General features: G+C 33.3%; 10 protein-coding genes, 1 long non-coding RNA gene and 1 other non-coding gene across 22 annotated transcripts; 6 read left to right on the forward strand and 6 right to left on the reverse strand.

The window, feature by feature from the left end:
- Nucleotides 1–24,837: 24,837 nt before the first annotated feature.
- Nucleotides 24,838–28,253, forward strand: LOC112792710 (protein LIGHT-DEPENDENT SHORT HYPOCOTYLS 10). The gene is made up of 2 exons (XM_025836049.3): nucleotides 24,838–25,524; nucleotides 27,978–28,253. The coding sequence occupies exon 1, from the start codon at nucleotides 24,874–24,876 to the stop codon at nucleotides 25,498–25,500; it is 627 nt and encodes a 208-aa protein (XP_025691834.1). The 5' UTR covers nucleotides 24,838–24,873; the 3' UTR covers nucleotides 25,501–25,524; nucleotides 27,978–28,253.
- Nucleotides 28,254–37,716: 9,463 nt separating this feature from the next.
- LOC112792711 (uncharacterized) lies at nucleotides 37,717–40,380 on the forward strand. Of its 2 annotated transcripts, none has more exons than XR_003197528.3 (6): nucleotides 37,717–38,096; nucleotides 38,277–38,459; nucleotides 38,562–38,621; nucleotides 38,938–39,182; nucleotides 39,763–39,865; nucleotides 40,097–40,380. It is a non-coding gene; the product is annotated as an uncharacterized lncRNA (long non-coding RNA). The 2 variants fall into 2 exon arrangements; XR_003197531.3 differs by having other exon boundaries at nucleotides 39,096–39,182.
- A 948-nt stretch (nucleotides 40,381–41,328) lies between these two features.
- Nucleotides 41,329–43,540, reverse strand: LOC112792712 (uncharacterized). Of its 2 annotated transcripts, XM_025836050.3 has the most exons (6): nucleotides 43,035–43,540; nucleotides 42,672–42,854; nucleotides 42,468–42,526; nucleotides 42,296–42,373; nucleotides 42,040–42,147; nucleotides 41,329–41,808 (listed from the first exon to the last, which is right to left on the reverse strand). In XM_025836050.3, the coding sequence occupies exons 3-6, from the start codon at nucleotides 42,522–42,524 to the stop codon at nucleotides 41,665–41,667; spliced, it is 387 nt and encodes a 128-aa protein (XP_025691835.1). In that variant the 5' UTR covers nucleotides 42,525–42,526; nucleotides 42,672–42,854; nucleotides 43,035–43,540; the 3' UTR covers nucleotides 41,329–41,664. The 2 variants fall into 2 exon arrangements, with proteins under 2 accessions (XP_025691835.1, XP_025691836.1); XM_025836051.3 differs by lacking the exon at nucleotides 42,672–42,854 and having other exon boundaries at nucleotides 43,035–43,375.
- Nucleotides 43,541–52,069: 8,529 nt separating this feature from the next.
- LOC112792714 (uncharacterized) lies at nucleotides 52,070–55,251 on the forward strand. The gene is made up of 4 exons (XM_025836052.3): nucleotides 52,070–52,711; nucleotides 53,255–54,153; nucleotides 54,235–54,876; nucleotides 54,963–55,251. The coding sequence occupies exons 2-4, from the start codon at nucleotides 53,320–53,322 to the stop codon at nucleotides 54,999–55,001; spliced, it is 1,515 nt and encodes a 504-aa protein (XP_025691837.1). The 5' UTR covers nucleotides 52,070–52,711; nucleotides 53,255–53,319; the 3' UTR covers nucleotides 55,002–55,251.
- A 538-nt stretch (nucleotides 55,252–55,789) lies between these two features.
- LOC112792715 (uncharacterized) lies at nucleotides 55,790–60,084 on the reverse strand. Its single transcript, XM_025836053.3, has 6 exons — nucleotides 59,605–60,084; nucleotides 58,307–58,693; nucleotides 58,140–58,216; nucleotides 58,016–58,052; nucleotides 56,737–57,215; nucleotides 55,790–56,509 (listed from the first exon to the last, which is right to left on the reverse strand). Exons 2-6 carry the CDS (start codon nucleotides 58,632–58,634, stop codon nucleotides 56,366–56,368), a joined length of 1,065 nt encoding a protein of 354 aa, XP_025691838.1. The 5' UTR covers nucleotides 58,635–58,693; nucleotides 59,605–60,084; the 3' UTR covers nucleotides 55,790–56,365.
- A 9,885-nt stretch (nucleotides 60,085–69,969) lies between these two features.
- Nucleotides 69,970–75,175, forward strand: LOC112792716 (protein MALE DISCOVERER 2). Of its 8 annotated transcripts, none has more exons than XM_072213330.1 (12): nucleotides 69,970–70,289; nucleotides 70,526–70,974; nucleotides 71,099–71,222; nucleotides 71,933–72,022; nucleotides 72,146–72,207; nucleotides 72,297–72,713; nucleotides 72,872–73,062; nucleotides 73,173–73,305; nucleotides 73,379–73,536; nucleotides 73,618–73,812; nucleotides 74,022–74,301; nucleotides 74,951–75,175. In XM_072213330.1, exons 2-11 carry the CDS (start codon nucleotides 70,875–70,877, stop codon nucleotides 74,280–74,282), a joined length of 1,731 nt encoding a protein of 576 aa, XP_072069431.1. In that variant the 5' UTR covers nucleotides 69,970–70,289; nucleotides 70,526–70,874; the 3' UTR covers nucleotides 74,283–74,301; nucleotides 74,951–75,175. The 8 variants fall into 8 exon arrangements, with proteins under 8 accessions (XP_072069431.1, XP_025691839.1, XP_072069429.1 ...); XM_072213327.1 differs by having other exon boundaries at nucleotides 69,978–70,316; nucleotides 71,093–71,222; XM_025836054.3 differs by lacking the exon at nucleotides 74,951–75,175 and having other exon boundaries at nucleotides 71,093–71,222; nucleotides 74,022–74,589.
- A 5,292-nt stretch (nucleotides 75,176–80,467) lies between these two features.
- On the reverse strand, nucleotides 80,468–81,646 carry LOC112792717 (protein DOG1-like 4). Its single transcript, XM_025836058.3, has one exon. It carries the CDS (start codon nucleotides 81,581–81,583, stop codon nucleotides 80,732–80,734), a length of 852 nt encoding a protein of 283 aa, XP_025691843.2. The 5' UTR covers nucleotides 81,584–81,646; the 3' UTR covers nucleotides 80,468–80,731.
- A 1,970-nt stretch (nucleotides 81,647–83,616) lies between these two features.
- On the reverse strand, nucleotides 83,617–87,859 carry LOC112792719 (cinnamyl alcohol dehydrogenase 1). Of its 2 annotated transcripts, none has more exons than XM_072213331.1 (4): nucleotides 87,588–87,859; nucleotides 85,850–85,921; nucleotides 85,308–85,470; nucleotides 83,617–84,046 (listed from the first exon to the last, which is right to left on the reverse strand). In XM_072213331.1, the coding sequence occupies exons 1-4, from the start codon at nucleotides 87,758–87,760 to the stop codon at nucleotides 84,020–84,022; spliced, it is 435 nt and encodes a 144-aa protein (XP_072069432.1). In that variant the 5' UTR covers nucleotides 87,761–87,859; the 3' UTR covers nucleotides 83,617–84,019. The 2 variants fall into 2 exon arrangements, with proteins under 2 accessions (XP_072069432.1, XP_025691844.2); XM_025836059.2 differs by lacking the exon at nucleotides 87,588–87,859 and adding an exon at nucleotides 86,305–86,469.
- A 3,173-nt stretch (nucleotides 87,860–91,032) lies between these two features.
- Nucleotides 91,033–93,460, reverse strand: LOC112792720 (CBL-interacting serine/threonine-protein kinase 12). Its single transcript, XM_025836060.3, has one exon. It carries the CDS (start codon nucleotides 92,811–92,813, stop codon nucleotides 91,299–91,301), a length of 1,515 nt encoding a protein of 504 aa, XP_025691845.1. The 5' UTR covers nucleotides 92,814–93,460; the 3' UTR covers nucleotides 91,033–91,298.
- Nucleotides 93,461–108,206: 14,746 nt separating this feature from the next.
- Nucleotides 108,207–111,041, forward strand: LOC112792721 (calmodulin-binding receptor kinase CaMRLK). Its single transcript, XM_025836061.3, has 2 exons — nucleotides 108,207–109,916; nucleotides 110,293–111,041. Exons 1-2 carry the CDS (start codon nucleotides 108,497–108,499, stop codon nucleotides 110,919–110,921), a joined length of 2,049 nt encoding a protein of 682 aa, XP_025691846.1. The 5' UTR covers nucleotides 108,207–108,496; the 3' UTR covers nucleotides 110,922–111,041.
- A 5,505-nt stretch (nucleotides 111,042–116,546) lies between these two features.
- On the forward strand, nucleotides 116,547–119,986 carry LOC112792722 (nucleobase-ascorbate transporter 2). The gene is made up of 13 exons (XM_025836062.3): nucleotides 116,547–116,923; nucleotides 117,018–117,115; nucleotides 117,327–117,503; nucleotides 117,663–117,763; nucleotides 117,878–117,953; nucleotides 118,067–118,126; nucleotides 118,256–118,440; nucleotides 118,544–118,640; nucleotides 118,758–118,903; nucleotides 118,982–119,073; nucleotides 119,165–119,242; nucleotides 119,325–119,485; nucleotides 119,570–119,986. The coding sequence occupies exons 1-13, from the start codon at nucleotides 116,833–116,835 to the stop codon at nucleotides 119,780–119,782; spliced, it is 1,575 nt and encodes a 524-aa protein (XP_025691847.1). The 5' UTR covers nucleotides 116,547–116,832; the 3' UTR covers nucleotides 119,783–119,986.
- A 403-nt stretch (nucleotides 119,987–120,389) lies between these two features.
- Nucleotides 120,390–120,462, reverse strand: TRNAK-CUU (transfer RNA lysine (anticodon CUU)). Its single transcript has one exon. It is a non-coding gene; the product is annotated as a tRNA-Lys (tRNA).
- Between the last annotated feature and the right edge of the window lie 14,253 nt (nucleotides 120,463–134,715).

Raw genomic sequence — 134,715 nt, forward strand, 5'->3', positions numbered from 1 at the left:
TTTTTCCAGGGGTCTCCGACCTTTATCAAGGCTAAACTATGTAGCTTTTGTTTGTTTTATCATATTTTCTGACTTGATGCTTGCACGACTTGTTTCCCCGGACTTGTTTTGCTGACTTTAGCTTCCTAATTGCTTTTACAGAAATGGCGAAGAAGAATTTCAGGGAGTCTTACCAAAGGGTTCAGGAGGCCAAAGCGAGATCCCGCGCCCGAGTCGGCGGTGCCAGGGCAGCTGGTCCCTCTCTTCCTTCCCATCCCCCTTCTTCTCACAACTTGGGGACCCCCACTCGTCCTATTGTCATTTCTTTCTCAGCCTCTTCTCTGTCGTCCCCTCCTTCCCGATCTTCTCCTGAGCCAGAAAAAAAGAAGCGCAAGACTTTAGAGTCCGGCTCTTCCTTTGAAGGTGAGTCCAAGGTGGATGCGCCTCAGTTTATTCGGAAGCATATCTATCCTTATACTCGTATAAGTATGGATGATGCTTCTATTCGAAGCCACCTTACTATTCTGGCTCAGGAGAGTATCAGGGCGGTGGGAGTGTGTACCAAGTTTCTTGATATTTTTGGGAAGACTCCCCTCAGCTCTTTGGGTTCATCCCTAGGGTTGAAGAGCTAGAGGGGAGGATTCTTTTATATCAGGAGGCTGAGAATAGTTTGAAGGAGGAGGTCGCCAAGTTGAAGGAAGAGAGGGATGATCTTCGGAAGGAGGAGAAAAAGTTGATGGGCCGGTGCACCATAGCAGAGGATCTGAGGGAGAAGGCGGAGCAGAGCTATTCGAGCTTGTTCCAGCACCTTGTGGAGGTTAAAAAGGATATGGTAAGAGCTCGGGATGCATATGTGGATCTGGAGGACTCCATTGCTGAGGGAACCGAGGAAGCGTGGAGGGTCTATAAGGAGCAGGTCGGTATTATTGCTTCCGACCTGGATCTCTCCCCTTTGAATCTTGACAAGGTCGTAATTTACGGGGCCATTGTATCCCCTCCCCGACCAGAAGATGTCCCGAGTTCTTCGAAGGCTCCTGAAACTTTCCCACCATCTCCTATGGATGTTTCTCTCCTTGACTCTGGTGGTGCTCCGACTACTCTCCCTGGTTCTGGCGGTGACGTCCTTCCAAAGTGAAAAAATTATCTTTGGCTATATGGGGGCACGGCCTGTGGGTCCCTCTTTTTTTTAAAACTATTTATTTTTATGTTGTGGTGGTATTCTGCTGATATTTTCTTGGCCTTTTATGGCCGTAAACAAAATATTTAAAAATACAATTTTTTGGACAAGGGTTTAAGTTTATTTTTATTGGTTGTGTGCATGCTTTTTCTGTTTAGGTTTTAAAAAAATCCTTTTTGTTCTTTGTTTTGAAAACTCTTTTTTCTTGGCTGGCTGTCCATTCTTCTAAGTTTTTCTCAAATTTCTCTTGAAGGCTTGGGACAGTCTTTACCTTAGTGCCTTCTATAGATTTTGTGATCTCTTTTTGGCATTCCTTGTACTCAATTTTTTTATTTATTGAGTTCTTGTAACTTAGATTATTTTTGCGATGCATTTCTTTATTTCTCGGTTTTTTCTGACTTGTTAGTCACATAATTTCTGAGTTTATTCACGATCGACTTTTATAACATCTTTACACCGACTTGTACCTCGTCGTTTTATCCTGACGACCACCTAGGTCGGTTCATGGGATTTTCACGTTTTGTCGAGCTTAAGTCGGCGCGTTTCGTAGAAAGAAAGAAAGCGAGAAGGAATTTATAAGAGATATTTGTAAAAGATTTTTATTTATTTGCGAAAGTACTTTATTGCTACTAAGGGTTTTGGTTTATCTATGACCCCTTAGTCTCTACTGTGATGCTTCGTTAAAAGCCCTCCCTTTCAGAAAAAATCCTTTTCTTTTGGGAAAAAATCATGGAGTTGTGGAAAAGAGTACATCAAGGAGTAGAGTTCGCTTTTAACCGTAGTACCTTTTCATATTATAAGCATGCCACGACCTAGGTAGCTCGGTGCTGTTTAAGTCGGTTACTTTGTAATAACTTTTTCCTAAGACCTCACTAATCTTGTATAGTCCCTTCCAATTAGCAGCTAGCTTTTCCTCTCCAGATTTATTGACTCCAATGTCGTTTCTGATTAAGATCAAGTCATCTGGGGCGAAGCTCCTTCGAATGACTTTTTTGTTATATCTGTTCGTCATCCTTTGTTTCAATGCTGCTTCTCTAATGTGGGCTCGTTCTCGGACTTCGAGAAGTACCTCTAGCTCTTCTTTGTGTCCCTGTATGTTTCCAACCTCGTCGTAGACGCTCACCCTTGGGCTTTGCTAGTTGATTTCGACCGGTATCAAGGCTTCTATGCCATAAGCAAGTCGGAAAGGCGTTTCTCCTGTGGCAGACTGAGGTGTGGTCCGATAAGCCCAAAGTACTTGTGGGAGTTCCTCGGCCCAGGCTTCCTTTGTGTCCTGCAACCTTTTCTTCAACCCTGCCAGTATGACCTTGTTTGCTGCCTCGGCTTGTCCATTTGCTTGTGGACGTTCCACCGATGTAAACTGATGTTTGATTTTTATGCTGGCTACCAGGTTTTTGAAGGTTGAGTTGGTGAACTGAGTGCCACTATCGGTAGTGATGGAGTGAGGTACCCCAATGTTCTTGTAGAAAAACGTCCGACGTCTCTGAGCGGTGATGGTGGCCAATGATTCTACCTCTATCCACTTTGTGAAATAATCCACTCCCACTATTAATACTTTACTCGCCCCGGCGCTTGGGGGAATGGTCCTAGCAAGTCCAATCCCCATTTTGCGAAAGGCCATGGAAAAGTTATACTAATGAGTTCCTCGGGAGGGGCTACATGGAAGTTTGCATGCATTTGGCATGGTTGGCATTTTTTCACAAATTCTGTGGAATCTTTTTGTAAGGTCAGCCAGTAGAACCCAGCTCGGATTACCTTTCTAGCTAACGACCTTGCTCCAAGATGATTTCCGCAGATTCCATTGTGTACCTCCTCTGATACCTCGGTTGGCTTTGAGGTCGGGAGGCACTTTAGTAGTGGTGTTGATATCCCCATTTTATAGAGGATATTTTTCACCAGCGTGTAGTTTTGTGCTTCCCTCCGGATCCTTTTGGCCTCTTTTTTCTCTTTGGGGAGGATGTCGAATTTTAGGTATTCGACTAACGGCTTCATCCACCCGAGATCTAATCCGGCGACCTCAAGAACATCTTGAACAGCCTCTATTTTGGCCACAGAGGGTTCAGGGAGGGTTTCTTGGATCATGCTTCTGTTGTTCTCTCCTAGTTTAGTACTTGCGAGCTTGGAGAGGGCGTCTGCCGTGCTGTTAAGGTCCCGAGTTATATGCTTTACCTCGGTCTCCTCAAAGCGCCAAAGGTGCTCCAAGATTTTGTCCAAGTACCTTTTCATGTTAGGATCATTGGCCTGATATTCTCCGTTTATTTGGGAGGTCACCACCTAAAAGTCGCTAAATATCCTTACTTTGGTTGCACCAATTTCTTCTGTCAGCTTTAGCCCTGCAATCAAGGCTTCATATTCTGCCTGATTGTTGGAAGCTGGAAACTCGAATTTGAGGGAGACTTCTATTTGCGTTCCCTTTTCGCTGACCAGTATTATGCCTGCACCGCTTCCAACCTTGTTGGAGGACCCATCTATATATAACTCCCATGCAGTGGATTTTTCCTCTTGATTTACGGCGTATTCTGCTAGGAAGTCAGTGAGGCATTGAGCTTTTATTTCCGTCCGGGCTTCGTATTTCAGGTTGAATTCAGATAGCTCTATTGCCCACTGAACTATTCTGCCCGCAATGTACGTCTTCTGGAGGATATGCTTCATGGGCTGGTTCGATCGGACTTTTATCGTGTGCGCTTTGAAATACGGCCATAATCGGCGCGAAGCTACTACCAAGGAGTATGCAAACTTTTTAAGTTTTTGATACTTTAGTTCTGGGCCTTGTAAAACTTTGCTGGTGAAGTACACAGGATGCTGCCCGATCTCATCTTCCCGTATGAGAGCTGATACTACAGCTCTGTCTGCTACTGACAGATACAGGAAGAGTTCTTCTCCGACTATGGGTCGGGTCAGAATCGGAGGCTGGCTCAAGAACCTTTTGAACTCTTGAAATGCTTCTTCGCATTCTAAAGTCCATTCGAACTGACATCCTTTTCTTAGTAGAGAGAATAGCGGAAGGGATCTTAGTGCCGACCCCGCCAAGAATCTGGAAAGGGCGGCGAGCCGACCGTTCAATTGTTGGACCTTCCTTAGACAAGTCGGGCTTTTCATTTCTAGAATAGCTTTGCACTTATCGGGGTTTGCTTCTATCCCTCTTTGTGTTAGCATGAACCCTAGAAACTTTTTCGCCTCCACCGCGAAGGTAAATTTTGTGGTATTTAGTCTCATCCCATGTAACCTTACGGTGTTAAAAACTTGCGAGAGATCCGTCAAGAGATCGGTTTCCTCCTTGATTTTTACTAGCATGTCGTCTACGTAGACCTCCATTAAGTTCCTGAGGTGGGGAGCGAACACTTTATTCATCAACCTTTGATATGTAGCCCCAGCATTTTTCAATCCAAAAGTTATTACCACATAGCAATAGTTTGCTCTAAGTGTGATGAATGAAGTTTTTTCCTCATCCGGCTTATACGTCAAAATTTGGTTGTATCCCGAGTAGGCATCCATGAACGACAAGTATTGATACCTTGAGCTTGCATCTACTAGGGTGTCAATACTGGGAAGTAGATATGGGTCTTTGGGGCATGTCTTGTTCAAGTCGGTGTAGTCAACACACATCCTTCACTTGCCGTTTTGCTTTTTGACTAACACTATATTTGCTAGCCATACCGGATACTTGACCTCTCGGATGAATTCGGCCTCCAGAAGAGCTTGTACTTGCTCCTCCACCACCTGAGCTCGTTTTGTCCCGAGTTTGCGCATGCGCTGCTGTACAGGTCGTGATCCGGGGTGTACTGAAAGATTGTTGGACATGAGCTGAGGGTCTATCCCTGGCATGTCAGAAGCTTTCCAAGCAAAGAGGTCGGAATTATCTCGCAGGAGCTTTATCAGCCTTTGTTTCAGATCTCCGTCTAGACTGTCTCCTATGTTGGTAATTTTTTCTTCCTCTTTTTTGATTTGAACCTCTCCGATTCTTTCCCCCGGCTGTGGTTGCAGCTCTTCTTTAGTGTTTATTCTCCTGAGCTCTATGGTGTGAACTTCCTTGCTCTTTCCTTGGAGGTTCAAACTTTCTTTGTAGCATTTTCTCGCCAACTTCTGGTCTCTCCGTATCATTGCAATTCTCTTAGGTGTTGGGAATTTCATGCAAAGGTGAGGGGTTGACACCACCACTCCGAGCCGATTTAGCGTAGTCCTACCGATCAAGGCGATGTGCGCCGATTCGACATCGATGACGATAAAGTCGATGCTCAGAGTTTTAGAATTTTTCCCCTTTTCGAAGGTCGTATGGAGGGGGATGTATCCCAGTGGCCAAATTGGCATATCTCCTAGCCCATACAGGGTGTCTAGGTAAGCTTTTAGCTTCCTTTCTTCCAACCCTAACTTGTCGAATGCGGGCTTAAAGAGTATATCAGCCGAACTCCCTTGGTCCACCAAGGTCCTGTGGAGGTTGGCATTTGCCAAGATCATGGTTATCACCACCGGGTCGTCATGCCCGGGCATGATCCCTTGTCCATCCTCTTTGGTGAATGAGATGGTTGGGAGATCGTGGGATTCGTTCCCGACTTAGTATACTCGCTTTAGGTGTCGTTTGCGAGATGATTTAGTGAGTCCTCCTCCCGCGAATCCTCCAGAGATCATATGTATATGTCTCTCGGGGGTTTGTGGTGGTGGATCTCTTCTGACCTCATCATCTCGCTTTCTTTTTCAATGATTGTCCGACCTTTTCACGAGATATCTATCAAGTCGGCCTTCCCTGGCCAATCTTTCTATCACGTTTTTAAGGTCGTAGCAATCATTTGTTGAGTGGCCATACATCTTATGGTACTCGTAGTAGTCGCCGCGACTTCCTCCCTTTTTGTTTTTGATGGGTGTAGGGGGCGGCAATCTTTCAGTATTACAGATTTCTCTGTATACGTCTACTATGGAAACTTTTAGAGGAGTATAGATGTGATATCTCCTCGGCCTATCGGGATCGACCTCCTCTTTTTTCTTGGGCTCCCTCTCTTTCTCTTTCACTGAGTGAGGGGGCCCCTGTAGCCAGCTTGGCTCCCGTAATCTGGCATTTTTCTCCATGTTGATGTACTTTTCTGCTCTCTATTGTACATCGCTCAAAGAAGTGGGGTGCTTTTTCGATATGGACTGCGAGAAAGGGCCTTCTCTGAGTCCATTGACCAGCCCCATAATAACTGCCTCTGTGGGCAGGTCTTGAATTTCCAAGCACACTTTGTTGAACCTTTCCATGTTGTCCTGTAGAGGTTCTCCGACCTCCTGTTTAACTCCCAGAAGATTCGGTGCGTGCTTTACCTTATCCTTCTGGATGGAGAATCTCATTAAGAACTTTCTCGAGAGGTCCTCAAAGCTGGTAACCGACCTTGGGGGGAGGCTGTCGAACCACTTCATCGCTGCTTTCGATAGGGTGGTCGGGAAAGCTTTGCAGCGAGTCGCATCAGAATCATCAGCCAGATACATCCGGCTTTTTAAATTACTTAAATGATGCTTCGGATCTGTGGTTCCGTCATAGAGGTTCATATAAGGGCTTTTGAAGTTTCTTGGAACTTTTGCCCTCATTATGTCCTCACTGAACGGGTCCTCTCCTTCCAGGGGTGACTCTTCTCGGTTGCCACGGGAGTTCCGACTTCTGAGGGAAGATTCGAGCTTCAAGAGTTTTTCTGCCAACTCTTTCCGTCGCTCTATCTCTTTCCTGAGATTTTGCTCTGCCTCTCGTTGTCGTTCTAATTCCTGTTCCAGTTGTTCCAAACGACCTTGGTGATCGTGGACCAACCCCATTAGCTCGGTTGCATGTGGTGGCCCCTCCTTTCCAGATTCTCGCCCTTCCGAGGAGTTTACCTTTGGGTTCTTAAGCCCAGAGGTGCCTTCCCTATGCTGGTCGTTGGTTTCTTGGTGAAAGGTCAGGTCCGCGTCGTTGTTTTCGGTATCTGGATTTTTTTGTTTGAAATCAGACGCTGTATGACCATCATCTGGTGAGATTGTCCGTCATTACTGGTTGATCTCTCGGTTCCACGGCAACGACGTCAATGTTACGATGGGTAACCGGAGATTAATGGGCTGAATTTGTTAGGTTGGCCCAATCGTATGAGGAAAGAAGCCTCTGAATGGGTTCGCACCTTCGGGGCCTTCGTCCGACTTGTGAGCGTAAGTGGACGGGGGGTGGTACCTGCAAAAATACTCCGATGCCTAAGTCAGCAAGGGTGTAAGCAGGTCTAAAGAGTATTGGGACTTAGAGATACCTGATGGGTGTTAGTGTATTTATAGTGGTGAACCAGTAACCACCGTTAGAGTAGTTCCACCTTTTACACTTTGTTTGGATGTAAAATGGAAAATGAGTGGAAAGAAAATGGGTGGAAAGAAAATGAGAGGAAAGAAAGTAAAAAGAAAAGTTAATTTTTTTTGTGTTGTTTGAATGAAGAGAAAATGAAAGGAAAAATAAGAAGAGAGAAAATCATACCTAAATGAAATTTCATTAATACCCTTTATAAATTATAATATACTAATGTTATAAGGATAAAATTGTAATTTTATCCATTTTTTCACTCTAATCTAAGTTTTCTTCTCAACTTTGGAGAGAAACTTTCATATGAGTCCCACATATACTTTTATATTTTCCATTCATTTTCCTTCTTGATCCAAACAATGGAAAACTAATTTTTCCATCCATTTTCTTCTCTTTCATTTTCTTTCCTTCTAAATTCTTGCAAACCAAACAAAGTGTTAAGGTGGATAACCGTCCCTTTATTTTAGGGAGGTTGCGATATGGCTCCTGGAAGTGGGTTGAGAGATTTTAGGGGCAGTTATTATCTGTAAGCTAATCTTTGCTTCCGACTTCCTTAGAGCAAGTCGTGGGGAGTACCGACTTCTTAGGAGAAAGGTCGGTGTACTGTGAGGCTCAACCCTATGAGTTGGGCCTGTCGTTTGGACCTGGACATTAGCGTTGGATCAAGGTATGAACAGATACTATGCATACAATTTATATTAAAAGTGAGAAGATAAAATTATAATATTTTACTTTTAAGATAATATGATTATTTTGATTCATATGATTTAAATAACTTAATAATCCTTCAATTTGATACTAAAATCATATATATATATATATATATATATATATATATATATATATATATATATATATATATCAAACCAACTTTATTAATTAGAGGTGAGAAAATTAGATGACTTTTAATTTGTTGACTCTATAGGTGTAGTGTAAGTAAGGTTATAATAAATATGCAATAATCAATCGCATACATGAAGCATATATAAGCTAACAAATTAACAGAATTAATTCAAATTTATTTATATAATAAAACTATTGATTTCAAAATTTTATAAGTTAATATCAGGAGTCTTCTCAAATTTATTTATATAATAAAGCTATTCATTTCAAAAATTTATAAGTTAATATGAGGAGTCTCTTGGAAGGAAAGACATAAAGTTGTAATTTTATATAAATCTTTCAATTATTAAAATTTTAATATTACATCATAAAATTATTTATTTAAAAATTAAAACTAGTAAAAAAAATTTTAAATGGTTCTTGACAATTATTTTAAAAGACAACGAGATCATTGAAAAAAAATACCCAATTTTATTCTTGAGCTTTATTTTTATGGGACTGATTAGCCCTGTCCCACAAAAAAAGTTAATGTTATTTTTTTTGGCACAAAAACTAATCAGTCTAAAAAAAAATCAAGAACGGATGGGATATTTTCTTTTATCAAGAACCTCGTAGTCCTTTCGAAAAAATTTTTAGAGGTTGAATTAGATATCCACTCATAAAAAAATATACGAATAATTATATTTATAATAATTGTTAAACCAACTAACTTTAAAATCAACTCTAACATCCATTGAATTTTCTGTTAAGCATATATTGGTTTAGAAAAAAATATAAGCTTTTTTGTTCGGTTAATAATTAATTAATTTTTACTTTTTTGTATATTTCTTTTTTTTTCTTTTTCTTATGACTAATAAAACTTCATTGTTGGTTTCAAAAAGATTAATTCTCAAATAAAACAGAAAAAATTAAATTATTTGCTATCACAATAATTTTGGTAATTCAAACATATAATTAGTACTTTTATATCACTAATTAACACAAGAGTACCACTTCGATTCAAACTAAAACTGAACAAGGAATTAAGGATACATAAATGTTGTAATTTCTTAGTGGCTAGTAATAAATATTCTAATCAATTATAGGCATGAATTAAATATTTATGAGTTGTCATGATTGACTTGCACCTTTCTCTTAGTTTTTCTTTTATCTAATAAAAAATGAAACTTAACTCATTATATACTCAATATTATATACTCGTTGGAATTCTTTGATTTGATTCCTTAAATCCAATATAATTTATGTTAAATAATTAAAAAAATGATATGAAAACGAAAACGTACTTGAATTTTTTATTATAATTTTTTTAACCAAAATATATCAAATTTTTTATTTTAGATTAAATGATAACTCTCTAATAAAATAAAAATTGTAAGATAATTTTAATATATTAGAGACTAAAATAGTAGAGCTATATTTATATTTGATTATTGATTCTTATTTAAATTTAAATAAAAAATAATAAATATTTATTTTATATTAACATTTATAACAATAAATAAGATTATCTATATAAGTTATATCATATAAAATAATTAATGTAATTATAATCAATTATATGTCATAAATAAATTAAGAAATTATAATTTCTTAATAATCTCCTATTTGAGCTATACGTATATATTTTTCATATAATTACATCTTATAAATTTTATGTGTTTGTTTTGGTGACTGAAAAATAACAACAAAACAAATAAGAAAGAGAAAATAAAGAACAAAGAACTGCTTAAGAAATAAGGCAGTCCCACTGAATGTTACTCTCAAATTCCTTCTAAGACAATGAGAGCTCCACTTGGTGAGTGTGAGTACTCATTGCCGTCTTTGCCATGACGCCTGCCACTTTATTTGCATTTCTCAAGATCAACTCGAGGTCAACACGCCATTTTTAAGACATGATGTCTTGGATTTTCAGCACCAAAGGATCAACGAAACCAGAGTTATCCTAAAAATTTTTGACAAGAGTAAAGACATTCACACAAGCTGTTTCACAAATTACATCTCTTTGTCCCAAATCCCAGACTAGAAAATATCCTCTTCAAATAGCAAGCAACTCTCCTTACAGAATATTACGACTCTCAATCGTTCTCAAACAGTCTCGTTGCCAACTTCCATTCCAATCTCTGTTAATACAGGCAAAACCAACACGGTCACTAGTACCAGAATAACTCATCACAAAAAGTATCCACCGAGGGAAAAATTCATGAGCTACTAATGGTAGAGGGGATAAAAACTCGTTGCAACTCAAAAATATTCCGAAACTCCTTTTTCAAAGACAAAGCCATACTAGTCACCTTATTCAGGGGCCAAGACTCGTGGGATGAAAGATCTCATTATTCCTGGAATGTCAAATCCACCATAGACCAGAAAAGAATCTAAAAGGGTGTTCTTGCTATGAAGCAAGAACCAGTTCATCAAATCCAGAGGTTGATCAGAAATCTCCAAAGCTTGCCAAACTAGTTGAGCTTTTAGACAATCCTGAATACAATGAACAACTTATTCCTGACCAAAAAAATATTGTGGACAGTTGTTCGTTGGTATGAAGCGAAAAGCAGTCATGGGTAAAGCCTCCCTAAGATAAAGTTACGCCAAGAATTTATGTTTTTTCAAAACAAGTTGACGCCAAAGCCAAAGCCAATTTCTCTAGTCCTCCCAACCAAACTTTTTCTTACTGAGCCATAAGTAACCACTACGAGAGTCATAAGCCTTTGACATCGCACTAGACCAAAACCATCCTACCATTGAACCTCCTTGCACAATCGAATTATAGGAAAGAATGTTGCCCTTGCAAAAACTGGTTTAGAGAATAATAGATATTCTGAAGGTGTCGCTTCCCGGATGACCAAAGATCCAAGATCCGAATATCCGAATAAGAAATATGAACATAATTCATCTCATGATAAAGCTGCCCCACTTTTCTCCAATTAGAAAACCGAAAGTTCTTGTTCAAATTCCCAATGCACCAAACAAAATCATTTTTCAAGAGATCCCAAGTTTTACATATACTCTTCTAAATATAAGAGCCCGTGTTTTGAGACCAACTAAAATAATCTCCGGGAGAGGAACGGTATTTTTTTTTCAATAATTGAATCTATAACTTGTTTGGATGATAAAAAAATTTTCAAACTAGCTTCGCAAGAAGAGCAACATTAGCACAAAATGGATCTCGAATCCCAAAACTACCAAACGTCTTAGAGGTAACCAACATCTTCCAAGTAACCAAATTCATGCCTCTACCATCAGCTTGACCTTTCCAGAGAAAGATCCGCATCATAGATTCTATCTTATTGGATATCCCTTTAGGAAAGAAAGATACTTGCATGCGATAAGAAGGAATCGTAGCCACTACTGAATTGATCAAAAATATTCTTCCCGCCTTGTTAAGCAATCTTCCTTTTCAACTGGCCAGTCTCCTCCAAATCTTGTCCAGAACATCATTGAACGCTACTTGCGTCACCCAAGAGTGACTAAGGGTAACACCTAGGTACTTGTCCAAGTTTTGGACGAATCTGATGAATGACACCCTAGTAAAAATCTATTTCCTTGTCGATGAGACATTCTTGGAGCATCGTAAACTAGATTTTTCCGCATTTACGTTCATCCCAGAGGCTCTGCAGAAGTTATCCAAAGCAACCATTACATTTTGAACTCGCTGTTTTTCAACTTTACAGTAAAGAAGCAAATCATCGACGAACATCAAATGAGAAATTTTTGGACACCTCTAGAAATAGCAACCAACTTTCACAAGTCCCTATCAACTTGATGATTTATAAAGCAGGACAATCTCTCCATACACAATACAAACAGATATGGTGACATCGGGTCTCCTTGGCTGAGTCTCCGGCTAGGAGTGAAGCTATTTAATCTCTCTCCATTCCATAGGATAGACAACGAAGAGGCAGTGACACAATACATAATCAGATTGATTGTAGGGGGTAGAAAAGCCAAAACTCACAAGGGTATGTTTTAGAAATCTCTAATCAACTCTGTCATAGCTTTCTCCATTTCAATCTTAAAGGCCAAGTGCCTTTCTTGTACTTTGTTTTCTTCATGAAATGGAGAACCTTTTGCGCAATAATGATGTTGTTAGGAGTTTCTCTTTCTGAAATAAAACATCCTTAAAGGGGCCCAACAATGTATGTGAGATAAGGACGAAGTCTATTAACTAGGATCAGGAGAGTTTTCATCATTCTCGAAATAATATCCATACCAGAGAACGCTTGACTAACCATAGTCCAAACATCAAAACCAATAATCTCCCAATATTTTTTGAAGAAGAAAGCCTGAAACCCATAAGGACTCGACGCCTTAAAAAAATGCATACTAAAAAAACCGACTTAACTTCCTCCAATGTAACTGGCGCTGTAAGATTACAGCAAGCATCCTCATTCAGGGAAGGAAGCGGCACTTCACCAAGATATCCCGAATCTACATCCTCCGATTGGCGGGATAAGCTTTTAAAAAAGAACTCAGCTTTTCTGCAAAGGACATCTAGATCTGTTTCCTACACCCCATGCTAGAGAAAGAGACTATGAATTTTGTTATACTTCTTCTGCACCAGAGTCTGAACATGAAAGAAATTGGTCTTTTTTTCCCCAAATTTTTCTCACTACTCTCTAAATTTCTAAATCCACAGAAGATCCTTTTGTACAAGAGTGTTATTATAATCCTCAATCAACTGTCACTCTTTTTGCTGCATAGAAGAATCTTTCATCACTTCCAGCCACTTTAGAATTAAGTTTTAGATAGTTCTTTTGTACTTCCGAAAACTTGCCATGCACCTATCTATAGTCAGACCACCATGATTAGGGTTACAATATCTCTATACCCCAGATAGGTAGCTCAAGCCATAATAAATTGAAAAGGTCTATTCCTTTTCAGCTGGGGCCGCCCTTTACAATGAACTAGGATGAAACAATGATCAGACTGAAGTCTATTTAGTATTTTCGCACAAGCCTCAGGAAATAGAGATAACCATCCACTATTGATACAAACCCGGTCAAGCTTTTTTTTTCACCTCAACATAATTTTTCATCCTTCTGTACCAAGAAAATCATTTTTGATAGTCTTTAAGTCAAATAGATCGCTATCCCCTAATGTGACAACAAACTTATCTGCGTGTTGACTCGAAAAAAGACAAGTCTTAGATTCATGAGTGAAGATGACTTCATTAAAATTATCAAGAATGATCCATTGCCCACGAAAAGACGAGGACTAAGTCACAAGATAATCCCACAGAGAAATTTTGGTATTAAAATGAGGACTACTATAAATACTACTACACCTTCAAATCACATTATCTAACTGAACCTCTACCATAACACAACGATCAAAAGCATCTACCCACTTGCAACAAGCATTCGGCATTGTAGAAAGAAACAAAATACCCCCTTATGTCCTGTTATCTCCACTATACCAATAGGATGATAACCAAGTCTTTTCTAGAACAGTTTCAAGTGTTGAAAATGTCCATGAGTTTCAACCACAATAAAAAAGACAGGTTTAAATTTTCTAACAAGCTCTTTGTAATTCACCCGGACTAACTTATTAGATGCATCCCTAATGTTCCAAACTGTTATATTTAAACTACCCATAATATAAAGATAGAATAATAGAACAACAATGAATATAAAATTAGTTCATCAACCTTAAGATGAGGCATGAATAACGAGACAGACTCCCTCATTCATGCCTTCTCTCATTGCATCATTCGATGGTGAGACTTCCATCATCGGTGGTACTGCCGCTACAGCAACCTTCACGGAAGTGCCCACCACCATGCTTCCATTATTTTCTGTCATTGAGCTCTGCAAGGACGGCGGTCTTAGCCATTTTCGGAGGGAGGAGCCCCGGGACGCTGGGGTCTGGTGAGAAGACAGCATCGCAAACGCATCTCCATTCCTCACACGCAACCCACGCTGCTAGAGCATGGTTCGAGATCCAATCCTGCTTGTGAGGAAGCGGACCTGTCAGCAAGAGGAGCATGCAACGTGGATCTTCCTTTTCTATCCGAACCTTTGCTTGAGTATTTCCTTCCTTGGACCTTAAAAATTTGCTTTTGGCCTAACTTATATTTTTCCTTCCTTAATACTCGCTCCCAATCCACTTCTTCATTCTTGCACGCCTCTTCAATGTGAACCTCATGTAACTTATTAGCCAATAAATCATCATTCATATTAGGTCTGTGATTCTCGTCAACAACCATGCCTATCACAACATGATCCACTGCATTTAATTTTGAATTTTTTTATTATTAATTGGCGTTCCACTTTTTCACCAACCTGGGTCTTAGCGGCACCAAGATCAACACCCTTTTCTTCCGTGGTGATTCTACCCAAGCATTGTGCCTTATCATGACCATGACGTGCACAAGAACCACATCAGATTTTGACTTTTATACTCCATTGCATGAGTTATCCCTTCCATAATAATATTCTTGATTACCGGCAATCCCAAATTTATTTGAACACATACACGGGCATATCTCCCTCTTTTTGCCAATTTAATGGCCTGGTCCACTATGATCAGGATATCTATTGCAGAAGTAATACACATCATAGCCTGCTCTTGGTAGCACCAGATTAGAAGTCCCAAAATTCGAATCCATATAAGCGTCGATCCGAAGCACTCTTCACATGGTCGAAAATCTACATTTCATGATTTTACAGCATCACAATAATATCCCTTTATTAACCACAGGTCACCAAGCATGAATTTATTCTGATCTTCAACAGCATCGAATTTTATCAAAAAATATCCAAATTTCACGTCTAGAAGATCGAAGCCACGTTTAATGCGCTATACCATCCGAAACTTATGTGAAAGGGCTGTGTAACTGTAGTTATTGTCCAAGACCTTAATCACTAAGGCATTTTTATAAGGTTTTGCTAAGCAGAAATTTATCTTTTTTGTGAAGTAATAATGAGTTATTTTATTTAGTATTTATAACAATAAATGTGACCTATATAAATCATATAAGAGTAAATTACCAATTTCCGTTCTCAAATTATCAAAACGCTGACAAAAATAATCTCCACTTTTGTTAACGACAAAAATACACCTAAAATATTGAAAAATGCTACAAAAATACTCGACTGTAAATAAAAATCTATTCCGTTAATAGAGTTAGCTGAGCTGTCAAACGGATTCCGTTACACCCCTTCTTCTGCTTCTCCTTTATTCTCCCTCACTCCCTCCCTCCCCAAACCTCCCAGAAAGACCTTACACCTCACACTCTTCACTCTGAATATATGGTTGCTGCTTTCCGATCTTCTCTGCCTCACGCTCTCACACCCCCACTCCCCGCTCGTTTTTTTCTTCTCCCTTTTTCTCACTTTCATTTTTCCAACACACAGAACAATTGCTCATCAACTCACGCTGTTGTCTCTTTGTCTTCAATGGCAGAACCTCATTGTTGCCACTGTTGCTTACTCGCTGCCCCTCCGTTGTCGTCAGAAGAAGATCTCACAGTTCTTTGCCCTCTTCACTCTCTCAGCAGATCTCTCGATCTTTCTTCTCATATTTGCCATCGCCGTCACTGCTTGCTCGCCGCCCCTCCATTGTTGTCAGAAACCTATCTTGCAGCGCCTTACTCTCCTCTCTCGCAGTAAGCCAGCAGTGGATAGTCCCTCTCTCTCTCTAGGGCAGTGAGGAGCTCTCTCTTCAGCTTCTCTCTTTGTCATTCTTTCTCTTTAGATTCTATTTTTATTAGATTATTAAAAAAATATAATGAAAAATTATAGAATTACTGATTATGGATGATTATTATTAATTATGGTTGATTATTCTGGGAGGTTTGGAAGAGGGAGGGAGTCACTGAGATGTCGCTTATTATTGTTGTAATTGCTTTAGGGAGTGAGGGAGGACGGGAGGAAAGAACAGTATCACCGCAGGTGCCGTCGTTGAGGAGAGAGAGAAGCAGAACAACAAGGAGAGAGAAAGAGAGAGGCGGTGAGATAGAAGAATCAAAGAAGGAGAAGTGGATGAGCAAAATGACAGAGCAAGACTATTGTCGTACTTGAGGGAGAGAAACCGTGGAAGAAGAGGCGACATCGTATTTCAGGAGAGAAATAATGAGGAAGATGTTGTTGTTGCATGAGCTTCAGCTAGGAAGATGATGTTGTTGTCGTTGTTGCAATTTCGGAGTGATTGAGATATGTTGTTGTTGTTGTTGCAGCTTGCAGCAGCAGCATCTGGGAGGTTTGAGGGAGGAAAAGAGTGACAACAGATGATGTTTATTTTTGTTGTAGTTGCATTGGGGAGGGAGGGAGTGAGGGAAAATGAAGAAAAAGTAGAAAGAGAGGTGTAACGGAATCTATTTGACAGTTCGGCCAATTCTGCGAACGAATATATTTTTATTTACGGTCAGGTATTTTTGTAGCGTTTTTTGATATTTTAAGTGTATTTTTATTGTTAATAAAAGTAGAAGTTATTTTTATCAGTGTTCTGGTAATTCGAGGACGGAATTAGAAATTTACTCATCATATAATATAAAATAGCTAATGAAATTATAAGTATTTATATGTATTATTCATAAATAGATTAAAAAATTATAATAATATTCGGACGATGGATACCTTTTAAATAAGAATATAATAAGGAAATTTATTTGGTAAAAATGAGAATTTGGTGAAATATAAAAATTTATTAAATTTATAAAAAATATATATTACACATGATATTCTTTCTTTTTTTTTTTAACTTTTACTTTTATAAAATCAATCATTTTTATTATTTTTAACCTTCATTTAAAAATACTTTTCACCATGTATTATTCATATAATAATGCTTTAGCAACTTTAATAAATATTGGTTGCCATGGCACGTCTTAATGTCAATCTCAATCTCATCGACAAGCTCTATCATTCAACCTAAAAATATTTATAATATCCATATAATTTAACTGTTGCTGATCTATCTGAATATGCTGAAAGTGTCAAAACACAAGGCATAGCTGAGACAAACGCAGCTTACATAGAAACAGAATAAAAATGGTCCACATAAATTCAAAGGGCGCACTCATGCATCATAAATCCCAGAGACCCAGACTTCACGCTTTCCACTCCAAAACAACAACGTAACGTCAAAACACATACATTTGCATCACTAAGGGTGTGTTTGGCAATTACGTTCAAAGAGAAAAAGTACGTTTAGATATCTTGAAAGCTGTAATTTTTTGTTTGGCAAATTTTTGGATCATAAACGCAGAAGTGATTTTGCATTCAAAACCACGTTTTCAAGAAGCAACAATTTTAAGCTTCTGCGTTTCACGAACGGGCTTTTAGCCATCAATACTCAATCTTTATTTATCTTTTACCAATTTTATCCTTTATGCATACTATTGTATTATTTATATTATTTTTGTTTATATGAACTATCTTTTTCTATTATTTACTATTTTTTTATTAATTATTTATTTGATATTATACACTTTTATAATTATAATTTTTTTGTATTATTTTTATTTTTATAATTATAATTTTTTTGTATTATTTTTATTTTTTTAATATAATATATTGATCCTATTAAGAAAATAAATTAAACAAAAAATGAATTCTAAATAATAATAATAAAAAATTATAACATACTAAAAAAGAGTACTAAGAGTACTATAAATATACTATATAAAAAATATCATAAAATTTTTTTTGATTTATTTTAATTACTACCAAAATAAATATTTAATTTTTTATTATTTTTAGTACTCTCTAAAATTTATATTTTGTTAGTTTTAATTAAAAGTATATTTTGCCAATTTTTATATATTATTTTTATTTTAGTATATAAATATTAATTTTATTATAGAATTAATTAATAAGATCTATTTAAATATCTAAATTAAAATAATATACAAAAATTATTTAAGTTGATGTCTATTTTAGTAATTTTGTATCTAAAAGTGATTTTGAATAGTGTAATCCAAACAACATTTATTTTACTATAATCCATTTTGATATAAATATTGCCAAACATAAATCACTTAACACAAACTTACTTTTCATCAAAATCAAATTTGTAAAATCAATTTTATTCAAACTCCCGTTTACAAACTGTAATCCAAACACACACTAATTCATAACTAACTATACTTTGGATTGTTACATCAACAACACAGTCTCAACATTTATTTAAGCGGATCGACTAGCCAAATTAATTTGTATAAACATAAATATAAAAAACACCAATACTATCCGAATCAAACTAACTGACTCATAATAAACACTCTCATGGGTTAATGCTTCATTAGCATTAATTAATTTGGTTTCTTTTGCAGAGAATATTGGAGATGCATGTATGAGATCAAATTTTTTATATGGCGGACCCGCCATAACTCTCATGTACGTAATTGATGAAAGCCAGTATTCATGTCGATTATTATTCGGATGCTATTGTTTGTTTTGGAGCATCAATGTGGTTGCATATTTAGAGATGACAACACCACCCGAATTCGCGGGTATCCACTCTACTTCTACCAACCGGGACGGGTTTTGAGCGGGCGAGTTTTTAGGAGGGGCGAGACGGGATTGAGTTTAGGTAATACCCATCCCTATCCGCTCCAGCATATATATAATTTTAATATATAATATATATAATATATATAAAATAATTAGTAAATGATTAATAATATTGTATCATATTTAAATTTTTATTTTAATTTATGTTATGTATGTGATGATGATTATATAAATTTTGAAATTTAATTTTATTTATTGGATTTTAATAATTATAGGGGCCGGTAGGAGCGGGACGAATACCCACAGAAACAGGTTAGGGTTCAACATTTTACTATTCGCAGGTAGAAGTGAGGCGAGTACTATACAAGTTGTTGTACGACAGGACAGAGTCGGGTAGAGCAAAGACCTGCTCCTATGCGTATTACAGGGCCTAATCGCACTTAATAGTATTTTTTTTGTTTATTTAGATTAAAGGAAGATTAATGTTATGTGTTCAGATAGAAGCGTTCGTTAAAGCCACAGAAGATAAATTTTAGAAATATTAATTAAAAAAATTAAATTTTACCAAACTTTAAGCGAGGTAAATGCAATTTTACCCATACTTAAATCTACGTACGAATTCTTAGATAGATATATACTTGAAGTGATTAATGATAACTGAAAAGTTTTACAGTTTGGTTCCTTTATTTCTTCATTGGAAAGTACAATTATTCGAGAGGGAGGATGGGAATAAGATAATGGAGATTGGAGAGAGCAATATAAATGATTTGAGCTAGCAATAAAACTTAGATTCAAGTTTCAACTAACAAGCACTGTAATGTATGTGTGTTAAAGGCATCTCTACGGAGTCATGGACCATGTCCATCACACAATTTAGTAATTTGTGCCAATCTTTCTTTCAAAATAACGTCTTGTTTCCTATTTGTTTTCGGTAACAATGTGTCACGTTTCCTTTTATTCTTTGATTTGGTGATAAGCATAAAGAAGGAATTACTTTTATTCTATTCTTTTGTTGCAACATGAAATTATTGTCCAATCAATCAAGACTTTTATATTAGAAGAAAATTTAAAAGTTAATTGTTTTTACTACTACAATTTTTTTCTTTTTGATCCTTATTATTAATAGAGAAAAATTCAAGGATTTGTAGAATTTATTGTTTTTGACAAATACTAGTTATTAATTTAATTATTTTAGTTTGATAAATATTTTTAAAGTTGGACGAGATATCAAATAAAAAGAAGAATTGCGTATTGTGCGATTATTTAAAATATCTGGTTAAAAAGACACAGAAAGATTTTTTAGAATAAAAAAAAAGAAATTAAAGAGATTATAAACATGTCTTCTAAGAATTACAAAAAATAATTAAGTGTAAATTTCTTTTGTTATTAATGGTAATACCAAGAATAACAAAGAAATATCTATTATTGTTCGTTTGTTTTGTCTTTTTTTTTTATTTATTTTTATTATTGTCCTCTTTGTTCCACCTTATGTGTTGAATTTTTTTTCAAAAGAAAATAATCTAACATAATATTTTTAATTTATATTTTAAATATTATTAATCAAAAAATAAATTCTACTGATCCTATAAGATCTCTCTTGTTAATTACCATGGAGTTAGGCACGTGATATAATAATTAAGGGTGCATTTGTCAAATCATGCTAGGACCTGTACTCTCAAATCTGACACGTTAGAGCTGAAAATTGGTTAACATTGGATCAGAGGTGTCTGGGAGGCATCCTAAGTTTTTTTACCTATTTAAGCTAACTTTGGAAAGAAAGGCATACATCGTACAAAAAGAGATATTGCCATCTGAGAAACCACCAATTATAGCTGAAGCTGACCCTGACCATCATTTTTTTTTTCATTATTTCGCAGTTTCCCAAGCAGTAAGTTTTTCAAGTTTAGGCTGAGAAATTAGTTTTGTTATTACATGACTTAACCACGATTTCGCATTCTGCGGACAAAATAAAAAAAAAAAAACTCTTTTCTCTAATTTCTCTTGCACTCCAGTGAAATTGAAAGGGAAATTAGTATATCACATATTCATGTGCAATTTTACCGTCGATAAATACATAATTATGCTATAGAAGAGTGTTAAAAACTAACAAATTTTATGAGTTGTAGTAATTAATTAGTCATTATTAACATTTTTAATGGTATAAAATTTCATCTCATAGTAAAAAATTACTCTTTTTTTTTTGTTGGCTAAGTACTAATCAAATTTTAATAAATCTGCTGACTCCTATATTTTCTTTTTTATTATATATTACGTGTCTGTAAAAGCAATTTTAATAAAATATTTTTAGTTATTAATTTTAAATTTTATAGAATTGATTTAAAATTAAAACTTGCATTAAATATAATTTTTGAAATGATAATGGTACTAGTAAGGAGATATTGTATTATTTTTAAAAAAATCTAATAAAATACTGTCATTTGTATATATTCATTAAACTCATTAAATAAATATTGTAACCTTGTTATGTAACGTTAAATTAAAATGAAATCAAGTAGTAGAGCGACAAATTTTACATTAAATTCCAAATAAATTTTTATAATATATTATCTTACAAATACTTATGTGGTACCCAAAATAAAATAAAATTAAAATCAACCATTAAAAATGCTCTAAGTATTTTAGTTTCTCAATCTGAGCTGCGAAATTAGGAGATAATACACAATAATATAATCCTTCTTCTTCTTTTTTCTTTTTTAGCTAAACCAGAAAATAATGGTTGGATTTAAATAAAAAACCCTGTCCATAAATTCTAAATTTCAAAATAATTTACGAGTTATTAGGTGAGCTAATTCTTTTGCGTTTAAGATAACGAAGTGTAACTATAGTGAATTATTGGGAGCGAGTTGGCATAACCTTTATTTTAAGGATACATCATAATTCACCCTAATAAAAAAGTTAATTAGTTAATTAAAATCTATATATTTTTTTCTTCCATTTGTTAAATCATATTGTTACTCGACTGATGTAATTTTGGTGATCAATGAGGCAAAGTGGATTATGATCTGGAAAAAGTCGAGAAAGGCTATCGAAAAAGAATTCAAAGACAAAGTTTGATTTATAGAATTGGGCGCGAACAGTTATTTGACAAACTATTGAACGAATAATGTGTCGCTAAATGATTGGATCTATTTGGTCTATAAATTGATGGAATATAAATGAGTAAAAGGTTGGAAATTCTCTTCAAAAACACACTTTATATTCGAGTGACTTTTTTAGATTTTATTTTGAGTGAGTTTTTTTTTTTTTACTTTATCAAAATTTTCATTTTATTTGAAACTTCGAAATTTTATAAAAAATATTTTCATTTGATGTTCATGACACTTTGAAATTCTGAAAAGTATTTTTTATGTTAAATTTATTTAAGTAAAGTCAGTTTATTTAATTTGTTTATCTTTGCAGAGTTTTTTTTTTCTTTATCATTGACAAAATAAAGATTTTGATACACATAAAACTAATATCTGTAAAAATAAAAAAAATAAAAAATCTTGCTCTTAAATATTAAATTTCAAACCACTTGAATTATTTGCCATTGTTAAAGTCATCACTATTTTTTATTACTTAAAATTTGCATAACACATACATGCAGAGCATAAAAAGACCAATATTGTTTTATTAATCTGTTAAACATATTATTAGACACATTTATTTGGAGAATATATGCCTAACACACATACCTTTGCTCCCCAGAAATCATTCTCAGTAGTGTGTAACCAACTTGATCAGTAGTGGACTATATTATTATACTTATTAATGCTACATTAAAAGAATTCCTACATCAATCAAGACTTGAATATGAGCACCAAGTTGCAGAATAATGAGTAATTAAGCTAATTAATTCTATTGGTTCCCAGTAAACTATACAAAATTATGAAAAAGAAGGTTCCTATGCAAACCATTACAAAGTTCATAATGTCTATTGCGAAAAGTAACGGCCCTTTAATTGTTATGATAAAGACTCACATATAATTATTTTAATATGAAATTGATAATTAATAGTTATTAGATAATAATTTAATTAAACATATTAAATTATCTTATCATTTTTAACTATTAATATTACATAAAAATAATTGTATGTAAATTTTTATCTTATTTTATTGATTATTCCTAATATCTCAATCCATATAACAGAGCATATATATGTCATTTCGAATCTCAAACATAAAAAGGTAAATAAATAAAGGCAAAACTATAAAATCAAAGCATATATTTGTCTTCAAAATTTCAGTATTTTAGTACTTTTAAAAAGTGAGAATACAGAAGACTAAAATTTTTATAGATAGAAACTGAAACTTTAATAATATTTTATACTTAAAATACTCTTATTTTCATTAATTAATTTCAATTTTATTTTTTGTGCAAATTAAATTAGAGTTTCATTCTTATTTTAATTTCTGTCTCTCACTTTGCACAAAAAATACTAAAATTTATTTCAATCTTTATCTCTTCGTCACTGTCTCTCAATTTCAATTTTTCTGTCTCTATCTCTCCACAAAACACTACCTTATAGTATACGCTAATGCATATGTATATTATAAGTGTCGTGATCGAACGGTATTTTTTCAATTCAAATAATTGTTCATTTATTTAAAATTATTATCATATTAAATGATTGTTTATATATAAGCAAATAAGTTAATTTTTTCCCTCTAAATTTACCTCAATTCAATAGTATATATATATATATATATATATATATATATATATATATATATATATATATATATATATATATACTCAATACTTTATGAATATTTTCACTTTTTTGGTAACGATATACAGTTGTGTGAATAAAGAATTAATGTTAGGGTTCAATACTTTTAATAAAAAAGAAAAATTAATTAGTGTTGACTCAAATATAAAATAATTACATGAAAGAATATCAATAACCTAACATTTCTTATATTGAATGTGAATAAAGATTATTATTATTATTATTCTCATATGATCTTAATACTATGTATTTAATCTTTGCATCTCAATGAATATATCTAGCAGTGATGACATGAATTTTTTTTGCAGACAAACTAAGCTACCATTTTAGATGGCATATATATAATAGAAGGAAAAATGCTAGATCATCATAATTTATTTTTTTTGTTATTATTTAATTATTAATTTAATTTTTTAATTTAATTTCTTTAGTTAAGAAATTTAACAGCATACTAATAATAAAAAAATAATAAATTTTGATAAAAAAATATTAATAACATTCATCTAACAGAAGATAATATAGCACGTATAACATGTATGTGTAATGTGAATATAATAAAAGGTGAGAAAATTTAGGAAATCGACATTTTTATTAGGATCTCGTTAGGAGACAATGGACTATTTGTACAATGTGTATAATAGGCTATTGAGTTACAAAATGAACATTTTTCATACTATTTAGAATAATTATCCGAGTATTAAGAATAATAAACATCTTTTCGAAAAATTAAACTAATTTTGGGGTTCACCAAGGATTGAATCTTAACCTTTTGGATTTAGCGCTCTAATACCATGTCATGATACCACTCATCCCAAAAGCTTCAGCTGATGGAAAAAGGTAACACTAATGATTATATCTCTAATATCACATAAACTTCCATTGGACACATTATATAAATATTCCATTGGCTCTTCATACTTTCCCTTTTTATTAAAGAAAAGTATGAGGAGCTAATGAAATATTTGTATAATGTGTATAATAGAGATTCATGAAGTATTAGAGATATAATCATTAGTGTTATTTTTTCATGATATGGTATTAGAGCTCTAAATTCGAGAGATTCAATAACCCATTATACACATAATCATTAGAGATATCATGATATGGTATTAGAGCTCTAAATTCGAGAGATTCAATAACCCATTATACACATTGTACAAATAGTCCATTATTTCACTAACGGGATCCATTAATTAATAAAAAAAATAATTTTACATAATTTTATACTACTAAAAATATTAATAATAACTAATTAATAGTTACAAATCACAAAATTTACTAATCTCTACCATTCTTCGTAAAAGATAATGGCATAAACATATGTGTTTAAATGGATGAAAATGTAATTAAGAGCCTTATAGAGTGATGATAATTAGTAATTAGAATTTAGAAGAGAAGAAAGGGAGCAATGAAAGAAGGGACCCATGCGATGTGTTGTCAGAAGAGAGGGGAAGTTATATCCATGATGTGTTCTACGAAACACTGCACATTTGTAATTTCTAATAACCACTACATACATACAGTAGCCATGTCCTCCACTGAACAGCCCCAGCCGCAGCCGCTGAGCCGCTACGAGTCTCAGAAGCGGCGAGACTGGAACACGTTCGGCCAATACCTGAAGAACCAGTCACCTCCTGTCTCACTCTCCCACTGCAACTACAACCACGTTCTCGACTTCCTCCGCTACCTCGACCAGTTCGGCAAAACCAAAGTTCACCTACACGCTTGCATCTTCTTCGGCCACCCCTCTCCTCCCGCTCCTTGCGCCTGCCCCCTCCGCCAGGCTTGGGGCAGCCTCGACGCCCTCATCGGACGCCTCCGCGCTGCCTACGAGGAGCACGGCGGATCCCCTGACACTAACCCCTTCGGAGGCGGAGCCATCCGCCTCTACCTGCGTGAGGTCAAGGACTGCCAATCCAAGGCCAGAGGGATCCCTTACAACAAGAAGAAGAAGAAAAAGCAGCACCACCAACTTCGCCTTAAGGCCACCGCTCCTACTATTGCAAAACTACCTTTCAAGGATTTCACTTCTTGAATCTTCTCAATACCATCTTCCATGGTAAATTACTCTTTTATCTTTTATCAATGCCTCTTCTTAATTGCTGCCTTATCATAAGTCCAAACAAAAAAAAAAGTTATTAAATCAGTTATTTTTAATATATATTTTTGAATTTTGTTGCCATTATATTGTTGGATGCTAAAAATTGTGTCTTTTTTTTCTTTTTTCTTTTTTTTGAGACAAATGGTCTTTGGCATGCCCTTTTAATTTGTCTTGTGACCTTTTCAATCATAGTGTTTTTATACTGAGGTAGCCTAATAGAGAAGATGATGAGGGCCACTTCTTCAATTTATCTAACTTATGGACATGTATGAATTTTGGTTTGTTAAGATGACTATTACATACTAAGAAAATTTTTTGAACTTTTAAAATAATAATTCCGTTGGTATCATAATTTTTTGTGCTTTGTATAAAAAATTACTTTTTTGTTTAACAATTTTAATCTTTTTTTTAAATTAACACATTTAATAATGTTCAATGAAAAATGTACTTATTTTAATTAAAATGTTCATTGTTTTCTGATCTTTTAAAATTGAAGTATTGAAATGCACATGATGTCAAAGACAAAGAATTATAGTGTAATAAACTCATTATTATATACCTTTATCCACATTTTCTTGTATCACATAATGTTTAGAAAGATAAAATAAAATCACATTTTAATTAATATAAAATTTTAAGAACTATATATGATATCATGATTAATGAACTCTGATCTAAATGATTTATTTTAGTATTGAAAGTTTTCTCTTCTTAAATCGATTTAACATTCTGTTTTTCAGAAAAACAAAATATATATTTACACTTAAACTTGATATCATACATGAGCTTTTTAAATACTAAATCTACCTAGCTAATTAATATAGTAGGTTAAAGCTTTTGAGAAAGTGAGACCTTCACTTCTTCAAGTCTCTATATCTACTCCTCTCCCAACTTCTATTCTATATATCTCAAAATTTTTTTTTTATTATATTGAGTTAATAATGTGTAAGAAAGTATTTCCTTCTATCATAACAATACAAGTTTTTAAAAATGAAAGAAACCTGTGTACTTATTTGGATGCGATTAAGTTCGTAGAAAAATATTTTTTCAATAATTTTTTTTTATTTTTTAATATATTTGATAAATTTTTAGTAGTAAAAATAAAAATATTTAAAAAATAAAAAATTGAGAAGTTACTATTTATATTTTTTAAAATTTAAAAAAAAAATATTTTTTACATAATAAATAAATAAAAAATATTTTTATATTATTGCATCCAAATATAGTTGATAGATAAAAAGATCTTTTTACATAAAATTATTTTTATTTTTTTAAAAGATCTTTTAGAAAAAAGTTTAATTACTCTATTAATCCTTATAATTTTACCAAATTTTTAATTAAGTTTCTATACGTTTTTTTTAATGGATTCTTATTGTAATTAGATTATTTTTATGTCAGAAATATTAAAATTCATAAAATATTTTTCTCAAAATATATGTAATTAAACATTTAGTTAGGTTCTTAATGGTACCTTTAATTTGTAGATAAATATTCAATTAATTTTAACACTTTTTACACTAAGAAAGAGTTATAATTACAAATTAAAAATAGTGTATGGACTTGATTAAAAAAAAAAATAAATATTTAATTAAAAATTTAATAAAATTAAATAATTAAACCAACAAAATAACTCAAAAAAATATTTTTTTTAGAATCCCACCAAACAAGCCCTATCACATGTTATTATGAATTTTAGGTATAGTGAATTGAGACGAGCAAACTTCATCTATAATGCTAAAGAAATAAAATCTTAGGATTTTCATATCATGAAGTTACTTAATAAAAAATATTTTAAGTTAATAAGATAAAGCACGTGAATGATTGTCTTTAACAATAGTTTAATTCCAATATAATCATAAAATCTAACTCACCTCAAATATTCAAATACACAAATACTTTTGGCCCAAGTTTTTCTTGGTCACCTAAATCTGTCTATTGAATTACAATCTATTCTTGCTGATATATATCAGATTTTTATGCATTAATAGCTCTTTCTTTAAGTGTTTTGTGTTGTTTAATTTAAAGGCGTGTATATATTAATCCTTTAGAATTATACTGTTGTGAACAAGTTATGGATCTCAGGTTATTTATGCAAAAATAGTAAATAAAGGCCAATGTCATATTAGGATGACTTTGAATATTAGCTAGACCAACCAGAACCAAGATGATTGTTTTGAAGGATAATTTTTCGAGGAGAAATTAATTATTTCAGTTTTTAGCATAGAAAAGTTGTCATTTTCTCTAAATATGAAAAGATTGAGTTTAAGTGTACATGATGCAGCCAATATTTTTACAGTCATTTTCAATTACTTTAATTTGTGTTAAATCTTTTAGAAAGAGTATTGCACCAAATTATCTTAGTTGGAAGGGTTATTGCAAGTAAGCAGTTACTTGAATATTTTTGCATACAGGGCTACAAGGACAAATTGTTGGATAGGACCTGACAATTTGATAAGAGCATCATCACCATATATGCCACTTTGTAGTTTGGAATATAAGAGTAATAATCTTGTTTTACCAGTTTAATCCCAGTAAATTAATTAAAACTTGCATGCATGTTGGCTAGATCATATATATGATGTACAATCTTGCATTGCAAATTTGCAATGCAATTTATTATGTATAATTCTCCCAAAAAAACATAAATAATGGTTGCCTAGCTATATACCTAGTGGGCTTTACTGTTCTATGTATATTTTAGTGATAGTTCCTAGTTTAATTTCCTGCTATCTGTTTTATTAAAACATCAGCGTTCAGCTTTCTTTACTTTCGTACCATCTTAATTCATGATACCTTTTTCTTAACGTTTTATATTAAGCTTCCAATTTTTTACAAGTCAGTGCCTGCTATAATAATAAGGGATTGTATAAAGGCCAAAGCTATGATACAATATATTGAGAAGTATTAAGGTTTAGTTTGATAAAATTTTTATTTTCTAAAAGTAGTTTATAAAAATAAATTTTTAAAAGTTAATTTTTAAAAAATGGTAGTATCTGTATTTGATAAATTAAATTAAAAATGATTTTTTATTATAAAAAAGTCGTTTGATACCATCAGATTTATCAACGAATTTACTAAAAAATTTTACTGAAAATCTGTTTATCGTCGAATTTAGTGGTAAAATAAATCCGACAGTATAAATTTTGTCGATAATTATTTATCAATGAATTTTTTATTATGTCGCTAATTACCGACAGATTTAGTGGTAAATATAAACTTTTAATGTATTATATTACATAAAAAATTAATCATACCAAACTATTTATGATATTAAAACTAAACAACTTCTAATACTAATTTATAACACAGTTTATTACTGCTATATTTGTAAATTGTATACACTTTATAAGCTTAAGACAAAAACATGGAATCCATATGAGATTGAAACTACAGCACGATGTCTCCCAATCTTAAATTCATTGTACATAGACTATATGGAGACGATGATGGGTCACAGATTTAAAATATTTTTTAGAGACAATATCAAAACGAGAATGATAAAATTATGAGCAACATACACTTTTAGACATGTTATCATATTGCTTCTCTTCAATATTAGGATGTCCAACATTCAAATAATCAATTATATAAATATAAAGACATAAGATGAAGACTGAAATTGAAATTAAAATTTTTAAATTCATAATCAGACATAAAACTACGATGGATTAGAGATTTGAAGAAATAATAAAAGCGGATATTTATATAACATACATGCTTGTTACATAAATCTAGAAAAGCTTACAGTATATCTAATGGAATCGATAACAAAGAAGAGGCTTTAACAAGAATAATTACAGCAATAACATGTATGTATGAAAATTTGAACCGTATTAAACAATCAAAAAGATATTTGAACTCGATCAATCATGCTAAAAAAACAAGGAAAGATCTAAAGCGCTAAAAAGTCTCGATCACCCAACAAACAATAACAAATGTATCATCATCCTATTAAATACTCTAAGAATACTCAAATAATAAGAGATTTAAACACGACATAAAATAGATCAATCAGAACAAAAAAAAAATAACAAATGTATCCTCATCCAATTCAATTCATTAAGTAAAGGAGGCAAGTAGCAATAGTATATATATGTATATGTATATCTAACAATTAAACAAAAAATAAACAAACCCTAAATCTCAAACAAAAAATTCAGCATAATTGCACAAACAATTGAACAAATAGACATACAAACTCGAAAGATTAACAATTTTAAAAAAATTTCAAATAATGGAACAAATCCTAAACCCCCAAATGTTAAAGGAAATTCAAAACAAAATAAAAAGAAGGAAGAAATGACGAGGTGGTGATGATGAAGCTGTGGACGGAGGCCGCGACGATGATGAACAAGTGTGGAGCAAGAGGTGGAGGTGCTAACGCTATTGCGGGGACAACGACCAACTATGAGAGTGAGTGGGGTGGCGGTGACCGACGAAACGGTAGCGAATGGTGATGATTGGGGGGCTGACAGTGAGAGAGAAAGAGAAAGGTGAGAGAAGTGAGGTTGATGATGTTGGAAAAATGAAAGGAAAAGGTACCCAAATTTGAATTTATGGTCAATTTTATCGGCGGATTTACCGTGGAAAAAATTTGCCAGTAACGCACAGTCTGCGACCAAAATGACGCGTTTTGTTTAATTATGTTACTGTCGGATTTTTTTGCCCTTAAATCCGATGGTAATGATCGCAGTAGTTTTTCTTTTTTTTTTTACTTCTAATTATTACTAGCGAATTTATCGTCAAAAAATTGAATCCGACGGTAATTTGTATATCCAACGAATTTATTGCCAAATCTGCTGGTAAATTCACCAGTAAATTCGCTGATAAGCCCGCCGCTAACATCCGACGCAAAATCCATTTTCTTGTAGTGTTTAATAAAGACAAATAACAACAAATGCGTTTGGCAAAATAATTTTTAAAATTTAATAATACTATAATAGATATTAATGTATGAGGTTGTATTAGACATTTTAATTTTGATAAGCACAAGCCAATAACTTTAAAAAGCTTTCCTTAGGTATTTTCAAAAGTACCACTAACATTTAAAAGATGCAAGTATAATAAGCACATGAATTTTTTTATCAACAATGCTAGGGAACCAAAAGGGTATTAGCCAAAAACCAGCCAAATACCTCTGGGTGAATCCAAAATCTCTACGAGTTAATATATATGAATGTTTCTTCTGCTAAGTATCAGAATGTTTCTTTTTCATACTAAATGGATGTTCTTTTATATATTTTTCAATTTTTTTTTGTATTACAAATGTGAATGTCTCTATTTCTTTAAGAATTTCATATTTTTTAAAATTTTATAGATATTTAATTATTTTTACTAAAATATAACTGGATATTTCTTTTGTTAAGTATTAGGATATTTTTTTCATATTAAATAAATATTTTTTTATATTTCTGTAATTGTTTAGTTTGCAGTCTCTTTAATCATCAAAACGACACCTAATATTCCAAAATGCAAAGAGCAACATCGTGATGATTTCATATGAAATTGGAATGATTAGCTTAGCGTATCCAATTTTTAACCAAAAAAATTTAAAAAATAAAAAAGATATAGGCATAGGGAGTTTAGTGGAACATAGAGCCGCCTAGAGTACCCCCAACGCATTCTGCTCCCACAGGCCACAGCTTGACCTCACCGACCTCGAACCCGAACCCTCTCTTCGTCTCACCGCCCCAAACAAGACCCAACCCATTCGATTCATTCTTGCCTATCGCACCCTTCTTTATTCTCTTCTTATTCTGTTATTCATCAAAGTAACACCAACACCACACAAATCTCTCACATTTCTCAGCTACTATTTTTTACTGTGCAGTCACCACAACAACATCAATACGGCTCTGATAACACATCTGGTTCATGAAGAGGAAGCGGTTCTTATTGACGGTGGTGAATTCGACGAGCCAGATGTCGGTGATAGAAGAGGAGTGGATCGCGGTGGGGAGGCAGAGAGGGCCTGACAGTGAGAGAAAGAGGTTTGTGTGTGTGATTGTTGGAGGTGGATAGGTTAATATGAGAGAGAAGAGGAAGGTTTTTATAGGTTTCAATTAGGTTTACTTAATCAATTTTAAATTTTTTCATTTTGAATTTAAAAAATTTAAAATTAATTATTAATATAAATTAATAAGGTTTTGTTTAGTTTTTGACTGGTAACCTCTTGGTTCCATATACTTTTCCACTTTTTATTTACCAAACGTAAAACGATGTGCTTGTGCTTTTGAAAAGCACAACCACCTTTTCGAAAAGTTTTATCTAACAAAGTCTAATTATACTTTCAATTTCTCTATACATCCAAGTTTTTTTTGACAATAATGTCCAACTAAATTGACCCAAAACCAACAAAAATCAATTTTATTAGTGAGAGTGTATTAGACATGCTCCAACTCTCCACTAACGCATATCCCACATTCTTTAATATGAATGCCTCATTTTCTTCTTTGCGTGTTTTCTGCACGTTTTTTTGTTGCTGCTGCTATTGCTGAATTTTTTTTCTTTTCCTCCTCATCTTTTTAGTGGTTTTGTAGCATTATGTATTTTTTTCTTTTTTTTATTCTTATTAAGAGGGTAAAACAATAAAATTTATGAGAAGATAAAACAAGAAGGAAAAGATGAAGAAGAAGAAGAAGAAGAAGAAGAAGAAGAAGAAGATGATGATGAATTTTGAGTTATGCAGAACTTATCAGAAAATAACACCGAAAATTTTTAATGGTGACATAGAAGTTTCTCAATTTTGACACCAAAATTTCTTAACCATGACATGAATTCTTGTTAAGAGGATGAGAGGATGAAATAATAATTATGAGAATGTAAAACCAAAAAAGGAAAAAGAAGAAAAAAAGAAGACAATGATGATGAAAGAGAGTTTTGAATTGTGCATAATTTATTAGAAAAATAGCATTAAAATTTTTTAACCGTGACATAGAAATAAATTTCTTAATTTTGACACTGAAATTTTTTAATCGTAATATAGAAATTTATTAACTGTGTCATTTTTAACTAAATGATGTACTTTTCTGATCACCAAACTAATTGGATGGTATTGAATTCATATATAAGAGCGAGGTTTAGCCATTTCTGTGTCATTTCCAACAAATTAACGTATTTTTTTTATTCTAAAATATATTTAAATGTATTTTATTGGTAGAGTAAATTAAGGTTTTGGACTTTTGATTCTTTAACATTTTTTTATATCATTTATAAAAAATTTATGTGTTATTTATCACTAAATTGATTGTGTGGTATTAAAAGTATTAAAATGAAGAAGAATAGGAGGATAAGAAGTTTTGAATTATGTAGAATTCAACATAAATAGCATCGACATGTTTTAACTGTGATACAAAAAGTTTTTTAATTTTGACACAGAAATTTTTTTAACCCTGAATTCGTGATACAAGTTCTTATTAAGAGGGTGAAATAAGAATTGTGAGAATGTGAAATAAGATGATGATGATAAAGGAGGAACGAGAGTTTTGAATTGTGTAAAATTTATCAGAAAAATAACTCTGTAATTTTTTAACTGTGACATAAAATTTTTTAATTTTGACATTAAAAATTTTAACTGTGTCATTTACAACTAAGTAAATTGTTAAATTAATTGTGTAATATTTAACTAAAAAGAAAAAGAAGAAGATGATGATGATAATGATAATAATTAAGGAGATAAAAAAAATAAAAATAAAAAAAGAGGAAAAATAGTAAAAAGAGAAGGAGAAGGAGAAGGTAATAATAATAGTAATAATAACAACCACAATAAAAAAATGAAAAAAATATGTGTACAATAACTTAATTGGACTTAATTTGCTTGGTCGTTGTAGAGCTTTTTTTTTTCTTTTCTCCGTACAATGTTTTCTTCGTCTTAAATATACAGCATTATGAACATGAAATTTGCACCTTTTAGAAATGGTGGATGTTTACGAGTTTTAATTTGCAAATGATTGTGTTCGAGGTGAATATGGAAGAATGATATAATTTTATCATTTTTTTAGATGAGAAAGTATAGAGGAATAATGCCTATTTTTTAATAACTTATAAGTTAATTGTAATTTTAAAAATCAAATGTTGAATTAATTAGATTTAACCATAATTTTAATTTTTTATTTTGAGTAAAGTATTGTTTTTATCTCTAACGTTTGGGGTAAGTTTTAAAGTTGTCCCTAACGTTTCAGTCATCCTATTTAAATTCCTAACGTTTCAAAATTGACTCAATGTTGTCCTGCTATTAGGGATCCGTTAACAGAATTGACGGCGAGACAAAATTGAGACGATTTTGAAACGTTAGGGATTTAAATAGAACGAAAATGTTAGGGACAAAAACAATACATAAAAATAAATTTTAATTTAATTTTATCCTTCAATAATATTAATTTTTTACTGTACATAGTATTTAATTATTTTTTAATTTCATCTAAAAAAATTACACTTAATCACATTACTTTTATTTTAAATAAATTTATTTTTTTTATAATTTTAAAAAATTTTGATATATTAGAGACAAAAGGTATAATTTATATTTTATTGGATATATATTATTTTTTTCTTTTCTGCAAATTTATATACTAGTCATTCTACAAACATTTCATGATAACTAAAAATCTTTAAGAATAAAATTATAAAAAAATAATTTATTTAAAATGAAAGTAATATGATTAAGTATAATTTACTTAGATGTGATTAAAAAATAGATGAATACTATGTATAGTAAAAAAATGATATTATTGAAGGATAAAATTAAAATTTATTTCTATGTATCATTTTTGTCCCCAACGTTTTCGTCCTATTTAAGTCCTTAATGTTTTAAAATCGTCTCAATTTTGTCCCACTGTCAATTCTGTTAATGGATCCCTAACGGCAGGACAATATTGAGCTAGTTTTGAAATGTTAGGGACTTAAATAGGACGATTGAAACGTTAGGGAGGACTTTGGGACTTACCCCAAACGTTGGGAACAAAAACGATACTTTACTCTTTTATTTTTGAATCATTTTTTCAAACGACGTCACTTTCCGTCTCTTTGCACCGTCCTCCCATTTCTTCTAACCGCCTGCCGTTCAGACTTCCGCCGCTATGTATCCACAGTGTGTCGCTGATCCGCCTACACAAATCTCTGCCACCATTGGAAGGAGAGCCTTCGCGAGGTGCCCTTCTGTCCACGAGGTGCATGCCCGGCCGCGAGTACCGTTGTATCGCGTTAAACATGCAGCCACTGCAATCACTCTCTTGCAAACCTGCGTCACCGCCGTCAGTACTGTATCGCAACCCCGATGCCCTCGCAACTGCTGTCTCATTATTTATTTCTTATCAACTAAGTCGGATGTTCATTTTACTGTGTATGTGGATGGTTTTTTTCATTCTAAAGTGGATGTTTATTTGGGTATACCATTAGTCTTTTACTTGATTTGCTTGATTCTGCATGCACATGCTCTGCAAGTTTCTTTTGTTATGTGGTTTGGATTAGATCTAGTTAAATTTTGCTTGAATTTAAGTTGGGTTTGAGTTACGCCATTTAAACATAGTGCATGGTGGTATTTTGGTCAACTTGTTAGTTGTTTCTTATCAACTAAGGCAAATGTTCATTTTATTATATATGCAAATGGTTTCACTAAGATATGTATGTTTATTTGGGTCATACTATTTGGGTGAACGAAGTAAAACGGCACGCGATGAAAGTGACAGAGACATGACACAACGACGTGGAAGCAAGGGTACAGCTGCAGTGTTAGAGCAGAGGCGGAACAAGGCCTCTAACTTGGCGATGGTGCGACGTCATTTCGTTGGTTTCGAAATAGATAGAACAACGATGCGCAAAAGATGGGAAGAAGACGCAACTGTGCTGGCGATGACACAACAGTAGTGGTGCAGCGTCCAAGCAATGGAAGAGTTGCGATTCTCTTAGGCGGGTTAGCAACGGCGGACGAGAGCGGAGCTAAGAAGATTCGTTTTCAACAATAAAAAAGACGGCAATGAGGTGATGCAGTGAAAAAACAGGGTTGAGGTTAGGAGCAGGTGAAAATAGAGTTTAAATTAGTAAAAAAGATAAAATAAGAAAGTGAAATAAAAAATACAGTAAAATAATGTTCAAAATTTCAATTGTTTAACTAGCGAAATTGTTCTTAGATGTAGTATTATGGTGCACGAGTATTTGTCGGCGACGCATCTCTCATTCACGTTTATTGATTTTAATTTTTTATAATATTTACTAAATATTTAAAAATAAAAATATAAAAAAATTGTACAAAAAGAATGGATTAATAGAATAAATTACACAACTCTAAAATATGTAAGCCGTGAATGAAATTTTATATTTTATTTGGAATTATACTATATATATAAATAACGGCCGTGGATTTCTTACTCCTACATTTTTGTAGGTTTATCATTAACCATCATAAAAATAAGGGATAAGTACTTTTTTCGTCCCCAAGGTCTGGGGTCGAAATCAAAATCGTCCCCGATCTTTTTTTTTTATTAAAATCATCCTCAACGTTTAAAAACGCTTTAAAATCATCCTTTCCCGAATTTTTGGACTAAAATACCCTTATCATCATCATTCTCCTACCACCACCACCACCACCCTCCCTTCCCTAACCCCCTCCCACCACCCCCACCGCCGGTCTCCCCTCCCCTCCTCCTCCCCCTCCCCCTCCCTTCCCGCCTCCCCCACCCCTGCCCCCACCCCATCCCACACCCGGTTTCCCCTTTCCCTCCTCCTCCCCCTCCCCCCTCCCTTCCCTCCTCCCCTGCCCCCACCCCCACCCCCACCCCACCCCCGGTTTCCCCTTCCCCTCCTCCTCCTCCTCCCCCCTCCCTTCCCGCCATCCCCACCCCTGCCCCCACCCCTCATCATCATCATTCTCCTCTTCACCTTCACCACCACCACCACCACAGACACCACCACCACCTTCACCACCACCACCTTCACCACCACCCCCACCCCCACCCCCTCACCTCACCCCCACCCCTCAACCCTCACCCCCACCCTCACCTCACCCGCCACCCCTCACTGCCTCCCCTCCCACCCTTCAACACCTCACCCCCCACCCCTCACTGCCTCCTCCCCCACCCCTCAACACCTCACCCCCACCCTCACCTCACCCACTCCTTCACCCCCCACCCCTCACCCACTCTTCACGGTCATCATCATCATCAACAGAAAATTCACAGATTTCAACAAAAATTTCACAGATTTCACAGAAAATTCACAGATTTCACATAACAAGAAGAAGAAAAAGAAGAAGAAGAAGTGGTGGTGGGTTGATGCGGTGCGGTGCGGCGGCGAAGCAGCGGTGACCGGCGCAGCTCGTGGCTCCATGGGTGACGGCGTGAGGCGCGGATCTGGCGGCGAGGCGCGGTGGGGCGCGGCGGGATGAGCACGGCGCGACGGCGGTGCGACCGGACGGCGTGGAGCGCGGCCCCCCTTCCCCTCCGATTTTCTTTTCCCCCTCCTCCCCCTCCCCTTTTCTCGCGGACTCCCCCCCACCCCCTTTTCTTCTTTTTATTTATTTATTTTATAATTATTTTATTTTATAAATTTTTAATAATAAAGGGTAATTTGGTAAAAACAAAAAAATAAAAGTAGAAAAGGACGATTTTATAACATTTTGTAACGTTGAGGATGATTTTAATAACAAAAAAGTTCACGGACGATTTTGATTTTAACCCCAGACCTTGGAGACGAAAAAGTACTTATCCCTAAAAATAATTATAAAATGTACCTCTTTTTTTTTTGAAAAATTTATTAAATAGATTTTGATCCCTTTAACTGTTGTTATTTACACTTTTCTTCTATATCTTTTAGTTTCAGATTTAGGCTATGTTTGGTTGAAAGGAAAGAAATAGAGAGGAAAGAAATATAAAGGAAAGAAAAGAAAGGAAAGAAATTGAGTGGATTTTTATTTTCTTTAGATGTGTTTGGTTGGAAGGAAAATAAGAAAGAAAGAAATGTTATAAAAAGACAATCTTATCCCTATATTATAATATATATTAAAAAAAGTGAATGGGTAGTATTGGAAGTAGAGAGAGAAACATTAGTTTTTTCTCCATTTTCTTTCCAATGTTGGAGAGAAAAGAAATTGATGGGCCCCACCACTTTTTTTTCCATCCATTTTCTTTTCCCTCAATTTTCTTCTCCAACCAAACAATGAAAAATAATCATTTTCCTTCCTATTTTCTTTCCTCACTTTTCTTTCCTTCCATTTTCCACTCAAACAAACATAGTGTTAAAGAAGAAGAGAGGTCTGCTAGGGTTTATAGATTCAATTTCAATCAACACCATTTTCTCATCTTCTTCTTCTGCTGTATCTCTGGTTCGCCTATTCTCGCCGCTACAACACGCATCAGACGCCGCCGCTCCCTGCGTCCGCCGCCGCTCCTCACAGACTCAGAGGAACGAACTATCAGTATCACCACCCTGTTAAATTTCGCAGAGAAAGAACGAGAACCAGAGCGACCCTTAATGACACTGAAATAGGACAACTTTCCTCAACCCCACTTCTTGTTGAGGACGACAAACCCAGCAAGGTATACTTTTTCCTCTGCCTTCTTTTCAGTTCGGTTTGATTCTTTTAGAATAGTCAAGATGATGAATTTTGAATCCTTAGGGTAGCTTTTCAGACAATGATTTTTGCCCTGCATCGAGTTTCCTTGGTGTTTTGATTTGAATTTGATATGCTTTATTTATTTATTTTCATGTCTGCTTAGGAAGTAGAGGAAAGTGTAAAAGTGCTAAAAGATGCAGCTAAGACGAGAAACGTAACAGCAGAGAAGGTTCTGTCTGCACTTTCTGTCATTGAGAAAGCGAAAATTGATCCTTCTGGCTTTCTTGAAACCCTGGGTGGCAATGAATCCCCTGGGAGGACATGAATGCTAATTTTCACCGCTGAGGTGAACATATTTGTATTACTTTTTTGTTTGCTCGTTCTTTGGCTATAATCTGTTTCTCCCTTTGCATGCTTATACTTACCATACTTTTGTGCCGCGTTTTAGAAACAATTGAAGGGGGGTCGATATTTTCCTCTCACAGCTGTTTAGAGGTTTGAAGCTGCTGTAAGTCTCACTTTGTATTATCTATCTATTTTTCACCTGATGCTAGCACCACATTTTTGTCTATGAGAAGCTTTCAATGTTCTTTGTTATTTTGTGCTACTTACTGATAAAGCAAGAAACATCATAAGAATGTTATTGATAACTGATAAGTGCATCGTTGGGCATGAGGGATAAGCTGTTTCTCTGTACATTGATTGTCAGTTCATATTGCAGTTAGTTTTTCATTGCCTTTGATAATACTGGTTTGTATCCAATATCAAACACAATGTATTTTCTGTATAAGCTTTTAGAAGAATAATTGAGTCAAGCATTGCAGTATTGCACCATCTGGAGAGGAAGGGATATATGGTCCACTTCGGGTGAAGACGATCTTTAAAGATTTGTTTTCAATTCATCATTTCGTATGTTTTCAATTCACAGTTGTCCATTCTCTCATTTCTGGATTCTTTTTCTTCTAATGTTTCATGTATTCAGTCTTCATTGGAGCTTGATCATTATTTGTATCCCGAATAAAGGTGATGAATCAGGGCCAATCATACTTCATCTGAATTTTTACATACGGTAAGTTTATTTGTACTTTCCCTCCATTTTTCCAAATAGGTTATTAGTGTTAATTTTTTTTCTTTGTTATTTTGAAGTGAAATATGTAGTTTGTGTTTTCTTTCTCTTGTTAACCTATATTCATAGGATGTGATTTGGTGGGGATGTATATGGATAGAGCAAAATCGTTGCATATTTGATAGGATAAATTATAATTCTTTTTACTACTGAAACTATTTAGTCTTTAAGTTCAGTTGTCTATCTGTGTGTGTAGCCAAATATAATACCCAGAAATTTGATATTGCTCCACTAGTTTTTCTTACCAGAGTTGTCTGCCTGTCATTACTATTGCTTTGATTCCTAAACCAATGTGCTGTTTTTTGCCCTTTTGTGTGCTTAGCCAAATATAACACCAAGAAATTTGATATTGCTCCACTAGTTTTTCCTACTGGAGTTTTCTACCTGTCATTACTATTGCTTTGATTCGTAAACCAATGTGCTGTTTTTGACCTTTTGGATGACTCTAGCTGAAAACTTGAACCATACTGCAGTATGATGTTAGCTTTTAATATCTCTACTTATGACATTTTCACTTTGCTAGATATTTGAAGCAGCAAGCATCTTTGGCAAATAGATCGTTATCCAAGTATAATTTTTTTAATATATATTTCTACAAGAAGCTTCAGGAGGCTGTTTCGGTTAAGGTAATATATTATCTTTATGCACATGCATAGCTGTATTTATGTCATTATGTGCATGTATGGCAATAATTTTCTAATTATTTGCAAGTAGAGTTTAGATGTTTAAGATCATCACATTCTTAATTGTTCTATTCTAAAAATAATATGCCCTTTACTGGCTGCTGGTTTGACTGATAGCTGATAACGTATTAATGATGTTTAACTTCTATTATTAAATGTGTTTTTGCTTGATAGTTTTGAAGGAAACATTCAATTGATCACCGTACAAGTGCAAATGACTGATCAAAGAACTATTGCTCGGGCAGCATAAACTATTAGTTTATCACTTGTATCATGACCCTTTTGCAATGTATTTTTTTTTTTTTTTTTTTTGCACTAGTTCTTTCTAGATGACATGTGAAGTTACTATGGAGAATTATCTTTTTAGATATTTTTAATATTTTCTTTGAAAGACAAAGTACTAAGCTATGTTTCATTTGTTTTTACACTAATTTATCCTTCTATGTTTTATAATTCTATATTACTAGTTCCCTTTACGTTATCGGTTGATATAAATTATTCATAACCTATATATTCCCGTAACTAATTATTGCTGAGTATGATAAATACAATATAACTTATTCCAAAAAATGAACAAAAATAAAGTTCAAACATATCCTGAATTTATAAGATATAATTGATCTATGTTAATCCAAAAAATGAACAATGGCAATATAATCCAAAGCATATATATACAGTTAATTCTTTCTCAAGGGATATATAAATTTACATGCTGGGAATATATAAATATAGAAACAGTTCGCTGGCATCTATTTTAGCATTTCATAAATATATAACCCCCAAAAGAACCCACGCCATTCATTATAAAGAAATCAAGGTAATCATGGATTTTTTTTAACAGTTTTAACTCTCTAATCTTTCAAAATGTTGCTGATGATAAGCTGTTTACTCATATTGTAGATGTATGAATGTGAAGAATCTAACCAGCATTCAAGTGCACTAGTATTTTTACTTGGACAATTCTTGTCCAGCATGCCATTCCTTTTCCTCATCTCCATTTCATCAAGTCTAGTTTTCTTCTTCCTAGTAGGGCTGAGAGATGAATTCAACTTCTTAATGTACTTTGTGCTCAACATTTTCATGTCTCTTTTAGCAAGTGAAGCACTTATGCTACTTGTTGCTACTTTATGGCAACATATCTCATTACTTAAATGTATCTCATTCTCAATCCACAATTGCACCAGATCTTAAGATTCTTGTGGTTTTCTCTCATGAATTACATTGACCTACCTTGAACTTAGGTAATGCTATGCATGATAAAGTATACACTAACCTCCCCTGAAATTCAATGCTTTTTATTTAATGCTTCATCCTTTCAAGGATCATTTAGTAAGCATTAGCTTGTTTTCTTCAAGTCGAAGATGACTAACAACATCAAATACCAAATAGCAGATGACCTTTGATTCTTGTTCTCAGAAATTTCTCTCATACTCAAAGAATCCAACATCAGCAAAATTAGTTTGGCAAAAAATGGCATGTACGTGCTTTTAATAAGATAAAGCCGAAATACATATACCATTATTTCACGGTTCAAAACATAATCGTTTGATTATTTAAGCTCACAAAATTATTATCAAAGTAACCACCATTATGAATTTAAAAATGCCCTCAAACAAAAATTAAAATTGGCTATAAAGAATGGGAAGCTAAGAGTAGGGGTATGGTGTAATTGAAAAGCTAAGCATGGTTCTTTGGCTGAACAAAAAATTAAATAACATTAGTAAATGTATACGTCATCATATTCACGCTTTCCTTCCTCGAAACTGTTTCCCTGCACGCTGATTGTTTTTCTTCTTCTCTAGGTGAGATTTTGTAATCTTTTCTCTCTTTGCAACCACTGGCATTTTCTTCTTGCGTTCCTTCTGACAGTTGCTTAGTCCACCCGTCTGTTTGAAATGAACAATACAAACAAAACTTAGTTGAATGCAATCAAAATCATTTAACATCAATTTTTTCCTTTTAAACTTTCCAAATTCACACATAACCTGGATAGTTTAGTCTTTCTTTAAAAAAAGTTATGGAATCAACTACCAAGTTTAAGATATGCATATTTGGTTAAAATTCATTGCATTTCCAAAGTCCAAAAAAAAATTTACAAGAATGAACTGCTAACATACCTTTTTCTGATTTGCGGCTTTTTTAGGAATGTATTTTCCTCTATCCTCCCTTCCTGCTTTAGCCAATGCAGACCTTTCTTCCTTGCTCCGCCTTTGCTTTACATGAACCTAGAAGGTGCATGAATATTTTCAATCAGAGGGTAGTATGAAATTTAAAAAACTACCACATAAACACCATCTCATTTAGTTATAGTTGTGTTTTTCTCTTTTTGCATAGATTGCAGATAGATATCATCCAGATACCAATTGTACTTACTTCAAACGTTGCACTGTCTATTCGCTTCAAACTTAGTTTATCAGAATTTGGAACCTTATTTCTTGCTTCATGTTCTTCCTACAAATCACCATAAAAAAAAAATTGAAACTGACTTCTGACTAAAAGCTATTATGGTTAGAAATAGATATTACCAAACAAGAAATGGGCAAACCTTTTGGAAATCAGCAAACTTTCTTTTCTTTGCTGAGTCTTTCTTTCTTCTATTCATACCTACACTTTCATCATCACCAGAATTGTTTATAAAATGCGGCACAAAAGTATGGTAAGTATAAATTGCCAAGTATAAGCATGCAAATGGAGAAACAGATTATAGCCAAAGATCGAGCAAACAAAAAAGTAATACAAATATGTTCACCTCAGCGGTGAAAATTAGCATTCATGTCCTCCCAGGGGATTCATTGCCACCCAGGGTTTCAAGAAAGCCAGAAGGATCAATTTTCGCTTTCTCAATGACAGAAAGTGCAGACAGAACCTTCTCTGCTGCTACGTTTCTCGTCTTGGCTGCATCTTTTAGCACTTTTACACTTTCCTCTACTTCCTAAGCAGACATGAAAATAAATAAATAAAGCATATCAAATTCAAATCAAAACACCAAGGAAACTCGATGCAGGGCAAAAATCATTGCCTGAAAAGCTACCCTAAGGATTCAAAATTCATCATCTTGACTATTCTAAAAGAATCAAACCGAACTGAACAGAAGACAGAGGAAAAAGTATACCTTGCTGGGTTTGTCGTCCTCAACAAGAAGTGGGGTTGAGGAAAGTTGTCCTATTTCAGTGTCATCAAGGGTCGCTCTGGTTCTCGTTCTTTCTCTGCGAAATTTAACAGGGTGGTAATACTGATAGTTCGTTCCTCCGAGTCTGTGAGGAGCGGCGGGGGACGCAGGGAGCGGCGGCGTCTGATGCATATTGTAACGGCGAGAATTGGCGAACCAGAGATACAGCAGAAAAAGAAGATGAGAAAATGGCGTTGATTGAAATTGAATCTATGAACCCTAGCAGACCTCTCTTCTTCTTTGAATCTGAAACTAAAAGATATAGGAAAAAAGTGTAAATAACAACAGTTAAAGGGATCAAAATCTATTTAATAAATTTTTCAAAAAAAAGGGGTACATTTTATAATTATTTTTATGATGATTAATAATAAACCTACAAAAATGTAGGAGGAAGGAATCCATGACCATAAATAACAGTCTTTTTATACTCTAATTAAAAGTTGTAGTTCGAATTTTTTATTTTCTAAAAAAAATATTATATATACAGAAATTAATTATTTATATAAAATATATATTAAAATATATAATATTTTTATATAATTTATTTGTTGGTACCATACAATTTTCCAATCAATCCGTCTCGGCCACATAATAAGAAGTAGTGAGGAAATATTATTTATTATATTAAAAATATAATAGAAATATAAAAATTAAAAATATTGAGTGAATATTTTTATTTTTAAAGTTTAAATTTAAAATATTTTAATTAAATTATAAATAAATTGTTATCTTAATTAATTTATTTTTATACATATTTAATAATAAAAAATCGAATCATCAATTGGTAGGTTAATTAGCATTTAATAATACATTAGTATTTATGATTTGAAACTAGAATTATATATAAATATAAAAAAAATAAATCCATATATAAAAAAGTATATTTATATATAAAATAATGGAAATTTAATTTACATTTTCTAAAAAATAATTAAATTTTTATATATTTTTTAATTTAATTTTGATATAATTTTATATTAAAAATTTTATGGATTTGTTTAATTATGTATTGTAATTAAAATATTTATTATTATTATTTTTAAAAATAAAAAATATATTTTAAATTAGTAAAATGATCAATTCATTTTAAAAATTTATATGCAACATAATTACATATAATAGAATAAAATATAAAAAAATAAATAATATAAAAATCGATAAATTAAGAATAAAATAAAATATATAAAATCATGAAGAGAATAAAAAAATTAGATTAATATTTAAACTATAATTGATTGAATTAAAATTTGAAACTGAAAATATCAAAAAAGAAATAATGAAATTGGAAGATACATAGAGTCATGAAGAATTATATAAAAAAACATAGAAAAATTATAATTTATTTTTTGATAAAGAGAAGATGACCACTAGACAAAAAATAAAAATATAAAATATAAAATATAAAACTAATAAATAATGAAAAATTTGGTATCATATTATTTTATTTTCTCTTTACTTCAATATTGATAATAATTAAAAAAAATAAAAAAAGAGTTTAAAGAAATAAAGGAGTGATAGCTGAAATTTGAAAATGAAAAAAGATTAAATTTAAATAAATTAACCCATAATCAAAATATCGAAGAGATAAAAAAATGAATTTAAAATTTTTAATAATTGAACTTAGTTTATTTGTAATAAAATTATTTAAAATTTGAAGTGAAAACATATTATATATAGGTATAACTAAAAAAAAATTAAAATTTCGGTGAGACAAGTGCCTCCCATTTCCTATGTCTGTTCGTGCCTGGCAGTGATGATGTTTTATATATTATTTTTCTTTTACTAGCAGATCTATTATTATTATTATTATTATTATTATTATTATTATATTGTTAAACCTTAGCTATTCTAATTTTTTTTTTGTAGTGAAATGGGGCTAAAACGTTAAAGCAAAAAAAAAAAAAGAAAGAAAAAACCTAATTACGAATTAAATAGGATAAAGAAGCTTTTTGTTTATCATTAATTAGAATATTACTAATCCCTCTAAGAGAAATATCCCAAAAATAAAATTCTGAATCAAGATTTAATTTTTTTTCGAATTAGGCAATCTGCATATAACGTGTTATACTGGACTAATGGTATAGATCTTGGGTTTGATTAAGAAATTAAAGCCAAATTAGTTCTTTTATTTTTTCGGTCATACATACTCACGTTAACTCACTCACTCACACACACTAAAGATTCTATTACTACCCAACTACAGCTAGAATTCGAACTTGGAATGTGGCTATTATAAGGCCAATATATTGGCCATTGGTACAATGCGTCTGCCCCAGCGAAGTTATTTCAATTAACTGATAAAGTGGTCATAAATGGACCATTGGTGCACTTCTCCATACAATTAAAACCAAGCCCACTACTGATGCTGAAGTAAATAACAATGGTACTTGAAATGCTGGTTTCATTTTTTTCTCCCTCCAGGCCTAGGTCCAAATTATAATTTGGATTTTATTTAACAATCTATGTTAACTAATGACACTATACTAACCAGTCAATAAACCTGTATAATGTTTGACAAAAAAAAAACCCTTTATAATAAAAACACATTTTAAAATTGAATTTAGATCTTTTAAATTTTAAATTTTTATTTTAAAGAATAAAATAAAATTTTTTATTATTAAATATTTGATCTCTCATATTTTTTCTTGGTTTTACTTATAAAATAAATTATAATATATTATATTTTACTGTCTAAAGTAAAATTTAAAATTTAGAAGATCCAAATTCTTTAACATTAGTTAAAATGATGAATACTTGTATACCAAAAAAATGATGAATACCTTATTTTTTTAACTAATGATTTTGAATTTAAGCTAAGTCTTAAAAATGAGAAAAATATCCCATCCCCCTCCCCCCCGGGGGGCAAATAAAGAGGGACACCAGAAAATACGCGTAGATTAACTTGTTATAAGTTATAACTGATGTAGTGCCTTTTTGAAGTTAAAGTCTAATTAAGAGAGGTGTTAATACTTAATAACTTTAAAAGTGGCTAACAGAGGAAGCAAGCGTAGCTAAATTAATCTCAAGTGAAGAATACATATACAAGTTAAGTACAATCAGGTAACATATATAATACCTGATTAAATTGTATTATATATAATCAGGTAACATGGTTTGATGCTATATATAATAATAATTAATAACCCTATAGATAAATCTCTCTATGAATTGGGCTATAGTCTATAAATCACACTGCAATAATTTTGTTGAGACAAAGTGGTGGGACATTCAAAATGAGAAGCCCCATGCATATATATGTGATCTTGGATCAGAAATGAGAATCAGAAAGCAGAAGAAGGAGAACAAGAGAATTTTGGTCCCAAGCACTAAAAAACTGAGTGATTTTGGCATCAAGCCAATGAGAGAGGTCAAAGTATACTGTTCACATATCAGCTTTACAGGATGCCAATGGCACTACTAGCCATTTATCCCAGCCACACTGATTGACATATAAAATCAATCATATTCATTAATCATTACCCAGAAAAGAACAAAATAAATGCTTAAAGCATAATATCCCACTCAATTTTGGTGCAATTCGTGCAATGCATTATTACATTGTGGTGTGGGGACTTTCAGTTCCTTTTACCTCAAAGTTATCACTTTAGTCTTTTCTTAATCCAACTTCAACTTTCCTTTTATAGGAAAAGTATAGGTAAACAATAAAAATATTAAAAAATATAAACAATAGATATATCGGATGTTCATTTTACTAGTGTACGAATGGTTATTTTAATATTAAAATTTAGAGGGTTAATTTAAAGGTGTGGTATGTTTTAATTTGATTGGTGGTTATTCATATTGTTCAACAAAATCATTATTCCCGTAGTATTCCCCTACTTTATATTATTTTGCTTTCATTTGTGGGGGTTCAAGTACAACTCTGCATGCAAACTCGTCATAGCTGAATCAATCTATCCTCCTCATTTGGCGCCCCTGTATCGATCCAAAAGTTCATTTGAAGTAAAAATCATACGAATTTTTGGACATTGTCACATTAATAGCAAATTTTCAGGTGTGATTATCCCAAGATCTTACAGTAACTACAAACGTTACTCTCATGCATTGGAACTTTGTAAATCAGAGGACTACTTGTGGGTGGAGAGTTAACCATGAATAATGAATGAATAAAAGTGTCCCTAAAGAAAAGAAATGATAGGTATCAAATTAATGATAAGTTGATAACTGATAATATAAGAAGTGAGTTAATGCGTGGAAGGCGATAGGAGGATGATTATGCACGTCATTATCCAGAGTTACAGAATGATTGACACCGACGAACTACTCTGTCTCTATCATATTTTGGGAATATGGGCAACTAAATTCATCCACTGCTACCAAAAGCTATAGCGTAAAATGATTCTATATTCCAATATCAGTCATGCATGTCCAAATAATTTTTGTCCAGAACATAAATTTTGATTAGTCTATATAATAAGAAAAGGGATTGAGATGAAGAAAGAAAGAAAGGAAGAGCGGTTACAGATGGTGAGAGGATAGCGGCGGGGACTCAGAGATGGTGTCGAGGTGAGGCCTCCAGAGAGTAAGACCGCGGAATCTGCTAGAGCTTGTGTGAGTGGGGGTGGAGAGTTTTTGATCTGCTGGTGCAGCGTGTTGGTTGGGAGGGAGGGGAACGAGGAAGTAGATGTTGCCGCGACGGAGGTCAGCGTAGGGAGGAACGACGAGGAGGTCGGGGGAAGAAGGATTCTTGAGGACGTGCTTAGGATGAGCTCTCATGACGTCAGCAGCCTTGATGGTGCGAGCGGTGATTTCTTCAACTCTGCCAACAGAGTGAACTATTCGTATCACGTCCAGTGCTCCGCATGGCAGGATACATGATATGCATCCCCTTATACTCTTCTTCATTCTCCACATTCTTCCTTTTCCTACCCACAATACACCCGCTTTCTTCTTTTCTCCTTATGTATATTTTTTCTCTCCCTAAATTTTTTATTCTAAAGTCACTTGCATTTATCTTCCATATTCAAGAAGTTGACAAATTTAACTAAATCATGTTTTTAACTATCAGTTCCACATAAAGAATGGTATATGTTTATTATAAAATAACTATGTTAGATATATACTAAAATTAGTTATTAGTATAAAATATAAAATATACATAAAAAAATAAATTAAATAATATATATATTATGATAGTTAAATTTGATGTATAAATAATATTTTTTATTATAAAAAATATAGACGTAACGAAAAGATTATTTTTTAATGACTATTCACGTAATCAAATATAAAAAATAATTTTTATTGACATGATATTATATAATTAAATACATATATAAAATTATTTTACATAATAAGTGTATTAAAATTAAATTTCATATATATATACTAATTATTTGTTGGTTAATAATGTTTTTTTTAATTACTTTACCATATACTAGTGTGCATCAAAATAAAAAATTTATAATAAATTTATTTTTGTATAAGTTTGTTATATTTTGTTCTCAAGAATATATTTCTCTGAAACTTTTATTACATTTAATATATAATTTAATCTTATACACGGTCATTGTAAAAAAATTTAGCAAATGTATTGCGAGTTTGCCACATAAACAAAATAATTGACTCTTGCAATGGCTTAAGCGTACAATGTGTATAATGGAGATTTAGAAAGTATTAGAGATATGACTATTAGTGTTATATTGTGTCCTGTCAAGTTACGTTTTTGGGATGAGTAGGTTCATGATATGGTATTAAAATTTTAGATCTGAAAGGTCAAGAGTTTGATATTTGTTGAACTCCAAAATCAGAGAAAAATAAAAAAGTGAAAAAGTTTTTATCAATGTATTGCCACAAGAATAAGCTCAAATATTGAATCGAATTCAGAGACGACACCTGAGCAAGATCAGAGAAAAATAAATGAATGAACTAATCAATAAATACAGATTAAAAAATATAATCACCCGAAGTTCATATATGTAGGATATAATTTTCATAGAATGAAGTATTAAGATATCACTATTTTTTTGACATGAATCTCCTATAATTGATTAAAGATTAACAGTTAATACCCATGAAAATGATGCGCAAATATATCGAGACTTATTATATAATAGAAGGGGCGTGAGCGTGATTGAGAATTTGAGGCCAGAAAAAGGCAGTAACATTATTATTAGTACGGAACAGACTCGCTTTATTAGGGGTAATGACTAATGAGGTAATGATTATTGTAGGGTACTGTGACTACTACATAGACATTATATATTGTTATTGTAGTGACTCATACTATATATATGCATGCGGAATTTAATAATACAGCTCAATAATAATGCATATATATATATATATATATATATATATATATATATATATATATATAGGCCACGACTATATATATATACAAGAGTAAACGAATGCAAACTAGATTGCCATTGAAACGAAGCATCTAGCATGGTTCTTTTTACTCGCACCTAATGTAGAGTGGTATCTAGCTAGTTAAAAGAGGCTTTTAAGTGAAAATTGAATTCAAATACAAGATAACGACAGCAAAGGAAGTGCTTTAATTTTTTGTTTTGGTCAATTCTAAGTACAACACACATCCATATAAATTTTTCATATACTTATCAATTTTTTCTCTTCAATTACAGTAGTTGGTAGGAATTGAGTTTGAGATCTTTGAGATGAAAAGGGGATAAAATGTCGTATGAACTAAGATGCTTTAGTTTGAGATAATTTCTGGGAAGAAGGAGGATTCGAGTGATTGATTTGATAAGGATACGATATAATAATATTATCATGAGATCGATTTTCATAGAAGCCGGGTAGTTGAAAGTGTTAATATTTAGTTAATAAATTTCGCTAGGGATAATGTGTATAATGGGCTATTTATTTGGCTTAATATGAGTTAAAAAATAAACATTCATGATAAAATACTACTAATTCTTCAAACACAATACACCCATCTTATCCAGAATAATCATTCGAGTATCAGGGATAATAAACATCTGATATCCTACTGAATCGAAGATCCCTAAACCCCCATTATACACATTGTACAAATATTCTATTGGCTCTCTATATTTCCTCTTAGTTTATATGTCTCATTCATATCATTAAATAATGTTTGCTATAGTGTTTAAAAATTATTGTCTAATTACTAAAAAAATTAAATAATTAATTTTATATTTAAAAATATAAAAATTAAAAAAGTTTAAATATTTAAAAATTATTATAAAAAATAAGTTAAACAAAAATCAAATACTAAATAAAAGTGACCACAGAATTGGCCTCATTGAATAAGTGCAGATGTAGATGTTAATGGGCATCACGTGAGGTATAAAAGGGAGGGACCATGGGCTAGGTTTTCATATTCTATTTGCTCTCTATTTAATGCAATGTAATGTTAAGGACATTGACACTTGTTTATTCAATTTTGTGTTCCTTTTGTTACACGTACATCATCACGGTGAAAAACAAATAGTTCCACTACGATGATATTTGTCTTAGCTTGCTCCAATCAAATCATCATGTGGAGTTATTGTGGACTTCTACTGGAGATGCGTGTGGTGTCTGGTATGAATACGAGTGACCCAATCCAAATCTAAGAGTGGCCGGTTAAGCAAAGTCATGTCCATGATGTACCATTTACTTTGTTGTTTTTGTGAAAGTGGTGCTATGATTACTCTTGAGAATCTAGACATGTTTCAGTTTTACCCATTTTGGACTTTGGTGCAATATATGTATATTTGCAAGAAATTGTCAAGCCCTACCCAATCGATGATATCCATCCCTTTAACTTGAAAATAGAAAATGCAGTTTGGAGAATCCAATGTAAGGATTTCTTAAAGCATCATAACATAAAAGGGTAAGTATGGTTTTAGTCCGTAAAGTTGAGGCTGAAAAATCAAAACCATTCTTCATTTAATTTTCGATTTAGAATCGTCCTTAACATTTTTTTTCGTATTAAAATCGTCATTTTAATTTTTTTTGAACAAAAATATCCTCTTCCTTTCCCCTTTCCCCCACCCCCTTCTGTCACCCTGTCTCCCCACCCCCTTCCGCCACTCCCACCCCGTCTCCCCCTTCCGCCAGCCCCACCCCCACCCCCACCCCGCTTCCCCTCCTCCCCCCTCCCCAACACATAGCTTTATTTTTTATTTTTTTAAAGTAGGGATAGTTTAGGAATAAAATTAAAAATTTAAATAAAAAAGACGATTTTAATACAAAAAAATGTTAAGGACGATTCTAAATCGAAAATTAGATGATGGACGATTTCGATTTTCAACCTCAACTTTACGGATCAAAACCATACTTTGACGCCTAACATAAAACTATAGTAGTACTTAGTACTTACAATTACATAGATACATGCGTAACGTATTATTTGGATTATCTTTTTTTTGTGGCGTGGATAAATGGACCAAGATGATCAAGTAGGCCGTGGTCCTAACCCACTAGTAGCAGTTAAATGGGCCAAGATGATCAAGTATCCATAGGAATAATTGATGATTTCATGTGTTGTATGTATTTCGTGTGAGATGTAAATAGCAAGTATTTGACTTACCTACTTACTTCAAAATTTTGCAAACGTGAAGATCTCATCGAATGATAGTACAACAACATCATATATAACGATTAAACTCTTATTATTGACATTTACTAATCACATAGAACTGACATATTTATAATTTTATTCGCACGAGTTTCATACCAACTTGGCATGAAATTAACATACCATACCACTACCATATTGTTGTCCATCTGCTGCTTTTGCAAAATGCAGTTCATTTTTCTTATTTTTGGCATACATAATGCACTGTAAGAAAGGAACGTCTTTTGTTTTTATCTTCACCACTTTGGAAGTATAAGTATCTTTGTTCTATTAGACCTCTTAAAGCATTACAAGACATGTCATTTTCTGGGCTCCAATTGTTTTTGTACTTAGAAGTTAGAATAAGCATAATTTAAATATTTTATCATCATATTATTTAACCTTGTTTGTCCCAAACCCATATAATAAATTTGTGCATATTCTAGTCTGTGTCAAAGTTCATAATAATAGTAATTTTAGATATCACTTATAATTCTTGTGAAAAGAAAATTAAACTTTCATTTATAATTCTCATTTACTTCATATGAATTATGAGTAATTGACCTGCTAATCACCAATATATATTAATAAATATAGATTTAATGCCAAAAAGAAAAGTAGGTTGGAATCATCTTTTCCTTCCTTTCAGAAAGTTCAAAATGAGAGTCCATTATACTGTTTTTTGTGTATCTACCGGTCACAGACACATTGTAAATATGAAAAACACAGAAAGCAAAAGAAGAAGAAACACTAACATCCCTTTGCTTTTTCTTTCTCTATCTAACTCTGCTTTTCTTTGCTCTCACTCATTCCGTTACACAAATTCTGCTGCATCATATATATATACACGTCTCATGGGACTGAAATCTCTCACCTTGTGATGTTCACTTCCCACTGATTTACATTGACTTTTAATCTTTTATACACTTCTTCCCTTGCTGAAGCTTCCTGTGCTGTTTCACATGACACAGATACTAGAACCTTCTTTCTTTCATTTGCCCTGAGCTACACATGAATTTTTTCCCTGTTTCTTTGCCAATGTCCCATGTTTCATCCTGTTATTAAATAGGTTGGTCCTTCCTTCATTACCATCACGTGTTTAACCGATTCATTTATATAGATTTTTGACATTTTTCTGTTTCTTTGGTTTTGTTACTCTGTATATATATGATGAATATGATGATGATTGATGAGAGTGCTCCTGCTGTATCAATTAAATTCAGTATTTATAGTCTATGGCTCTATGCAAATGTTAAATATTTGTATATTTGGTTTATTCAGAAAAGAGTAATGATATTCTAGGCTTATTCCATAATCAGAGGCTTAAATTTCTTAGTTATCATATCCATAGAGATATTGAATATAATTGGTAACGTGAATGTCAACTTTCCCTTTCCATTCTTTCTGTAAAGCATTATGAAATTTCTAACTTTTTTTCTCTGCTTAAGCTTAATGGCAGCGAAAATGAAAGTTCATATCAATTATCAGTAATTGAATACCCTGTTATCAAGGTTCAATTCATGTTTAATTGAAACAAAAAAATCTAGCCTTTTTGCAATGCAAGCTGAAGAGTCAATGATCAGAAACCTCACATCATTCTTATTTTCTCCAGAATTTGTTGCTTGAATAGAAAGATTTTGAGTCTTAGCCACAGAAAAACTTGAGTTGAAGAACAAGATGAATGAAAGGAAATTGGATATTAATGCTCCTCTTATGTCTGTGAGACGCTCTTCTGCCGCATCACCATCACCGTCCTTAACTGAGGCAAAGAGAAAGGTACTAGAGAAAAGGTGCACTCTTGCATACTATTTGGATCAGGTAACAGAACCTGTTGCAGTGCCTTTCGATTGGGAGCATATCCCTGGAAGACCAAAGGGTAATCATGGATCTCAACCTCAAACTTCTAAGGAGTCTCCAAGTCTTGCCCCTGGAAAATCAACAAATGTTGCAGAAAGAAAAGAAGAAGAAGATGATGATGATGATGATGTTTATTCTGATGCAGTTGAGACACTGTCATGTACAGAATCAGCCTCTATGAAGTGTAGTGCAAGTGGTGTTAGTGGAGTGGATAACTTTGATGCAGACAAGCACAGAAGCAATGCTGCTGATGATAAACAAGCACAGGATTTCATGATGAACCGGTTTTTACCCGCGGCGAAGGCCATGACTGTCCAGCCTTCTCAATATGCTTCATCAAGAAAGCAACAATCTGTAGTGGCAGAGCAACCCAGAGATGTTCTCAGATTGGTTCGCGAGGAAAGAAAGTCCATTGTTAACAAACACATCACTGATTTTGTACCATATACTGGCCAATGTCAAGATGAAGATGATGATGATGATTATGGTTATGATGACTCTACAAGTGTTTCTGCTAAAGGCTGTGGATTGTTTCCCAGATTATGTGTGACAAGTTCCTTTTGCTTGTTAAATACAGTGCCTGGGATGAAAATGAGGGATGAGTTTAACATGTCTTGTGCATATGAGTATGGAAAAGGAAAACCAATCAAGAAGGTGAGAACCATGTCCATAACCATAACATGAATGTTTGTGAATTAGCACTTTTCGCAATTCATGAATGTTTTGTCCCTGCAGGCTTGGGATGCTATTCACAAGAGCAAATCAAGGTGTGCAGCTTCATCACCACACAAGCATGAGTTAAGCAGAAAATGGAGAAGTCAATCAGAGAGGTTTACTTACACACCTGAAATGAAGCAACTAGGTGGTAGTGGTAGGCTCTTTCACCGTTCCACAACTAGTTTCCAAAGCAAACCTCAACCTCTCTTTCCCAGACATGCAACTGCTACAACATTATCAACATCAGTTTCATCTTCTGTAGATACAACGCAGAGAAAAGAAGACACTATCACTATGTTTGATACACAAACTATTTTACTTCCTTCAAAGGAGAATCAAGAACAAGACTCCATGTCCTTGCAACTTGTGCAAACTTCATTTGACAAAGAAACAAAGATCAATAACAACAACAGCAACAACCAAATTGTAGCAGTTGATCATCCTCATCAATTTGTTCCGGCACCATTATTGCCAAAATCACCTTCTGACTCTTGGCTTAGCCGTGCCCTGCCATTAGTTTATATGAAGAATTCAGGATTCCCACATTCAAATCGTGAGAATACGTTCCTTGCTAAAAGAGAAAGTTTGAATGCATCATCAAGGTGGGAAACAATGGTGAAAACTTGGAATTTGCATGATGGTCATGCATACTGTTCTCGGGTAACAATTAATTAATAAAGCTTTCCTTAATTAGATCCCTTAAGAACTTTACTTTAGTCTTAACTATATTTTGGTTTTGTTTGCAGGAGTTAACTCTATACAAATCTCAGCAATCAAAATCTTAATCATAATCATATCATGTTATGTTATGACACCGTTTAATTATTTGACATTGATGTTCAGTCAGTGTTTGTATAAATAGGAATCATATGTATCCCTTTCGGACATTTGCTTCTTTGCAGTGGATTCAACATATCATAAGCTGAAGTTCCTGCACTTCTGTAATGTGCTTCTTTTAATTTCTGGGTGTATTTAAATTGACATTGTTGATTGCTCTTCCTTGTACTTATAATAATTGGCTGTTAAACTGTCTCATATACTAATATACACAATATAATTACATGTAAAATTACTTTTCACCATTTAATTAAGCTTAATTCATGTGACCCCTTGATTAAATTATTATTCTTTATTAATTTTCTCACTTTATTCTTATTATAATTTCCTCTTAGTCTCTTCCTTAATTTTGTACAATTATACATGAAATTTCTCTACTAATATAACAATGTGAAAAAATAAAAAATAAAATTCACACTTCAGTAGTTCAGTTGTCTATGAGGAAGTTAAATAATAAAATTTAGTTAGAGTAAAAATAAAGACACTGATTACCTGTTTCATCAACATTTACTATGACTAATAGTCATTATTATATATATAAAAAAGTATTTGTCCATTTTAAATATTTCAATATTGTAATGAATTTTTATAATAATTATTAAGGTTTTTTTATTAAAATTTATTTCTTATTTACGACATATATTTTGCTTAGAATATAATTTATATACAATTCCGATTTGTCTTTTTTTTTTTTTAAGAGACTTGTATGTGGAATTGATATATCATAGACATGTGGTGGGAACAATCTGCTCACATTCAGGCACACTATATTCAAGAAACCAATGAAGAGTGAAGACACAATAATACATACACAAGTAATAATTGAAAAGTAATTCATATCCCTATTACAAAACCGGGCCTTAATTAATTTCTAATTTATTGCTACGTACTAATTAAGCCCGTACAATTTTGACTTACACACAGCAAAGAAATGATAGATATACCGGCATATCTAGCTTATTGCTATATATTCTAGGCTTCGAGTTACTTTCCTTCTCTATTAATTATATTTTGTGTTTGATCAAACCAAATACTTGCACCACAAAAATAATCTCTCACACGGAACTCATACGTCATCATGACACGTTTCAGTCAAATCCTATTTAAGGGGAGAAAAAATAATGTTCCTATAATAATGTAAGCTCACTACTGTAGCGACGGCCTGCATTTGTGTTTTTTTTTTTTTTTTTGGTGGGAAAAGGTTTTAATATATGTTTAATTATTAGTTAGTTATATCATCTGAGAGTGTATGATATTGAGTAGGTTAATTATATGGTATTTCCGTTATTGACAGAGCTAAGTTAATTAAAGTCTATGAAAGTGAAAGTTTAGTGCTAATTTCTGGGGTTCCTGTGCCATCATTGTTGTCTCCATCTTTGTGATGACTCAAACCCAGTTGCAAATCTGGAACCCATTGCTTCTCTTTGTGCTGCAACTGCTTGTCTTGATTATTCAACTGCACGTACGTTTTTGCATAAATTAAATTAAATAAACCACGAAGAAAAAACATAGGTAAAAACTCAAGTGAAGTCAGACTTCAAGTAAAGTTGATATCTGAGAGTCGTTAGATAAAAATTTAGTCAAATTATCTAACGGCTCTCAAATATCAATTTCACATGAAGTGACTACACCTGAGTTTCCACAAAAAACATATTGATAGAAATCAGGAAATAATAACGGTACCTTGAAAGTATTGGAGTTTGATAGATAGTCTCTGATTGTTGTGGTGGTGTTTTCTCCAAAGGTGATGAAGTCAGAGGTGGTGGGAAATGGAGAGGAATGTGATGAGGGTAGTGTAATGTTGTTGGTATTAGAAAGCCTTTTGAATTTCCAGTGATGAAAAGGAGGCCACTTTTTCTCTTCAAGAAATCGGCTTGGTCTCATGGGAGTAATTCTGCTGGCTAGTTGAGTTTGCAAGGGTGGTGTTATTGGTCTTCTAATAGAAGGTATTTGATGATTCAAGTGCCATAGGAGGTGGTTTGTGGGCTTTGAAGAATGTGGGAGGGAGGAGAATGGAGTAGTGGTGGTGGTGTAGTTAGTAGTAAGAAAAATTCCACCGTTTCCCATCTTGAAATGTTGATGAGGACTACTCCTCTTCATCATCGTCTCATACGCCACACCACCTACTTCATGCTTGCTTCTCTGTCTTTCACTTCTTACTACTGCAACATTTTCCATTCGCTTAAGCAACTCAGTAACCCTAACCCTAGCAACCCTTTACTATTATATTCATATATTTTTCTACTAATTTTTCATTAGAAGGAAAAATATTTACAAGCATTTATTAAAATGGTATATGAATCACTTCCTTAAATATGCTCGTATATTTCTAATATATAACACGTTAAATTATTGGTAACCTCTCTACTACCTACTCTAATCTAACTCTTGAAAAATGTGGACTTTATGCATAGAATGAATGCATCTTACATGCAGGAGCTTTATTCAGCTTAGACTATTATTAATTATTTTGTTGTATTGATCAGCTTCGTCTGAAACCAAATTATTATTATTATTATTATTATTATTATTATTATTATTATTATATACCCAGAAAAAAAATTAAAATGTTTATTAACTATACCAATATAATTACCTTCTCAAGAAAACGTATATAAACAAAATAATTAATTTGATTGAATAAAGAAAATTGAAAGAGGCATTGTTTCTATTTGAAGTACACAGCATTGACCGAAGTCAGTATATACCAATATTTATATGAATATCATATATACAAGCTAAGGCTCTCAAAATATAAAATAAAAGATAAATTTTATTATAATTATATTAGGGTGGTTATGATGATTATATAAATGTTATTAAAATTAAAATTATATATATTTTAAAAAAAATATTATTTAATAATAAAAAAATATTACTTTAATTTTAATAATATTTTTTAAAACACTATAATCGTAGTCATATGAGAAGATCGAAAATAGAATAGTCCTGAGTTCCTCACCTTGGCCAGAGTCATCAAGTTTCTTGCTTCGATACATCTGAAATGAAAATTGCAAAGTAACCATGAAATTATTATTTAATTACATACATATATACGTAGTAGTATAAATACATCGAATAGGTACCTGCAAGTGACTCTTGACATGAGCAATGCTTAGGCCTCTGACATTCATTAGCTGAAGCACCAATTTAGGTGTTGCTCCTGCAGCAATTCAATATAGCTAGCAATTATAACATACATTTATATTATATGTTAATTAATAATTAATTAGGGCAAAACTTGACTTATTACTTTCTTGACCTCCAAGCCTCTGAACAGCATGGACAAAGGAGAGATGAAGATCAGGAGTCCAACGAAGCCTTGGCATCTTTGATCTCACATATTGTCTCACACCACTCCCTCTCTTCCCTTCTCTTGATGCTGTGCTGCTGCTACTTGGATTTGTTGAATTCCCTTCTTCTTCATTATTATTCTCTTCTTCCAATTCCTCATCACTACTCATCATAGCCGCTCCTTCATTCAAGTCAAATGAATTTTCCTCACCCTCATTATCATTACTACTCTTGCCGCCACCACTTCCTTCATTATTCTCTTGATGAATCTCAAATCCCTCTGACATATTTATTTATTTTATGCCGCTCAATATAAATGCTACAATTCCCCCTTTACAAATTACCTCTGAAAACCAAACAAGGATGCAAACATTTAAATATACACACAACTAATAACAAATAATTGAACAAGAACATACAGGCTGTAGTAGTGACCACTCTCTATCTATATATACAGTAGTAATTAATTACTAGCTAGCCTTTAAAACCTATATTCACTGAAGCAATTAGCCGAGGCCATGGTAAACTAATTTATATAGTGGAAAACATTGATTTTAATTTAATATCCTTGTATGTATGTTACGGTAGTAGTAGGTCAAAAGTAGTTTAATTTAGAGTAATAATATTGATGAATAAAGAAATTAAGCTGCCTACTTCTCTATCTGATCTTTAATATACCTTAGCTTGAAGAGCGCTGTCAAAAAAATTGAGGAATTTCGGCGTTAAAGTAAAAAATTAATGAGCTATATCTACCTAGCAATCAAAATATGAGCATAAAGGGAAAGGTAAGGAATTATTGACTGAGTACTTATGGAGTTATCAAAGTAAGAGTAGGAATATAATAGTAATAATAATAAAAAAAAACATGTGTTTGAACACAGTATAATCTTGTTGGTTTAGGTCATTCTTCCGATCCCTCTCTGGAAATATCAGCAAAAAGATGCATCATATCATGAAGAAAAGATTAGCATATGCATCATGCTCTAATCTAATAGGGCACTTGTGAGGGGGAAATCCAGTGGTGGCTAAAATTTTTCTCAGGAACAAGTATATTTACGAATTGATGATGATTAGAGAAATACACAAACAATCAAGTTGAAGAGAAATCTCGGAATAATATTATCAACTCATGATTAGTACTTCACAAAAAAGGAAGGTGGGTGGGAACAAGAAAACCATGAAAACAAATTAAAAGAATAATTATGTATATGAACTTATGACTGTTGATCTTGTACAAGTTAAGAAAAATATACTAACCATTTATTATAATGGATGTTGTGCCTCTATTTTTTCTCTTCCAACACTTGGGATCATATGTGCAACTTCACCGATCAAACATATATCACATATTCTCTGATCTCTCTTGGGAAATTAAAGATCCATGTTGTGTTTCTTTGATATGGATGGAGAGAGAGAGAGAAAGAGAAAGAGAGGATATATGACTTGATACCTCCTGGTTGTTTTTTATGCCTTTTTGGTGTATCATTCAGCAGCAGAATTGGCGTCATAAGTTTAAGATAATATACAACTTTATATATATAAAAAAAATTCAAATTTAAATTTAAATGAACAATAATATTCTGACAGACTACTTGTTATTATCCTTAAATTGTAATAAACATGCATAATGGATACAGATGTTGCTGGTCCCTCTTTTTGTACTATATTGCAAATCATGTGACAATTCCTACCACTTTTCTGACAGTTGTAAAAAAAATCTATACACTCTTTCTTTCTAATTATCCCTGTCCCTCTTTAGCTATATATCTACCTAGCTTTGCTAGATTGCTCGTGATTATCTTAAATATCTTAATTATTTGACCTGTGTGCTAGGTACACACTTCATCTCCCTTTAATTTAATTTAATTTAATTTGTTATTGTCATACATTCATATATGTATTTAGTCAAATTAATTCACCTAGCTCTATATGCTATAATAATAATCTTAATATATGAGAGCCTCTGTAGTATTATGTGGACCCGTTCCTTCATCGACCTTTTAATTTCATCTCACCTAAAACCAAGACTTTCTTTGTTCCTTCTCATTCAAACACTACGTTTTTCTTCTGTCTTTGTGATGATATCAATTTCTTAATCGTCATCACCACTATTATATATAATAATAAGTTATTATTCATTCTTAAATGGTTTTATTTCTTAATTTTAATACCATAGGTTTCCACTTTCCACAGCCTTCTTTCCTATTTACGGCGTGTGTATGTGTAACTGCTGTGATGACGTCTGATTCTTAGCATTGTTTGTAGAATATTGCACCATATATATTATTGGACAATATGGTGTTAATAATTGTTGCCGTGAATATGAAAATAGTCCATTTTGGTAGGAAACATACGTGCATAAATGAAGATAAGTACATTTTAGGATCCTATAGAATGGAGTCAATGGTGGAAATAAAATAAATAACTCAGTTTACACGGACATTTGTCAATTCATTATAAAATTTACTGATTAATCCAAGTGCATGCATGATGATTGTTAATTATATATATGATTTGAATATCGATCTTGGTTGTACTTATATCACTGCTCACATAATTTTACAGCTAAGTGAGAAAGTCTTTAAGCAAAACAATAAGAATAATCTAAAATAAACAAAGTATATTATTACGAAAAATGTTATTTCTCCTTTAAAATTTAATTTTTGGTAAATCTTTAAATTTAATAATGTATTATTTTAAATCTTTAATTAATTATATCTCTTAATTTTTAGGATTCGTTATTATTTAATTAATTTAAATATTCACTTTTATGATGTCAATGGTTAAAAAATAAAAAAAATTACTTATTTTTTATTTTTTCTCTCTCCTAATGCACCAGCATCACACCACATGTAGGGGTCTCTCTTGAACTCTTTCTCTTTCAACACATCTAAAATGATAATAATGTCCATAGATTATTTCATCAACACATCTAAAATTCATATTTATGTGATTTGTTTACAATTCTAAATTTATAAGATTACACATTTAAAATTATAAGATTAGATAACCAAAATCACAAGATTATTGTACACCAAATAATTGATAGACAACAAAAATCACCAATAAAAACAAACAAATCCTTAACACTTACAAGAACAATAATACTCTCATCTAATTTCTGAAAAATTAGAAATGGTATGGTAGAAACAGAGACACGTCTAATATTAACATAAATAACATAGACACATCCATAATTAGATCATTACACATCCAAACTACACTAATATTTCAAATCCGAAATCAATAGAATAGTAAAAATTAAGGTTTAGCACATTCAAATTACATTCATATTACAACCCCCTCCCAATCATACATAGTTGTGCAAGCAGAATTACTTTAGATGGAAAAGGATCGCGACGGTGGAAGAGACCCAGGACGGAGGAGGCACGCATGGACGGAGGAGGTGCGTCGGGGAGCTGCAAGTCGCCAATGGAGCTGCGTGTGCATCGCAGATGGAGAAGTTCTTCGCGGGGGGAGGTGGAGCTCGTTGCGGGGGGAGGTGCACGGTGCAGGAGAAGACGAACGACGCAAGGAAGAGAGACACTACAGCTCTGAATTTTTAGTTTTTATGGAGGAGAGATTTTCTTTGGTTACTGTAGAGGATCGGAGAGATAACTAGTTAAGATCTGTGTTTAAAAGAATATTTAGATTTTTATTTAGGATTTATTAGTGTTAAGAAGATTTAAATTTTAAATTTTAATTTGGTTATTCTGTTTTTTTAGATTTGTTTCTTAAACTAATATTAAAAAAGAATAAATCTATACATACAAGCAAAATACTTAACTAAATCTTACCAAGTTGTTATAACCACTTTTCAAATCACCGCCTTTTCCTTCTTCATTTCCTTCTTCTCCTCCTCAAATCACGCACCTTTTCCTTCTCCTTTTTCCCCTCCTCCTTCTCTTTTTCCTCCTTCTCCATTTCCTTCTCCTTCTCCTTCTTCTTCTTAATTACTACTCAGTTGCTGCTTTTTCTTCTCACCACCACCATCACTACGTTCTCCTCTTCTTCTTTTCTATTTTCATTTTATTTCTTTTTTTCATTAGTTTTTCTCCTCCTCCTTCTCCACCACCATCATCATCATTATCCTTATATCGTCATCATTGTTATCGTCATCGTCATATTCTTTATCATTATCGTCGTTATTATTATTGTTATCATTAAAATTTTGTCATATTAATGACGTTGTCTGATTCAAAATTATTTTGGATATGTTTTTGTACTTAATTCAGTCTTGTTTGTGTGCTTATTTTTTAACTGAGTTTGCGTGTCACAATCACTAAGTAATTTCAGTGTAAAAGCTAAGAAATTTATGTGTATTTGTTAAGAAATTTTGGTGTATTTTTATTTTGACAAGTTTTACATAATTCAAAACTTAGCACAACGATAAAGGGTCCAACCCTTCCTTCTTCAAGGTGAGAGAATATTATATACAACCCGACAAAAAAGCACACAATTTATCCGATTATTTCTACACATTAACTTGCTAATGAGATATCGCTAGTACTAAAGTGTTAATCATTCCATAACTACTTGCATTAGGCCATGATAAATTACTCTTGGTCTTGCAACTACTTCTTCTTCTTCTTTTCATCATCATCATCTTTTTTTTCTTATTCATCTTTTCCTTCTTGTTTTACCTTCTCAAGTTTCTTCTTGTTTTATTCTCTTAACAAGAATAAAAATAATGAACCTATATTCATTCAACTAAAAGAAAAAAATAAATAAAAAATAGAAGAAAAAAATACAACATTAAAGAAGACATTTTTGTGCTTTTGTAGCAAAGTTTCGGTGTAAAAAACTAAAAAATTTATGTGTATTTGTTAAAAATTTTTTTGTATATTTTTATTCTGATAAGTTCTGCATAATTCAAAACTCTTCTTCTTCTTCATCTTTTCCTTCAATCCTTCTTGTTTTACCTTTTCAAGTTTCTTTTCGTTTTACTCTCTTAACAAGAATAAAAACAAAAAAAATCAAATAAAGAAGAAGAAAAAATACATAATAATGCTGCAAAATTACTAGGAAGAGGATAAACTTACATTCATTTAACTAAAAGAAAGAAAACATAAGAAAAAAAAAGAAGAATAATAAAAAATACAGCATTAAATAAGACATTTTGTACTTTTGTAGTAAAGTTTCAGTGTAAAAATAAGAAATTTATGTGCATTCGTTAATAAATTTCAGTGTATTTTTATTCTGATAAGTTCTTTATAATTCAAAACTCTTCCTCTTCTTCTTCCTCACCTACCTGCTGCTTCTTCTTTTTCTTCTTTTTCATCATCATCTACTTTTTTTTCTTATTCATATTTTCTTTCTTGTTTTACCTTCTCAAGTTTCTTCTTGTTTTACTCTTTTAATAAGAATAAAAATTAAACAAAAAATAAGAAGAAATACATAATGTTGCAAAATTACTAAGAAGAAGATGAACCTACATTCATTCAACTAAAAGAAAAAAATAAAGAAAAAAAAGAAGAAAAAAATACTGCATTAAAAAAGATATTTTTGTATTTTTGTGGTAAAATTTCAGCGTAAAAACTAAGAAATTTATGTGTATTTGTTAAAAAATTTATGTGTATTTTATTTTAATAAGTTCTGCATAATTCAAAATTCTTCATTCTCCTCCTCCTTATATTCTACTGAGTCTTCTTCATCTTCTTCGTCTTATTATTTCATTCTCTCGTAATCTTTTTTGTTTCACCCTATTAAGAGGAATAAAATAACAAAAAAATCAATGCTGCAAAGTTACTAGAAAGACAAGGAGGAAAAAAATGTAGCAACAATAACAATAATAAAAGAACCACGATGGAGAGAAAATACGTGAAGAAGAAGAAGGAACGCGACGAAGAAGAAAGAAGAATGCGAAGAAGAAGAAGGAAGAACGCAAAGAAGAAAAATGAACGCGAAGACAAAGAAGGATATGTTTACGTTAGTGAAGTGGGTGTGTGTACCCGATGCGTGTAATGAAAGTAGTTTTTGTTGCGTTTAGGCCAACTTAGTTTGATTTGGTTGCCAAAAAGACTTGGATGTATAGCAAGATTAGTATTAAAAATAGGCTAAATAAAGGACAATATTTAAAAGATACCTAGTTACACTGATAACATAAGTTGTAATAATAATACAGTGCAACTAGATATCCTTTAAATAGTCATTTATTCAGCTTTTTTTAACATTAGTTTAAAAAAACCTAAAACAAACATGTCTGAATAGATTTAGTGTTTTTTTTAATTTAAAAACAAATCTAAAAAAACATAATAACCAAATAAAAATGTTAAATTTTAAATTTAAATTTTCTTAAGACTAACAAATCCTAAATAAAATCCTAAATATTCCTTTAAACACAGATTTTAACTAGTTATCTCTTTTATGCAGTAACTAAGGAAAACCTTTCCTCCATAAAAACTAAAATTTTAGAGCTATAGTGCCTCCCCTTCTTGCCTCCCCTTCTTGCCGCGTTCGTCTTCTGCTGTGCCACGCACCTCCCCCCGCGACGAGCTCCCCCTCCCCCTGCAAAGAACTTCTCCATCGGCAACGTGTGCGCAGCTCCCTTGGCGACCTGCAGCTCCCCACGCGCTTCCTCCGTCTAAGGTAATTCCACTTACACAACTATATATGATTAGGACGTTTTGTAATATGAATATAATTTAGATGTGCTAAACTCTAATTTTCACTATTTTGTTGGTTTCAAATTTGGAATATTAGCGTAATTTTAGATGTGTAATGATCTAATTTTGGATGTATTCATGTTATTCTTTAGATGTGTTCATGTTATTCATGTTAATATTGGATGTGTTTGTGTTTCTAATGTGCCATTTCCAATTTTTCAAAAATTAGATATAAGAGTAGTATTTTTCTTGCAAGTGTTGAGAATTTATTCGTTTTTATTGGTAATTTTTGTTACTTATCAATTATTTAGTGTGCAATTTTATGATTTTGATTGTGTAATCTTATAAATTTGGAATTGTAAACAAATCACATGGATATGAGTTTTGGATATGTTGATGAAATAATTAGCGGATATTGTTATTATTTTAAATGTGTTGAAAGAGAAAGAATTTGAGAAAAATCCGTAAGTGTAATATAATGGTGGTGTATTAGAAGAGAAAAAAAATAAAAAACAAGTAACTTTCTTAATTTTTTAAACGATTGATTATATAAAAGTATATAGTTATTTAAATTAATTAAATAATAACGAATCCTTAAAAATAGGAGACATAATTAATTAATAATTAATAATATATTATTAAATTTAAATATTAATTAAAAATTGAATTTTAAAAGGCAAATAACATTTTTTAACGTTATCAATAATATTTTGCAAGAGAATGAAATGAGGTAATAACTAGGGAGGATTTATTACCAAGAAAATGTTTGACAATTAAGCTTTTTCTTCTAAAGGAAATTAAGCTTGGGAGTGATCGGAACGGGGAGGGGAGGGAGGAAGTTGAAGTTTACATCAACTTTATTGACTTTTAATTGATGCTACATCCAACTCTTCTAATTTTTTGAATCCCTCTTAACCATATGTGCTTTTAACTCACTTATGTCCTTATCAATGCCATGATATTTTCCATTTCTAATTTTCTACTCCAGTTTTTAATTTGTTTGTCTTTGTTTATTTTTTCAAAAGAACAACACCATTGCAAAATACTAAAAAGAAACCATCATCATCACAACAAATACTACTATATTCTGCTTTATCTGTACTGACTACTAGCTAATAAAGAGTAATTAGTTGTACGAAATTGAGAAATTAAGCATTTTTTAGTCAATAATCTTATTTTGTGTAGGACTCGCATTGAATCATCTAAGAATAATTTACTTTTCATTTTTTATTTTGCTAACTTGCATTGTACTAATTAATAATTTTTTCTCTTTAATTATTAACGAGACATTATACCTTATTAATTTGTTAGAATAATTTGACTAAGTTATTATTAGTTTAATAAACCGTAGTTGTTTTGTTTAAAGACCTTTTTTTTTCTTTGTATAAGGCTCGAGATAAGTTTATTTATCACACAACTAATTCGATACCAACTTATTATGCGTGTTTATCCCGGTTATTATTATTTATATATGAATTAGATCGAGTTTAGCACGTGATAATACTGGGAATCCGGGTGTATAAATGGGTGAGAAACTGGAGTAGCGGTAATACTAAAAAGATAAAAAAATAATTTAAATTTATTTTATTTGTTATTTATTAATTTTAATAATAATTAATAAATATTAAATAAAATAAATTTTTATTTTTTTTATTAATTTTTTTATTATTAAACATTTTGTTAAGGTAGAAAGTAAGAGCGAAAGTGTATCTGAGAGGATTTGGGACTCTCTTTTATATAGGCGATGATAATTATTTTATTTTATTTTATTTGATTAAGATAAGGAAAGTATTTGAATTTGGTTAGAAGTTCTAGTGGATCGGTTTTGAACTTTTTAAAAAAATAAATCGGACCGAACTCAAATAACTAAATTTAAAAACTGTTTCAGATGTGAAATTCGTGGGTAGGATTCGTAACAGAAAGAAACAAAGAAAACATAGGTGCCTTTCCCACAAAATGTGCTGATCATTTCCACTATATGCCATCTCGAAAAGGTTTTTACTGTTTGCATTGAGTTGTTTAATTAAATTAGTCCCAAAAGGACAAATGAATCGGGGTTTTGAGATAATATACATTTGTATGTGCATGAGTGTGTGTATGTGTGAATGTGATGACAGATATTCTATCAGTTAAACTATTAGGGTTTGTTTGGTGTAAAAAACTATTTTCTGATTTTATTTATAATTTTCATATTTCTAAGAAAAACGTTTGGTTTGTCATTTGTAAAATGTTAACTACGAGAAGAACAATCAACTGGATTGGTTAAAAGACTCAGGGTTTTAGGATTGAAGTTTATTGAAATTGGTTGAAAATTAGTTATTTCCTTATATGTTTATATTTTCTAAAATTGTTTTCAAAAGTATGAAAAAACACGTTTTTTTTTGTTTTTTTTTTTCCATAACAAATACAATAGAAAATAATAAACACACTCTTAGAGTTTTGCAAACATTATTACGTGTAAAACAAGCAAAGGTCTATACCAGTACCACTGCCTTTTGCCGGGGATTAATAAGAAATTATTATAATTAAATTGTTGTTAGATAATTCTTATCGAGAATAATAGAGAAATGAATTCTTCTATTTTTGTTAAAAATTGAAGTAATGAATTATATTTGCATAATAAATTATTAATTGTACTAAGCTACATATGCTGTGGGGATGGAGAAAATATAAAAATTTCCCTAACTAATTAAGAACACTGCTGGCTAGTCATTAAAAAAGTTTAATAATAGTAGGTTGATTTTGTCTTGACATATATATATTATTAGTGATAGTTGACATTTCACAATGTATTGAATAGCATAAGAATCTTTAAAAGAATTAGGCATCATTTTTAATATTTCATGGATGAAGACGTACATCCAAACTAGATACTGACATATATCAGCGATCAACACCTATAAAATACTACAAACATATTAAGCATTTTTTATTCACCCATAAAGGAGAATCATGTCTGATAACAAGCATCACAATAATAAGTACTTTTATATCCATAATCCATGTGCTAAGGTATAGTATTATTATTTTCCTTTTTTTGTCCATTCTTTATTTTTTGTAGAATGTAATAATTATTGATATACGCCATACGGTTGTGTATAATAATGAGCGAGGAAATACTCATCATAATCATAATCATAGTCATAAAGGATTAGTTTAAAATTCTCTTCCTCTTTAGATGTATACTTGTGATAGAGTAAACATTTTATTTATTAGAATTTTATTTCGAAAAATATTAAAAAACTATCAAAATTTGATATTTTTGGTCATTAATTAGTTATTAATGTTTAAATATATGGAATAAAATATATTATTAAATTATTAAATTAAAAAAATTAAATTAAAAAATTAAATTAATAATTAAATAATAACAAAAATAAAAAAATTTGATGGTCCTTTTTGGAGTATAAATTTCACTGATAGCAAATATTCCAAGTTCCAACACTAGTTAGGAGACACAACCATAAGTGTATTTTTTTTTGTTTTAACTTAATTACCATTTTTAATTAGGGTCACACGGATCAAATTGAATCGGATATAACCTATAATTCTATCTATTTCGTATTGTAGTTATTAGATCAGATATAATATCTGTATTTTTGAATGTCGGATCGGATCCAATTTCGAGTATATCTGCATAATTAAAAAGAAAAAACCATTTTAAGTCCTTGTTTGACTATTTTTATAAAAAAATATTTAAAAAATTTATTTTTTTACCTGTTTAAGTCTATTTACTTCTAAAATATTATCAATAAAAATTTTTTAAATAATAAAAAAATAATAACACAAAATTTAAGTTTAATTATTCGAAGTTGAAATATAATATAAAAAAATTAAAAACAAGATATCATAAATTATCCTATTTTGGTTATCCACAGTATTCTCCAACCCGATAGGTTAAAGACTAATTCGTCATGGATTTAAACTCTATTTAAGGGTCTACCGTTGACCCATAAATTACTAAATTGGCAATCCAATCTTATCATAGTACAGATCCGACCACGTGAATGGATTTTTTTTAGTGGAAAAAAAATTGGATAGCATCAAGTAGAAAATCTCACCCTTTATTATTTTCTCTCTCTTATTTATTTCAGATCTTATTTGTAAAACTAAAAGTAAAAGATTACACTTTATTCTCTCTAATAACAAACAAAAAAAATGGAGAGGATCCATTTCCTCCCACCACAAGTAACATTTTTCTTAAACCACGGGGGCGCAAAACAAAAGAGGGCTATGGATACGCTTTGCTTCCTCTTTGATCCAATGACCAAAAAAGTAAGCGACCCATAACTAATTACTTTTCATTAATGTTTTTTGGACTGAGCTATTTGTTTGGTTTTATACTGTATTTTTAAATTTAAGAGATTAAAAATTAATTCGTCAAAAATTAAAATTTTATTGGCCAATAAAGTATTATGTACATAATATAAGATTCAAACTTTTGAATTTATTTAAAAAACCTAATGCACAAACTATTTGGTCATTGACACTTTAGACTGAGATACTGAAGTGTACTTCAAACACTTCAAGGGCAAGACCCGAAAAAGAAATATAGGGAAATTATAAATTTTGTAAATTAAATATTATTTTTGGTGTTCATAAATTAAATATAGTATCAGTTAAGATTTTTTATGATAAAATTTTCCAATCATCAATTCATTCCACATATTGAAACCATGAAAAAAGACTCGCGGATGAAGTGAATTTTGTGAATTATGCTTATGTGATATATATATGGTATTGTATGCTTATGTAATATATTTGAATAAAAACAAAATCAATTTATCATTATCTTGTATATTTAAAACGCGTGAGAGTGAGTTGGATGTGGTGGCCCAAATAACCAATTTTCTCTTTTAGAAAAGTAATTGATTAATTAATTCCATCCCAAAAAAGAAAGAAAGAAAATGAATTAATTAGTTTTATAATAAAAGTAAAAGAAAATAATGAGATGGGAATTGTGGCTGGCAGCGGTGATGAGAGAGAAAAATATGACAAAAGAAGACAACAAACGACGTTGCATGAGAGATCGAGAAAAACAAGATTGTGTGTGTGAGAAAGAGAGACACAGAGAGAAAGAAAGAACGCGCCTCTGCCCTGACGGACATGGTCGAAGAGAGCTTCCTCTGAGATCATCCTGCAAAGGGCACCATTACAAGGGAACATTAAGGGGTTCAGTTCTATTTTTCCTCCGGAGAAAAAAGAAAAAAAAAATCAATCTTTGCATTCAAAAGATTGTTTTTTTTCTTCTTCTTCTTCTTCTTCTGCTGCCCCCTTTTTCCTTCTTCCTGAAATTTGATCTCTACCTACTTGCGTTGCATCCTGCATTGTCGATTGGTTAGATTCCTTTCTCCCTTTTGCATGGTAATTCAATGCTCCCTTTTGCCTTTTTTTTTGTTTCTTTTTTGATATAAAGGGAAAAAGGAAAAAAGCATTGAGCTTGCTTGCCAATGGGGTTATTCCTTGTTTCTTCATTGTTATGTCTTTGGTTGGTGATTGTCAGCATTTTCATTATTATGTTCTGTGAAAAGGAAATGAAATCATTTGGTTGATGTTGGTGTAATTTCTTTCAGCTCCCCCATACATTGCTGGGAATCATTCTGAGAGAGGGATATTGAGCTCGGTTATGTACCTGCTGGGCACAAGGTTGTAAGGAAAAGATAAAATACAGAAAATGAGGGACCCTGACGTGATCATCAGACCCCAGACCTGCTATTAATTTTGCATTCCTTTTGTAATTATACATGCGTTTTGCCTAGTTAGTGAATTTCTGCTGGATAGGAGGTTGAAGGGTTTTTTGTTACTGAAAAAACCTGGAAAGTTTTGTACATATGCTATGCATGTATCATATAGCTTCCTGGCTATAAAGAGATATTGACTTGGTCTCAAAGTCTACCAGTGTGGCATTGGCCTCACAAAGACATGGAAAGTAAATGGGGCCCCTTTGGGTTATGCCTTTGGAGTTACATTCTATTGATTTCTGCGTGTGGAATTCAGCAGTCTTGCTCTCTGAATGATGAAGGTGATTTTTATGGATTTCCCTCTTGCTTTACTTCCACGGTTCCACCCACAACCCCATTTACATATTCCTTTTCTTGTGTCTATTGCATGATTTCTTCATGATGCATTTGAATGGATAGAAGCAGGATTGGCTCTACTGAAATTTCGGCTGACTGATCCTTACGGGGCTCTAGCAAATTGGAATTCAAATGATTATGCTGCCTGCAAGTGGTCAGGTGCCCATTGTGTTGATGGTAAAGTGAACATGCTGTAAGTTCCATGGTGTTGCCCTCTTTATAGCTTTTTTCAGTGAAAATCACTTATTTTAGTGAAGGTCATTCTTCTTGTTTTGAGAAAGCTGCTAGTTTGATAGATATGAATGCAGTGCTGAACATGGCATGCTTTTTGGATTTTATGCCTTAGTGTTATTTCTTGTAGGGAGCTGAATGGACTATCTTTGGCAGGGGCGTTGGCCCCTGAGCTTGGGAAACTATCCCTATCAGCATTCCTCTTGAAGCTGTGAAAGCTCTGATTGAATTTTATCTTTTATATTGTAATAATAAAAAAAAATCTTATAGCTCGATATTTGTCATATAGAAATCTTTCTTAAATTGTCTTAGTAGTCATGATATGCGTAAAAAATGTTATTATTCCACTACAAAGTTTATGCTTGCTCCTGGCAAGTTCTATATTTCATTGTATTTCTAAATCAGAATGTGCTCCCTTTGTGCCGTTGGAATAATTTGTTATGCAAGAACAATTTTTCTGTCACCATTCCCAAAGAACCTGGAGATCTAAATAAGCTGGGGTTATTGCAGTTTTATTAGATTTAAATAGTTGTACATAGACATGTTTATAATAGGATACTAAGATGTTATTTGCTCTATATAACCAACCTCACTAAACGGAAAAAAAAAAAAGAGCTAGTGTTTTAGTAGATTTCTGGGTATACCTTTAAATGAAATATTGTTTTCACATAGGTTGGCTTGTGGCAATACAATTGAAGTCGTTGAGCATTATTCATCTCTGAAAACTTCACCTCACCTCAGAAATAGAAAGTTGGCACAATGGTAAGCGGTTCATATTTCTCCTTGGTCTAGTGATCTTAATTTGTCCATTTCATGCTTTCCTTCCATGTTTCACACTTTCACTCGAATGTTGGATATCATTGTTTTGTCTACTCTGATTTTAAGGTTCAAGACAGAGAAGGCTTCCTCTCATGGAATCAGAGAGAATAACTGTGTCAATTTGCCTGGTGAGTATAGAACATTGATTGATTTGTAGCCTGTGAAAAATGAAAAATCACTTTTAATTTGAATTCAAAATATGGCTTGCATCTTGTAGGTTCTGATGGGATAGAGATTGCACCAAGTACATCAAATCTAGTCAATACTGCACGCCGACGGTTGCTTGATGAGTCCAGCAGTAACCTTGCCGCTGCACCTTTTGCCGGGGCGCCTGTACCGATTAGTTCCGTTCCAACTACCCTGAGTAGTGGATCTTTCCCAGCTGTACCAGTTTCCAAACAAACTGATTCACCCAACTCACCACCTTCAAGTTCTAATTCTCCTCCAAAAGATAGTCCTTCTTCAAATGAAAATGGTTCAAGCCCGTGGAAGATTGTTGTTATTGTTATATGTGTGCTTATCTTGGTCATTTTTATTTTGGTCCTTCTTTGGATTTGGAGAAAACGAGCTGTAAAAGTAATAAAGCCCTGGAGGACAGGAATAAGTGGACAGTTGCAGAAAGCATTTGTAACAGGTAGCAATCCCATGAGACAAATAAAAACCACATCTTATATATGATTTAAATGAACAATTACGTTTAAAAATTTTGTTGAAAAATTTAAAATGGGATATTTGTGTTTATAATCTTATTTAAAATGGTGATATTGGTTGATGTCTCCATATGAAATGCAGGGGTCCCAAAATTGAACCGAGCGGAGCTGGAGACAGCTTGTGAAGATTTCAGCAATATCATTTATGATTTAGGTTCGTGCACCATATACAAAGGAACTCTGTCCAGTGGCGTTGAGATTGCTGTTGCTTCTACTACTATTACTTCTCCAGCACATTGGACAAAGGGCATGGAGATGGCATATCGGAAAAAGGTTTAAAAGAGATAAAGATATTTGAATTAAGATCCCAAGTTGTTCAATCAAGGGGACTCTCAATTCTCAAACCTGACCTGCTTCTAATTTTTGTTTGTTATATGCTTCAGCTTGATATTTTGTCCCGTATTAACCACAAGAACTTCACCAATCTAATTGGTTACTGTGATGAAGAACAACCCTTCACAAGGATGATGGTGTTTGAGTTTGCTCCAAGTGGAACCCTATATGATCACCTGAATGGTAATACTTTTTTTCCTTAGTTACTATCTTGCACATGGCGAATCTGAATCAATCTAATGCTTGTTCATTTCAGTTCCTGAAGTTGAACACCTTGATTGGAGTGCAAGGATGAGGGTTATTATGGGCACTGCTTATTGTCTTCAGTACATGCACCATGATCTCAATCCACCAATAGCTCATTCCGAGCTGAGTTCAGATGCTATTTTATTAACTGATGACTTTGCAGCTAAGGTATTCGCATCTCGAACTCCTTTTTTTTGCTTTTGTTACATTGTTGCAAATTAACTTATCTCCTTTCTTTCAATCTCTCAGATTGCAGAGGTAGTTTTTTGCAAGAATGTAGTATCGCCAACCAAAACAACTGAAGGTGAATCAAAGCAATACGAGTTGCCACCTGAGTGCTGTCCTGAAAACGATGTCTATAGATTTGGAGTTTTATTGCTTGAAATCATTACTGGGAAACTACCATACCAGGACCATGGCAACCTTACTGTCCTTGCAGACTGGGTACATGTTTGGCCTCTCTTTTTATTTTTAGTATTTCTTGGTTCAGAATTTTGTAAAGAAAATAGTAAAAAAGAATTAGAGTTTAGTGTTATCCTTCATAAAATTGTTAAAATAGTGTTATCTTTCACAAAATCCTGAAAAATAAAAGAGGAAATGAAATAAGGCAGCCACATTGTTTAACAAAGAATGATTCTCCATGAACTTGGCAGGCTGCTAAGTACTTGCGTGAGAAGACAAGCGATCGCTCTATTGTTGATCCGACGCTGCAATCGTTCAAAGATGAAGAACTGAGTGTGATATTTGATGTGATCCATGAATGCACTCAATCAGATGCAAGTCTAAGACCAACAATGAAGGATGTAACTCTCAAGCTGAGGGATGCGCTTAAAATATCGCCCGACCAAGCCATCCCAAGACTTTCTCCACTCTGGTGGGCTGAACTCGAGATCTTGTCAATGGAGGGCACTTAAAAGCTCTCTTCTCTGTGTTGTAAGTTCAAGTCTCTCTCTTTCTCTCTAACATCTATCAAGCTGACAGAGGATACCTTTCTGAGAAATGTTTGCTACTACAATTTTTCTTTCTTTCTTTCTTTCAATTCATTTTATTTTATTTTATTTTTTGTAAAAGCTTATGTGATTAATACCATAGCTATTCTTGTCCCAATGTAAGTATGTGTGTCTATGTTATGTTATTGTCACTTTGCAAATCTGGGGGTGCTGTAAATTAACTACATTTATTCATCAAGTTTGGATTAAATGTTTAACAGATTTATTGGTATATCGGTCCCATTCTCCATGCAACTTCTACATCAATCTATTCAATATTAATGGAACTTGTAATAATTGCTCTGACTCAGATAGTCTACCTCTTCCAAACCACAAATATGCATGCAAATGTGTAGATACTTTTGTAACTATTCTAATCTAATTCATCAATAATATTCTATTTTTAACTGTAATATTTATATAGAGGTTAAGTTAAGTACTCACGTTTCTTTGGCTAGCTAAAAACAAAAACTACAATCAAGAACGGGAAACTTTGTAGAAATAAGGATATGCCTTATGTAGTGAGAGTGGTAGAATAAGTTAATGCTAATTATTCAAATATTATAATGGATTTAATTTCTATGTATTTACAGGGTGTTGGACGTTTTTACACCGTTAGCCCATAGAAGTTATGATTCTTAATGAGGAACTACTCATTGTGATAACCACCCACAACCTTTTTAAATTTTTATTGGTTGACATTGTAAATGTGCTTGAAATCATTTCGTTTGTATGATCATTTAAATAGTAAGTGTGACAACTAATTATACTTACCAATCTGATAATATATAACAATCATTATTATTATTATAATTATATATATCTGTGCAAAATGATTTATACTCAATATACTAAATTTTTTTTGGGTGTTTTCAGCGTATGGGATTAATAATTAAATAAGTCTCTGAAAATTTATCAGTAAATTAAATTAGTCTCTTAAAAATTTGATTCATCAAAATAGTTTTTAAAAGATACATCTGCGAGTCCTATTAATATTTTGTTAATTATGATGTTAACAATTTCAATGAATGCTAAACTGCAACACTGTTTGAGCGTTATGTATATGTTATATGTTTTTGTTAGTACACTACTCACACATCCACTCCACACTATGCAGTTCTTAAATCACAATGTAGTCTTGGTTGGGAATTGAATCCGGATGCAACATTTTAAAAGGCAACTAATTAGCCATCTGATCCAGGCCTGAGCTACGATCGACAACAATTTGAGACATCAAATTTAATATGGGCCAATTTAATTCGGGCCATTTTGAATCGCAAATTCTTCAACGACCAATTCAACTATTAATTCAATAAACTTTTATATTTCATAATGATATGAGTTCGATGCTCGCTCGACCGTTTGAATATTGAATAGGGTCATAGGGATGGTAATTTGAGCCAACTAGACCTTGGCTTTCCCAAATGGATGGCCTTTTCAGCTGTTGATTGAATTTTGCGGCGGATATGAATAATACTAGTTGTTTGGGTATGTGATGGGTAGGGATAATAGTCACGTCGTTTCATACACGTTTCAAACATACACAAATGAATGTTTGAGATAATGAATTATTTAATTTAATGAATTTAAATTTATTTAAAATTGTTTAGAAATTTAATATCATGACTTTAATATTATATTAAAAATTTACATCATCTTTTTTATACTTTGTATTTTATTTTCCTAGATCATATATTATATTATGTCATTAAAAAAAAATAAATTTTATTTAATCTCCTCTAAAATAACATGTAAGTTATTCTTTATAATGTCTCACATCTTAATTGGTTATTATCTTAACCATAGTTAGGTTATTTTATAATTTATTATTTGAGATGGATAATGGTATAATTTCTTAAAATATCAAAACTCCACTCCTCTTAATTGAAACACATTTTCACTTCTCCATTTTTTCTTCATCACGTAAGCATTGTCGTCGCAGTTGTGACAAAAAGCGCCCACATCCTCGCGATCTACTGCCCTCTCATGCAATCTGTCTTTTTTCAGTGCATCATCCCTTAACGATGCTGTCCTTTCCAGTATATATAGTCTTCACATTTTGTATTTAAAAATTTTAATATTAAATATTTTTTATTTAAAATATCATTTTTATGTTATTTTTAAACTGTTATATTGGCCTCTTTTTTAAGATAATACAAAAAAAATAATTTCTCATAAAAATAATTTATTTAATCATTAATTAAATAATAAAGTACTAATAAATTAAAAATTAAAAAAATAAAAAATTATAAAAAATACGATAAGAAAGTTGGATTTTATTATTTTAAATTTGTGTTATTAATTTTAATAACATATTCATTTTAAATAATTTATGTAGAATAAAAAATATCTTTATTTGTTTAGAGTACAAATTTTATTATTATATTTGTATGTTCATGATTTTAATTATATTTTGAATACTCTGAATAGATTTATTTCATTATATTATATTTTACATATGAATATATGTTTTATCATGTAATTAAATAAAGATAAATTTTTTAATGAAAAATTTAATAATTAAACTAACCATTAATTATGTTGGTAAAGAGTAATCTACGGCAGCAAGAAGGATTGAGTGAGAGGACAGGAGATAGCGATGACGTCGGCGCTGACTATATTGGGAAAGACAGCAAAGTTATGGATCACGGAATTCAACGACGTCGTTAGCACCGAAGAAAGAGAAATTGAGTGAGAGGGCAGTAGATGACGACGACATCGACGCTTCTTGTCACAACGGCAACGACGATATTTGGAAGGACCGACGGGATGAAAAAAATAGAGGAATAGAAAGGTGCTTCAATTAACGAGAGTGGGGTTTTGATATTTTAAGAAATTATATCATTACTCATCTCAAATAATAAATTATAAAATAATTTAATTATAGTTAAAATAATGACCAATTAAAATGTAACACATTATAAAAGATAATTTACATATTATTTTAAAAGAAGTTGAATAGAATTCACCTTAAAAAAAAATGGTGAACATTTGTGATAGTGATATGTTGATGGATGATTGAACTCATTTGGAATAAACGAATGTACATTTGTGACGTCTGGGTAATAGCAGCATGATCTCCCACTTGCTCCAGATTGAGCTTTTAAACACCCGCCTAGGTAGTAGCTACAATAGTGGTTATTCCACTGGCTCTGGGTTAAGCGGGTAGTAGCAAGGGGGGTTATAGCTCAAATCCACTTGCTCTGCATGGGTGTTTCAGTCCATGGTTAGCTACCGAGACATGTCGGGTTGGCTGTATAATCGACAGATGATCTCATCAGCCATAGGATAGGCATACATCATGTGCATTTTGTTTGTTTGTTTGCGATGCTTTATTTGGGATTGCCTAACTGAATATATTATGATAATTGTAATAATTGCTACTTGCACTAATTGTCTTCTACCTGTGCTTGCAATTGCCTGTTTGTCTATATTTGTAAATTCACTGGAGATGGAGGGACGGAGGAAAGGTGGATTTGTTTGATGTTAATGTTAAGATTTAGAGTAGGCATGTTTAGAATCTTTTAAGCCATCTACCCTTTGTTACGGCTTTATTTTAGAGTTTAAGTTTTATAATTATATGTTGGAGTTCTAGGATTGCCTCTGGCATTCTCAAGACCTTATTTATTATACGCGTAGCACCTTTACCATGCTGAGAACCTCCAGTTCTCACCCCCCATACTGTGTTGTTGTTTTCAAATGCAGGTCAAGATGCTCCTCGCTAAGCGTCTGGATTTCTTGAAGCGGAGTAGTTACTGGGATGTTTTGGTTTATCAGTTTATGTATATATGCACTTAGTTACTTAGCTTAGTCTCCAAAAAACTTGATTATTTTGTTTCTCATAGAGGTTAAGGAAGAGTTAGGACTTTATTTCTGTATTTTGGGTATTTTGGGATACTGGTATATGTATGTATATATATTCTCCGGCAAGCCTTGGCTTCGCAGGCTGAGTCAGGAGCTAGTTTCACTGTATTCTTGACTCTCTTTTCGTTCTTCTGCTTATTTATATCTTAAACATTTAGGTTTCTTAGCATGCAAGTAATTTCATTTTCTGAATGCTGTGTTTTTTTATTTTGCGATTTTGTTTTACCTATTTTTCAAGGCTCATAGTTAAGTATCTCTTTCCCTATTATTATATATATTTTTATTTTTAGAGGTTGTAATACCTTACTATCTCAGTCTTATGACTTAAGCATAAGATTAAGTATGGTAGAGTGTTACATATCTCAATTACCATATGAGAAATAATGACAATGAGATGATATTTAAGCGTGAGAATCCCATTCTATTGCGTACCCGATGAATAAGTTCTTTGTCCGAGTTGAAGAGTTTGATATTGAGTAGTATCGGTGGTAGCGGGAGAAAAGAGATTGGAAGGGTGGGGTATAGGTTGCTAGCACGAATGGAAAATAGAGATTTTCGGTTTCGCTGTTTTGACTCTATGGTGACGAGCATGTGCACCTAATATTTGACATCCATAAAAAAATCATGGTAGAATAAGTGATGAAGCTTTCTGACAGAATAAGATAATTTTAGGTTATTTAAATTAATTTTTATTATCTTTTAAACATTATTGATATGTTGGATGGTCATATGTTAGCTAAATCGCAATATCTAATTATCTTAAGTTTGCATAAGTGTATGTTAATCATTTTTATTAGTTTACGCTAAAAATAAATTACTAATTCTGTATCCAAACTATTTAAGTGCTGAACACAAAAAAAATTGGCATAGAAAAAGCATAATATTAAGGTAGTCATCAAAATTGAATACTTTGTCTAATTCCTAAACTAGATAATAAAGGTCTAACAATCCATGTATGTTAGAAAAATTTAGCTATAATTAAGTATAGTAAGCTGATGTGTAACAGAAATCGTTAGGGCAGAGTTTAATTAATCATACACCATCTATGTATATTATAATCTGCTGCTGAAATTGGTGTCTCTCGAGCATTAATTAATCATACATCATATTCTCCTTATGAAGCTCCTAAAATTGCAGTGACATTCGCAGCTTCATTCAGTTCAACTCCTAATGAGATTAGTGCATCCATGTTTTCTTAGTTTCAAGTAAGTAGTGTGTCATAGTTTTCTTTTTTTCTTATATTATTCAACTTGTTTTTCAATTAATTTTCTTTAACTCTTGTTTGTGAAGCAAAGAAAGTTGGTAATCTCTTCCATATCTGACAAGAGAAAGCATATGTAACCATTCTTACAGTGAAAGAATTTGACATTGAAGTTGAGTCAGGATTTGAGGAGTACATTTTGTCTTTTCCATATCTTGTATTCAGCTGTGATTTTTCTATTTTTTTTATCTTCATTTGAATTGAACATTATTGTATATTAGCACCAAAACATGCTCTATTAGTTTACGACCTTCAATAGTTGATTCTGTTTGATCTCTCAAAAGGTAGATAATTCAATTCATTCAACTTTGATTCCAATCGAATTCGAGAAACTGTGAATTTCAACTCCAGTATTTGGTTTAGGATCTGTATTTGCCATAGTTTAGGATTTTGAACTCTGATACCACTATGAAAGGTATCAGACTCCCAAGAGATAACGAACACAACAGAAAAAAAAGAGAAAAAGTTATAGTGTTTAGAGCAGAGAAATGAGAGAATAAGATTACTGTGATGAGTCACAGATTACAATATATATAGATGGTGTATGACTCAGTTGTTTCTGTTACAAGTCAATTACTATAACTAACTATAGTATTAACTAATCATAACTAACTCCTAACATATATTGATTGTTATATCCTTTTAGATCTGGTTAATTCGGAATTGGATGAGCATAACGTTGGAGGCAACCTTTTTAGATCTGGCTTTGGATGAGCATAACGTTTGAAGCAGCTATTCCAGCTAGCGTGATCAGATGAGCCTATTCTTTTCTTTTTGTTTAAGATATCTCAAGTTTCATAAGTTTTTCCAACTGGATGTGAAAAATCCAATTTAATATTTTTCTGAGTACAATTTCATAAGCTTTCTAACTTAAATATGAAAGTCCAATCTAATACTTTTACAATTGGGTTAAAACCAAAATGTCCAAAACACAAAAAAGAAAACTGCCAAAGTCCTCTTCTTAAAAAGAAAACAAAAATAAACATATCTCAAAAAGAAACAAGGTGATATACCTTTTTATTCTATTTCTTGTGTATTGAAAATAAAGAGTAAAAGTATAAAACTTTAAATCAACTAAAATATACTTAATTAGTACGTCAAAATAAAGTAACTAACTTACTAACTAACTAAACCAACCAAAATATTATGATTTCATGTCCCCGCACACTAATAACGAAAATAACTTAGGTAGTATCAGTAAACAAACTAGTGAGCCAACCGCAACTTATAGTTACTAGCTATTGTATAATTAGATTTTATGATTGGATTCCTGCATGGATCCAGCATGAGAATCATGAATCAGTTGGCAGTTGTTACCCCATTGCTTGAGACGAAGTTGTATAGTGATATTAGCAGTCAAGAAGTGGACACACTGCATTGGTTGAAGAACATCCAAAATCCCTTTTAACGTCTTCAACCTCGCACAATCAGAAGCCTTCATTATTCTCTCCAATCCCCCAAACACATCCTTCATCGCCAACTGCACCAGCTCATCATAATCTTCTTCATTATTATTCTTCTTCCACGTGGCTCTTCCAGACCGTTTAGCCAGCTTCACGATCTTGCTATCCGCCATGGCAACCTGTTGCCTCTCCATCTCCCTCTCAACCTTCTCCTCCTCCATCCTCATCCTCATCCTGAGTCCCTCAATCTTCCTTTCCTGTTCCTCTGTCATCTCAAATAAGTTACTCTTCTTGAGAGACTCCAGCACTTTGAAGGCGGTGGAAGGCTTCCATCCCGTGATCCAAAGGTATGCCTTTTCAAGAGGTGTTAGCCAAGGCGGCGAGAAAAAGATAACAATGTCCTCGCGCGCTAGACTCCATTTGACGGTGTAGTATTCTTTTAAGTGTGTTGTGACTTTGGAGACCAGAGATTGAAGATCATGTTCGGCCAAAAGGTGGTGTTGGTTAGAAACATGAAGAAGCTGCTTGAGGATCTCTTGGAGTTTACAAATCCAATTATCATAGAACTCAGAGAACCTCTCAATGACGGTGGGGTTATTCATAGTAATAGTATCAAGGAACAGAGCGAGTATATGTAGTGTGGATGCATGTGCTTTTAAAGAAGAAAAAGGAAAAGGTGAGAGGTGAGATGAACACATGTTAAAAAAAGGAAGAGACACGATGGTGAGAGTAATGGTAGTAAATAGAGTGCATGACTTACATGTAGCAATTGCCTAATAGTACGTTTCAATAAATATATCTATTGTTTGAGTTTCAGTTTCAGAGGTCACCATTATCCATAAAAAAATTTTTGGGACCATGACCTTTGACTCCTTTCAAAAGACACCTTAAATATTTTATTTTCTATTTCTTAAATTTTATTACATAGGTATATTTTATTTTTTATTTTTTTAAGTAAGTTAATATTTTGTATTTAATAAAATAAGATATACTTGTATTTTTAATTTTGGATACATTGTGCGTTTATTTCATTATCAATTATAAATAATTTTAAAAAATACATCCATAAACTAAAATAAATTTTTTATTTTTTATTGAATTATTATTTTAAGAACAAACTAAAAAAGTTATGTCAAATGTTATTAATTTTTTCAATTTTTTAAAGTATTGATTAGGTAAAGAATTTAAAATTTGAGTACATTTAATATTTTTTATTTTCCAAAAATATTAATTATACAAAGTACTTGATTTGAAATTTGAGTATATAACTATTTGTTTTGGAATCTAAATAGAATTAAAAAATTTTTATATTCCAAAAGTATTGATTATACAGATTATTTGATTTGAAATTTGAGTACATAACTATTTGTTTTGAAATCAAATAAAATTAAAAATTTATATTATAAAAAAATTAGTTAAATTTATCTTCTATAATATCATTTTTTGACATATAATATTCGTTAGGTGATTGGCATATAATATTTAAATTCTCCGTATTATATGTTATTTCATTATTTTAACATTCACAATTATTTTTTTATTTCTCTTATTCATATATTTAATTATTTGTTTCATTCTTATTATTAAACTTTTAACAGCTACATTGATATATTTTTATGAATAAAAAATATGAAAGTAGTTGTTTTGGAATATTTTTATAAAGTCAATACAAAGAATCCAATTTTAGAGTATCAGAAGTTATAATAATCAAGTGTTTTTTTTAATTTCAAAAAAGACTTTATATAAAGAGAATATTAACTTTTTATCATTCATTATAATACATTATTAATATTTAATAACTCAATTTTTTGAGATTAACTAGTGTATGAATCCGTGTCTAGCATAACAAAATTTATAAAAATAAAAAAGTTTTTATATGTTTAAATTTAAGAAAAAATACACAAAATAATTATTATTTCAAAAAATTTATAAAATTATTATCAAAATCAAAATTTAACTTAAAAATAGCGAGTAATCATTATTTTATATTTTTTTTAAAGTAAAATAATTAGGACAATACTATACTATGGTGTGGAAGAATTTTTATTTTAGCAGATGCTGAAGAAACGTGGTGCGAAATTGATTTTACACATGTTAAGTTGGCTGTCTTGTGTCTAGACATGTTCATTGAAAAATACAAAAATATGACAGAGATTGTTCAGCACATGATAGACATTATGTTAAATTATTTAAAAAATTAATGTAGTGATTAGTTGTCTTGTTTTGTGTAATATCATTTCTTTAACATATAATACTAGTTAAGTGATTGGCATAAATATTTTGGATACTACTAAAACGTGTTGTCTCTTTGCAGTAAAATGCAACCCCTTTTATGTGTTGCTTATAAGTTTGAATTTGCAATTCTTTGAAGTATTGCCTATTAGTTTTGAATATGTAACCTTCTAAAAATATTGCCTTTTTTTTAATATGCAACCTAACAAGTGTTGCCTTTTCTTTTGGATATGCAACCATATAAATGTTGTCTAATATTCAAAATATGTAAGTAACAGAAGGATTGCCTTTTTGGCAAAAATAAAAGTTCTAATAATAAAGTTCTAATTAAAATTTATAAAATAGACAAAATAACTAATAATAAAGTTTTAATTAAAATAGATATTAAAAGGTTCAATTAGTATTTTAAATACGTATTTATCAATAATTCTCAACAAAATAACAAAATTCTTGTCTGGCAATAAAATTAAAAATATGATAAAAGAAACAAAACCTCAACTTATTCTACTTGAATATATATTAAGAAGTTAAAATATATTATTATATAACTCTTTAATTCACATAACAAAATATGGCAAATTAATTAAATAAAAGACCTTTAACAAAATATTTGTATTCAAAATAAAAAAAAAACTAAATACAACGAGCATCTTTAGAACCATTCTCATCCTTAGAACCATTCTCCCAAAGATCTTTATCAAACTGATCTTGAATAAGTTCTACCTTATGACCAAAACTTTCTTTTCAACTGATGAGAGATCATAGTACAAATGTTTTGTTAACACTTAAAGGCTTCAGGATCATCGTCAACTTTACTTTTTGATTCTTCTTCTCTTTCAACACATCATATCTTTTTACATTGTCTTACCGTTCAATCTCGTCTTTCCACCAGTTGCTTATGTCTATGATTCTTGTTTTTGTACGGAAACCTACAGAAAAAGATAGTTTATTGAGATACTAACCAAAGTAATCAACCTAGTACATGTGCTCATGTATTGTAATCACTGTTATTTAAACCAATGTAGAATAGGCATTACCCCTGAATAGAAAACATTTTTCATTGGAAGTACAAGATTAGTAAAAAAATTTGAAGTGGTTGCTTCCATTTTTTTCTCAAATAAGTTTAAACTCACTGTAACCCATATGATAATAAAGAACAATAACTTTCATACATAGAGTGGAGCACTAAGATACATCACTGGCCAAAATAACAATAAAAGAAAACACTTAATATTAAGAACAATGAAGATTCTTAATTAACTACTTTTTTTTTTTAACATTTGCACCAAAAAATTTCATCAAATAACTGAAAACCAATTACCTGTGTCCCAAATAGTAAGCTTTTTATATGGTATATAGCAGCATTTCTGTATATGGCATATAGCAGCATCTGAAGTACCCCAAGTGCAAAACCCAACACGTTTGGTAGTTGACAATTAATTACTCAATTAATAAGTCAAGTCGCTTTCAAATTCTTTAACTTTATATTCAAACTGATAAAGTTGGTGTACTTACGGCAATACATATATCACTGAGAAATAAATCATATGCAAACCACATAACCACACTTAATGTGACGAAAAATGACAAATTGAATGGCATAAATTGAACACTCTTTGTTCTTATAACATGTGCCTGCACCACGTACAATAATAACTAATCACAAAGCTAATAACACGTATGATATTAAGAAATTAATGAAATTAAATGATAATTAATCACTGACCACAATGCTTAGAGGTGCTGCAAAAACAGTGACCGAAATGAAGACACAAATCCATCCAAGAATTTGAACTTGGAGAATATCAATTAGTGCAAAATGTGTCACAAATAGGATCACCCCAAATATTAGGTGGGTGGTGTCACTCAACGACTTACACTCTGCCACACCTCTCAATGCAAGTTGGTGAGCCACTACCCTAATCTATAATCTTTTCTTTTCTACTTTAAATGGATGGAAAATGAAAATCATTTTCAATATTCATTAATCAAGAAGACTCCAATTACAAAATAATAATAGCTTTGAACAGAGGAAACAGAGCAATCATGAATTAACAAAACACAAAGAAACTACTTAATTGGGTTTATGCTACCACCCCATATATAATCTTCTTCATCAAACTTGTTTAGTTGGTATAATAGTAATAATGTCACTGATCAAGCTTGCTTCCTTTAACATCCACAACAAACCTGTATTTCACATCGTTCTTCTCCGGTCTTTCCACTGCTGTGTTGATATAATCCATGTTCACAATCTCGATCATCGAACTCAGTCCCTTCTCCTTCCAGAATTGCAGCATCTCCTCTGTCTCCTTCATGCTCCCAATGAAGCTTCCTGTGATTGATTTCCTCCCTACACACACCCAAACCCAATATAATGGCAACACAGTGATTTTTAAGTTTTTTTAATAAGAAATTAAAAGAAACACTATAGAGAGAGTTGATAACATATATGTCAAATTCAAATCCAATTTCTCATGAATTAGCAGTAATTAACCATAGAGAGCATTGATAATATAATTGTAAGCATAGAAATGGAGTTTGTATGAGCCATGATGGTACCATTTGGTGGACAGTTAAGACAAAAGGAATTGGATTATAAGTTGATCAGAAAGACGGCAAATAGCTCAAAAAAACAGCAAATAGAAACACACAATTTCCCTTTTCTTGAAAAAATCACACATACAAAATAGAGTAATTAGAGTAGGAAAGGAAGGATTTGAAGTGCGCACCTAATGAAACGAAATAAGTTTGGTTGCAGATCAAATGCAGGAACGCGAGCAAAACAAGGCGAAGAGAAGAACCTGAACCATGAGTTGAGAGGAACATAAAAAGAGCACAACAAGGCTAATAGTGACAGAAAGACTAAATTAATTATAATTAAAATAAACAATTTATGAAGCAAGGCTTAATTTACTATTTGCCAAATAATAATGCAAATTTTTAATTACCTATTGATCCGTTCGTTGGCTATAAATCGGAATCTAGTTAAAACTAAATACACACGTGTTATATCAGGAATACGTGGAGAGTACATGTTTTCTCTCCTAAAAGACTTAGACTTATCCTATAAAATCAAATAACTACGTGCCGCAAATCTCTCTAAACAAAATCACTAAAACTAAGTTACGAGAAAATTAGCTAAAATTCAGCAGAGCAGTTTTGAAAATGCTTATAACCGTTCTACCATGACTATTCCGCTGGAAAGTTTTCATAAGCTGCCGTCCAAGACAACGAAGATGTCCAACAATTCAGTCAGGTTGAAATTGGAAGTAAATCAATATTCGTTGGTTTATTCGATGGTCATGGCGGCAATTATGCCGCTGTAGGATTTGTAGCAGAAAATCTCTTTAGCCGAATTATGAGTTATTCAATTTTTTTTTGTTTTTTATTTGTATGGTTCGTATTTTTTATGAACTCCTTCTCTCAATGTTTACGGTTTTTTTTTCTTTATTAGATTTTTGCTTGTATTTTTCTCGATAATCAAAATAGTGGCGTCATCCGAGTTTACCGCTCATGTAATGGAGAAGAGAGGGAAAGATCACGAATTAATTGCATGCGGAACCAGCTGCCTGGTTGTACTCATGGTCCACGGTAGATTGTAGATTGGTAGACAAAAAAATAGAGAAAAGTTAACAGTGGATCTGTTAACCAATATTCATAATACTAACAATGCAAAAGCTAGGGAAGGATTCGTAAAAGAGTATGGACCAGATGAGCTCTCTATTGAAGTTGTTCATGGTACTCCTCTCTATAATATTAGAGGATTGATAGAGGTAATAATAATTTATTTTATAAAAATTGGTATGTAATGTAATGAGTACTGTGAAACTTTATTTTATTTAACCTTAGCGTTGGAGTAAATACACACGTGTTATATCATGAGTACACAGAGAGTACGTGTTAGGCACAGGAAATTAGTTAAAGTTCCGCAAAGTAGTTTTGGAAATGCTTATAACAGTTCTAAACACAATTTTATAAATACAAGTGAGTCACTAAATCACAGATACACTATTTATTTTGAATAATTTGATATTTATCTTCTACTCTTATTAAATTAGTGTTAGAGTGCCTTTGTAAGTGTCCACCACCATTCTTGGAGATAACCAACGTAGGAAAAGCTGAGTCCGAATATCAGAAAAACAAACTATACTTTAAAATCGGTTACTCACGCAAGAACACCTGTATATCATATGAAATTTAGCTTCTTCAACAATCAATTTGGATGTTATTTATGCTACAATGTTTGTACTTCTCATCATATTTCTTGCTTTAACAACTCTGCCGCTAAAATTGCAGCAATTGAGAGTTTATTCTTCCACTATCTTAAACTTAAAATTAAATCACATATTTAAAAACAAGGAACATCAATAGCTACCTCTTCCAATTTAGAACACGGTAGGCAAAACTTAGCGCGAGAGAACAAAGAACAAGGTGCGAGTAAAAGAACATAGCGGAAGTAGAGCGAACCTCGGCGCAAGTAGAAAAACACGGCGGAGCAAAGAAGAGCTCGACACTAGGAGTAGAGAAGAACTCGTTGGAGTAGAGAGAGTTGGAGTAGAGAACCGCAGAATGCACGCATCAGTGATGTGAAATTGGAGAGATTGTGTTAGGATTGGGGTTAGGGATTTTGGGTTATTCATATTTTTGATTCTGAAATGTTAGTAATAGGAGTGAATAAGATTATGAATGCATGGGTTAGGAATTTTGAGTTATTCATATTTTGATTCTGAAATGTTAGTAACAGGAATAAGATTATGAATGCATGTTGTGCTGCTTAAAATATTTAAAGGGAAGAGCAAAATTTTAATGAAAAATATTGAACTATTTTAGGCAACGATTATAATGAGAAGTCTATTAAAAGGTTAAAAAGCATCCTTTACGAAGGGTAATAGATGAAGACCGTAAGGGTCGCTTGATTAATTTATTAAAGTTGATTAATTTATTAAAGCAATGCTTTTGACATATTTTCTAATTGATCAAAAACAACTCTTATGACACGTTAGTTAGCGGAGAGTTATAATAGCCTTATTTTTTTGCAATAAATTTTAAAGGTAGTTTTTGATCATTTTAGATAACATTTTTTAACTCTTGTTTGCACTACATGTTGCAGTAGCTCAAAAATATTGTAGTACAATTTGGTGACCTTAACACTCCTTTAAAAATTTCTGCGGACCAAAATCGCCCAGCTCTCAAAATAAGATCGAGGAATCTAGATTATGACGTCTCCAGAAAATAACTTCTAATTAATTAAACAAAGTGATAATCTAGGCTAAACAACAGTGTTCATAAGTTCCCGTTTGAAATCTATACTAATAATGAAATATGCGACGGTATAGTTAAGCTGATTTACTCCTATTAAATTACATGAAATTAAAGGATATAAATAGGTAGGTATATGCATGAGATTTAAACTCGCATAATGACAAAAATTGAGTATATTATGCAGTAAAGAAAAGAACATCATATAAGAAAAACACCAAGCTGTAGCTCTTACGATACCTATCTATATAATATGATGCTGGAGTGTCAGGAAGCATGACACCACAAAAATTTTACCATGCATGGATTTGTTGTACTTCCATTTTTAATACGGACAAAGGAACAGGAAGTGGTATCTGGTACTCTCCCACTTCCAACAATCCATGCGTTTGTACTTTTCATACTTTATACAAGGGCAAAAAGGTCTTACCGGATTATTTAGCATATCTTTGTTTTTTTATTAAAGAAAATGGTGTTTGGTTTTCCTCAGCAAAACTGTGAATATTGTTAAGCGGCTTATTCGCATGACTCTTTTATATGGAAAAATCAAAAGTGATTGTAAACTTCTATTTGAGAGGATTAAGCATCGACATGTGAAACACAAAGACTATGCCTTTCAGCCACCAATACTGTTAAATTTTGTCACATGTATGTATAGTTGTATACCAGCTCTGTGACATTTATATGAAATTATATATGTATAAACATATTACTGTAAAATATTAAATTGTCATATTAACTCCAAACAAAGTGATTGCGGGCCAAATAAAGGAAAAATGCCTCCACTCTATAAATAAATAAATGATTTAAAGAACAAAATGCATCGGCAGAGCAATTATTTTTTAATTTGACAATCAATCCAAATTATCCTCCCTTTTATTTTTCCATAATTTAGGTGAAAGCAGTTTGGAGTTTTGTCGTTACTAGCCAGTTTTTGAGTCACTTATTGTCAAATTAGCAATACGGTATCTATTATTTATTATTATTGTAAGGAAAAATTTACAACCTACTCTATACGAAATTATACATTTTCCTTTCATGAATATCCTATCTAAATCATGGATTATTTACATAATTAAAATTAATTTACATGGAAAGATATTAAAATTTAAATATTTATTAATGATGCCATGTATGATTTAAGGAACCGATAATAGAGGGGGAAAATGATTTTATTAATTAGTTCCCCATTTCAAAGGTAAATAAAGAGAAATGACAGAGAGTCAGTAAATTTTGTGATTTATAACTATCAATTAGTTATTATTAATGTTTTTAATAGTGTGAGATTTTATTCAATGGTGTAAAATTATTCACTTTTCTTTTACTAATTAAATACTGGCCAAATTTAATAAAAGTGTTGGCCCTAGACTTTCTTATAAAATAAATCCAGTTTGGAACACATACAAATAATAACAAAGTGAAGATATGAACAAAGAAAACTTAGCAAAATAGATGCTTGTAGTTAGTTTCATAAGCCACCATGGGTACTAGTAGTATTGAATTATTGGAAACAAATGCTGGTCGATTTTGATCTGGACCACACAGAAAGCAACAAACATTGCAATCTGTATTATTTCAACAAGACAAGTAGACAACAATTTTTGATAATTCAACCCCTACAGATCAAAGTCTTCTATTACATCAGCATAAAAGAGTGTGTCAATTGTTCAAGAAATCATATATTAGTGCTGGAACCTGCTCAATCTTACACTTAGATATTCGTTTTTCAAACAAGACTACCGAAACTAAGAAACTAGCTACATAACAATATTCAATTGAAAAAATTTGAAAATCCTAAAAAAAGAAAGACCTTAGAATTTTGGTTTGCATACTTGACACCTATGATATTATGATAATTATTATTATCATCATCATTATGGTCCCCCATAGGCAAGTGGCTCAGGCTTCAACTTACTAATGGTGTCTGTTTTGTAAAAGCAACAATTTTAGTATAACAACATGCACCACTTGTTACAATGTAGGGCCAGATGCAATTGGAAGCATTCAGTACTGAAAGCTATGCCCTTAGAATTATTTGAGGAATGCTAGGGATAGCAACTTTTGTAATTTATAGCCATCAAATAGCTATCAATGATGATTTTAATGGTGTGAGATTAATATGAAATTTTATCTAATGACTCACTTTTCTTTGCTGGTTATATGCTAGCCAAAACTTAATGAAATTGCTGTGCTTGGACTTTTTCTAATTATTTTATTGCGGGGATATGGAAGGAGCAAGCTCCAACGAAAATTAAGCATGCTTTGGGTGAAGTGAATGTTATCCATTGGGATGAACCCAACAGAATTCCTACCATTTTTTTTTTTTTTTGGGATCCTGATGACTACTTGTTTTACACTTAACTACCATTCTACTATTTCTATTGCTAAATGACACTGCATTTACCTACCAAATTGGATAGTGTCACATTGTCCTCAACCTACCTTTTTACTTATCTATTTGTTGCCCTGAATAGTCGTAGCTTTCATATGCCTTTGTAGAAGATATCTGAGTTCTAAATCCGATTTGGTACTGTATATAAAAGGCAACAATTGCTGAATTCTAAAATGTCCTATGAATGGTTCCAATTTCCAAATCAAACCGAAATCTGAAAGACTAAAAACCAAAGTCATTGCCGAATACTACACAGATTAATTAACGGGAAATTGGTTTCTTATTCTTTTCACATTAACTACAATAAACTAATAAAGAATGAAAAACTAATAGATGTTACAAAGTTACACATGAATCTGCCAATTAAGCCAAGTAATGTGGAAACGTGTGCTCATCCTTTCACTATATCGTAGATTAGCCTTCTTACAGGGAAATGCAGGAGAAAACCTAAAAAAAGCAGGATATAAATCCTGAAAATTTACCATACACACAAAAAAAAAAGAACAAAAAGGTAACGCATGCTCTCTTCATGTATCTAGGTTCAAAGATTCAAGTTCAGAAGGTAAGTGGATTGCAGAGTCAGAAAGCGTACGCAGTTGAGAGAGTTCATCAGTGGGTGAAGGTAATGGCGAAGAAGATGCAGTTGCAGTTTCTGAGTGAGACTGAGGTTGGGATTCGTCCTCAACCGTCAAATTCTGCAACCCTGGCTTCAATTCAGTGTTGCAGAACCTCTCATACTCCTCTCTATCCCCTCCTTTCTTCTTCACCTCCACCACAACCAAAGAAGGCGTCAACTCAAAAATCTCAGCAGCAATGGTAAGTGGCCCCTTCACGCCTTCTCTGGAACCTTCCAAACTTACCCTGCAGTCCTTCTTCCTCACCGTGAAGCTCACCAACTGAGCAATTTCCTCCAATTTCGATATGATCTTGGAAACCGGCGCACCGGAAACAAACCTCGCCTCGTCACCCTTCTCCTCAAACAAGCCAGAGAGATCAAAACCAGGAGAAAACGATATGATATCAAACGCATTCAAACTCGCCGGCCGCGGCAACAAAGCGCTGTTCCTCCTCCTCCTCCTGGCACTTTCCTCGGCCTCAAACTCATCTGTTTCTGACAAATCAGATGAAGAATCAGCATCATTACCACCACCAGCAACGTGCTGAACAACCTTATTGTCATCCTCAATATGGAACTTAATCTGCTTAAAGCCTTTCTTGAACCAGCGATTCTCCATGATGTCGGGAATGGAAATCCTCCTGTCAGGATTAGTATCAAGAAGCTTAGCAACAAGCCTGGACAATTCGGGGGAAAACCACCTAGGACAGCGAAACTCGCCCTTGTAGATCTTCTTATACATAGCCATAACGTTGCGATCATGGAAAGGTAAATAGCCAGCCATCAGAACGAACAAAACGACGCCACAAGACCAGATATCAACCTTCGCTGCGTCGTAACCCTTCCTCGCAAGAACCTCAGGTGCCACGTAAGCAGGGGTTCCGCAAAAGGTGTGGAACAAGCCATCCTGCCTAATCTGATCAGAAACGGCGCTCAGGCCGAAATCGGAGACCTTAAGGTCGCCGTTCTCGTCCAGCAAGAGATTCTCCGGTTTGAGGTCGCGGTGGAAGACGCCTCTGTTGTGGCAGAAGGAGACGGCGGAGATGAGTTGCTGGAAATACTTTCGAGTGAGGTCTTCCTTGAGGCGGCCTTTGGCGACCTTGTTGAAGAGCTCGCCGCCGCGGACGTACTCCATGACGAAGTAGATCTTGGATTTGGTGGCCATGACTTCGAAGAGCTGGACGATGTTAGGGTGGCGGACGCGGCGGAGGATGGAGATCTCGCGCTTGATGTGGGAGACGAGGCCGCTCTTGAGGATCTTCTCCTTGTCGATGACCTTGATGGCGACGCCCTCACCGGTCTTGATGTTGCGCGCGTGGTACACCTTCGCGAAGGTTCCGTGGCCCAGGAGCTTTCCTATCTCGAAGCGGCCCAGGAGGAGGCTGCTCTCCTTGTTCTTGTTGGGAACCACCACTGCCTCAGCCATCACTTCTTCTCCCGAGCCAAGAGAAACAAATTCAATATATATATATATATACTAGTTCTGTCTTCTGTGTTTGTAGGAACTAGAAACTACCACTTCAACTCCAGCTCCATTGAAGCTGTGTGCAGCTTTTTGAGTGATGTCATTTCCGTGTGCTGCTGCTTCTATCTCTTTTCTTCTTCTTCTGTTTTATATTTACTTATTTTTCAAATGACAACGTTAATAACTAATAAGTACGGGACGGGTCAAGCTTCTTTATTTTGTGAGCACAGATGGCATCACCAATTATTCCAGATTCTGTTAGATTATCATCCCTTGCTTATATTATCACACCTAAATGTCCTGCCATTATTAGATTCGCCAATCATCAAATAAATAAACAAATTGTCTCCACTTAAATTTTTTTTATTATCATATTATTATATTCTCTTGGCGCTATTTTATGTTTATTTATTAAAATAAATTATTTCTCCAATATTCATTTCATACGGAAGTACTATATTCACAACTCTACCTAGAAGACCATCAGCATCCAAATTATTCAATACAAGCTAATCAAAAGGTTACTTAGGATGTTTTATAAAAGAACTTTACGCATTAGCATTCGATATTTTAATCATATAGATTAAAATTATTATTTTAAAATGTATTCTTATAAATATTTCATATGAAATACAATATTGACTCTTTATAAACAATACGTTAATAGGGCGATGAATATTGTTTTTTTTTTTTTCGCAATTTGTAAGTGAGTTATTACGCATTCGTATCCCGTGTTTTGAACACTTTGATGAGATACATATATTTTAATTTAGTTTCCAAAAACGCGGGTTCAAATTGATAATACACGCATTTTATATTTTCCCTTCCCTCTTCGTCCACGTTATTGGACTATCTTATCTTCAATATTGAAGCTACTATAAACTATTTAATTTCATTTCATTGCTAGCATGCTACCATCCGAGTGATTTATGGAGATTAACAATCCATTTTTTTGTTATAATTTTCACAATATATAATCCATCAAATAAGGTCGTGCCATACAACCTACATTACTTACAAAAAATAATATATCATATAAAAATGATATTTTTATATGAAAATATGAAAATGTATTTATAATCATTGAATTAGTTTTAATGGTTAAGATTAAATATATCTAATAAATAATACTATAAATACATTCATTGAATTTATGACAATACATTTAAAGTCATTGTATTTATGATCATTATTTTTAATTTTTATTAAAATATATCTAATAAAAATATTAAAATAATTAATTTAATATAACGAAAAAAAGCATAATTAAAAAAATTTACACAAACAATACTTTTTTAAAAAATGGGATCATATAATGATTAGAAATATTCCATTTCAATATATATCCCTCGTATCCATATATATTGTTAATAATTTTCCGGGGCAAAAAAGCATTATTGCTAACTTGTCTTAGGGACACTCCAGCTCGATGATGTACACATTGATTCCATTTAATCATTTATAGAGAACTTTGTTCTTTTAATTCGCCTTTTCGTTACTGTTTCATTGTTCCTTCTGTAATTTTTCGTCTGAACAGATTCAGGCTATACTAAGCTATTTGATATTGCAACTATTTTGATAAAGATCTCAAAAATATTTTTTTATAATAATTTTTATTTAAAAAATATAATTTATTTGTTTAATCACACTTTAAATAAAAATAACACTTTTATAATATATAAAAATTAAGCTTTACAATTTATCATTCATTGAAAAAATAAAATATCTTTACATAACAATCATAAAATTTTTGTTGGAATAGCCACCATTTGATATAGTCATTATGACGAACTCCTTTCACATATATGATAAACTGAGACAGATCCAGAAATTAAATTAAAAATAAAAGCATTTTTTAGTAGTTTATTTTAAATTTATTTATTATATATTTACTAATAATTATCTCAAAAATAAAATTATAATATATATTAAAATAGAATATTTTTAATATTATATGATATTTTTTTAAAATATTTTTTGTGTACATTTGTTTAATTATTTTTTTATGATTATAATGACTATTATAATATTATGTATTGAATACTGTATATTTTATAGAATATATCTAGACTCTAGATACAGAACAGTTAATTTAATACGCGTAAAATTTATCTTGCATCACGTCTCATCAGCATCTGCTAAAATAAAAACTCTTTCGCACTATAGTATTATTCTAATTATTTTACTTTAAAAAAATATAAAATAATAATTACTCACTATTTTTAAATTAAATTTTAATTTTGATAATAATTTTATAATTTTTTTTTAAAATAATAATTATTTTGTATATTTTTTTAAAATATTCAAACATATAATTTTTTTATTTTATTTTTATAACTCTTTCCGTGTTAGGCACAGGTTTATACATTAGTTAACTTCGAAAAGTTAAATTATTAGGTATTAATAATGTATTATAATGAATGATGAAAAGTTAGTGTTCTTTTTGTATAAATTTTTTTCTGTATAATTTTTTTTGAAATGAAAAAACACTTAATCATTACCACTTTTGATATTTTAAAACCCGATTCTTTGTGTTGATTTTATAAAAATATTCCAAAACTAATTCTATATTTTCTATTTATAAAAATATATCGATGCAGCTGTTTAATAATAATAAGAATGAAATAAGATGCTCCCATAAAGATGTAAAAAACGTTTTTTTTAGATATTTTTTAATAATTAAAATTTAACACATATAATCATTTAAATTATGTTATTTTTGTCAAAATTAAGTTAGACAAATTAATTTGACCGAAAAATAGTGAATCAAATTTTAAATTCGTCTAAATTAATATTATTTTTTATAAAAAATAACTATAATACTCCTATTATATAAAATTACTAAAATATTCTTATTATATATATATGTATATTAATTTTAAAAATTTTAAATTCTAATCCTTTTCTTCTCTATGGTTATAGGGTTAAAATTTAAAATTTTCAAAATTAATATATATATATAATAAGGATATTTTAGTTGTGTTATATAATAGGGATATTGTAGTAATTTTTTATAAAAAATATTAATTTATACCGATTTAAAATTTAATTTATTAATTCTTTTGCTAAACTGATTTATCAAGTCTAATTTTAATAAAAATAATATAATTTAATTGATTATATGTGTTAAATTTTAATTTTTAAAAAACATCTTTAAAAAAAAGATATTTTTGACATCTTTATCTAAGTGACTCCCATAATTAAACATATGAATAAGAGAAATATAAAGAAAAATAATTGTAAATGTTAAAATAATGAAATAATATATACAGAGAGAGTTTAAATATTATATGCCAATCACTTAACGAGTATTATATGTTAAAGAAATGATATTATAGAAGACAAAACAACTAATCACTACATTAATTTTTTAAATAATTTAACATAAAGTCTATCATGTAATGAATAATTTCGATCACATCTCTGTATTTTTCAATGAACATGTCTCGATACAAGACAACTAACTTAACACGCGTAAAATCAATCTTACACCACCTCTTTTCAGCAATCTACTGAAATAAAAGTTCTTCCGCATCATAGTATAGTATTGTCCTAATTATTTTACTTAAAAAATATAAAATAATGATTATTCGCTATTTTAAGTTAAATTTTGATATTGATAATAATTTTATAATTTTTTAAAATAATAATTATTTTATGTATTTTTTTTAAAATATTTAAACATATATATTTTTTTATTTTTATAAATTTTTTTATGCTAGACACAGGTTCATACAGTAGTTAATCTCAAAAAATTGAGTTATTAAGTATTAATAATGTATTATAATGAGTGACGAGGAGTTAGTATTCTCTTTGTACAAAATCTTTTTTAAAATAAAAAAATACTTGATTATTAGAACTTCTGATACTCTAAAACTCGATTCTTTGTATTGACTTTATAAAAATATATTCTAAAACAACTACTTCCATATTTTCTATTCATAAAAATATATCAATGTAGCTGTTAAAAGTTTAATAATAAGAATGAAATAAATAAATAAACATATGAATAAGAGAAATAAAAAAAGTAATTGTGAATGTTAAAATAATGAAATAACATATAATACGGAGAGTTTAAATATTATATGTCAATTACCTAAAGAATATTATATGTCAAAAAAAATGATATTATAGAAGATAAATTTAACTAATTTTTTTATAATAGAAATTTTAATTCTATTTGATTTTAAAACAAATAGTTATGTACTCAAATTTCAAATAAGTATTCTGTATAATCAATACTTTTAGAAAATAAGAAATATTGAATGTGCTCAAATTTTGAATTCTTTACCTAATCAATTCTTCAAAAAATTAAAAAATTAATATAAAAAATTAATAACATTTGACATAACATTTTTAGTTTGTTCTTAAAATAATAATTCAATAAAAATTAAATTTTAGTTTATGGATGTATTTTTTAAAATTATTTGTAATTGATGATGAAATAAACGCATAATGTATCCAAAATTAAAAATATAAAGACATCTTATTTTATTAAATACAAAATATTAACTTACTTAGAAAATAAAAAATCAAATATACCTATGTAATAAAATTTAAGAAATGGAGAATAAAATATTTAAGGTGTCTTTTGAAAGGACTCAAAGATCATGGTTCTAAAAAAATCTTGATGGATAATGGTGAACTCTGAAATCCAAACAATAGATATACTTGTTGAAACGTACTATTAGACAATTGCTGCACGTAAGTCATGTATTCTGTGTACTACCATCACTCTCATCATCGTGTCTCTTTCTTTTTTTTTTTTACATCTGTTCATCTCACCTCTTTCTTTTTCTTCTTTAAAAGCACGTGCATCCACACTACACATACTCGCTCTGTTCCTTGATACTGTTACTACTGTATCAGCATGAATAACTCCACCGTCGTTAAGAGGTTCTCTGAATTCTATGATAATTGGATTTGTAAACTCGAAGAAATTTTCAAGCAGCTTCTTCATGTTTCTAACCAACACAACCTTTTGATCGAACATGATATTCAATCTCTGGTCTCCAAAATCACAACACACTTAAAAGAGTACTATACCGTCAAATAGACTCTAGCGCGCGAGGACATTGTTATCTTTTTTTCGCTGCCTTGGCCAACCCCTCTCGAAAAGGCATACCTTTGGATCACGAACTGGAAGCCTTCCACCGCCTTCAAAGTGCTGGAGTCTCTCAAGAAGAGTAACTTATTTGAGATTATAGAGGAACAGGAGAGGAAGATAATGGGACTGAAGATGAGAATGAGGATGGAGGAGGAGAAGGTTGAGAGGAAGATGGAGAGATAGTAGGTTGCCATGGCGGATAGCAAGATCATGGAGCTGGCTAAACTGATTGGAAGAAGAATAATGATGGAAAAAATTATGATGAGGTGGTGCAGTTGGCGATGAAGGATGTGTTTTGGGGATTGGAGAGAATAATAAAGACTTCTGATTGTGCGAGGTTGAAGACGCTAAAAGGAATTTTGGATGTTCTTCAACCAATGCAGTGTGTCCACTTTTTGACTGCTAATATCACTATACAACTTCGTCTCAAGCATTGGGGTAACAACTGCCAAATGTCACCTGATTCATGATTCTCATGCTGGATCCATGCAGGAATCCAATCATAAAATTTGATTATACTATAATTAAGTATCAGTAGCTAGTAACTATACAAGTTTGTTTGTTGATACTACCTAAGTTATTTTTGTTATTAGTGTGTGTGGACATAAAATCATAATATTTTGGTTGGTTTAGTTAGTTAGTTACTTTATTATGAGGTACTAATTAAGTATATTTTAGTTGATTTAAAGTTTTGTACTTCTGCTCTTTATTTTCAACACACAAGAAATGGAATGAAAGAGTATATTACCTTGTTTCTTTTTGAGATATGTTTATTTTTGTTTTTTTTTTTTAAGAAGAGGACTTTGACAGTTCTCTTTTTTTGTGTGTTTTGAACAATTTGGCTTTAACCCAATTATAAAAGTATTAGATTAGGTTATCATATTCAAATTAAAAAGCTTATGAAATTGTAATAAAAAAATATTAGATTAAATTTTTCACATTCATTTGGAAGAACTTATGAAACTTGAGATATCTTAAACAAAAAGAAAAGAATAGGCTCATCTTATCACTGCTAGTTGGAATGGCGGCCTCAAACGTTATGCTCATCCAATTTTGAATTAGTCAGATCAAAAAGACTGCCTCCAATGTTATGCTCATCCAATTCCGAATTAACCAGTTTAAAAGGATATAACAATCAATGTATGTTAGAGAAGTTAGTTATGATTAGTTATAGTTAGTTATAGTAAATTGACGTGTAACAGAAACAACTGAATCATACACCATCTATATATATTGTAATCTGTGACTCATCAGAGTAATCTCATTCTCTCATTTCTTTACTCTAAACACTATAACTTTTTCTCTCTCTTTTTTTTGTTGTTTCGTTATCTCTTGGGAGTCTGATACCTTTTATAGTGGTATCAGAGCTCAAGATCCTAAACTATGACAAATGCAGATCCTGAACCAAATACTGAAGCTGAAGTTCACAGTTTCTCAAGTCCGATTGGAATCAAGTTGAATGAATTGAATTATCTACCTTTCTTTCCAGAGATCAAATAGAATCAACTATTGAAGGTGGTAAACTAATAGAGAATGTTTTTGGTGCTAATATACAATAATATTCAATTCAAATGAAGATCAAAGAAATAGAAGAATCACAACTGAATACAAGATTTGTAAAAGACAAGATACACTCCTTAAATTCTGACTCAACTTTAATGTCAAATTCTTTCACTGTAAGAATGGTTGCATATATTTTCTCTTGTCAGACATAAAAGAGATTAGAAACTTTATTTGCTTCACAAACAAGAGTTAAAGAAAATCAATTGAAAAATAAGTTGAACAATATAAGAAAAAGAGGAAATTATGACACACTGCTTACTTGAAACTAAGAAAACATGGATGCACTAATCTTATTAGGAGTTGATCTGAATGAAGCTGCAAATGTCACTGTAATTTTAGGAGGTTTATAAGGAGAATATGATCTTTTGTTACTGCAATTAATGCTCGAGAGACACCAATTTCAACAGCAGATTATAATATACATAGATAGTGTATAATTAATTAAGCTCTGCTCTAATTGTTTTTGTTACACATCAGTTTACTATACTTAACTATAGCTAAATTTTTCTAATATACATGGATTGTTAGACCCTTTTAAGATTATCTAATTTAAGAATTAGACAAACTATTCAATTTTGATGGCTACCTAGTAGGCTAAGGATTCGATGGTCCCAAAACGTTTGGACCATTAAATAGTCCCATAATAAAATATGTTTTTTAAATTTTTTAATAACTATTAAATAGTCTTTTTCTAATTTTAATTACAAATTAACCCCATATATTTTATTTAATTATAAAAACTATTTTTTATTTTATAAATTATTATTTTATCATTCATTTATTATGTTTATTAATAATCAAAATAAAAAACAATAACGAATTAGATCTTCCATTGATTGTAATAAACCTTTTGGCCATTCCAATCGATTAAAAGTTTATATTTGATCCGTGATATTCGTCAGGGCTGTGAAATCGTGTTTATTTGAAAATCAATCGATTGGATTATCAAAACAATCGACCATAACTCAATTGATTGGACTACAGGTTGTCACAAAACAATCGATTGAACGATGACTAAAATGTGGATTTTTTAAAATTCAATCGATTGCTTCTACTACCCAATCGATTGAATGCTTCAAAACAACCTAAGGTCTCACAATTCAATCGATTGGTTGTGTTACCCAATTGATTGAAAGCTTCAAAGCAATATGGATTTTCTCAATTCAATCGATTGGTTGTGTTACCCAATCGATTGAAAGCTTTTACAATTTTTCTATATTTCTATGCACTATAGAGATATTTTAGTTTAAAAAAACTCATATTTTTATGATGAAGTAATGTCATTTTCATTTATTATTTCAATAACAATGCCATACAAATTTAATGTCTTGTGAATTATATTTTATTTTATATAATTAATTTATGTAAAAAAATTTCATATATTTTTATTTGTTTGCATTCTATTTTGTTCTTTTTATTTGTTCAAGATTTGACCTCTCTATTAAATCTTGACTAGAAAAAAAAATACCATGCAATATATATCAAAGCATTTTAATAATCTGTTCATATATTGCTAAGACATATATGAAGTATATAATTACAAATTTTTAATCAATTCTTCCTAGATTAACAATGGAAGCCCCCTTTCCAATCCTCTATTAGAGCGATAGGACTTTTAGACTTATCATCTTCAGATTTTACAGTTTCCTCAGGAAGCACACGATCCGTTATTTTCTCATTGTAAAGCTCTAATAACGTTACTTTCATGTTGTGTTCTCCATTTTGAGCCTCCAATATATTGAACATTTGTTTCACAGTTCTGGATATGACACCAGCATCACTCGGCAATTCGCCATTCTGCACGATGAAAAGCACAGAAGGATAATTGGATTTCAATACAAAATATTTGAGTAGACATAATAAGTAGTTAAAACAGGAAAATATTGAATATCTCCTGCACTGTCGATATCCCCTGCACCACCGGTATTTCCAGTTGGGGGTGTTTGATATGAATTTCTCAAAAAAGGAGGAACATTTCAAGTAACAAATTTTCTGTCAAAAATAAGAACATTCATTACCAGCCAATACATGATTTCAAAAAAGGGTAAGTCAAGAGACATTATAACTAGGTGGCTACTCCAATGAAGATTTAATGATTATCATTATGTGAAGATACATCATTTTGACCATTGGATGATAGATTGTAGGGCTTGATTTTATTTAAAGTAAAAGTGTTACCTTTATTTAAAGTGTTGCTAAATAAATAAGTTACACTTTTTAAACAAGGATCATCATAAGAAGATGTTTTTGCTATCTTCATGAAAGTAGTTGCCTTATAACTAACCAGGCATCGAGTCATAAGCCTGCACCACTCTCTCATGATACATAAAGAGATTGATACATGATTCTAATGGTGGAATTGAATAATTGGTAATAGATTATTCACCAATTTATAATGTTAATAAATTTATAATGTTAATATTAAAGAAAAGATAAGATTGGAGTATCTAAATCAAAATAAATTTTTAAAAATTGAAGATAGAATTTTAAAGTTAAGATAGATGAATAATAAGATAATAATTTATAAAAACTATAAGAAAATTGAAAATGACGTAGTACATAATTCAATCGATTGAGTAACACAATCAATCGATTGAATTGGGCAAATTCATATTACTTTGATGACTTCAATCAATTGGGTAACACAACCAATCGATTGAATTGTGAGACCTCAAGTTGCTTTGGAGCATTCAATCGATTGGGTAGTATAAAAAATCGATTGAATTTTAAAAAACCAATATTTTAGTCATCGTTCAATGGTGCTTTGGAGGGTATGGATCAGAGAGTGTATTCCAAAATGGTGCTTTGGAATTAGCCTTGGAGCAAATCCCCGGTTAACAAAAACTTGGAAGCCAGTTATAGATAAGGTGAAAAAAAAGCTCAGTTTGTGAAAATCAAAAGTCCTTAGCAAGGCCAGAAAACTGGTACTCATTAAGTCAGTAATAAACAACCTACCTATTTATTACTTGAGCTTGTATAAGATGTCAAATGCGGTAGCACAACGAATTATCTCCTTGCAGAGGAGATTCTTTTGGGGGAAGGAAGATGGACAATCTGGCATGGCTCTTGTTAAGTGGGAGATGGTTCAGGCACCGAAAAAGTTAGGTGGATTGGGGGTGGAAGATATGGTGGTCCGTAATACTGCGTTATTATTTAAATGGTGGTGGCGGTTCTCAAAGGAAGACTGTCTGTTATGGAAGAAAATTGTGTGCTCCTGCAACAACTTAAATTCTGATAAGTTGCTATCAACTTAGCCTCTACCAGTGAGAGGAGGCCCGTGGAGAGACATATGTCAATTGCGAATAAAGGACCAACAGGCCCGACAGAAGTTGATTGATGTCCTGACTATGGAGATAGGGGATGGTAGATCCACCAGATTTTGGAAGGATACTTGGCTCCAATCAGGAAAGTTGAAAGGCTCTTTTTCGAGACTCTTCTTAATTTCAAACAAAAAAGGATCAGTAATTGGGGATTGTGGTTTTTGGGATGGGATAGAGTGGGTTTGGAATTTTCAATGGATGAGGGAACTCTGCCAGTGGGAGGTTGACACATTGGATCAGATGCTTCATGTCTTGTAATCTGTTAAATTAATAGCAGATGTGTAAGATAGAGTGGTGTGAAAATTTGACAAAAAAGACGTTTATGCTACTAACTTCTTTGTTTAGGTTTCACAGGAACAGACTATGGCTGATGATATCCTGAGCTACAAATTCACAAAAGAAATTTGGAAAGGATTGGTCTCGCCTAAAGTAGAGTTGTTCACCTGGTTTATACTAGTAGGCCGGGTAAATACAAAGAAGCGACTAAGCAAGTTCGGGATCATTGAAGGGAATGATAATATGTGCATCTTGTGCAAGAATGATGTAGAAACTGTGTTACAGTTATTTGTTACCTGCGAGTACTCTTGGCAGGTGTGGTGCGCATGGATCAAGGAGTTTGGACGAGAGTGGATTATACCAGGTATCTTACAAGATCACTTTGAGAGCTGGTGGACAATGCCGATGACAAGAGAAATACGTAAGTATTGGTTAATTGGGTTCTTCTCAATTGTATGAAATATATAGTTACGTAGAAACGATGTTATATTCGAGAACAAAACAACAACATAACTAATTGTGTTGTTAGATCATTCTGCTCTGTTAAAGATTGGTGTGATCTTTGACTTATGTTATTAATGACTATGCCAAAAATGACATAGGAATTATTTTTTTAATGATTCTGTAAGCTGTTTGCTCTACTTTATGTGTTGAGTCTTTTCTTTTAAAAAAAAAAAATCCTGTCTCACATGACACCCGCTAACCAACAAGGTAGCGTTCATAACTTAAGGGGCCGAGGAAAGAAATCCAAACATATTGAAAGGATGACGGGAATCTGGGCCATGACTTTATCTCTCCGTCACCTCTTCATTACTGATTGCATTGCAAGTCCAAAGGACCACAGGTATTTAAATTTTTCTTTCCTATGGATTTCAAAACTAATTAATTTTTTGTCATGCATTTCAATGTCTCTAAATAATAATAATAATGATAATAATAATAATAATAATAATAATAATAATAGGGAGGGACCAATTTTGAGAGTTGACTCTTAGTCGATGGCTCCCACCTTTGGGATTCGTATTTTAACATGCTTTTTACATATGAATAGACCCAACTACATTGTTGGGAACGAGCCGAAACAAAATTGTACCCAAAATGAAAAAGGACCCACGCAAAGGGTCCAGTGGCTTAGGTGGTTTGGATGTCATTTTAATATGTCCTACAATAAGCCCAACCCAAAATCAACCATTCAGTTTGTTGCGACCAAAAGAAAGAAAATATTCACGGCATCAACCAAAAACAAAAATCCAGATTTGTGAACTGATAATAGGTATAGGCAGTGGAGAGATTTGTGAATAAGTTATTCTGCTATCGCTCACCTCATTGCTCTTAGTGTGCACATTGCAGATATATATGCTTCGGTGGGGGATATTTTCAGAACAAAAATGTTATTAATATTAAAATTAGTCACTAAAATCAATCATTAATGTATTTATATATAAATATATATGAGATTTAATTTATTTTCAATATATATTTATATTTTAACATATATTTTATATTAATAACTAATTTTAGTATCCATATAACATAATTATTTTTAGAATTGTGAATATAATTCCCTCGTTGATGTTATATGTGTGTCATATGTACATACATACTATATTTATATTTAGTTTGGATAAATAGATTAAGTAAACTCTTTTTGAAAAAAGAGACTAAATAATAAATATTTATATTAAAAATAATTTATAAATAAATTATTTTATTTTTAATTTTTTAATCTTAAAAATATTTATTTTAAAAGAAAAATAATAAAAAAAATTATTATAAAAAAATTATTTTTTAACTTTTTATAAATATTTAATAACTTTTTAAAAAGCTATAATTTAATTTTAAAAATTATACTAAATATTAAAACTATAACTTTTTGTAAATTAAAAATTAAAAAATTACTTATAAACATATTCAAATCGGCCATTAGTGGAGTTGCCGAGTTGGTCCATGATTCCATGTCCTGTGTTTGTAAAAATAAATCAACAATGGACTCTTATTGGTTTTCACATGGTTAGGTTCTCAACTACTATACTATGTATTGTGTGGGTAAATGTCATCTAATCCGGGTTCAGCAAAAGCGTATGTATATAAAAATACAACTTATGATTAAAAGTAATATTTGAAGTTCATATTATATTTGAATTGTAATACATGTATCAATTTAGTTTCAAGTATCAAATATTAAATAATATAAACAATAATTTTATACCATTTTTATAATTATACCACTTAAAAAACCTTTTACATATATTCTAAATACAATAAATTACCTTAAAATCACTTTTCAGCTAAAATATACAAATATAAATGAATGGTCACATAATCAGTTATTCTAAAAAATGACTATATAAATAAGAATTATTGAAATAAGCTTAATATTAATGAATTCTAAATCGGTTGTCGCTACTCTCTTACTAGTTTTTCGATCTCGTACTAATTTACATGATTTCCTCGCCCTTAAACTACCGAGACCATTTTGATCACATCTTAATTTCGTCAAAAAAGTTCGATGCAAATGAAGACAATAATGATAGAACTAGAACACCACTAACCATAAATCACCTGTTTTCACATGGTATTTACTTTCCTTTTTTTTTTTCACTTAAAATATTAAAAGAGATACCAAACACAACCTTGTAGTTTGACATTTATGTAGAGTAACGAATGTATGAAACATTCCTTGTGGTTTATATTCAACTTTGGTTGTGCGCCGTAACAACCCCTGCTCGCCACTTTTGCCATAAGTGAGAGACACACGGATTTGTGATTAATTGATTATTGATTAATCAACTTTAAGGTGGGAATGTAGGTATTTATATTAATTTAAGTAACCCAAATCTATGTTATGTTAGGCTAATATATCCAAAATCTGAGTTGTCATTCCCTAGGGTATTTTGCTTTCAATATGCAAGGTTTAGGTAAGAAGTGCGATAAACCTATCTAGTTAATGTTCCCTCCAAAACGATTCCATTCCCAATAAATAAAGATCTATGTAAATATCACAAGTAACGAGTAAGGAGAGTGGATACTCTCTATTGGAAGAAAAAAGGATGGTGTCCAGTGTTTAATTTTATCATTTATTGTTCTCTCTCCTATTTATATTTGGTCATATTTATAGAATTAAAGGTGAAAGATCATATTTTATTATTTCAAATGTTAAAAAAAATGGAGAGGATCCATTTCTATGTTTAAGAACCGAATTCATATTTAGAAATTATTTAAACCACTTCAGATTCATTTGGTATCACTTATACTATATTTTTGAGTAAGTTAAGTCTTAATTAAAATATGCACAAAGATAAGATAGGGGATAAGATAACAAGGGCAAAAGAAAGAAACCAAGAACACGTGGGAGAGCAGGCGTGTTTTGGCTACAAGCATCTGGAATTTGTGGAACTAACTACTTGCCAACTTCCAAATTCATGAGAGTGTTACTTCGAACCACTTTGGATGCATTCATTTTGGGTTTATCTTAGTTTGATTTATGTACCATTGGCATGTAATTTGTCATTTTTCTAAACAGTATATGTACTCTTGATTCATGCGAAATTTCCATCGTGTTTCTTTCCAACACTCTTTTTTCTATTTTTAATTTGGACCCGTCATTATTTTATTTTAAAATGGCTAAAATTTGTGGCGGACATGCTAACATAGTAACATGCTTTTTTCCCGGGCTTTGCACTTATAAGGGAGAGTTTTGGTCGAGTGACGAGAAAATTAACCTTTGTTTTTACTTTAAGACAAAATTTACATCATGTAATAATAAATCAATCAATTACATGGGTAATGTTTGGCTATTGAACAGAGTGAGGGACCAAAAAGGCTTTTGTGAAGTGATGAGGACTTATTAAAAGTTAAGTGGAAGACTTAGCATAATAATAAGTCTAGGTCTTTTGTAATTTAGTATTACTAATTTTTGCATGTGATTTGTTATTCCACAAAGCAACTAAAACCAAGAAGAATGTACAAATTGTGCTTGACTCTTCATCACATTTCCCAATCTTATTATGTATTGTTTATGTTTATTACTCAACCATTGCAATCAATCAATTTTGTTATTTGTTTGTATCTTATAGTATGTCGCTATAGCCAAATAAATTCCAATAGACTTGGTTTGTCAAAAAGTAAATGAATAATGCTCTGAAATTAAACTATACAATGATGTCAATTGCTTATTAGACACGTTCTACCTATTTCGTTCTTCATTCTTTAATTTGTGCAGATGCTCCAGGTTTGATTCAGCCGAAAAAGTAGACTCTCTGAGCAAGTTGATCTACATATATTGGTGTAGAATCATTGGGTTTATAGGTGTACATTATGAGAATCTGTGTTATTATATTTATATGTCGTAAAAATAATTTCAATTTTTAACTCCAAAGAGGAGTATTATTGTAGTCTATCTGATCTCATGAACTCTGCAACTTGCTAAAATTTGTAGTCAATTTGCATCACGTGTTAAGAGTATGTATGCTGCTTAAACTGTACTACTAGTTTGAATAGTCATATTTGCTAAAATTGATTAGTCTCATTTTCTAAGTTCGTTATAATAATTATTTTAAAACTTGAATAGTTTTGACATGTTAGCAAAATAGCATCGAATTAGATGATAGTAACATAAAAAGCTATACAGAAATTCTTATTTTCAAAATTACCATAAAGAAAACTCTTAAAATTGTGGCACAGAGGAGAAGCTCAATTTGATTCTGAGGAAGGAAGACTTGGTAAGATGAGATATTTCTTTACTTGCTAGATGTATGTATATCATGTTGACGGTAATTTAAGAACATGGTGATAGTGTTTGTAGGCACTGAATGTGTTGTCAACTCCTGGTTGGACAACTCATTGCACGACTGAAATTTTTTATTTTGAAGTTCACAAAAAATTGAACTCTTGATCTTTTAATTTTAGAGTTCTAATGTCATGTCATGATACCATTCATTTCAAAAACTTTAGTTGATAAAAAAAAAATAACACTAATAATTATATCTTTAATACTTACTAAACCTCTATTATAAACATTGTACAAATATTTCGTTGATTATTTGTAGTTTCTCAACCCCATCTATTTGAAGCACCATCAAATTAAATCTACCGTATTTACTATTAAGGACCATAATTAATGTATATAATGTTGGTCAGAGGGACCTTCTTCCACTGAACACAAGAAAATAGACAACCTTGTTCCGCAGCAGCTTTAATTTGGCCTACTGTAAAATCTCAAAAATAAATTTATTTTATTTCTCCAAAAAAAAATAATAATAAAGAAAAAATCGCAATCATCGCATCAGCCAGCGGATAGTAAAATAATTTGTGGATTTGAACTTCCAAGTTGGAGAGTGAAGAGAGAGCGCCCCCGCCCCGTAACCCTCATTTGTTTCATGTTCTCTCCTCTCCCACCTGCCACGGTAACAACAACACTAGAACTCATGAAGCCCCTCTACAGATTCTTAATAGTAGCCATGGCGCTGTTTTCTGTGGTGGAATCTTCCAAATCTATATCTTCATGCAACACTGGCAGAAGTAGCGTAGAGCAGAGGCTGGTAGCAAAGGCTTTCAAGTCTGTATCTGGCTTCAACTCTTCGTCCTCCTGGTTCCGAAAAGGAGTATTACTTTCCAACTGTTCATCCCAATCTCATGTCATCAGCATAAACCTTCCATCCAAGAATCTCAGCGGAACCATCTCCTGGGGTTATCTCATCAACATCTCAAACCTCCAGCTTCTTGATCTCTCAGGGAATTCCTTACAAGGCCGTGTCCCAACTTGGTTATGGTCAACCTCATCCTTACGTCACCTAAACCTCTCCAACAACAGGTTTGGAGGTAGCGTCGTCTTCAGTACCACCGCCTTCATTCAAATGCTCAACCTCTCCCACAACAGGTTCACCAATTGGGTGGTCCAACACCACCAATATCAACGCTACTCTTCCTTCTTCCCAAACCTTAAAATCCTTGACCTCTCTCACAACCACTTAAGGACACCCCTCCCTTCAGGCTTCACCAACCTCACCAACCTTCAATACCTTGACTTATCAAACAACAACCTCACCGGAACTTTCCCTTCCGATTTTCCTCCACTCAACAACCTCCACTTCCTAAACATCTCCTTCAACCGCTTCAACTCAACCGTTAGCCTCAACAAGTTCAACAAATTCGGCAAAGCCGCCTTTATCCACGCTGGCAAGAATTTCACCTACACCGCCATTACTCCAATTCACAGCAACAACCATTCCGCAACTACCACCCCAGCCTCACAAGCCATTCACACAAGATACAAACACAAACACAAACACAAGACACACATTATTATCGCGGTTTCGTGTGCTTCTTCGTTAGCGGTTATTTTTATCATTTGGGCGCTACTACGCGTTGCTAGGAAGAAGAAGAAAGAGCGTTGCAAGATTAAGAAATGGGCAATATCGAAAGCGGAGGACATGATGAGCGGCGTGACGGTGGAGAAATCAGGGCCGTTCGAGTTCGAGACTGAGTCAGGGTCCACGTGGGTGGCTGATCTGAAGGAACCATGTTCTGCGGCCGTGGTGATGTTCGAGAAGCCGTTGATGAGCCTGACCTTCAGGGACCTCATCGCTGCCACGTCACACTTCGGGAAGGAGTCACTCCTAGCGGAAGGCAGGTGTGGACCCCTCTACAGGGCTGTACTCCCCGGCGATCTCCACGTGGCAATCAAGGTACTGGAATACGCCAGGGACGTTGATCCTCGTGACTCCATTGCAATGTTCGTTGACCTCTCAAAGCTCAAGCACCCAAATTTGTTGCCCCTCTCTGGTTACTGCATTGCAGGTACCATCACCGTACCCAATACTGATACCACATACAGTGTCTTTCATGTTTCAAAGTTTTTTGATTCTCTCAATTAATGTGTTTCACGGGCTTTAAATTTTCTAGTGTCCTCCCCACTGCTCCATAACATGTTCTGTCGCCATTTCCTGCGTTTACAATATTAAAATCTATCATCATTCGCTATGATTGCCTCTGGATTCTGGAAATTCGCGCGCCCTCTTTTTTAGTTTCCTATAAAATTAAATAAAATTAACTGCATGTCTCTAACCTAGGAGATGTCACTCTCACTCAACTTGAGAAATTTGAAGGCATCAATACGAGCGTGATTAGTATTTTATTAGTTTATTGAATATGTGGTGTGGTTTTGATTTTGAAGGTAAGGAGAAGCTGGTACTGTACGAGTTTATGGCAAACGGCGATTTGGGGAGGTGGCTACACGAGCTTCCAACGGGGGACACCAACGTGGAGGACTGGACACGCGACACGTGGGAGATTCAAAACGGCGTCGTTGAGGGGTCATCAGAGAAAATGGGGTGGCTAACACGTCACCGTATTGCGGTTGGGATAGCGCGTGGACTAGCTTACCTTCACCACGCGGGTTCCAAACCCGTCGTGCACGGCCACCTCGTTACCTCCAACATTCTACTCGCCGACGACTTCGAGCCACGAATATCGGATTTCGGGCTGCGGGGAGAACCGAATCCGAATTGCGGGACGGAGGGTGACGTGTACTGCTTCGGGATGGTGCTGATGGAGATGTTGACAGGGAAGACAGGGTCGGAGGAAACGGTGAGCGCGGTGAGGAAGGCGGTGAGGGAAGGGGAGGGGGTTAGGGTTCTGGAGGAGAGGCTGCGAGTGGGCGGTGAGTGGGAGAGTGAGATGGTGGAGAGCCTCCGAGTGGCGTACCTTTGCACAGCTGAGTCGCCTTCCAAGAGGCCCACTATGAGGCAGGTTTTGGGCTTGCTCAAAGACATTAGTCCAAACCAACCACTCACCCCGAGTTGACTCGTCTTTTCTTTTTCTTACTTTTGGATTCCACGGTTGACCCGGGATTCGGAATGTGAAAATGTTATTATTGTTGCCAATATTTATTATTGATATAATGAATTAAATTACTATTATAAATGTAGAGGCCATTCTTTCAAAATGAAAAAGAAAAAATAGTTGGAAAGGAGTCAAGGACAAAAAGGTGGACAGGATGAAGCCATGAAAGGGAGTATTTTCTTGGGTGCGCATACGGCGGCAGAGAATCCCACTCAGAGGTTCCTTATATTGTTGATTCCTTCTCTTTCTTAATTTTGTTTACCATCATATGGTAGCAGGTAGGTTAGCACGAGGGTGGCTACTCACATTCACACATACTTTTTATACGATGGAGAATTTTTGGGTTCCCATACCAATTTTATCTAATTTACTTAAAAATAAAAATAGAGTAAAATGAGATCTTTTTCTTTTTAAATTTCATGAATAAAATTTAAGCACTATAAAAAAAGACCTACCTTCTCATGTGGGTATTTACGAGTCCCTTTTGTATATATATTAAATCAAAATAGTAAAAAAAAATAGATTCGCCAATAAGTTATAATTCAAATGATATAATCTCTCTATACTTATTTTGAGGTTGTGAGTTCGAGTCTCACTCTTAAATTCAAAAAAAATGAATTTTCTTGTGACAAGGTCTAAATACGTTTACTTTTAAAATTCTTTGTATACTTTATTTAATATTTGAGAATTTGATATTTATTATTAATTTTATATATAATATTTGTAGAATATTAAATTTATTTATTTTAATTATAATAAAATCAACGTAATTTTATTGAAATGAATAACTTTTATGGGAATCCCTTAGAACTATTATTTTTTTGGAAAATAAAAATGAGAAAGAATATTTCTCTATTATAGATAGAGAATAAAAATAGAAAAGGATGAGGAGAAATTTCATAATGGTGAGCGGGAAGTGAAGCCGATATTAGCATTCCTACTTCATATCTATCCTATATACGAAGGATGGTATTAAAGTAGATATTCTTTTTTATTGATCATCGAAAGCTCAATTAACACTATCTTTTATTTAATAAGGAATCCATAACTTTTTACTCTTCTTCCAACGTTGGATGGTGAAATGCATATACATGTTTGACGATGCAATTTCCTTTAATAAGAGCATGAGAGGATACGTATGTATATATGGGGCAAAATAAAAGGAGGATATGGAACTTTTCCATTTGCTGATTTTATTCGGATTTTAACTCAGATAAATTAAGAAAAAAATATTAATTAAAGTCACGATAAAAAAATAGGATAAAGTATATTTTTTATCCATAAAATATAGTAGAAATTTTAAAAATATTTTTAAGTTTTATTTTATTTTAATTATGTCTAATAAATTTTCGATTTACATCAATTATATTCCTAGCCGCTTAGGACCAAGTCAATAACAATTTCATAAGAACAATTTTTAACATAAGCAAATCCAGCATAAATTTTATGTATTTTTGTTGATTGGTCTTAAATTTTTTTAAAAATTTAACTATCGAAAGTGCAAATCATAAACTTTTGGAACAAAATTAAAACAAAATAAAATTTAAAAATATTTTAAAATTTTTTACTAAACTTTAAAAATAAAAAATATATTTTATCCAAAAAAAAAAATAGGATCCACTTTAATTTTTGGTAAAAGAGAAAGTTGGGTGAAAATGGGAGAATCTCGCCTAACTTTAGTGTATAATATACCCAATTTTAATGTGGTTTTTATTACTTTTGGAATTTTAAAAAAATTGATTTGAGTTAAAAATCCGGTTTATTGCGTTGTGGAATTGTTTATGTTTGGCAAAGAATATGATATGCAGCAAGTTACGTAGGAAAAGTAAGAGATATATATAGAGAAAAGTTAGTTGTAGAGGAGACAGAAACAGGTAGCTGCTATGTATTGCGGGTTACGTGTTTGCTTTCTTTATTTACTCAAAGGGACCATGTGCCTTATCATGTGGTTAAAGAGTGCAATAAAATTTGGTCCATTGTGCATTAGCATGTTTTCTGATGAGAGGTTATCTAAGTTGCTTCGAGTGATTTCTGTTCAAGGTAGAGTCATGCTGTTTTGGATGTATATTGTGAGAATGGAATAAGACCAACAACAAATTACCTAACCAATAAATATTATTATTTTAAATTAATAATAATTTATATTTATCAAAATTAGGTAACAATTCAGATAAAGATAAATATAAAGAGATTATATCATTTGAATTATAGTTTGTTGACGTTAAATTAATATAGTTTATATTTATATTTTTTAAAATATATATATATATATATATATAAATTAATAAAATATATTTATAAAAAATAATTTAATATTTATACTGATCAGTAATCAAAATTACTAAAAATTACTAATCCAAAACTCTTCTAATCATTCGATGGCTTTGTACAAAATTCCATAAAATTGGCACGGATGCAATAGCTAACTCGTATAAACTTGGCTATTAATTTCGAAAGGTTTTGTTTTATTTATACAAGTGAATTTTCATACTTGTAGTTTATAGTAGTTTCTGATGGGATTCAAGTAGTCAAACTATTTTGACCTTTGCTCCAATCAAATGAGATGGTTTCACAATACCACACCTAGAAAAACAAATGCATAAACTTTCCACACCTAGAAACTTACTAATCTGGACCAATACTATTATATACACTAGTATCTTAAAACATTTATTATAACAAAACCTAGTAGAATTCTGTTAAAATGCTCTTGATAGTTTTAATGTGTCTACGACTCTCAGTAATATATTTAACGGAGAGATGCTTTAAGTAATTAATGTAACTTTGATAAATCATCAATAATAGATCAAGACATGTATTTGTTAATGTTTTTGTGTTCTCTCTCTCTCTCTCTCTCTCTCTCAGATCAATGCATATTGTGATATCACGTCAATGTCTTTCGGCTTCTAAGCTTGGTTCAAGCCAAAATGTAGTGTAAGAATTATTGATGAAGCTACTGATTCTTGGAATAGTTCCAATCAAAACGTGATCAATTAAATTAAATAAAAAGGGCCAAAGTTAAAGATCTGAACATACATGTGGATCGGATCCTTGTATGGTAAATTGGTGACCTTCTTTTAATAAAATCACCCTTTTATTTGTGGCCTTTATATTTTTCTGTTTCTTATATTAGGCCCAGGGAGAAAGTCATATGCAATAATTTCTTCTTTTTTTTCTTGATGTTTACGCCAACGTGACGAAGCAGAGGAGTCCCCTCCCACACAATTTTATTCAAAGAATACAATCCAATTCCAAGATCCTAATTATTACAATTTTCTGGGACCAGTTCATATCTTATAATATACACTAGTTTCATGAACAATTCATATTCATTATCACTAACATTTTCAGCATTAAGAAAAGTAGATTTACATTTTACAGTATTCATAACTGTAAGATTCTGGCTTTTGAATGATGATAGATTAGTAAAGTGAGGTTCAATTTCGATAGTTCTTTTGCTTTTTGCTTTATACATACACAGATGTTTCCAAACATGACACACAATCTGACTTCTTATTTCTTTTTTCTTTTGCTAAAAAAACTCCATCATCTTGCTGTGAAATTGCTAGGATAATTGAGCTGATTCCGAGTAAATTAAAGTAAGTGGCACAAAGACGGTGGTACCTGCATGCATGCAACTTGGAATCTAATTGGTTATTCGATTTCACAAACTCAAATGTGAGTTGTAAATATATGCCATCCCTTCCACATTAAATTTTGTGCCACTGAGCAAGCTTTAGAATTCAGTATAGGGACCATGACAGGATTGACGAACCCACTACGTTGTGTTCTCCAAAATCCATCCATCAATGCATCAGTATATACTGCAATTCACGCATTTTTGGGCCTATGGACACGTTCATAAAAGGGCAATAGTGTGGGCCTGTCAAGTTATCGTAGTTGGGCCTGAATGTAGCAACAATTCAAATTGAATCAATTTTCGAAGGAGTGGACTAGGGTCCATTGGGAAATAAAATATGCAATTTCCCTTTTTGGTGACTTCGTTCCATTGTGACTAGATTCAGCGTCATGAAAGTTAAGGTGCGAAAGCGAAAGTATAGGGTGACATGGATCCCCCCTATCCTGTTACTGTAGGGTATCACAAGTCAAATATGAAAGATCATGTATCCTTGCCTTTGAAAAGTCAACATAAATTAAAGACAAATATTAGGATCAGTAACTTTTGTGATTTGTAATTATTAAGTAGTTATTAATAATATTTTTAATGATGTGAGATTTCATCAAATAGTATAAAATTATTTATTTTTATTTACTGGTTATATACTAGTTAAAATTTAATAAAATTACTAATCCTTAAATTTTTTCTAAATTAAATATGCTCATGTAATCTTAGGGTTTTGTTTATAAATTGCACAAAGCTAGCACTTGCTTTTTGTTAATTAATAATAATTTATGATAAAAATTATCATCGTATAAAGATATTTTATTTTAACTATTAGATAATAAAATTTAAAATTTAATTTTTATATGTTATAAAATATTATTTTTATTTAAATTTTAAAGTGTGACAAAATAAATAGATTGTATTTTTTAAACCAAAATTATGGTAAAAAAGATGCTTTTGACAATTTTTATTAGAGTAGTTGCCAAAATTTATTGTTTGGATATACTTAAGTAACAGTCATCCACCCCTCCGAGTTAAGTAAAAGTGACTTGGTTTGGTTGGTTGGATATACGTAGGATTTGTGCTTTTAGAGGTAACTTAATTAGGAGTATCATTTTGCTTCTTTTTTTTTTTCTTTATTTACATAAAGGAGCCCTACTGTACTATTTTTTTTGAACCACTTTTAAAGTTTTAATAATCTGACTTGGAAACGCACTATAGTGCAAGATGGACCATGATAATGATTCCTCCCTCATCAAATTTTGTATTATCTCCCTCTAAAAGTATTTATGAACGCAGACTTTTTCTTTTGTTCAAGGAATGCTCTGAATATTCTTGTAACATTCCAAGTTTTATTATTTCCTTAATTATTATTTTACTTGTGGCGTTATATGTTTCTCTAACTCTGCTAAAAATTCATGCTTGCCATAAATCCAATGTGAATCTAGAATATACACATTATAATTGATTTCTTTTGCTTCTCCTAACACAAGTACACAACTTGGTTATAGTGTAATGCTTATATGGCATTTTCCATTATTATCAATTAGTTACATAAAGGGATTGTTTGGACAAATTGTCTTGAATTTGGATATTAGAGATTTGTGCTCGGAGAAGCATCTATAATAATACTATACATTATATCACATAAATTGATATGCCTAATAATCTAACAAGAATTTTTTTTCCACATTTTTAACCTCACATGGAAACTCACCACTTAGCATTTTTTGTCATTAATATCCTTTTATGACGAACACACTTTAGTACCCACATTTAATGAAATAAAATAAAATAAAGAAAGAATATCGTTGTAAAGTGTAAAGTTTAATGGGAACAGTGAAGCAACGGTAACATTAGAGTTCAGTTTTTTGGAAGTTCCTTAAGGGGCATAATAGGAATAAAGGAAATTTAACGGAACCCTTTGATATAAATAGTGTTGTTCCTTAATAAATGAAAAAAGCACACCTTGGAAAGTTAGAACCGCTAACAACAAAATCGAACTGAGTTAGTGCTTAGTGTTAGTGGGCAGCAAGAGACCAATTTTCTTCTTCTCTTGCTCTCTTTTTCACTTTCACAATTGACTCCATTAGTTTCTGCCAGAATTTTCGGTCTTGTTTCATTCACATTCACCAAGTGCTTTCTTCTTTTCTATCTGAGAGGATCAGAGCAAAGCCTCTGTGTTTTTCATGCTTCATAAGGATTAGTTGGATTTTTGAAGGTTTTGCAAAAGTGGGGCGGTGATCAATGGCGGCTACTAAGGTAGAAGATATAAGCTACCCACCAATGGACCAACTTCAGGGCTTAGAGTACTGTATAGACTCAAATCCATCTTGGGGTATATCTCTATATCTATGTCTATGTCTTCTTCTCTCACATTCAGCTGCATTCTTTGGTTTTCCAAGTTTCTCAGTGTTTGTGTGTGTAAACAGTGGAGACAATAGTTCTGGGATTTCAGCATTACATTCTGGCCTTGGGAACTGCTGTCATGATTCCTACATTGCTTGTTCCTTTGATGGGTGGAACTGATGTAAGCCTTTTCAAACTTGTTCATTTCATGGAATTCTTTCACATAGTATGCAAATCAAGGAAAAATCCTTCCTTTAATAAAATGTGATCTGCTGAATGAGGTAGGTGGGTCCCTCTCCATCCCAGTGAAAGGGACTAATGGAGGGTCCTGAAAAATGAAAATGGCCTTACACTGGGTGATAGTCATAGATATTGTCTTATATGGTTTGCAGGGTGATAAAGTGAGGGTCGTACAAACCCTGCTATTTGATGAAGGAATTAATACGCTTGTCCAGACACTCTTTGGAACCCGCTTGCCGACAGTGATCGGAGGTTCATATGCATTCATGGTCCCCATCATGTCCATCATTCATGATCCATCTCTGGCAATGATACAGGACCCTGAATTGGTTAGTGTTATTTTCTTTAACGATTCTATTTTGTTGTCTGCTCTCAACTTTATCATAGTTAATGTTCTTAACAGAACCAGAACTTAGTTAGTTGATTGGTAGGCAAACTTGAGTCAGATTAGTGGAATTCTATGTAATTGCTTTTCCATTTGTTTGTAGAGATTTCTTAGCACAATGAGAGCAGTCCAAGGTGCACTAATAGTAGCATCAAGCATACAAATAATTTTGGGTTTTAGTCAAATATGGGCCATTTGTTCCAGGTATGCTCAGATTTTTTATTTTGTTGAAATGCATGTTACACTTGTTGAAGTCAAATAGAGAAACTTAGATTGGAGAATACGCCAAATAATTATTGTGATTTCCTTTGCATTCAGGTTTTTCAGTCCACTTGGAATGGTTCCAGTAATTGCATTAGTTGGTTTTGGACTATTTGACAGAGGGTTCCTTGTGGTACATATAACACCAGCCCCACTTACTGCATTATTAATAGTGAAATTCACAATTATTTTCTCATCACTAATATGGTTTAGTATACTATTCTGAATCTGAATCATTTGTGTTAGGTTGGGAGTTGCGTTGAAATCGGAATTCCCATGCTAATCCTGTTTATAGCCTTATCTCAGGTACAATTCAAAAGTAGGCAATAATGTATTAGGATTCTCTTGTGTATATCTTTCTTAAGGCATATAACTTTCTGTCAAAACAAGCATGATAATATCACAATCCAATAGTTTTGAATGTGTTTTATGCAGTATTTGAAGAATTTTCAGATAAGACAAGTACCACTATTGGAGCGATTTGCTCTACTCATAGCAACCACAGTTATATGGGCATATGCAGTACTCTTAACAGCCGGAGGCGCATACAAAAACCGCCCGGAGATAACTCAACGTAGCTGCAGAACAGACAGGGCTAATCTCATTTCTACTGCTCCATGGTTTGTAGTTGGACCACAAAGATCCTTCTAGTTGAACAGTTTTGCAGTGTATAGCAATTATTATGTGGAGAATTGCCATTGACTTTTGCACATTTGGCAACAGGATTAAGATTCCATACCCTCTTCAGTGGGGTGCTCCTACATTTGATGCTGGTCATGCTTTTGGAATGATGGCTGCTGTTCTTGTCTCATTAGTTGAGGTGACATATATTGAAAACCAATGATGTTGTATGATACATATAGCCAACTCTATTTAGCAAACAAAGTGCTTTAGTTTGTTACATTGATGATGATGAATGATCTATATCTTTTGACAGTCAACCGGGGCATACAAGGCTGCGTCTCGTCTAGCAAGTGCCACACCCCCTCCTGCTCATGTTCTGAGCCGTGGTATTGGTTGGCAGGGAATTGGAATCTTGCTGAGTGGCCTTTTTGGAACATTGTCTGGTTCAACGGTATCTGTGTAAGTGTTGTTCTTCATGTGTCTGTAACTATCACATTTTTTGGGACAGGAAGGCTAATCCTTTTGGGATTGTGACAGAGAGAATGTGGGGCTTCTAGGAAGCAATCGAATTGGTAGCCGAAGGGTCATTCACGTTTCAGCGGGCTTTATGATATTCTTCTCAATGTTAGGTGAGTGTAGAAAGCACTTGGAAAACTAAACCTATGGATTCACTCAAGCTAGTTCTCACATAAATGAAATGTATCGGTTTTTTCTTTTCAGGAAAATTTGGAGCTTTGTTTGCATCGATACCAATCCCCATTTTCGCTGCTGTATACTGTGTCTTGTTTGGTCTTGTGGGTTAGTACTACTACCATTTCTCCCTCTCTTTTACTTGATTGTCACTTTGTTTCCTTATGAGGATTGCTATTCTCTTTTTCAGCTTCTGTGGGGCTATCATTTTTGCAATTCACCAACATGAACTCAATGAGGAACCTCTTCATTACTGGTGTTGCCCTCTTCTTAGGCCTGTCTATTCCTGAGTACTTCAGAGAATACACCATCATGGCACATCGTGGCCCTGCTCATACAAGAGCTGGATGGGTAAGTGTACTTAAGTTCTTGAACGTTTCTTGTTTATCCATTATTTCCTATAGCAAGAAATCATTTGTTTGTTTGTTTTTGCAGTTCAATGATTTCCTTAATACTATCTTCTTTTCTTCCCCAACTGTTGCATTGATTGTTGCTGTTTTCTTGGACAACACTCTTGACTACAAGGATAGTGCCAAGGATAGAGGAATGCCATGGTGGGCAAAGTTTAGAACATTTAAAGGAGATAGCCGTAACGAAGAGTTCTACACCCTCCCTTTCAACCTCAACCGGTTCTTCCCTCCATCCTAGAGAAAAATACTATGATAGAGATATGTTAGAGGAAAATCATCATTTCCAGATAAGCTTGCATCTTATGATGATCAGTGCGAGAAAGAGAGAGTCAACATGTTACTTAAGGTGGCAGAAAGTGTTCTTCTGCTACCTCTCTTTATTTTTCACATGTCATATATTGAATTGGTTTATTTTTCATATAATAGAACAGTTATTTGTTCACCTTCCCATTTTTACTCTGATTTATCTTTGGTATTGATTCTTTCAGTTCTTTGGATTCATAAGATGACAGTATAGTAAACATAAAGGTATTAAGGGGTTATGGCTTTAATTACACACAGAAGCTAACAAATTAATATATATATATATATATATATATATATATATATATATATATATATATATATATATATATAAGTTATACCAAGTTATTATACAATGAATATAAGTCATATTACTTTTTATTAAGTGTGCTACGTTTGTAGTTTTATAATATAACATAATAATAATAACAAAAATTTAATCATCTTAATCAGCTAAATTTAATATATATCAATAGACAATTAAAGTAAAAAGAAATGGTTAAATGTAATTAATATTTATATTAAAATTTTAACAAATAATACGCCCACCGTGGGGCTCGAACCCACGACCACAAGGTTAAGAGCCTTGCGCTCTACCAACTGAGCTAGACGGGCTCAATAGTTTAAACTATATAATTTTTTTATATTAACTTAAAAGGTCACAAATTCGAATTTCAAACTCTTTAATGAAAAAAATATATATTTATATTAAAACTCTGCTTAGTCTGCTAATAGTTTTTAATTAGGAATACATAGTGTGGACTTCAGCTACTAGCTTAAGCTTTGACACAACATTTACTTCCTTACTAGACATACATTTAAATATATCATGATTAATAAAATTTATTTATAATTTTACAATATATTTTTTATATTTTTTTATTCTAAAAAATATTTGCACCATCAAGACAGTAAATGAAGAGGATGAATCTATCTGTCTAAAATCAATTATATTAGATGATTTAGTTGACTTTTAACCATCTCAAATTAGTTAAATTAGATTTAGACTTGCACAACGAATAAAATAGATATACATTTGTTACGGTGGGTAACCGGAGATTGTCTGAATGGATGGCGTTGACTGGCCCAAATGTGTGAAGGAGGAAGTTTCCGTGTGAGTATGGGACTCGGGAGACTCCGTCCGACTTGTGCTCATGAGTGAATGGGGGGGTGGTACCTGCGAAGACACTCCGATGCCTAAGTTAGCAAGAGTGTGAGTAGGACTAGAGAGTATTGGGCTTAGAGATACCTGAGGGGTGTCAGTGTATTTATAGTGATGAGCCAATAACCACCGTTGGAGTAGTGCCGTATCTTTAGGGTGTTAACCGTCCCATTATCTTAGGGAGGTTAAGATATGACTTTATGGAGCGGTTAGAGAGATTTTAGGGGCGGTTACTCATTTGAATGAGTGTTTATCTGCCAGCTAATCTCATGCCCGACTTCTTTAAAGCAAGTCGTGGTTGATACCGACTTCTTATATGAAGGTCGGTACTTAGCTAGGCTTAATCCTTTGGACTAGGCCTTTTAGTTGGGCCTGGACCTTTGTTATTGGGCCAGGGTATGAACAGTGCCCCTACTTGAGCCCAAGGTCTCTTTAAGACTTGGGTTCAAGTATTTAGCTCGGGTTTGTAGCCGACTTTCTTGGAGGAAACACGGGTTTTAAACCGACGTGATTTTTGCGACCTTTTGTTTTCTGACAGTTACGTCTATTCAAGCGTCGTGTCCGTTGGGGAAGTATTAGGGGCTTTGGTAACGGTGCAATCTCATTAATGACTGCTCCGCTTTTACCTTTATGCCCCTTGGCATGCTTATAAGTACTTTCCCTCTCTTTCCTTTTTCCGTTTCTGCAATCTTTCAAACTTCTTCTTTCTTTGTTCGTGCTGTGTTTACACGTACTATACTTTCGTGCTCCTGGAGACTTCTGCTTCTTTCTATCTTCATTTTCGGAAAGAGGTTAGTTTCTTTCTTCTTCTTTGCATTTTTCGCATGACTTTACTTTGTAGAGGAATAGTGTTGTAGATTTTTGCTCGGCTCCTTTCCTCCTCTCTAGAGACCTTTTTGATTTTTCCTTTTCTTTTTTCCTTTTGTAGGTTTTCTTAGAGAAAGAAAAATGGCCTCCGTAGATTGGGTTGACGTTACTGTTCTGGGGGAGGAGCCGTTGGTTGATGCGGAGTTTATTACTCACCTTCGCACCCACCATCGGCTCTGTACTTCGGATGAAGATGAGCCTAAATACGAGTTGCTTGTTCCCGGTTTAGAGGACCGGGTTTGTCATGGGAGAGCCAACGAAACGGCTCCCCATTTCTTCTTCATGTATGAGTGCATGATCACCCGTCTGAGCGTCTTTCTGCCCTTTTCAGATTTTGAGATGTCTGTTTTGCAGCATTGTCGTGTTGCCCCTACCCAGCTTCATCCCAACTCCTGGGGTTTCTTGAAAATTTACCAATTTATTAGCCATGCTCTGGATTTCCCGACTACTTTGAAAATCTTTTTCCATCTTTTTCATATGACCAAACCTTTTAGTGGGCTGAATAATAAACAACAATGGGTTTCCTTCCGAGCCATACAAGGTCGGAGGATTTTTACCCTTTTTGATGAATCTTTTCATGACTTTAAAAATTTCTTTTTCAAAGTGCAAGCTGTAGAGGGTCATCATCCCTTTTTTCTGGATGATAATTCTTTTCCTTGCTTTCCTTTATACTGGCTGGAGGCCTCCCCTTGTGAGAAATATGGTTTGGATGACCTGGATGAGGTAGAGGCTGCCGTCGTGGGGTTCCTCCGAGAAGTGTGGGGGAGGGCCCCCTATTTGGATACTAAAAAATTTCTCCAAGGGTCTCCGACCTTTGTCCAATCACAGCTAGGTAGTTTTTTCTAGTATGCTGAATTTCCGACTTGTTAACCCAATATTCCGACTTGTTTGATTCTTTAGCTTATTGTTTTCTTTTTCAGAAATGGCAAAGACAAATGCTCAAGAATCTTTTCAGAGGGTCCAGGAGGCTAAAGCTAAGTCTCGCGCTCGGTCTGGTGGTGCCATGGTTATCTCTCCTCCTCCTCCTCCTCGTAATGTTGGAACTCTTTCCAATCCTATGGTGATTTCTTCTTCAGCTCCCTCTCAGCCGCCCCCCGTCGTCCGACCTTCTCCTGATCCCAAGAAGCGCAAGCTCTTAGAGTCTGGCTCTTCTGGGGAGGTTAAGGCGGACGCTCTTGCATTCGTCCGAAAGAATATCTATCCTTATGCCCGTATAGGCATGGATGATATGTCTGTTCGGGGCCACCTTACTACTATGGTCGAGGAGAGCCTTAAGGCGGCGGGGGTCTGCGGCAAGCTCTTAGATATTTTTGATAGGGCTCCTCTCAGCTCTTTAGGGGCGACCTTGAGGGTCGAGGAGCTGGAAGGGAGGCTCCGTGTATATCAAGAGCATGAGGGAGAGTTGAGGAAGGAAATTGCCAAGCTAAAGGAGGAGAGAGATACTCTTCGGGAAAAAGGGAAGGCTTTGCAGGCCCAATGCAACATGGAGATGGAATTGAGGAAAACGGCACAGGCCAGCTATCAAAGCCTATTCAAGGATCTTGTGTCTGTAAAAACTGACCTGTTGAATTCTCGGAAAGCATATGAGGAGTTAGAGGACTCTATTGCCGATGGCGCCGAGGAGTCTTGGAGGATTTTCCTGGAGCAGGTCAGAGTCATTGCTCCTGACTTGGATCTTTCTCCTTTACATCCTGACAAAGTTGTCATCGACGGTGCCATTGTAGATCCTCCTGTCCCCGTAATTGTTTCTGAATCAGAGTTGAAGACTCGGGGGCAGAGGATCATCAAGTCTCCTCCTCGCTCCAAAGATGCTCCGAGTACTTCGGTTATTCCTCCGACTTCCTCTTCTTCTCCTGTGGGTGCTTCTCTTCCTGGTCCCGGCGGTGCTCTTCCTGATTCTGGTGGTGGTTTGTCTACTTCTGCTGCGAAAAAATGATCTAATGACCTTTGGCTATTTGGGGGTCCGGCTTGTGGTCCCCCCCCCCCAATTTTTGAACTCTTTATTTATTTTGTTCTTGGTTGTGCAGTTTGAACAATTTCTTTTGGCCTTTTAAGGTCGTAAACAAAATATTTCAGTAAGTGCCCTTTTTTGAATAAGGGTTTAGATTATCAAAGTAAATGCCCTTTTTTGGATAAGGGTTTAAGTTACCTTATGCGTGTATGCTTTTCTAATTTTGATATTTCAAAACCCTCTTGATCTTTCTCTGAAAACCTTTTTATTGGCTTGTCTTGTTTTTTCGAGCCTTTTAGTTTAAGGGCTTTTATGCAGCCTTTAAACCTAGGTTTTCCAATCTCTTTTTGTTATCCTTTATGCTCAACTTTGCCTTAGTGAGTTTTTATGACTTAGGTTATTTTTGTGATGCGTTTTTGATCTACTCGGAGTATTTCCGAGTTTGTTTTACTCGGGTTCTCATTTCGACTTAGGAGTCAGATTGTTCCTGAGTTTTTTACGATCAACTCATACAACCTCTTTACACCGACTTGTACCTCGTCGTTTTATCCTGACGACCATCTAGGTCGGTTCATGGGATTTTCACGCTTTGTCGAGCTTAAGTCGGCGCGTTTCGTAGAAAGACTTAGAAAAAATAAAGAAGGATATTATAAGAGATATTATAAAAAAGATCTTTATTAATTGGGGAGGTACCTTCTTGCTACTAAGGGTCTTGATAGCCTATTTCCCTTAGCCTCTACTATGATACCTCGTTAAAAACCCTTCTCCAGAAAAAGCCCTTTTGGGAAAAAATCATGAAGTTGGGAAAAGAGTACATCAGGGAGTAGAGTTCGCTTTTAAATGTAGTACCTTTTCATATTACAAGCATGCCACGATCTTGGTAGCTCAGTTCCGTTCAGGTCGGTTACTTTATAATAACCTTTCCCTAATACTTCCTTGATTTTGTATGGTCCCTTCCAATTTGCGGCGAGCTTTCCTTCCCTGACTTGTTGACTCCAATGTCATTTCTGATTAGGACCAAGTCATCTGGGGCAAATGCTCTTCGAATGACTTTCTTGTTGTACCTGGTAGTCATCCTTTGTTTCAATGCCGCTTCTCTTATCTGGGCATCTTCTCGGACTTCGGGGAGCAAGTCGAGCTCCTTTTTGTGTCCCCGTACGTTTCCGACCTCGTCATGGAGAATTACCCTTGGGCTTTGCTCATTGATTTCTATTGGAATCATGGCTTCTACACCACAGACTAATCGGAAAGGTGTTTCTCCTGTGGCGGATTGGGGGGTTGTCCTATAAGCCCATAACACCTGAGGGAGCTCTTCAGCCCAAGCTCCCTTTGCTTCCTGTAGTCTCTTCTTTAGTCCTGCCAGTATGATTTTGTTGGCTGCCTCGGCTTGCCCATTGGCCTGTGGGTGTTCCACCGAGGTGAACTGATGTTTGATTTTCATACTGGCCACTAAGCTCCTGAAGGTAGCGTCGGTGAATTGGGTTCCATTATCCGTAGTAATGGAATGAGGTATCCCATACCTTGTGATGATATTTTTGTAGAGGAACCTACGACTTCTTTGAGCGGTGATAGTGGCTAGTGGTTCTGCTTCTATCCATTTTGTGAAGTAATCTATTCCCACGATCAAGTATTTGACTTGTCCTGGCGCTTGGGGAAAAGGACCTAACAAATCCATTCCCCATTTTGCAAAAGGCCATGGAGAAGTGATACTAATGAGCTCTTCTGGGGGAGCCACGTGGAAATTTGCATGCATCTGGCACGGTTGACACTTTTTCACAAATTCTGTGGCATCTTTTTGCAAGGTCGGCCAGTAGAATCCAGCTCGGATTACTTTTCTGGCTAGTGATCTTGCTCCGAGATGATTTCCGCAGATCCCGCTATGTACTTCCTCCAATACCTCGGTGGTTCTTGAGGTCGGTACGCATTTTAACAATGGTGTTGATATCCCTCTTCTGTAGAGGACATTTCTCACCAAGGTGTAATGCTGTGCTTCCCTTCGGATCTTTTTAGCTTCTTTCTCCTCCTTAGGGAGGATGTTGAATTTCAAGTATTCGACTAAGGGATTCATCCATCCGAGGTTTAAACCGACTACCTCAAGTACTTCTTGCTTATCTTCTGTTTTTGCTATCGAGGGCTCTTGGAGGGTTTCTTGAATCAGGCTTCTGTTGTTTCCTCCTGGTTTGGTACTTGCTAACTTGGATAGGGCATCCGCTCTGCTGTTTAGATCCCGAGTTATGTGTTTGACCTCGGTTTCTGCAAAGCGCCCAAGGTGTTCCAAAGTTTTTTCCAAATACCTCTTCATATTAGGGTCCTTTGCCTGATATTCTCCACTTATTTGGGAGGTCACCACCTGTGAGTCGCTGTATATCATCACTTTTGTAGCACCGACTTCTTCTGCCAATTTTAGTCCGGCTATCAAGGCTTCATATTCTGCCTGATTATTTGAAGCCGGAAATTCAAATTTTAAGGAAACCTCTATTTGGGTTCCTCTTTCATCTACTAATATTATGCCTGCGCCGCTTCCTGTTTTGTTGGAGGATCCGTCTACATAGAGTTCCCATGTAGTCGGTTTTTCCTCTTGGTCCCCTGCGTATTCTGCCACGAAGTCGGCAAGGCATTGGGCTTTAATTGCTGTCCGAGTTTCATATCTCAGATCGAACTCGGAGAGCTCTATTGCCCATTGAACCATTCTCCCTGCAACATCTGTCTTTTGAAGGATTTGCTTCATGGGTTGGTTTGTACGGACTCTTATTGTGTGAGCTTGAAAATAAGGTCGTAGCCTTCGTGAGGCTATTACTAAGGAGTAGGCAAACTTTCCTAGTTTGTGGTACCTTAGTTCAGGGCCTTGTAGGACCTTACTGATGAAGTAGACTGGGTGTTGTCCGACCTCGTCTTCTTTTATCAGGGCCGACGAGACAGCCCTGTTTGCTACGGATAAGTACAGAACGAGGTCTTTTCCTGGTACTGGTCGGGTTAGGATAGGAGGTTGGCTTAAAAACCTTTTGAACTCTTGGAACGCCTCCTCGCATTCCGGAGTCCATTCGAATGGGCATCCCTTTCTTAATAAGGAAAATAGTGGAAGGGATTTTAGTACCGATCCTGCCAAAAATCTGGAGAGGGCTGCAAGTCGGCCATTGAGCTGCTGGACTTCTCTCAAACAAGTCGGACTTTTCATTTCTAGGATGGCTCTACATTTATCGGGATCGGCCTCAATCCCTCTTTGTGTTAGCATAAATCCTAGAAATTTTCCTGCTTCCACCGCGAAGGCGCATTTTGCAGGATTTAGTCTCATCCCATGCAACCTTATGGTGTCAAAGACTTGTGAGAGATCGGATAAGAGGTCGACTTCTTCCTTGGTTTTTACTAGCATGTCGTCGACGTATACTTCCATTAGGCTCCCCAGGTGGGGGGAAAACACTTTATTCATCAACCTTTGATGTGTGGCTCCTGCATTCTTTAATCCGAATGGCATGACCACGTAGCAATAGTTGGCTTTGGGTGTGATGAATGATGTTTTCTCCTGGTCTAGCTCATACATCGGGATTTGATTATATCCCGAGTAGGCGTCCATGAACGACAAGTATTGGTACCCCGAGCTGGAGTCCACTAGGGTATCAATACTTGGTAGGGGATAAGGGTCCTTAGGACATGCCTTATTTAGGTCGGTATAGTCGACGCACATTCTCCATTTACCATTCTGTTTTTTGACTAGCACTATATTGGCTAGCCATGTTGGGTACTTGACCTCTCTAATGAAGCCGACCTCCCGGAGTGCCTGTACTTGCTCTTCTACTATTAGGGCTCGCTCTGTGCCGAGCTTGCGTCTTCTTTGTTGTACAGGTCGGGACCCTGGGTAAACCGAGAGCTTGTGGGACATGAGCTTGGGATCAATCCCGGGCATGTCGGAAGCCTTCCAAGCGAAGAGGTCGGAATTAGCTCTTAGGAGTTCAGCCAACCCTTGTTTTAGAGTTTCCCCTTGGTTGGCTCCTATGTAAGTGTTTTTTCCTTCCTCCCCACCGACTTGTATCTCCTCGGTTTTTCCTCCCGGTTGAGGTCACAGCTCTTCTCTGGCCCTTGCGCCACCGAGCTCTATAGTGTGGACTTCTTTGCCTTTTCCTCTCAGATTTAGGCTTTCATTGTAGCATTTCCTCGCCAATTTTTGATCTCCTCTTACCGTTGCTATTCCCGCTGAGGTCGGGAATTTCATGCAGAGGTGGGGAGTGGATACCACTGCTCCGAGCCGATTAAGGGTAGTCCTGCCAATTAAGGCATTATAGGCTGACCCTTCATCAATGACTATGAAGTCTACACTCAGAGTCTTTGATCTTTCCCCTTTTCCAAAAGTGGTGTGAAGGGGCAAAAATCCTAGTGGTTTTATTGGCGTGTCCCCTAATCCATATAGGGTATCGGGGTAGGCTCTCAACTCTTTCTCATCTAACCCTAACTTATCGAAAGCTGGCTTGAAAAGAATGTCCGCCGAGCTTCCTTGGTCTACTAGGGTTCTGTGGAGATGGGCATTTGCTAGGATCATAGTTATTACCACTGGATCATCGTGTCCAGGGATTATCCCTTGCCCATCTTCTTTTGTGAACGAAATAGTAGGGAGGTCGGGTGACTCTTCCCCGACTTGGTAGACTCTTTTAAGATGTCTTTTGCGAGAGAATTTAGTAAGCCCCCCTCCCGCAAACCCTCCTGAGATCATATGAATATGCCTCTCTGGAGTCTGCGGCGGTGGGTCTCTTCTATCCACATCCTCTCGCTTTCTCTTTCCATGGCTGTCCGACCTCTCTATGAGATATCTATCAAGCCGACCTTCTCTAGCCAGCTTTTCTATCACATTCTTGAGGTCGTAGCAGTCGTTTGTGGAGTGACCATATATTTTATGGTACTCGCAGTAATCGCTGCGGCTCCCCCTTTTTTATTTTTAATGGGTCTGGGGGGTGGCAGTCTTTCAGTGTTGCAAATCTCTCTGTATACATCCACTATAGAAACTTTCAGGGGAGTATAAGAGTGATATTTTCTCGGCCTCTCGAGACCGAGTTCTTCCTTTTTCCTGGCTTCCCTTTCCTTCTCTTTAGTTGAGGGAGGGGGTCCAGGTCGCCAACTCAGGTCCCTTAATTGGGCATTCTCCTCCATATTGATGTACTTTTCAGCTCTTTCTTGTACATCACTTAGAGAAACGAGGTGTCTTTTAGATATGGACTGTGAGAAGGGACCTTCTCTGAGCCCATTGACCAGCCCCATTATGACTGCCTCTGTGGGCAGGTCTTGGATCTCCAAACATGCTTTGTTGAACCTTTCCATATAGGCTCGTAAAGATTCTCCGACCTCCTGTTTTATTCCCAGGAGGCTTGGTGCATGTTTTACCTTGTCTTTCTGAATTGAGAACCTCATCAAAAACTTCCTTGAGAGGTCTTCAAAGCTGGTGATTGATCTCGGGGGAAGGCTATCGAACCACTTCATCGCTGCTTTCGACAAAGTGGTCGGGAAGGCCTTGCATCGCGTAGCGTCGGAAGCATCAGCCAGGTACATCCGACTTTTGAAATTGCTCAGATGATGCTTTGGATCCGTAGTTCCATCGTAGAGGTCCATATCAGGGCTTTTGAAGTTCCTCGGAACTTTAGCCCTCATTATGTCCTCGCTAAAGGGATCCTCTCCCCCTAATGGTGGCTCTTTCTGTTCGTCACGGGAGTTGCGATTTTTTAGGGAAGATTCCAGCTTTAAGAGTTTTCTTTCTAACTCTTTTCGCCGTTCCATCTCCTCTTTTAGATACTTCTCCGTTTCCTTTTGTCGCTCCCGCTCTTGTTCTAACTGTTCCAGGCGGCTGTGGACTAACCCCATTAGTTCAGTTACGTGGGATGGTCCGCCTTTTTCTTATTCGCGCTCGTCTGAGGAGTTTGCCTTCGGGTTTTTTACCCCGGAGGTGCCTCTCTCTGCTGATTGTTAACCTCCTGGTGGAGGGCTAAGTCCACATTGTTATTACCTGTGTCCAGATTCTCTTGTTCGGAATCTGTTTCCACATGGCCTTCTTCATGGGATCTGTCCGCCATCAAGGGATGATCTCTCGGGTCCCGGCAACGGCGCCAATGTTACGGTGGGTAACCGGAGATTGTCTAAATGGATGGCGTTGACTGGCCCAAATGTGTGAAGGAGGAAGTTTCCGTGTGAGTATGGGACTCGGGAGACTCCGTCCGACTTGTGCTCATGAGTGAATGGGGGGTGGTACCTGCGAAGACACTCCGATGCCTAAGTTAGCAAGAGTGTGAGCAGGCCTAGAAAGTATTGGGCTTAGAGATACCTGAGGGGTGTCAGTGTATTTATAGTGATGAGCCAATAACCACCGTTGGAGTAGTGCCGTATCTTTAGGGTATTAACCGTCCCATTATCTTAGGGAGGTTAAGATATGGCTTTATGGAGCGGTTAGAGAGATTTTAGGGGCGGTTACTCATTTGATGAGTGTTTATCTGCCAGCTAATCTCATGCCCGACTTCTTTAAAGCAAGTCGTGGTTGATACCGACTTCTTATGTGAAGGTCGGTACTTAGCTAGGCTTAATCCTTTGGACTAGGCCTTTTAGTTGGGCCTGGACCTTTGTTATTGGGCCAGGGTATGAACAACATTGTATAAAATATATAAATTAATTTAAAATTTAATAATTATGAAATTAAAACTTTATACATAAGTTGGACTTTAAGTAAAATTATGAAAATACCAAATTCGAATTTATTTATTTGATATCATATTATTATCTTTATTTTTATTTTTTTAAGACTACTTTTATTTATTTTTATATTATATTTAAATACTATAGTATAAATATAAAACTATTAAATAAAATATAATTTTGAATATAATGTTTCAAAAGTTGAAATTAACATTCAATTTTTTAATTTTATTTTTTATAACTCACGTTATTACCATGTATTTTCAACAATATTACAACAAAATGATATTAAAAAATATAAATAGTTGGAAGGAAAAAAAAAGTGATATATGGACGATATGACTAATGTATACATTACACTGAAAAATGAAAAAAACTAAAAAAAAATGTAAAAGACATGATATATAATTAAAATTAACATTTATTTTTTAATTTTATTTTTCATAACTCATGATAATACCATGTATTTTTCAATATATTACAATTAAGTGATATTAAAAACATAAATTATTGAAAGAAAAAAAATGATATAACTAATAAATACAATTAGATTAAAAACAAAAAAAATAAAAAATTGAAAATGTTTAATGTATTAGAAATTTATCCTTTAAACATATGTTTAGCAACAACAACAAACAACAACAACAACAAAGCCTTGTCCCACTAAGTGGGGTCGGCTACATGAATCAAACGACGCCATTGTGCTCTGTCATGTATCATGTCTACAGAGAGACCGTTTACATGTAGATCTCGTTTGACCACCTCATGGATGGTCTTCTTAGGTCTTCCTCTGCCTTTCGCCCTTTGTCCATCTTCCATCTCATCCACCCTCCTGACTGGATGTTCTATCGGTTTTCTTCTCACATGTCCAAACCACCTGAGACGCGATTCAACCATCTTTTCCACAATAGGTGCTACTCCAACTCTCTCCCTTATATCTTCATTCCTTATTTTATCCAATCGCGTATGACCACTCATCCATCTCAACATCTTCATCTCTGCCACACTCAGCTTATGTTCGTGCTCCCCTTTAGCCGCCCAATACTCCGTACCATACAGCATAGCCGGTCTTATAGCGGTGCGATAGAATTTACCTTTAAGTTTTAAAGGCACTTTTTTGTCGCATATAAAACCAGATGCACTCCGCCATTTTGACCAACCTGCTTGGATCCTATGATTTACATCATGTTCAATCTCTCCATTATCCTGTATGATGCACCCAAGATACTTAAAACTTTTAACTTTTCGTAGGGTGTTCTCTCCAATTTTCACCTCTATATTGGAGTTTTCCCTTCTCAGACTGAACTTACATTCCATATATTCCGTCTTGCTACGGCTTATGCGCAGACCATACACTTCTAGAGCTTCTCTCCATAACTCCAACTTCTTATTTAGGTCTTCCCTTGACTCTCCCATAAGGACGATATCATCGGCAAAAAGCATGCACCATGGCACAGGCTCTTGGATGTGCTCTGTGAGTACTTCTAAGACTAATGTGAAAAGGTATGGACTTAAGGATGATCCCTGGTGTAATCCTATACCAATAGGGAATTCCTCTGTCACACCACCTTGAGTCTTCACACTAGTTGTGGCCCCATCATACATGTCTTTAATTGCCCGAATATATGCGATCCTTACTCTCCTCTTTTCTAAAACCTTCCATAAGACCTCCCTTGGTACCCTATCATACGCTTTTTCCAAATCAATAAACACCATGTGTAGATCCCTTTTATTACTACGATACCTCTCCATCATCCTTCTTAATAGGTATATCGCTTCAGTGGTAGATCTGCCTGGCATAAATCCAAATTGGTTCTCTGTTACTTGTGTCTCTTTTCTCAACCTCCGTTCTATCACCCTTTCCCATAACTTCATAGTATGACTCATAAGCTTAATCCCTCTATAATTCCCGCAACTTTGTATATCCCCCTTATTCTTGTAGATAGGTACCAAGGTGCTCTTTCTCCACTCATCAGGCATCTTCTTTGACCTTAAAATCTCATTAAAAAGCTTGGTTAACCAGTTGATGCCTTTTCCTCCAAGACCCTTCCAAACCTCAATCGGGATATTATCAGGTCCTACTGCCCTGCCATTTTTCATCTGCTTTAGAGCCTCTTTTACCTCGAAGTCTCGAATCCTTCGATAGTAGTCAAAGTTTTGATCTTCTTCCCTTGTGCATAATCGACCAAGGCTCGGAAGAGTCTTCTGTCCCTCATTAAATAACTCGTAGAAGTAGCTCTTCCACCTTTCATTAATCTTCTCCTTTTGAGCCAACACCTCTCCATCCTTATCCTTTATGCACTTAACCTGATCCAAATCTCTCGTTCTTCTTTCCCGACTCTTTGCAATTCTATATATACCTTTTTCTCCTTCTTTCGTGCCCAAAGACTGGTAGAGACCCTCATATGCTCTTGTTCTTGCTTCACTTACAGCCACTTTTGTCTCTTTCTTAGCCGCCTTATATTTTTCCCAGTTATCTGCATTGCGGCATAAAGACCACTCTTTAAAGCATTCTCTTTTTATCTTTATCTTTTCTTGTATACTCGCATTCCACCACCAGGACTCCTTGTCTCTTGGTCCTATTCCTTTAGATTCACCAAAACTTTCTTTTGTTGTTCTTCTAATAACTTCTGCCATCTCCCTCCACATCTCTTCCGCGCTTCCATTCCCATCCCACTTTGCCTCTTCTCCTACCCGTCTTAGGAAGCTTCTTTGTTCCTCACCTTTCATCCGCCACCACCTCGTCCTTGGGTTCTTCGTATGATGTCTTTTCCTCAACTTTTGCTCAACGCGAAAATCCATGACGAGCACCCTATGTTGTGTTGTCAAACTCTCTCCCGGGATAATTTTACAGTTAATGCAAAATTTCCGGTCGACTCTCCTCAACAAGAAGAAGTCGATTTGAGAGCTTGTCATGCCACTCTTATAGGTTATAAGATGTTCGTCTCTCTTTTTAAAACATGTATTTGCGATGAGAAGATCAAAAGTTGAGGAAAAGTCCAAAATAGTTTTACCCTCGGCATTGATCACCCCGAAACCATGGCCTCCGTGAATACTCCCATATCCAGTCACTTCTCTCCCAACATGGCCATTTAAATCTCCTCCTAAGAAAATCTTATCTCCCAAAGGTATGCCTTGAACCAAACTCTCTAGATCCTCCCAAAACCTTATCTTGTGTTGTTCGTCCGAACCCACTTGCGGTGCATAGGCGCTAATCACATGGAAAGCACCTCCCTCCACCACAAGTTTGATAGAGATGATCCGATCTCCCACCCTCTTGACATCAACTACGTCCTTCTTCCACTGCTTATCCACAATTATTCCAACTCCATTCCTATTCTTCACCTTTCCTGTATACCAAAGTTTGAAACCAGAAGAATCCAACTCCCTAGCCTTTGCACCAACCCATTTCGTTTCTTTTAGGCACATAATGTTAATCTTCCTCCTTGTCATGGTGTCCACCACCTCCATGGACTTTCCTGTTAGAGTGCCTATGTTCCATGTCCCAAATCTCAACATAAGTATAAACATATGTTTAGCAAACTAAAAAAAAAAAATTGTAGTCATCAACAAAATTTTTCAAATACTTGAGCAAAATATTGGTAAGAATGGAAAAAAAAGAATAAGAGGTATGAGATTATGTGAAAAGAGGAGATAACAAGAGGTGTAAAGTGAAGATTGATTTATATAATAAATATGAGAATGAGTGAGTATGAAAAAAGATGATCAATTATGTTTTATTACTTAATTTATATCTATTAAAAAGAAATAACATTAACAATGAAATAATATATATATATATATATATATATATATATATTATCCTATATAAAAGTAAAGAGTAAGAGAATATAAAAAATATAGAATAACCGAAAGAAAAATAAATGCTATAAGAGTGAAAAATAAAATAAAGAAGAATCTTAAGTTATAATTCTATATAGTAATAATAAGAAAGAATAAATATAAAAGAAGATGATGAATTATGTTTATACTTAATAAAGAGAAATAATATTAACATTGAAAACATATGTATCTCATATAAAAATAAAGAGTAAAAGAATATAAAAATAATAAAATATTCTAAAAAAAATAAATGAAAAAAATCATAAACTATAATAATAAAGCACGTGATAAATAAAAGCAAAAGATTTAAAAGAATTTCGTTTTAAAACAAAAGAATTAAAAAATAATTCAATTAGGTACGTAATAAGCAAATTGTGCTAAT

This window comes from Arachis hypogaea, chromosome 13 (genome assembly GCF_003086295.3).
Source record: "Arachis hypogaea cultivar Tifrunner chromosome 13, arahy.Tifrunner.gnm2.J5K5, whole genome shotgun sequence".
NCBI lineage: Eukaryota > Viridiplantae > Streptophyta > Magnoliopsida > Fabales > Fabaceae > Arachis > Arachis hypogaea.

Excerpts from the sequence above, each read along its gene's own strand:
- LOC112792710 (XM_025836049.3), top strand. The coding sequence starts at position 24,874 with ATGAAAGAAGGGACCCATGCGATGTGTTGTCAGAAGAGAGGGGAAGTT.
- LOC112792712 (XM_025836050.3), bottom strand. The coding sequence starts at position 42,524 with ATGAATAGAAGAAAGAAAGACTCAGCAAAGAAAAGAAAGTTTGCTGAT. Across the intron at positions 42,374-42,467 it reads AGTTTGCTGATTTCCAAAAG|GAAGAACATGAAGCAAGAAA; the intron begins GTTTGCCCATTT and ends GGTGATTTGTAG. Across the intron at positions 42,148-42,295 it reads TAGACAGTGCAACGTTTGAA|GTTCATGTAAAGCAAAGGCG; the intron begins GTAAGTACAATT and ends TGCACCTTCTAG.
- LOC112792714 (XM_025836052.3), top strand. The coding sequence starts at position 53,320 with ATGAATGAAAGGAAATTGGATATTAATGCTCCTCTTATGTCTGTGAGA. Across the intron at positions 54,154-54,234 it reads AAGGAAAACCAATCAAGAAG|GCTTGGGATGCTATTCACAA; the intron begins GTGAGAACCATG and ends TTGTCCCTGCAG. Across the intron at positions 54,877-54,962 it reads GTCATGCATACTGTTCTCGG|GAGTTAACTCTATACAAATC; the intron begins GTAACAATTAAT and ends TTTTGTTTGCAG.
- LOC112792715 (XM_025836053.3), bottom strand. The coding sequence starts at position 58,634 with ATGTCAGAGGGATTTGAGATTCATCAAGAGAATAATGAAGGAAGTGGT. Across the intron at positions 58,217-58,306 it reads GAGGCTTGGAGGTCAAGAAA|GAGCAACACCTAAATTGGTG; the intron begins GTAATAAGTCAA and ends GAATTGCTGCAG. Across the intron at positions 58,053-58,139 it reads ATGTCAAGAGTCACTTGCAG|ATGTATCGAAGCAAGAAACT; the intron begins GTACCTATTCGA and ends TTTTCATTTCAG.
- LOC112792716 (XM_025836054.3), top strand. The coding sequence starts at position 70,875 with ATGGAAAGTAAATGGGGCCCCTTTGGGTTATGCCTTTGGAGTTACATT. Across the intron at positions 71,223-71,932 it reads GATGGTAAAGTGAACATGCT|GTTGGCTTGTGGCAATACAA; the intron begins GTAAGTTCCATG and ends GTTTTCACATAG. Across the intron at positions 73,306-73,378 it reads CCTATATGATCACCTGAATG|TTCCTGAAGTTGAACACCTT; the intron begins GTAATACTTTTT and ends TGTTCATTTCAG.
- LOC112792717 (XM_025836058.3), bottom strand. The coding sequence starts at position 81,583 with ATGTGTTCATCTCACCTCTCACCTTTTCCTTTTTCTTCTTTAAAAGCA.
- LOC112792719 (XM_072213331.1), bottom strand. The coding sequence starts at position 87,760 with ATGAATAACCCAAAATCCCTAACCCCAATCCTAACACAATCTCTCCAA. Across the intron at positions 85,922-87,587 it reads GTTTTTCTACTTGCGCCGAG|GTTCTTCTCTTCGCCTTGTT; the intron begins GTTCGCTCTACT and ends CTCATGGTTCAG. Across the intron at positions 85,471-85,849 it reads AACTTATTTCGTTTCATTAG|GGAGGAAATCAATCACAGGA; the intron begins GTGCGCACTTCA and ends GGGTGTGTGTAG.
- LOC112792720 (XM_025836060.3), bottom strand. The coding sequence starts at position 92,813 with ATGGCTGAGGCAGTGGTGGTTCCCAACAAGAACAAGGAGAGCAGCCTC.
- LOC112792721 (XM_025836061.3), top strand. The coding sequence starts at position 108,497 with ATGTTCTCTCCTCTCCCACCTGCCACGGTAACAACAACACTAGAACTC. Across the intron at positions 109,917-110,292 it reads CTCTGGTTACTGCATTGCAG|GTAAGGAGAAGCTGGTACTG; the intron begins GTACCATCACCG and ends TTGATTTTGAAG.
- LOC112792722 (XM_025836062.3), top strand. The coding sequence starts at position 116,833 with ATGGCGGCTACTAAGGTAGAAGATATAAGCTACCCACCAATGGACCAA. Across the intron at positions 117,504-117,662 it reads TGATACAGGACCCTGAATTG|AGATTTCTTAGCACAATGAG; the intron begins GTTAGTGTTATT and ends ATTTGTTTGTAG. Across the intron at positions 117,764-117,877 it reads ATATGGGCCATTTGTTCCAG|GTTTTTCAGTCCACTTGGAA; the intron begins GTATGCTCAGAT and ends CTTTGCATTCAG.